This window comes from Budorcas taxicolor, chromosome 2 (assembly GCF_023091745.1).
Source record: "Budorcas taxicolor isolate Tak-1 chromosome 2, Takin1.1, whole genome shotgun sequence".
NCBI lineage: Eukaryota > Metazoa > Chordata > Mammalia > Artiodactyla > Bovidae > Budorcas > Budorcas taxicolor.
The window spans coordinates 83,414,616-83,558,794 of NC_068911.1; the positions used below are offsets into that span (position 1 = coordinate 83,414,616).

The 144,179-nt window shown below is 38.9% G+C and overlaps 2 protein-coding genes across 2 annotated transcripts; one reads left to right on the forward strand and one right to left on the reverse strand.

The window, feature by feature from the left end:
- Window positions 1–10,403: 10,403 nt before the first annotated feature.
- ERMN (ermin) lies at window positions 10,404–15,112 on the forward strand. The gene is made up of 3 exons (XM_052636212.1): window positions 10,404–10,641; window positions 11,284–11,376; window positions 14,595–15,112. The coding sequence occupies exons 1-3, from the start codon at window positions 10,404–10,406 to the stop codon at window positions 15,110–15,112; spliced, it is 849 nt and encodes a 282-aa protein (XP_052492172.1).
- A 10,674-nt stretch (window positions 15,113–25,786) lies between these two features.
- On the reverse strand, window positions 25,787–64,551 carry GALNT5 (polypeptide N-acetylgalactosaminyltransferase 5). The gene is made up of 10 exons (XM_052636183.1): window positions 63,104–64,551; window positions 49,129–49,295; window positions 47,340–47,459; window positions 39,802–39,937; window positions 39,123–39,242; window positions 36,477–36,594; window positions 35,149–35,472; window positions 30,372–30,452; window positions 28,275–28,436; window positions 25,787–25,927 (listed from the first exon to the last, which is right to left on the reverse strand). The coding sequence occupies exons 1-10, from the start codon at window positions 64,549–64,551 to the stop codon at window positions 25,787–25,789; spliced, it is 2,817 nt and encodes a 938-aa protein (XP_052492143.1).
- Between the last annotated feature and the right edge of the window lie 79,628 nt (window positions 64,552–144,179).

Genomic DNA, 144,179 nt, shown 5'->3' on the forward strand with positions numbered 1-144,179 from the left:
CTGGTACACATTAACGTGCTTTTTATTGTCACGTGACAAGGAATGTGTCATCAGTTCTATTAACATGAAGGAATAGGCTCAGGTATGTTAAGTGGCTTTTCCAAAGCTACAAGGTTAGCAGTCATAATAGTAGTACCATAACTAACAGTAAAATAACAAAATAAAAGAGTGAATATCTACTGTGCCACACTGTGCTAAACAGTTTCACTGAATTAACTCATTTAGTTTTTACAATTCTAGGATGAACATTTTATTAGAATCTATCTTCTACTGATGAAAGATTGGAATCTCTTCAAAAGGTAGGCATGTGCTAGTGTCTGGCTTTTGTTTGTTCTATAGTCCTTTTCATTGATTTTACCAATTTTTCTGCTCAAGGGTGGACCCCTGACCCAGACATGGCCCATTGGAGGATTCTATCCCCAAGTTACAACAATTGGCTCAGGAATTAACCTATATCCCAAAGTGACACAGTGAGGGCTATCCCAGGGACTTGAGCTGGAATTCTGGGAAAGAAGTGCGCCCTTGTTTTACATGAATATTTTTCTTGATAATGCAAGCTTAGGGTGGCCAGGGAAATATTTGTTATGAAAGCTCAATGTTCAGAAAACGAAGATCATGGCATCTGGGCCTATCACTTCATGGGAAATAGATGGGGAAACAGTGGAAACAGTATCAGACTTTATATTTTTGGACTCCAAAATCACTGCAGATGGTGATTGCAGCCATGAAATTGAAAGACACTTACTCCTTGGGAGGAAAGTTATGACCAACCTAGACAGCATATTAAAAAGCAGAGACATCACTTTGCCAACAAAGGTCCATCTAGTCAAGGCTATGGTTTTTCCAGTGGTCATGTATGGATGTGAGAATTGGACTGTGAAGAAAGCTGAGCGCTGAAGAGTCGATGCTTTTGAACTGTGTTGTTGGAGAAGACTCTTGAGAGTCCCTTGGACTGCAAGGAGATCCAACCAGTCCATTCTAAAGGAGATCAGTCCTGGGTGTTCATTGGAAGGAATGATGCTAAAGCTGAAACTCCAATACTTTGGCCACCTCATGGGAAGAGTTGACTCATTGGAAAAGACCCTGATTCTGGGAGGGACTGGGGACAGGAGGAGAAGGGGACGACAGAGGATGAGATGGCTGGATGGCATCACCGACCTGATGGACATGAGTGTGGGTAAACTCCGGGAGTTGGTGATGGACAGGGAGGCCTGGCATGCTGTGATTCATGGGGTCACAAAGAGTTGAACACGACTGAGAGACGGAACTGAGCTGAGGGAGTATTTACCTAAGGAATAAGAGGAAAGCAGAACAATAAAAAACATAGAGAATATTTCCGGAAGCTAGAATAATTCTTTCTGTGGAATTTGTCTTCAGTTGAATCTCTTTCACTTTCCGCCAGTGAAACATTATATGTCAAAGAAATGGACACAAAGAGTGAAAGGCAGATTATAGACCTTAAGATGTGGGATTGGATCACTAGGAGTGATGAGAAGCAATGAGAATTCTCTCAGTCCTGATTGGACAACTGACCATCATCACTTTAAATTGTTCCCCTCGAATCTTGATTCAGACCATTTCCTACTAAAGATTGAATTTTAAGAGACTTGATAGAAAAATAGCAGGATGCTGGGGGAGTTTGTAATTTTCTGCTAGTTCTTAGAAAACTGCTTAAAAAAAAACCCCAAAATCTGTACTGATGGACAGATGAGAGAGAAGAAAATACGAGAAGGTCATATTCTCTCTTATTATGAGAATATGAGAGGCCTTTTTCAGCCAGTATGAAGTAATCCAAGGTAATTGAGATTCAAAAATATATGCCCCATGAATAGTTGGAAAAGATGAATTTTCTGCTCAATCAATTTTTCATTTCAATCAATTAAAATAAAGGCAGAGAAAGAAGCAGCTCCATGTATTAGCTTCTTATTGTTGCTGTAACAAATTATCACAGATGTAATAGCTAAAAACAGTACAAATTTATTCTCTTTTGGTTCTGGATGTTGGAAGTCTAAATCAAGGGTTGTTTTCCTTGCAAGCCTTTGTATTCCATTTCCCTGCCCATTTCAGCCTTTAGAGACTATCCATGTTTCTTAGCTCATGATCCCTTCCTTTTATAACTCCAGCCTTTTGCTTTCCTGTCACCTTCTTATGTTTGTGTGCTAAGTCACTTCAGTTGTGTGTGACTCTTTGCAACCCTAGAGACTATAGCTCTCCAGGCTCCTCTGTCCATGGGATTCTCCAGGCCAGAATACTGGAGTGAGTTGCCAGGCCCTCCTCCAGGGGATCTTCCTGACCCAGGGATTGAACCCACATCTCTGATGTCACCTGCATTAGCAGGTGGGTTCTTTACCAACAGTGCCACCTGAGAAGCCCCTAAGCCTGTGTCATCTAACATTGCCTTCATTTTAGCAGACTCTTGTGATTATTACATTGGATTCAATCTGATAACCCAGGATAATCTCCTTATCTCAAGATCCTTAAGTTAATTACCTCTGCAAAGTCTGTAAGGTAACAATTCACAGAGTATGGGAATTAGGGCTTGGACACAAGTGAGGGGTGGTCATCATCCATCCTATTGCACTCAGCTGGAGATCTTATGGGACCTAGAAAAAAATTTCACCTAAACACCTCCTAATAGTCACCGTTTCCTTGGAACTGAGAGAGAAAAGTTACCTGTGACATTGTTTAAATCTTCAGACTGAAACAAGTATCACTACAAAGCCAATTCTGGACTTTCTAATGAAATGGTCTGCTCAGTTCACAAAGTTGAAGATTCTTTGAATTGAATTTCTGAAATCTGCAACCTGAACACGCGTGATTTGTACACCAGCTCAGGATTACAAAAGAGCAGAGCTAGGATTTCATGGCAGGTCATTTGATGCCCAGAGTCCATCCTCTTAATCACTGCAGGGGTCGCTGATGATAATGTTCATTGGCCCTTTATTTGAGTGCTATGCTGTGTATAGTTGTCACTCAGTCATGTCTGACTGTTTGTGACCCCATGGACTGTAACCCGCCAGGCTCCGCTGTCCATGGGGAGTCTCTAGGCCAGGATACTGGAGTTTGTTGCCATGCTGTCCTCCAGGGAATCTTCCTAACCCAGGGATCAAACCCAGGTCTCCCGGGTTGCAGGTGGATTCTTTACCATCTGAGCCACCAAGGAAGCCTCCTTATTTACAATTCTTGGTTGGTGCTCTCCCTCCTCACCCCCACCCTGCCTGCCTTCGTCACAGGGATTTACTTTGTGGCTTCTTTGTTCAGGGATACACTCTCCTCTAATCCTCACCAAATTCCTAGCCTGTTTCTTCTGGTACTTAAAAAAAAGTGATAAACAGTGACTCACTGGGAAGACCAGCCCCAGATTCTATGACTGCAAAGATATGTATCTTTCCTGGGATATAAAAAAGACTTTAATAGTTAACCATCCCCTTCCAACCTGACCCACCACCCAGACTGGAAAACATGCTCTTAGTCAGACACAGTCGAAATTTCATATTTTGTTACTTTAAATTCTTAAACCTCGAGTACCACCCATGACTTCTTGGCTGCCTGGAAGACACCATCCTTTACTATAAGACCTTCAGTTCAGTTCAGTTCAGTTGCTCAGTTGTGTCCGACTCTTTGCGACCCCATGAATCGTAGCACGCCAGGCCTCCCTGTCCATCACCAGCTCCCGGAGTTCACTCAGACTCATGTCCATCGAGTCAGTGATGCCATGCAGCCATCTCATCCTCTGTTGTCCCCTTCTCCTCCTGCCCCCAATCCCTCCCAGCATCAGAGTCTTTTCCAATGAGTCAACTCTTCACATGAGGTGGCCATAGTACTGGAATTTCAGCTTTAGCATCATTCCTTCCAAAAGAAATCCCAATTGCCCAAATAAACAGCTGATGCTTCACAGTAGCTGAACATGACATCTTCACATGAAGATGGCACAAGATGGTCACTTAACCTAATTTATGCTAGGTAGTAGTTGTTTTTTGAAGTGAGATATGTGATTACTGATTTATTTTATGATGTTATGATACTTTGTACTTTCGTAACAGTTCACATTAGTTGGGTTGTCCCTTCAATCTGGAATATTGATCCCTTAAGTGAACCAAATTAGGTTATCCTATCTCCTTAGCTGGACCTAATATAGCCTTAACATTAACCATTTGGCATTTGACAAGTGAAATGTGGGTATTTACATAAAGTAATTTTGATATGTTTTACATTCCCATGTGAAGATTCTTTCATTACCACATTTCATTGTATATTTCAGAATGGTTACATTTATATGACATCCTTTACTAAGAATAAGTAAAGAAAAAAATACTCCAGTAAATTCTTTTTTAAAAAGTCATGTTTACATATGTTTTCTGAGTCTCCTTTCTAAGGAAAAAAATACAGATGCAAAAGATAATTTGACCATATTTTTAAACTCAAAATAGGTGATTTTGCACTATGAAGTATACAGAATTGCTTTAGGCTTTGTTCTGACTAACATACTGGAAAAGTATCTTTTATACATCTTTTTGGAAAAACCATATAGACTTACTTTTGAAAAGCATTATAGAAAAAGCTGTACATGGGAAAATCTCACAAGTACTTGAAACAAAAATATATTTTTCTGATTCTTAGATCAACCGTGAAATTGGTATATTGATGTTAATTGAGGCTTGACATAATCACACTATATTCTGACTGAAGTGAATTTATTTTTCTTCACTAGTTTGTAGTTATAATCTGTTCAGCTGTGGCCTAGACCAAGCAGATTTTACTTATTACAATATATGCACAATCTAATAAAGCAATGTTGGATATACTAGGATTAAAGGGGAAAGAGAGGTAAGTCAGTTAAAATACTTGGAAATGATGCTAATAAAAACATTTGATTTTTCAAAAAAATAAAAAAGTCATGTTTCATGCAGTGAAGATTATGCAATAGTATTTGAATTGAGAATCCTTAATGCAAATTCTAACACACTTTAAAAATCATAGGTTGTTACAAACAATGGTGACAGCATGCATCTTGTATAAAATACTCTATATTTTATTTGGTAGTTAGATTTATCTTGGAGCTAAATGTTTCTTCTGTTGCCAACTTCTTGTAGGAAAACTTACACGTTACCAAACATTTTAGCTTCTGTTTTATAGAGGGGAACACACTGGTTAGCTGAGGCTGAAAGAACTCTAGATCATTTCTCTATATTTATAAATCTAAAATAATTCTAATGCCAGAAGAATTAAACACAAGGTTTAGAAAATACATAATCCTTGGCCCCTAAATTTTAATCCCCATAAAAACTAAGCTATAAGTTGCAAGTTGTTGCAAGATCATTGAAATCTAAGAGTAAGAGAGAGAGAGACCAAAATCTGCTGTGTTCCTGAACTGAAGTGCTTAGCAGTCTCGGAACTGACAGACGGAGACAAGACTTTATGGCTAATGTGAGCAATTCTTTATTTCTGTGTTTACTGCTGGGAATTCGGTTGAATTACTACTGCCCTTCAGGATCTCACAATCTAATATGAACCCACATACTCCTAGCGTTAGGTCTTAATCTCTGCATCCCCTCATCTGATTCCCCTAATATTTCCTTCTTGCCCTAGATCCTGGACTGTTCTAAATTAGTGAGGGTGGGCAAACCTGGTCCTGAAGCTCTGGACTCTGATTCTTGAATTAAGAGACTAGCTATGTCATACCCGGTGGGAGAAAATTCCCTGATCCTCCCAACCCTTCTTGAATTAAGAGACTAGCTGTGTCACACCTGGTGGGAGAAAATTCCCTGATCCTCCCAACCCTATCCTCAGCACCTGGGTGTCTGTCTCAGGAAGATGGTGATACTACTTCAGGTCATCTGTTGCCCTTTCCAGGCTAGAGCTGCTTCTGCAGCCTTGGCAGTTAATTCATCAGGTTGGTGGAGCCCAGTGGTGGAGCTCTTAGAGGCCCAAGGAAACATCAGCACCCAGACCAGAGATGGTTCTGAGCTTCATCTAAGTTCCAAACTCTCAACAGTAGGTTTACTTGAGCTGTGTGACCTTGAGCAAGTTTCTTAATCTCTCTGCACTGAATTTTTCTGTTCTACATAATGAGGCTAAAAATAGTACCTCCCTTACAGAGCTGTTTTGAAGATCAAATGTGTTACTATTTGTGAAGCAGTTGAACAGTGCCCGCCGTATAATAAATGCTATGTGAAAATTTGTAAATAAAAATATTAAAAACAAACAAATGAAGAGCATTAGAATATGCCATCCCAAAATACGTCTCTTTGACATAAGTATTATTTTGAGCTAATTATTTTTGAGAAGTAACAGACACTGGAGAAGCTCAAAAAATAGAATGCTATCTTTTGTAAGGGAAATTGACACTTATAAAGAAGATCTCCCTTTGTAGAGGTGTCTCTATACCAGGAAGAGAAGAATGACTCTAAATCACAACAGACTCTTTGTCAATGGAGAAGGCAGCCACTTCAATCTGCACAACAAGCCATACCCCTTTTTTACTGTGCCTTTCTTGGCCTCCCTGCTCCACCCCCAGCACACACCTTTCTCTCTTTCGACTTCCTCTGGAGATGGCAATTAAGGGAGTGATTTAGGTCATCTTAGGGACTTCCTTGGTCTCCCTGAGTCTCTCCCACATGTCTTCATGATCATCATTTACGTGTGCACAGTCGTGTCTGACTCTTGGTGACCCCATGGACTGTAGCCCACGAGGCTCCTCTGTCCATGGGATTCTCCAGGCAAGAATACTGGACTGGGTTGCCATTTCCTCTTCCAGGAGATCTTCCCGAACCAGGGATCAAACCCATGTCTCCTGTGTCTCTGCATTGGCAGGCAGATTCTTTTCCACTGAACCACCTGGGAAGCCCATATGAGGCATTATTGTTAAAAGGCTTCCCAGGTGGCACAGTGGTAAAGAATCCATCTGCCAACATAGGAGATGCAAGAAACACCAGGTCCATCCCTGGGTTGGGAAGATGCCCTGGACTAGGAAATGGTAATCCACTCCAGTATTCTTGCCTGGGAAATCCTATGGAGAGAGGAACCTGGTGAGCTACACACACAGCACATACATTGTTAAAGTAATTAAACAAGGTGGCCCTTGGACTAATGCGGGTCTAGTGTCTGGTGGCCTACATAAGCAAACCAAAGTAAAAGCGTGTAAATGCTTCAAGCCTACAAGATCAAAATGTTAAGGACAACCAGTCACAAATAGCCAAATAGGTGTGAAGCTATGAAAGTGTGAAGAGGTTAGTTGCTCAGTTGTGTCCAACTCTGCGACCCCATGAAATGTAGCCTGCCAGTCTTCTCTGTCCGTGGAATGCTATATGGCTCAGGAAACTCAAACAGGGGCTCTGTGTCAACCTAGAGGGGTGGGGTGGGGAGGGAGATGGGAGGGAGTTTCAAAAGGAAGGGGATATATGTATCAGTTCAGTTCAGTTCAGTCACGCAGTCGTGTCCAACTCTTTGCGACCCCATGAATTGCAGCACGCCAGGCCTCCCTGTCCATCACCAACTCCTGGAGTTCACTCAGACTCACGTCCATCAAGTCAGTGATGCCATCCAGCCATCTCATCCTCTGTCGTCCCCTTCTCCTGCCCTCAATCCCTCCCAGCATCTATGGCTGATTCATGTTGAGGTTTGACAGAAAACAGCAAAATTCTATAAAGCAATTATCCTTCAATAAAAAAAATAAACTAATTAAAAAAAATACTGGAGTGGGTATCCATTCTTTCTCCAAAGGATCTTCCCAAACCAGGGATTGAACCCAGGTCTCCTGCATTGCAGGCAGATAGTTTACTATCTGAGCCACCAATCAATAATTTCCTTACTTCCCTTCTGCCTTTTCTCTGTAAAAGTCTCCACATTTCCTGTCCTGTGGAGTGCTCCTAGCCACTTCCAGTTCAATGTTACTCAATTAGAATTGATTTTTGCTCAGAAAAACCTCTTAAAATTTTTAAAATGCCTCAATTTACTTTTTAACAAGATATTTAAACCTCTATTCCCTTTTCTTATGAATCTATCTTTTATTACTGATAGATTAATTTGATAGATTACTTGATCTCAGACAAGATTTCAGATGCAGGTAGAGGGAAATTTATTTTCCACCTGTACAGAAACAAATAATCAGTGTGTTAGACAGAAAGCAGCTGTAAATGACAAGGGAGATAATTCTAGAATCTCAGAGATGTCTGCCAAGTATATGGGAGAAAGGGATGAGACCAGAGTGCCTTGTACTTGTCATCCCTGATGTAAATGCTAATGGGCTTAGCCCTAGACACAGTTTTGAAGGTGATATATGCACAATTACCCTCTAACCTCTGTTCTTCTTCCCTTTAGAAAAGATCCAGAATGTATCCTCTAGGGAGTAACATTTATTCATTTCCTCAATGGTAGTTTTTTTCTTTATTGAGTACCCACTCATTTCAAGGAAGATGCTACATGTTGGGGACACATGTAAAGAAGTTAACCATGGTCCCTGTCCAGATAAAGCTCAGATTCTACTTGGTGAAAGAGACATTAAGCAGATAATTGTGCAATTACTTATTTAATCACAACTGTGAAGAGCATTCTGAAGGACAAGATAATGTGTAACAGGAGTCCCATTCTAATCCTGTGGGTCAGGAAAAGTGACTTTAAAGAAATAGTATTTCAACTGAGAGTTGAGCACTTAGAGCAGCCGGTTAGGCCAGAGGTTTTGCCTTGAGGAAGAGAAGGGCATTCCAAGCTGAGGGAGGAGCATGAACAAAGGCTCTGGAATTATTTTGCACTAGATGAAATTAAACAAAGAAGAATTAACATAAAAATGGTGCAAATGAACTTATTTATGAAACAGAAATAGAAATACAGATGTAGAAAACAAATTTATGGTTACCAGGAGGGAAAGCAGGAAGGGAAAAATTGGGAGATTGGGATTCACATATACACACTACCATATATAAAATAGGCAACCCAGTTGGCTCAGAAGGTAAAGAATCTGCCTTCAATGCCGGAGACCCAGGTTTGATCCCTGGGTTGGGAAGATCTCCTGGAGGAGGGCGTGGCAACCCACTCCAGTATTCTTGCCTGAAGAACTCCATGGACAGAGGAGACTGGCCCGTTATAGTCCCTGAGGTTGCAAAGAATTGGATATGACTGAGCAACTGGCTTTTCACATATAAAACAGATAACTAATAAAGAACTACTGTATAGCACTGGAAACTCTATTCAATACCCTGTAATGGCCTATATGGGGAAAGAATCTAAAAAAAGAGTGGATTTACTTATATTGATTCACTTTGATGTACAGCAGAAACTAGCACAACATTGTAAATCAACTACCCTCCAATAAAAATTAAAAAATAAAGCACCATGATGGAATTAAAACAATAATAAAAATAAGAAAACATGATTGTCTATAAGAAATCCACACACAAACTAAGAATTAATATCTTACTTTAAGAAGGAAGGAGTGGTAGGGGACACATGTTTTATATAATCACCTGTTTCCCCCAAGGGTAGGCAGTGTTGGTATCTTATCATTTTACAAGCATCATGCAACATCAGTAGGGGATATTGAAAGTAATTCTGATTGGGGAAAGGGAAAATTTCATGGAGGCAATTATTCTAGGGTTTTATAGGATGAATTGAGCTATTATTGAAGTGAATAAACTAAAATAAGAAGCTATAGACCAACTAAATTACTCTGAAATGTAAAATATTTGATATTAGCAAAATGGCAGAATTTGTGTTTGTTTTTTCTTAGGTCTATTTCTGTGGGTTCCTGAAAGCATACTGTGGAATCTGCTGCCAGAGTGATGTACAATAAAGTTGCCTTGTTTACATGTTTTTGATAAGCTGTTTTCATTCTTTAAAAAATAAGAAATGATGCCATTGTCCTTTATAAAATAGCTGAGGTTTTACTTGAGCAAAATCTGTTTGGAAATGTTAAGCTGGTTACACAGAACTAATATGCCTCAAGGTGGTCATTCTCTCTGGATTAAAGCTGTGGAACAATTGTGGCTCCTGTTACAAGGAAAATGACAAAGGACCATTATGAAAAGGGACAAAAATCTCTGTTCCCAGAGGGGGACTGACAAGCTGAAAGTCCCCCTCTACATGCCAACACAAAAGCCTGATTGCCTCGGATTGTTTGCTTATGTAAATCAAAAGACTGCCATTAATTCTGCAAGTGGAACTGCTGAGCAACAAACAAGGTGGTGATTGGCTGGACTCTTGCTCGTGGATTGGTGCAAATCTGACAAATTCTGTTACTTTTGTTCTACTCTCTATCTGGATATCTTTAGGAAAAGAAGCTTGTTATTATGCACTAAAGTAAATAATCTGTGTTCTTAGAGTAGGAGTTGGATTTGAAGGCAAGAGAACTTATCAAGGATCAAGGATCTTCCCCAAAGCTCTCTCTGACTGGGACTCAACTGTACATTATGACAGACGTACCAGTGACATTCAGTCAGGTGGAGTGTAACGGGGATACACCCCCTGAAAACGGTCAACAAAAGATTACTAAAATCACAGAAGAAGCCAGTGACGTGGATGGCACCCCACCATACTGCAGGGTAGAACCTAGACTTGATGTACCCACAGAAAGAAATCAGGAGAAAAGCGAAAAATTACAAGAGGACATACTGCTCAGCTCATCCATGGATGAGAAGATTCTAAAAGGTAAAGCATTTTCCTTCTCTCTAATTTGCTTTGATTTGATTTGTGAACTCACTCAGGAGTCTTTGGATAAACTGTTATGAAGGAGTAAATGGCACATCCTTCCACTCTTGTCCTTGCCCAAATGTGGCCCCTTATCCTGTTGGGGCTTCAGAGCATAAGGACTAAACCTCTGCCTTGGGTCAAATCCAAGCTCATTTATTTGAGAGTTCTGTCATCCTGGACAACTTTCCTGGCCTCCTGAAGCATTAGTTGTCTCATTAGAAGAAGGCAGATAATAGTACTGATAGTTGTAGAGTTATTGTGAAAATTATTGTTTGTTAAATGTTAACTTCTGTTATTTATCATTATATGGGCAGCTCCATTATTATTTGGTTAAAGGGAATTCGTAAATTCAATTTTTCTTTCTAAATCTATCTGAAAGTATCAGAATTCATGGTATTATACCTTATACAGACATTAAAGAAAAGATTATCATTATGTTTACAAGTAAAGAACTCAGTGAAGAAATGAGTTCGAAGAGTGAAATAGTTATTTTAGTGACCACAAAAAATAATCTACCTCATTAGGGTCTAAATTGGTAATTTCTTTATCTTAAACTACTTAAATGTTAACATATTTATCTTATGGGGTTTTTCCCTCCAGAAAAACCAGAAGAGAAGCTCTATGTTGTTCGTAAGGCTATCACAGATCTTTCTCTCCAAGAAACAAGTGTTGATGAAATGGCATTGAGAGAAGGTAAGAGGAACTTCCACCTTGTACACAGAAATTGTTTGACTGGATATGGAGGGCAGTTTTTGCATGGGATGTTGTATGAGTGTGGTATTAAAAAAGGAATCCACAAGTCATTTTGAAGTCATGCTGTTTTAGGCAGATACGGGAGTCTGGACTTATCTGTGGGTTCTACCTTAGAAAGCATTATAGACTCTTCAAGACTGAAACTGCATGGATCTGTATAATTGCATGGCACACTTTGACTTGATGATATGACATCTGCATCTTAATAAATTAGTCAACAGTATCAACCTTTTCTTTTGATTTAGTGTCTTCAAGTCTGTGTCAGGCACCTTGCAAATTGTAAATGTTTCAAAAATTGATTTATCCTAAAAGTTTACCATTGACATACAGTTTAAAATAATCTTATAAATTTATTTGATCTATAGGAAAATTCTAGGCCTCTGAGGTAAGTACAAAATGGTTACCTAATTCTTGTCAAAGAAATCTTCCCAGTGATGAAGTTAATTCTAATTGTGTCCTTTCAGAAAATGCCTGAGTAAAAAGAACATGGATTTTTAAATAATTATATTATTTTACAAATAAACTCAAGAGTCTAAGCGACACAAAGTGTTTCAGACTTCTAAGGAAACACTTACATTCAAATAATTTCCAAATAAAGTGCAAGATAAAAATCTATTAATTAATTATTCATATCATCTCTTGCAGGCATAAATATCTTATCTCAAAATTGAAACCAGCTTGGTAGACCTAAGTGACTTAGTTTATTTAGGACCTTAACAAGCAAAACATTGAAGAATTATTGATTGAAATATTAGAACACCATATAAAATAGTAGGTGCCATGGTTGTTGGCAGTTTCCTGAGTTTGTCCGCCTTGTCTGGACACCTCTCAGTCTGTCTGCTGACTGCATAGTCCCTCATGGAATCATGTCATAAGCCGCAGTCATTGTCATGTTCTTACATTACCACAGTTAATTTATTAAGACCTAAACCCTATGAAATGAACTAAATAATCTCTTGCCCTAACCCTTATGCTGCCAATGAGCAAGCAAACTCTCAAAGACAGAGATCTCAACTTTTATCTAGAGTCCCTTTCAAGTTTCTGACCAGAAGGTCAGCTGGAGACAATAGTTCTCTAAGATCTTTCATTTTCTTTAAATAAAGAATAAAAGCAGTCTTGATTTTTAAAAGTGGGTAGTCTCAGGGTGAATTTTTCCCTGCATGAATCCTTTTGTGTTTGGTGGAATATATGTTTCTGCTGTAGGGTTAGAAGGACACATTTTGGTATCTTTTATTTTCACAGTGGCAAACAGCTAAAAAGTCTCTGGAGCAAATACTCTTGGGTTGAAAAATAGGAAAATGTTAAAAACACTGAGAAAAATACTATACTTTAAAGACAGAAGTAATTTCATGCATGACAACTCTATGCCCGTGTCATGAATAAGAGACAAAAGATCAGTTTCTTTGGTTCTTGTGAAAAAAAGAAAACCAAACAAGATTATAGTAAACATTATAATGTGTATTTATAATGTAAAGAATACTGACTGGATGCCAGTGGCCTGATAGGAGCTGTGCACAAGTAATGAGGAGTGATGATCCATCTTTACTTCTATCTGTTTGTATAACTTTACAATTATAGTTGGGAAAATAAAATGAAAAGAGAATGAAAAATCTTCAATGGAAATGGACTTGTTAACATCTTTCAGTGAAAATAGGAAGCTGTGGAGGAGAAAGGCAAACAGAAACAGTGCCTCTTGTTTTACTTAAAGACTCTAGTATTCTTGTCTGGGCAATCCCATGGACAGAGGAGTCTGGCAGGCTACAGTCCATGGGGTTGTAAAGGAATCGGACATGACTTAGTAAATAAACAACAATGGTGTTGAAAGAGAATAGTAAACATAACCTTGAGTCAGGCACACTGCAGGCTGAAGCTTCTCACTGAAGTCCTTTAGGGGTGAAAGCTCTGAAAACAATCTCTACGCTCTCCTTATTAATTGGTTTTTGCATGCTCAATAAATGTTATGCTGATAGGATCTGTTTGAAAAGTGAAAATTGCAGTGAATTAAATGAGCCTTTTTAAAGTCACCACATAGTACCAAACCACTTGAGTCAATTAGTTGTCCGCTGAGGACGTGTCTAAAACAGTAGGCTAATCTAGCATTAGCTAGATATGACCTCAGTGTGATTTTTAAATCTTGACTCGCTAGCAGTCAGTGGCAGATCCTAGACTATACTGTGTGTCCTTTGGTGGACTTGGTGCCTTGATTAGCCCAGCACCTGTCTCTTGGCCATCTGTGGTTGCCTGCTCCTTCTCTACACCTTGCTATTTTAGGACAGCTCTGAGAAGCATGGTGGCAAATACTGAATTTGCTATTCTGAGTGAGAACAGTCATTGGCAGTCATTATTTCATTATTTTTACTGTTGGAAGGAAGTCTTTTTTCACTGTGAGATATTTTTCTAATTTTCTTTGAGGAATATCCATGTGTGTTTAGGAAACAGGTCCCTGTGTGTGTGTGTGTGTGTGTGTTTTAACATATTCATATACCCAGTTATGATAAGCTAGACAGGATTTTTAAAAGTGTCTCATGAAATACCAGTCTCACTAGATATAGTTGTTGTTCAGTCGCTAGTTGTTGTTCAGTTGCTAAGTTGTGTCTGACACACCAGGCTCCTCCATTAGCTCCCCGAGTTTGCTCGCATTCATGACCATTGAACCAATAATGCTGTCTAACCATCTCATCCTCTGCCAATCCATTCTCCTTTTGCCTTCAATCTTTCCCAGCACCAGGGTCTTTTCCAATGAGACAGCTCTTAGGATCAGGTAGCCAAAGGACTGGAGCTTCAGCTTTAGCAACAGTCCTTCCAAAGAATATCCAGGGTTGATTTCCTTTAGGACTGACTGGTTTGATTACCTTGCAACAGTCATCCATAACAAAAATTTCCATAGTAAAATGAGGTTGGGTTGCTGGATCCTAATATTCATTAGCATTTTAAAGGTTCAGATAAATTCTGAGGAAGCTTACTTGTGTTTAATGCAGTGTTTTCTGAGATAATTTGATGGGGTAGCCTGTTCCATTGTGTAAAACATATTAATAACCCACAGAACAATATGTCATAAAATATATGCTGGAAAATGGTTGTACAGAAATATAATCTGGAGAATATGTGGGTATTTTGAAATCTCTACACATATCAACTACCAATTGATTTTGCTACAGGGCATCAGTGGGAGAAGATTCCTTTGAGCAGCAGCAACCAAGAAATAAGCAGACAAAGGGAAAGTATTTCTGAACAACCTCTAGAGGAGAGAGAAGATGAGGAGCTGGAGAACACAGCTCTTCAGGCAACCGAAATTGAATGGTTAGGATTTCAGAAACCTAGCCAGGTTGATGCCTCACATTCTAAGCAGGATGAAGAGCAAGAGATTTGGGATGAAGAAATTAATAACGATGATGATGATGATTGCAAAGATGATGAAGATGAAGTTCGCGTGATAGAATTTAAGAAAAAAAATGAAGAGGATACTCAATTAAAAGAGGAGGGTGATGCAAGTGAGGACTCCCCACTGAGTAGCCCCAGTTCCCAACCTGTCACACCTGATGAGCAGCCGACCTTCGGGAAGAAGGGTGATTTCTCCAGAAATGCTTATTCAAGATACAATACAATATCCTATAGGAAAATCAGAAAGGGGAACACCAAGCAAAGAATCGATGAATTCGAGTCTATGATAAACTAACTGGAACTGAGACATTCTCATACCCACTAAAGCAAAAGCTAATTCGGTTTTCCTGATATATATCTTTGTTGCCTTATATGAGTTGTTGCCTTTAAAGAAGTGAAAGCTGAATCTCTGTTTCACTGTAGAGTAATGTGGAAATAACCCTAGTAAAAATTCAGTCTGGTAATCTCAAGTCAAAAAGCTTTAGGCTCGTTCTTGGACATTTGTTTTTTAAAACTTCACTAATATAGCCTTCTGTGCTAAGCACTAAACAGCAAGCACCACCAGGAAATCCAACATTTATAAAAGTTTGCCTTTAAAAGTAGCAATGCTGGGAAATGTAGTCATCAAATGAAAGAGTGCTATTTGAAATGAAATGTAGTTCTTTTTTGTGTCTTTCTTCCTGAACATTGAGGGGGATAGAAAGTCTGGTGTCAAATCTCTCTTTATTTAAGATGTGATTTTATAGACTCTGGCAATAAACTTTCCAGAATACTTTGCCTTTCTTATTACCTTCAGATTTTAAGTTGTTTCTTTTGGTATCTATGGAGTGAAATTCTGTTTAGGTCGCCTTCCTAGGTGTTACCATTCACTAAATTTTCTCACTAGAGGGGCTGAGCAATTGTCAGTCAGGAAAATTCTGTTTACTAAACGTTGGCTTTATGCTCTCAAGATGAATTAAACCCATTGTGAGATTGCTGGAAGGAGGGGTTGGAAGATTTGTGGGCAATTGACTAAAGAGTTATATCAGATAGTTTATTTCTGAAACTGAAAACAAAATCTTGTCTAGCACAGTTAAAGTCATTAAACATGAAAATGACAGCTTTAGCACAATTTTAAGAAAATACCCCTCTCTATTACTACACTTTCTCTTATTAACAGAATCTCAGAATAATTTTCTTTCCTTAGAAACCTGAGACAACTCTAGTCATAACTGTACTAGTTACTATGAAAATGGAAATAATTATCTTAGAATATTTTCAAAGTAGAGTGTGAGTGTGTATTTTTAGTGAGAAAGCTCTGATGGTTGGTGGGAATATATAATTTACTGGACCTCAGCCCAAATCAAGATGCTTAAAACTGTGCTTGTGAAGCTTCACTCAAACCAATGTGTCAAATAATGTATTGAATATTTATGAAAAGGGAGAATCTATATTTATATTTTTAGATCCATAATTTTTCATTTCATGCTTCTATATATATTAGCCTCAACTTTCTGTCACCACAGATAAAGACATTTTTTTGGCCCTGGGAATAAAAAGACAATTCCTTATTGTCTGAATGTAATACAGTCTCCCTTGTACTATTCAATCCTTTGTTTGCTTATTCTCACTTTGTGAAAAACCCTGGGTTAGTCCTTCTCAGATTATTGCTTATTTATGTGTAACAAATCCCACACATTCTAAAGGCACTTTCTTTAATTCTCTATTGTCATATAATATGTTTCCATAGTATCATACACTATTATTTAGTGTTTGTGAGACTCAATCTTGAATTTTTCTTTTTGTTTTTTCCAAGCAGATACTTGATAACCTGACCATATCAAAGTCTGTCATGCTTAGTCTATAGAATCTATACATTTTATTCTCAACAATGGAAGTGTTCAGAATAAAGTCAGGAAAATTAGGTCTTTATTGATAAATTTAAGTAGAAGATTGATGCACTAGGACAGTTACCTGTTTATTTAGTGCATTTAAATCTTTTTACCTGGACAACCTATTTTCTTTTTTGGATTACTGGTGGCCCCTATAATTTTCTACTTCGCTTCAAAGCACAGTATTGTATTATCCACCACAGGACAGGACCAGTTGTTAACCTACAATCAACAGAGCCTGCATTTTGAATTATTTCAGCAGAGGTGGCAACTTCCAGTGGAACTTGAGTGAGGTGTGTGGTCTGTGGTCATTCGATGTGGCCAATCAACTATCTCTGATTGGGCTCCAAAATATAGTAACCCTGGCCCTTTTAGCTTTGTGATATCTTATCAGATGATTAACCAGCTATGAAAGATTTCAACAAGACTATTGCAGGGTATGTTCAATGAGTAAATGCTTAATGCTCACGGAGGAGGCAACGTAGTTGCAGAGCATTAAACTATCATTTGGCATCAGTGCTCATTGCCCCGTGCTGCCATGTTGCTGTATACCCCAGAATTAAGGAACCAGAAGCACATAACAGTGATAGGTGGCTCTGTGATTCTTTCTAACTTAGGAAAGACAAAGGTCTGGTTCCAATTGTAGTGGGTGGGTCTTTGACATTTGAAAAGCATATAGGACACATTAAGAATACAAATTGGGAGCGACATGTGAAGGCTTACTGCCTTTGGGATCCAAGGTTCAGGGATGGAAGAAGGACTCTGGTAGCTGTTAGGAGGGAGAACTGATTTATTATGAAAATGCTGATATTCCTTGCCTGACTTTTTATCTTCCTTAGATGCTGGGTGAACAGGAAGTAATAACAGCTCTATTTCTCTGTCAATATAAAACTTACCCTTCATATAATGCTACCTTTAAAGACACAGCATGTACATCAGACTCTATCGATCTACCTATTAACAGTTTAAACAAAGAACTTCTGTGTTTGCTTGTTCTCAATAAAAGTTTGTATCCTTGTTTTTTTGGTGTCTAGATTTTACTTTCTCTAGTTGCCTTTTAAAATTTAGAAGGACCCTTGCACATCAGCAGCTATTAAGACCATCAATAAATGCTTTTTCAAAAATCAAGACAATACCTTATTTTAACTCATTTGCATTATTTATTTCAAAAAGGTCTTAAAATACTTGTATATGAAATTGCAAAAACAATTTCTGATGGGTAGATATGTAATGTTCATGAAACATTTCTATTATTTTTATAGGAATTGAACTATTGTTTTAGATGCATCTTAATTCCAACAACTTGAAACATATATACATATATCTTTGAAGTCTCTAAGGTAAAACATTGCTGTAAACTATGCTGACGTTTTTATAGTAATTGTTTTATGTATTTACATGGTGTAGTACTTTTGGAACATTTTCAAATGGAGAATGGGCATTTAAGTTTTTCAAAATGATAAGAAAACATTTAAAATAAGTAATAATAGAGAATTATAGAAAAAGAAGAAACACCAGCATATCATAAAGAAGAAATATGTCTGACCATATGAGAAAGGCACTAGTTCTTTTAAAGCCTAAACTTTCACTGCTCCATAAAATTAAGAGGGCTATAAAAAGTAATGTCAAAAGTATAGCAAACATTTGCTAATATTATAGAACATCAGACAGTAACATAATAAATATGAATACCAAAATGTGTGAAGAATACAAGGTAAGTAGAACATCCAATCAACATAAACACATGGGTAGTAATGAGCAGTGGAAATCACCCAAATATATGCAAAACTATAAAATCAAAGAGCTTTGTAATTAACTACCAGTTAGAAAGAATTTTGGATATGATTTTGAAAGGTAATTGAACTTTTACTTAGAAACTTAGGTAATCAATAACAAAATTCACTAATTTAACCTTTGCCTTCTCTTTTTCTATGCCCACCTCTTATAGCTAATATGCATAAAACTAGGAACATTCCATACAGTAGTCATGTACGGATGTGAGAGTTGGACTATAAAGAAAGCTGAGCACCGAAGAATTGATGCTTTTGAACTGTGGTGTTGGAGAAGACTCTTGAGAGTCCCTTGGACTTCAAGGAGATTCAACAAGTCCAACCTAAAGGAAATCAGTCCTGAGTATTCACTGGAAGGACTGATGCTGAAGCCGAAACTCCAATACTTTGGCCTCCTGATGTGCAGAACTGACTTGTAGGAAAAGACCCTGATGCTGGGAAATATTGAAAGCAGGAGGAGAAGGGGACGACAGAGGATGAGAAGGTTGAATGACATCACTGACTCAATGGACTTGAGTTTGAGCAAGCTCTGGGAGTTGGTGATGGGCAGAGAAGCTTGGCGTGCTGCAGTCCATGGGGTCGCAAAGAGTCGGACATGGTTGAGCCACTGAACTGAGCAACATTCAGGCAGTTGTTTGAAGCAGAATTAAGACATATGTATAAGCCTAAACTGAATAACAAGGATCCTGATAATTTAGTTTGTTTACTCCTCACATCTGGAAAATAATAGCCAGAGTAAAAGTCCACATGAGATTCCTTCGTACAGAAGGCCAGATGCAGACAAAGCTGTGTACTTAAAAGAGACTTAAAAATATCCCAAACATTTAAAAATGTTTCTTTATTTGTAGAAACTCTTGGTTTTACTTTCTGTCAATTCAAAGTATAAAATATAGAAGCATCAGTTCAGTTCAGTTCAGTCGCTCAGTCGTGTCCGACTCTTTGCGATGCCATGAATCATAACATGCCAGGCCTCCCTGTCCATCACCAACTCCTGGAGTTTACCAAACTCATGTCCATTGAGTTGCGATACCATCTAGCCATCTCATCCTCTGTTGTCTCCTTCTCCTCCTACCGCCAATCCCTCCCAGCATCAGAGCCTTTTCCAGTGAGTCAACTCTTCACTTGAGGTGGCCAAAGTATTGAAATTTCAGCTTCAGCATCAGTTCATCCAATGAACACCAAGGACTGATCTCCTTTAGGATGGACTGGTTGGATCTCCTTGCAGTCCAAGGGACTCTCAAGAGTCGTCTCCAACACCACAGTTCAAAAGCATCAATTCTTCAGTGCTCAGCTTTCTTCACAGTCCAACTCTCACATCCATACATGACCACTGGAAAAACCATAGCCTTGACTAGACAGACCTTTGTTGGCGAGGTAATGTCTCTGCTTTTCAATATGCTATCTAGGTCGGTCATAAATTTCCTTCCAAGGAGTGACTTTTAATTTCATGGCTGCAGTCATCATCTGCAGTGATTTTGGAGCCCCCCCCAAAAATAAAGTCTGACACTGTTTCCACTGTTTCCCCATCTATTTCCCATGAAGTGATGGGACCAGATGCCATGATCTTTGTTTTCTGAATGTTGAGCTTTAAGCCAACTTTTTCACTCTCCTCTTTCACTTTCATCAAGAGGCTTTTTAGTTCCTCTTCACTTTCTGCCATAAGGGTGGTGCCGTCTGCTTATCTGAGGTTATTGATATTTCTCCCAGCAATCTTTATTCCAGCTTGTGCTTCTTCCAGCCCAGCGTTTCTCATGATGTACTCTGCATATAAGTTATATAAGCAGGGTCACAATATACAGCCTTGATGTACTCCTTTTCCTATTTGAAACCAGTCTGTTGTTCCATGTCTAGTTCTCACTGTTTCTTACTGACCTGCATATAGGTTTCCCAAGAGGCAGGTCAGGTAGTCTGATATTCCCATCTCTTTCAGAATTTTCCAGTTTCGTTTGATCCTCCCAGTCAAAGGCTTTGGCATAGTCAATAAAGCAGAAATAGATGTTTTTCTGGAACTCTTTTGCTTTTTCCATGATCCAGCGGATGTTGGCAATTTGATCCCTGGTTCCTCTGCCTTTTCTAAAACCAGCTTGAACATCTGGAAGTTCACAGTTCATGTATTGTTGAAGTCTGGCTTGGAGAATTTTGGGCATTACTTTACTAGCGTGTGAGATGAGTGCAATTGTGCAGTAGTTTGAGCATTCTTTGACATTGCCTTTCTTTGGGACTGGAATGAACACTGACCTTTTCCAGTCTTGTGGCCACTGCTGATTTTTCCAAATTTGCTGGCATATTGAGTGCAGCACTTTCACACCATCATCTTTCAGGATCTGAAATAGCTCAACTGGAATTCCATCACCTCCACTAGCTTTGTTCGTAGTGATGCTTTCTAAGGCCCACTTGACTTCACATTCCAGGGTGTCTGGCTCTAGGTAAGTGATCACACCATCATGATTATCTGGGTTGTGAAGATCTTTTTTTGTACAGTTCTTCTGTGTATTCTTGCAGCCATTTATATATATATATATACATATATATATATATATATATGTTTTAGTTTCAATATCTACTATAAAGACTTTATACAGATATTTAGGACCAATATCCTTGACTGCGAAAAATCCATCCATCAATAACAAAATAGGAAAGCCTTGTTTTCAATGAAATTATTTGTTACTACTTATTCAATGGCAAACATTGTCATTAGAAACTCAGTATATTAGAAGTTGCTCTATTTGTTGGAAAATAAGAATTTTGTTTTTTGGAAAGCAAGACTCACATAAACTTTCAAAGAGACCCAAATCATAGTGATAGCTGCCAATTGACTCTTCAGGTTGAAAGCAGGGGCATTAAATCTACTTAGTGTAATGGTATTTTTTTCCCCTTTATTTTAGACACAAATACCAGAAACACTGAAATTCCATCCTTTCAACTTCACCAGGAGTTAGATATTTTTGATGTTGTTCCATTGTTAAGTCATGTTCGATTCTTTAAGACCCCATGGACTGCAGCATGTCAGGCTCCCCTGTCCTTCACTATCACTAGTTTACTCAGAGTCATGTCCATTGAGTTGATGATACTATCTAACTATCTCATCCTCTGTCATCCCCTTTTCCTTTTGCATTCAATCTTTCCTAGCTTCGGGGTCTTTTCCAATGAGTTGGCTCTTTGCATCAGGTGGCCAAAGGTTTGGAGATACTCTTTTACATGACTTGTTCAAGCAGTCTGTGGAATGACTATTTGTCCAAAATAAATATTTATGTATATAAGCTGTAGTTAGTGTCCTTTTCTCATGTCAAGGTATCTTGGCTTCTAGCAATTGTTGAATACACTCATGCAAAAGTTTCTGTAAAAGCACTTTGGTGACAATCTACGCAGTGAAGTGAAAGTTATAAGACTTGGTTTTTGTCTTAAATTTAAGGACTCTGATTTTCCACTTCCCACCTGCACTCAAATTAAGCAATCTGTCAGCTTTGATTAATGGTTAAGGGAACAAAGAGTTGGTAATATCATTCACAGAGAAGCAATCTCTCTATGTCCACTTCTCTCTCTCATACTTGTTCTAGGAAATGGAAAGGAATAAGTCTTGCATAAAGTCAGGAGATAAGACCACTGAGAAATGTGTGTATAACTATCCTTAAGCCTATACTTCAGTTGTTTAACAGTAAGGAGTGAAGCCTCTATTTCCTGTTGGTTCAACACCCAAAAAGATTTGACCAAAATGTCACATCAAATCACCAAAAATCACATCTCACCATCAAAAAGACTCTGTACCATAGGATTTTAACTGAGCCCACCTAGGTTGCCTGCCCTACTTATAAAAGAAGAAATAGAAAGAAAAAGAGAAGAAGAAGAAGAAAAAGAAGGAGAAGAGGTAGAGGAAGAAGAGAAAAAAGAATAAAAAAATCATAGAAGGATGGTTTTGTGAAAGAAGGTCACTTTTTTTTTTTTTTTTTGAGCCTGATAGAATGGAATCTGGATTTTAACTCTTTCTAGTGTGATGCCTTTAGACAATCCCTCGCAATCTCTCAATCCTCGTCTGCATAATAAGGAGAAGGAGACTCACCTTACTGAGTTGTGCAGACTGAGATGAGGCACAAATAATGCCTAGCACATAGTAGATACTCAAGGTAATTAGTCCCATCTCTTTTCTCTTTATTTCTTGTAATTTCCTTGTTTTTATTCAAGATCGTGGACTTTCTTTTGAGATGGAATTTGTTTTCTATGTTTGAATGTGGAAGATAAAGATATTAAAACAAAAACTGTACCATCTGGTGTACCTCAGCTCCCTTCTCTTGCATGGCAGCCTCTTGAAAATCATTCTAAGCCATCCATAAAATCAAGATTGACTGGGAAAATTGAATTCCTACACTATAACTGGTATATTTTCCCCTTTACAATCTTGAAGGTTATTATTCTAAAGGAACTATGCTTTATTATTCAAGAAAGTATTTCCAAATTAGTTGAAAGCTAATGATACTTTATGATCATGGTGCATGGTAGTTTTTGCCCTTGTGAATGACAGTTGATTGAATATCAACAAGCAGAACTGAGCAAAGTTGATGCTGGTGATAAAACACAGTTGTACCAACAACAGCTGTGTCATCCTTCAAGAGAGTAGCGGTTGAAAATGAGAAAAGAACTGTGCAAACTGGAAGGCTCAGAAGTACTCAAATGGTTTGGTAAATTAGGTTTTGAGCGAATAAGACCTGTAAAATATTGTCAACTATGCTTGTGTTCAAGGTAATAAGATGCATATATATTTTTCTAGGAAAAGGTAATAAATAGCTTAAGCTAATCCAGGGAAAACTCTATAAAGGCCCTAAGAACAGAACCCCTTATTGAAGATCTCAGGGCTGATAAAGACCCTAGTGTGTCTCATCCAAGGGTTTACCATTAGAAGTACCAGAATATCTAGAGGCATTTATACCTTTATTACAGTCTTCAGAAAACAAAAATTTAGAGCACATTGCTTAAAAGAATGTTGGTAGTAGTTTTCACAATTAGTCAATACTCTTTTAAGGGAGGTCCATATGATTTCTAACTGCTGATTATTGCCTTGCTTCTTAGAGTAAGTGGGAAAAACATGGTAAAAGCTGTTTTAAAAATTCTACCCAAGAACAAACATGTGATGTATGAAAATAGTTCTTTGCTATACTGACAATATGGATTCAAATACAGCTTCACATAATAAGTATGTAAAGGCAAAGCCAGGAGAAGAATACACCAAACAGGTCACAGAGGGTTCTTTTGAGCAAAAACATTTGAATTTCTTCAGCTGGTATATCCAAAGATAAACCTATCCAAAACATAACTCATCTTTTTCTGAATAGAGTTGACAATTTTGGTGGAAACTGTTTTTGAATAAAAAGAGATTCATTAGACTGGCAGAAAACCTTTCAACATTTTTTCACTCACACATAGAATTGCATAGGGCATCCAGCACACTGAGTTTGGTCAGCAACTCAATTAGTCCTTTGGCAACTAACTTATGTTTTATCCCCTACATGGTGCTCTTTTGAAAAGAATTATCTCATTTTCTAGTCATTTCCTCATCTCATCTGCAATATCAATTATTTACATAAAATATCTCAAATATGATACAAATGTTCAAAACTATTTCCCCTTCCAGTTCATAGTTATTGCTCTGCTTTTGTGTAATTAACTGGGAATTAAAATTAAAGTTTTAATAGGAAATCAGAACTAAGGACACCAAGTTTCACTGTCAACTCAATTGCACAGGTTTCTTTCTTTCTTTTTTTAAAAAATATTAACAAGCACGTAGCATGATTATTTTCCAGACACCCAACCTCAACCGGAAAATTTATGCTTTTTTTTTTTTTTTCTTTTTTAAGAGTGTCATGGAGCAATTTTGGTTAGGCTGGTGGCCTCATCTCTGGAGATCCTGATTCCAGATATTTAATTTAATCCAATCCTGATTCTAATTCTGATCCTGATTCTCTTACTAACTGGCCTGGGATTTTTAGATAGGTTATGTGTCTGCTGAACATCAAATTTCTACAAAATGAATGCAAAGGTTATCAGAATTTCTAAGCTATCTTTCAGTATGACCAAGTTTTGGCATACCTAAGATTAGGTACTCAATTTGGATCCGAGTAATATTGGGATTGTCTCCAAATGTATCCATGTAATCTTTAGGTCCACATCTAGGCATTTATTCTTTTCTCCCCCACAGAGATGCAAGATCCCTTTCCTTATTTGGGCTAAATCTAGGACATTTTTCTCTTAACTCTCTTCTTCACTGCGGTTATCATTCTCTTCCCCTTTCTTTATGTCTCCTTCACTTTATTTCTACCTTGAAAACTTGGAAAGCCTATTTTAGCATACTTCATCTGTGTGAATGCTACTGAATATAAAGTAGTATTTTCACATAAGAGAACTTTCATATTTTTAGTGCTCTATTTCTGCTTTATTCATTTTAACTCCTCTTATTTGGTTCTATATTAGAGTAGGTTCAATGATGAAATTTATTTTCAGTTACTACTGTGTGAAGTGATGCAGTCTGTATTTCTTTGCCTTTTTTTTTTTTCTTGTTTAATATCCACATACATCTAGAAGCTACTTGTATGGCTATTTTTTAAAGTGCAGTTTAAAAGCACATAATGAATGGAAACATCCATGTCTAGAATTGAATAAGCATTTGACTTCCTCACTTAGAAATTTTCCACTGACTCAGAGTAAGAAAAACATTATACAGTCATCTAGATCAAAACCCTGCCATCAAGGAGTATTATATTAATATTATTTCTAACATTAGGTAAACATGTGTGTGGTTGGGAGAGATTTCACCAAGGTGAAGGCTGTGTGTTTCTGAGGCCTTTTAGTCTAGGAACTCAAGTAATTTTCTCTCTTTCCTTCTACCTCTTTTATTTTTGATGAAAAACTGGCAACTAAAGGACCAGGTTCTTATTAATTATACCTACTTGTGGGTCAAAAGAGCTGGTTTTGATCAGCCATCATTGAATATCATTGTGCTTTTCCAAGTTCTTCTGTCTTCATTTCTAGTTACCTGTTAGATGGCATGGGATAACTAGCAGGCTTTGTTCCAGCAGAGAGTGGAAAGCAGGCAATTCAAAAGGCCACCTAGTGCTGAAGAAGGACTCCAATCCAATGTTGAATTGTCTCCCTGAGTTAAATTTTGGTATCTCAAATATTGTGATTAAAAAAAAATCTTTCATTTAAATGTTATGAATTTTGAAAATTTTAAACTAGCATGGAGAAATATGGTCACCAAGTTCACTGTCAAATTCACAGTGTCTAGTGGGTTTACTAGATAAAAATATCACTTCCTCTTCAGTCTTCATAATAGTTTTCAAATTTCCACTTTTGATTTGGCTTTGCTGGGTCACAAGGAGCAGCTTTCAGGGTCTTCTGAGTAAAACTTCCTTCCAAGCATAACAACTGATGATGGTTTCCGAAAACAATGTGATTCACCTGGAGAGAAAGGGGATCTGATAATGAGCCATAGGCTGAATTTAACAATTGTGATGTAAAGAAATTAAAACCAATTACCAATTTTTAAAAGAAGGTGATTTCATTTTTTATATTTTAGGAATTCCCCTGAAATAAATTAATAACATAGACAAGACTTTAGACAGTATTAAATTTGTCTTTATCTTAAACTAAATTCTCACACTCTCCAAGCTACAACTTTTAGTTCTTCATGAAGCAAAAGATGAATTTTCTGATGATATGGCTGATAACTGTATTATTAAAGGAAATAGCTCCAGATGGTGTTTACTGTATATGGTGACTGGCTCCCTCATGGATGGTAGTAAAGAAAAACAAAAACAAAAAACACCATCACAAAAAATGAGTTAATTTCTTAAGTTCATGCCTTAGAATGCAAATTTAGAATAAATTGTGTTAAAAATCATGTATTTTGTTTATGAGTTCCTTACCATGTTCTCTGATAGAATGCCCAGTGTCCAGAAAGTCCAGATATAACTAGAAGTCACAGGCATTTCAGAGGGTACTGTTATTGATTAATACTTATTAAACATCCTAGAAATTGTCAATAACCTGCTTACAACTTGCTCATGAGTTTACAATTTTTTCACCTATCAATCCTCTCAAATGTCCATAACTGTGACAAAGGTCATCTTAATCATTCTTGCCTGGAGAATTCTATAGATAGAGGAGCCTGGTAGACTACAGTCCATGGGGCTGCAAAGAGTTGAACACAGCTGAACCACTAACACACACACAGAGGTTTTGAAATGCTCTAAAATTTTATCAAATAGAGGTGACTTTATAATAACTTATTTTAAAGATACTCTTACAAAAACATTGTCACCTTTGGACTTCCCTGGTGGTCCAGTGGCTGAGAATCTGCCTGCCATTGCAAGAGACACAGGTTCGATCCATGATCTGGGAAGATGGCCATGGGGCAACTAGGCCCAGGTGCCACAACTGCTGAAGTCTTTATTCCCTAGAACCTGTGCTCCATGGCGAGAGAAGCCACCTCAATGAGAAGCCCATGCACAGCAACTAGAGTGATCCCTGCTTGCTGCAACTAGACAAAGCCCCTGTAGCAGAGAAGACCCAGCACAGCCAAAGAAAAAACCCAGAATATTGTCACCCTTTTAGAATTTTAGAAATATGATGTTTGAGTAACCTCAAGGATTTGTAAAAAAGATGACATTGAGAAGATCTGGATTAGCTATAATAATCCACTGGTGAGTTGTAAAGAGATCCCTCAAATATAATAGGGATGAGGTATGAAAAGGAAGATTGGAGAGTGTGATGCTTAGGTCCTAATTTTATCTTGAGCAGGGAAAAAAAATGTCATGAAGAGAGCAATCACTGGCTGTGACATCAGAAAGAATGGAGACACTCCAAGGAAAAAAGTGTGCATGCTTTGGGGTCATCCCTGAGCAAAATGATGGTCTCCAATCAAAATGATACTCACTACTCGTTCAGTGGGTTTGGTGGCTAACTGCTAGTGAGACAGAAAAAAATTTGAGAAGGCAGGCCTGAAATTATTCCTGCCATTCAAAGATCCTACAGAAAACTTATGACTTTGTATCTTACTGAAATATGATTGGGGAAAGCAGAGTACTTGGGCAGTGAATAGGATAGGGCATGGTTGTTCTGGTTAATATCTACAACCTGACCTCTGGAAAACCATCCCTTGATTTCTAGCATGGGGTTTTGTAAATACTCCTGTCAAGGTTGGTTTCAATCACCAATATGACATCACTGAGTGTGAAGTTGGCAAGAGCTGCACACGGTCAGTACCTGCAAGCTGGTTGGAACTGACTCCAGCACCCAGAGACTCCAGCACCCTTAGACTTTCCAGAGCCTAAGTCTTGAGGAACCAGAGGACATGAGAAAATCTCTCTACGGAAAGGAGGCAGGAACTGGAGACAGATTCATACTAAGCGCAGGGCTTGGGGAAACACACTGCTTCTTGCTTTCCCCATCTACTCTCCCTATAAACTTTTCTGGTGATCAATGAGAACCAGTTCTAAGCCATAAGCCTGACTTTTGGCGTTGCTAACTGACTTTCAGAAGCAAATGACTTTCAGAAACAAAGATGATAACAGAAATATAACCAACAGAACTGATTTGAAGTAAATTTTGTTAAAAGAATTAAAAAGGACTCAACAATTTATAAAAAAAAAAAATCTGTTTATCTCTGTGTAAGAACTTTACACTGCCTCTGTTGTCCCTTATACATTTAAAGCCTCTGACTGAGGAAGCTGACAAGGAGGGTTTATGTCACATTTAATGGAAAGTTGGATTTGTGGTAAGGAAGAGGTACAAATATTTTGCTTACCAGTTCTGGACGGACCACTGATGTTGATTTATGCAGCCATCTTAGCCCTTTGTTTCTGTTATCACAAAGGTGCAGCCTCAGGGCCCCGTTATCAGGCACAGGAGCTAAGCACCACGCTCTGTGTTTAATAAGCCTTAACCAGGTGTAATTAAATTGTTGAAGCTGTGGGGAAAATGTATAAGGAGAAGGTGACTTTCGGCAGCAAACTCTTTGCTAAACATTTTTATTAGTAATGCTTAAGAATATAGGCACTCTATTCAAATGTTCAAAATCCTGGTATTGCCACTTTCAATTCTGACAGTATGGCTCTATTATTTACCCTGTCTAACCTCATGCAAAGGGTTGACTCATTGGCAAAGGCTCTGATGCTGGGAGGGGTTGGGGGCAGAAGGAAAAGGGGACAACAGATGATGAGATGGCTGGATGGCATCACCGACTCGATGGATGTGAGTTTGAGTGAACTCTGGGAGTTGATGATGGACAGGGAGGCCTGGCGTGCTGCAATTCATGGGGTCGCAAAGAGTCGGACACGACTGAGCGACTGAACTGAACTGAACTGAATGGAACAGAATCTCATTTTTCTAATTTTTAAGTTGGATAGCAATAGTGTCTATCTCAAAAACATGGAGTAATGTCTGACAAGTGTTGAGCACACAGTAAGACATCAATAAGTGTTAGCTGCAATAATAAAACAAAATTTAGTACAATTAGTACATGTCTGTGAATGGGTGCCCTTTTAGGTGTTCTGAGTGCCAGGCTAACCTGGAACTCGAAGTATTGGAGCATTCAAACCACCACACAATTCAGGCCCCTAGCCACTGGGGCTAGAGGGAGAGCCAAGTCCCAGACCTAAATGATTTCAATGGGAATTACTATGCTTGTTTTTTTTAATACTAATTAGACATTTGCATTTTATTTAATAGTTTACTTTCATATAATTTGGGCTATTTATGGTTTTGTCTTATACTTTCTGACTTGATTTCCTCTTTGAATTCTTAATGCATGAAAATTATTTCTTTCAATTAATTTTTGACACTTTTCTCTTCCCTTCTGTCTCCTCTTTTCTAATTAAGAAAGAATTCCATTAACTTCAAGTTTACAATCCATGGCTGAATTATATCAACAGAGATGACAAAAATGTCTTTTTATTTTCCTAGCAGCAGCTTTGAATTAAGAGGTAAACATGGGTTGTATTTGAAAATAAAGTAATATCTCTAACACAAGGCAAAGCAAGCCTAGATTCCCATCATAAGATAATTTCTCTGGCAAAGAGTTATCTTCAGTTTTAGAGGGCTGAGTTCGACTCCTGAATCCATGTTCCTGTGAGAACAAGCTGATAACTGTCCGAACAGAATGAGAGTGGGTAGGAGCATATGTTGGAGAGGGAGGTGCCATCGCTCAGAGCTCTACAGAGTCAGGGCTCTATTTTCCCAGGCCCTACTCCCTCCCCTAAACACTGTGCTCAGATTTGTTGAAGTTTGGCTGTTTTCCACCATGGATCATGAACTGTGCTATTGGCATTACTTCGTTAGGAGTACCTGGGTAGGGGAGGGGGAAGGACGGGTGGAATCAGAGAATAAAACTGCTCCCTTAGATTAATTATTTAAGAATTTGTATGACTTTATTTTTATCATCTTGTCTTTATATGTGATGTGTTACTTTTCTCATTTTTGTTTTTATTACTATAGCAGTGAATATTTATAGAGCACCAAATGTTTGATATAGGCTTCCTGTGTAGTATCTAATTTCATCCTCACAACAGCTTTGGGGCCAGCACTATTATCATTGCCATTCACCTAAGGGTTAAGGAATTTGCAGTTAATGCATTTTTACAAATGGTGGAACCAGAACTGGGTCCATGGTGGGTTGACTAGATTATCCACCTTTATTCCCTTTGTCACTCTCTTTTACACGTAGAGGTGGACCCTAAATGTCACCAACCTTATGATGATACAAAAATGTGAAAATGAATTATTGTTTCCATAGGCAAAAAGAACATCTCAAGTGAGTGATGAAGGTGTCATACCTTCACCTATCAACCTCACTAGCACTATCAGCTATACCGACTATGAGAGAGAAAACCCCAGTTCAGTGTACCTTGCTGCTCCCATCACAGTCTTCCAGAATGGCTGTGGTGTTTCTGATGGAAATGCATTTACCCAAGGCCACATTAATAAGCTAGGAAGCAAAACATAAAATACGCATTAAGAACAAAATATTTTAAAGTAGAACAAGACATTCAGAAAACACAGAATATAAAACAATAATAAGGTTAAAGATAGTTAAGTTAATAGCTTAGCATTACTTAGTACTATACGATTTTATTGGTTGCTATCTCTAACAGGGACATAATGTAATCTTGCTGAAGTACAGCTTCAATCTGTCAATTTAGGCCTGTGATTCAGCCACAGAGCCAACACACAGAAGCTTTTAATTAACCCTTTCCTGGAATGCTGAACAGGAAAAGAGCAAAAGGTGGCATGAAAAGCAGTTATTTTCTTGTCTCAAGTTTGTCTGATGCATATATTAAAAGTCAGTGCACATACTTGCAATTTAATCAGAGTAGTGGTTATGGGCTCTGTTCCCTGGCTGACCCCTCCAAGCTATCTGACTGCTTAGGCAGTGAATCATAGATAAATTGAGTCTTTCAAAAACAGCAGATTCCAGCTGACTCCCGGTCAGAATCTTCCTAATGACTCAGGCAAGCTACAATTCATTACAGGGAAGTCACGAACGCTAGTATGGAGCCAAGCTTAAAGACACTTTCTGGCAGGCCCCCAGGTTTTTAATGGATTTGCAGGGTCCAACATGGAGGCAGCTGCCTGTAAGTCACCGTTTAACGCAGAGAAATGTTGATTCCCTTGCTCCCTCTGACATTCTGGGCAGGTCTAAAGAGAAGGTGGGTTAATAGTACAACACAATTTGAACTTTTCAGACTTCTGGAAGAGCTGTGTAGAGCTCAGTCTATACTCAGGGAATCACCCTGTGCTGGCAAATGGGGTGGTCTCTGTGGCTAGGGACACTATTTGTGTCCCCTCTTGTTCCAGGGTAACTAACCAAAAGCTCTAACTAGTGAGCACTGTAGGATGTAAGTTGGGGTGCTCACAGAGTTGTCAGATTTCATAACACAGAGCTCAGTGGGTTGGTTTGCACTTTTACATGCTTAATTTTTCCTACAAGAAAGTAGGGGGCATCTTTAGGGTCCAGAAAGTGAAGAACAAAACCTAAAAACAAGAGGTAAAATGGCAATTACAGGTAAACAGGGGACTGAGACTGAATATGAAAAAACCTGGAGTTGAGGTCTTCCACACATGATGGAAAGCTAAAACGTTAGGCCCTGGCTGCAATGGTGTACAGGGAGAAACAGTTTATTCATTAGCACTGGGAGACAAAGGGGAAGCTTCTTCCAAGGGAATCTGAAACCTTACATCAACCGTCATTCGAGTTTGAGATGCACACACCACTTGCATTGACTAGGAACCCTGACAGAACCTTCAAAGCACTGAAAAAAAAAAACAAACAAACATTAAAATCTACCAGTTTTGTTGTTTCTGGGGTGACCTGCATGCAAAACAATTCTAGAAGAATAGACTCTCCAACAGAAATCCTCAAAGGAAGCTCTATTCACAATTTAAAGTGCCAGATTTGGGAGGAGACAATTGGCTTCCCAGGTGGCACAGTGGTAAAGAATCAGCCTGCCAATGCAGGAGGTGCAAGAGATGCAAGTTCAATCCCTGGGCTGGGAAGATGCCCTGGAGAAGGAAATGGCAACCCACCCTAGTATGCTTGCCTGGAAAAGTCCAGGGACAGAGGAGCCTGGAGGGCTACAGTCCACGGGGTTGCAAAGGATCAGACATGAGTGAGTGACCGAGTGCATGCACACATGCACACACACACACACTCCATCGTTAGTGGGAGCAGCCAGAGCCCACAGGAGGAATCCACCACCAGGAACTTCAGGGAAGAGAGTTAACAGTCATGTGTGGAGGTAGAATAATCCTGGAGTTGAAAGAAAGGAAATGGTGTCCCAGTTGATCTTAACAGAAAACAAACAAACAAACAAAAACTCCTGTACCTGTAGATTATGCAGAAAATATCTTCAAGTGAGTTTGGAAAACTCTGGCTTCAGGACAGCTGACCAGGCTGCCCTACTCCAGAACCTCTCAGAACCTCCAGTATGAGTGCAGAGGGAATGTGATACAAGAGTTTGCCAAATACATGTGACCACAGAATCCTCTTTGACAGCATAACTTCGCCCAGAACAGGGTTTGGGAACCCCTGGTTAATTGATTGCTTTGTATTTATTTCTCACAATCCCTTCTTCCAAGCACTAAAAGGCACGAGAAGGAGAGAAACCTTTTCTATTCCTTGCCTCTCTCTCCCCCACTTCATTTGAAGATATGTTTCTCTTCCCTCTTTTTGGAAATTACTATATAGAAATGGTCCATGAAGTGCTAAGGAATTCATATTCTTTCGTTAGGAATAGTTTTGAAAACTGGGCTCTCACTTAAAAAAATACATCTGTTTTTATTGTAAGCCATATCAATCTTATTTTAAAATCAGGAAGTATGTATACATTTTACATTATCCATTTTGAATTATTTCATTTTCCAATTTAGGAGGTTGGAGTTCTCTGTGGTTTATCCCAGAATTTGTAAACACCAGACTAGAAGCTGTTTGCTGAGTTAAATCCAATATAAGTTCAAATTATTGCTAAGTTTCTTTTATTATTTTCAAATATTTTTGTTTCAGTGAGAAAAGAGTTATTCTTATTTTTAAAAAGTCAAACTTTCGGAGGTGTGTAGGTTAAAAGAAGGAAAGATACGGAGCAAGTAACAAAAAGTTGTGGATTTCAGTTTCTTGGAAATTTACAAGATTATCTATCCAAAACAATGATTTAGTTAACCTTCCTCTGACTTTCCTGGAGAAAGGTCCTTTTTTTAATGGTAATAATGCTCCCTACTCGTTGCTTCAGAGGGAACGAATGTCATCTTTATTAAAATTTGTCTAAGAAAGACAACAAATAAGGAGGAAAACAGAAAGAAAGAATTTATTAAAATCATTTCTGCATTTTGTTGTATTGTAGCTCAGGCATCAAAAGAAAGCGCTTTCATTAGAAGAGTTCTTCAAAATTCGAATGGAAACTATTAGACAAGCTAACCTTAAAGAGGAGGCAAAAGATAGTTTTTTAGTTCCCTCTGGTGGTTAAATTCCAGTAATGCTCTTACTGAGATTCTGTGTTTTTAGGACAGGAACAAATTACTATGATGAGAATTTCTTTTTCTTTTATCCTGCTTAAGAAATAGAGTTAAAAAATGTAAATTTATTTTACAGGCATATTACTTGAACAGTATATAAACTCAGGGTATTCTTCCTAAAGAATTATCTAAGATAAAATAATCAAGCTGAACCTCTGAAATAGCAGTTATTGCATTTTGACCTACAAAGATGAACAATTATGTTATATATAAACCGGTTACATATACTTATGTGTCAGTTGAATTTTATGAAAGCAGAACAAATTCTTAGACTGTTTTTCTCTCTTTTGCACTTCTTCAGAATCTCCCTTATGCCATTAAGGGAAATTGCCTAAATGTTCATCAGGAAATTTGGTAGGCAGATAAAGATTGATTTATACAATCCACTTGCTAGGGAGAACTGAAAAAAAAAAAAATGATGTAAAAAGAGCAGGCTTACTGAGGGCCAAGTCTGAACATTTTGCAAGAAGAAAAAGAAAACAGCACTGGGAATGTATATAAGTAAAAATTAAATGAGAAATAAAATAGTAAAAGAGATTTAAAATTTGCATGACCAGGGAAGACCTCTAGGTCAAGGCTTGACTAATCATCTCTAAACTTAGTGTATGGTAAAGATCCTCATCTCTTGCCATCCTCTTCAAATTAAATCTCAGGCTTAGAATGGGTTTGAAATGGCTTTTTTTAAAAGAGTTTTTCTCCTTCCTTAATTTTTTCTTAGCTTTGTACTCTATCAAACCTATCAAGTTTGAGTTCTTTCTATTTAGTATGTTATTTTGTGCCCTGGAATTTTCTCTGCTGTTGTCTGACAATTTCTGTTATTTTTAATCCCTCTTTGAAATCTATAAAACTCTAAATAAACCACGTCATCCCATTGCTTCACCCTACTCAGTAACTTCCGATTGCGTCCTGAAAAAAGAAAGAGACAGATAAAGATGAGAGAGAGAAAATCCTTACTCTGCCCACAAGGACCTGCGGGATCCAGCTCCTTCTCTCTCTTGACCTTCATCTGATGCCATTCCTCCTGCCTCCTCAAACCTTGATAACAACATCCACCTTCTTTCGAGTTCCTCAATGCCTCAAACTGTCACATGTCAGAGTTTTTGCATACGTGACATCCTTTGCCTGAGGCTCTCTTCTTTACAGCGTGGTGGACTCTTGGTCTTTCAGACCTGGCCTTCAATGTCTTCATAGATTTGACTACTCTTAAGAAAAATTCATCACTTGTGGCCAATTCCCTGATTAAAAGTTACTATATTTTTTATTTATACTTTACTTGCTTATTTCTTTATTATCTTTCTATCCTACCCAGCTTTAAGTTCCACAGAGAAGGGATCAATCTACTTTATTCACTACCCTATAGTCCAGTTCTTAAATAATGCCTGGTTTCTTGACCCTTGGTAGGTGTTTGCTGAATTAATCAATAAACATGCCTTCCTGGAAGCCTTCCTCAGGTTTACTTAATATGGGCAGTCAAAACAAACCACACCTTGTCTCCTCTGCAGTCACACTTGGTGCTTATTTATAAAGTAATAATTCATTCTTTCCCACACATTTTCAAAAATGTTTTTACCTTGTATTTTCACAAAGTCAGATTTGAAGTTGCTGCTTGAACTTACCACACCACTCGCCCTCACAATGGGAGCCTTCAAGTCTGGAAAAACATTCTCCAAGTACCACTTGAAGCTTTTGCATTTTAGCTTCTTTCGAAGTTCCCGCTGCTGGGTAAGGTTTCCGACGTCTAACCCTTGGTCTATGAGGTGATCCCCGTGGCCGTAGAAGAGCTCCTTGTACTCATCGAGCCAGACCTCAGCCACCCGCCCCAAGTTCCGCTCCACCGTCTTCATCCGGTCTTTGGGGAAGGAGTAGGGATTGTCGTTTCGGAATATGTGTCCCACTCGGGAACAGGGAATGATCTCAATTTCACCACCACACATCCACACCTGGAACAGTTTAAAAATATGTACCAGTTATCAAATGATTGTCCACAAATCATGGGCAATTAACAATAACGAAAAAGCCACCTGGTGACATTTTCCCCGTTGGAGCAATACTCTTCTAATATCCTTTTCAACAGAAAATTAAACTCAACAGGTATATTTAATTTTATTCTGTTGCTGTGAACCATTTTAGCATTATTAAGTTACATATTTTCTCTTTTCCTCTCCTGAATTGTAAATCATTCCCCCCACCCCGCTAAAGAAAATCCTCACAGAATCCCAGTGTATGAAATGTGTAACATAAGTCCCCCCTTTAGTAGAATCAAGGGAAAGAGTATATGTTTCAATTTTCTCAATATCCCCTTCTCACGTTTGGGAAGATCTATCTGACTTGTGGAATACAACTTGAAGACCATCCTTCCTGATCAAGGGTTCAAAGTCACACCCCTATTACTATATAAACCCAACTCCATAGGAAAGCAGGTAATGTGGGATACTCTCCACTATGGCTGCTGCCACTGGTTTCTCAGATATTAATCAATGGTTATATAAATACCCAGCATTATCTGAGCTTCCCTAAGTTGCTGTAGTATGGCCTTTGGGTGGCCTGCTCTAGCGGCTCTTTTTATTCTTCTGTCTTGTGCTCTCCAAGATGGCCTATTACTAAATAATATCATTACTTCTAATATTTTAGAAAAATATATGAGTTATTTGCATCAAATATTCATCCTACAGCCTTTACACGAAATGGCAGACAATTATTTCCCTCACATTCAGATGCAGAAACTGTGTTGTGAAATATGAGGGAATGGTAATAAATTTCATGAGGGTTATTGATTCTTCCAAATTCAATCTGGGATATGAAGACATTAATCCAGAGGCCCTAATATTTCTGTGAAGTTTCCTCCCAGAGGCAGTCACATATCTGATTGTATTAGTAAAATGAAACCATTTTAAAGCGCTAGACTCTTAATTGTAAAGATAATTTGAGAAACACTCAGCGATACCTTGAAAGAGAGCTCCATATTTTCTCCACCCCAAACATCGAGCCCAGGATCATATGTTCCAAGTTCAAAAAAGTAATTTTTATCAATAGAAAATAATCCACCTGCCATGACGGGACATCTACAAAAAGAAAAGTTGGCTTTTAAATCTTGCATGTCAGGGGACCTCAACTTTTAAGAGTGTTCCCTAACAAGAGGCATTTTATAACAGTTACCACATGCGGGGAGGTCTTGGATAAAGTCACAGAGAACACCTAAGTGACAAGTTCCCTGGTTCTTGTGGCAGAACTTGATTAAAGGCAACAAAGGCAGGGTCTGGAACTAGGATTCTTACTTGGCCTTGACACTTCAACACAAATTCTCCAGAGATGTTATTTTTAATAAGTTATTTAGTGCTATTTAGGAAAGATGAGTCAGGCACTGTTATAGATGTTATAGATATATTAATTCAGCCCTCACAAAAATCCTTTGAGTATGTACCCCTAAGAAACTACAGCCCCAAAAGGCAAGAAAATTTTCCAAGTTCACAGACCAACCCATCTGTGGATGTACACCTAGGGTTCAAATTTAGGGGGTCTGGCTTGACTCTAAGATCTCTTCTCCACTATACTGCCTCAACAATACAGAAACTTTACAACAGCTTGTTATGTGGCAAATACTTATATATATACTTTTTTTTCTTGGCTGGGCTGCAGAACTGTGGCTCTTAGTTCCCTGACCAGGGATGGAATCATGCTCTGGGAGCTCAGAGGCTTAACCACTGGACCATAAGGGAAGTTCTTAGCAAATTCTTTTTAAAACACTTTGTTATATAGTATTATCTGATTTAATTCTCAAAACAATCCAAGAGGTAGCTACTTCTGTTTAGTGTTAATATAAAAATGAAGAAACAGAGACAGAAAGAGGTTAAGTAACTTTTTAAAGCTCACACCACTAGTACATAGCAGAGATTTAAACCCAAGGAGTCTGACTCTAGAGTCTTCACTCCTGTTATTAATCATGGGGAAGAGAAACTACACTTGAGTCAGCAGTTAGAAAAGGCAGTAATCACGTCCCATGGTGGTTTCCATGGAGCCAGCTGAAAGAGGTTTGTATGGAATCTCTGCAGCAGTCTCAAAGGTAATATAAACCTCACCCCACACCTAGCTCTCTTCCCTCATGATTTATGTGTATTTTTTTTATCTGAATCTCAAATGCCCTTTCCAGACTATCCAGAACTCATTCTCTTTCTAACATTATGTTGAATAAATCTGAACTCCATCACTACACTGATTCTCAGAATTGGAGTCTAAAACAGACAAAGAGGTTCTTTAGGTGTAGGATCAGAGCAAGTATATTATATCCAGGCAGATTTGGATTTGAATCCCAATTTCTTCTTTTGCAAGGTGTATATCCCTTGGACTGCAGGGAGATCATACCAGTCAATCCTAAAGGAAATCAACCCTGCATATTCACTGGAAGGGCTGAGGCTGAAGCTGAAGCTCCAATACTTTGGCCACCTGATGTGAAGAGTCAACTTATTGGAAAAGGCCCCAGTTCTGGGAAAGATTGAAAGGAAAAAGGAGAAGAGGATGGCAGAGGATGACATGGTTGGATGGCATCACCAACTCAATGGACATGAGTTTGAGCAAACTCTGGGAGACAGTGATGAATAGGGAAGCCTGGTGTACTGCAGTCCATGGGGTTGCAAAGAGTTGGACATAACTTAGCGACTGAATAACAGCAACAAATATCCCCAGGAAAATTACTTAACTCTCTTAGGTCTCTATTTCCTTATCTCTATAATGGAAAAACCACAATCTTTCTCCTAGAGTTATAGAGAGGTTTCACAGTGCTTAATAATTGGTCGTACTTTTCCTTCACTTGTTAGGAGTATCAGTTGTGAAACATCACATTTGGAAGAATATAAGGCAGTGTTTGGAGGGGTGAGTTCAGAGAAAAGATGCTGCAATGTACAGGCTGGGCTCAAACTTTCTTTTGGGACTTTCTGGCTTAAGTCTGCTCAAGTTCTTTCTCCAATAAGGAAAGCTCCAGGGATCCTGCTGCTCTGCCTGCGGCTGGCAGAGTGCTTGTCCTACAGGTCTTGACTTCGGGGGAGGAGTTAGGAGGCCCCCACTTTAGCTTCCAGTCTAAAATCTGTTCTTTAATCAAGTTTCTCCGGCAATAATGCCCCAACTTTAATTCACATCTAGCTTCTGTGTCTGTTTCTCACTTTATTCACAGAATTTGGCACTCCTCCCAGGGAAAGTATAGGATTAAACTCAAAAAGAATTAGAATGATATTTTTGTTACTATTATTTATTCTTAATTTTCATTCATGTTTACTTCAGTGTTATATGTGTTTATACAGAATTTAAGCAGCACGTTTAAGTGGCTTATGTTTCTTAGTCTGCAAATCCCAGAGAACAGAAATAGTGAATTTCTCGGGTTGAGGGGTGAATAAGATATAATTACCCACTTAAAAGGTGAGTTTTGGCTGTGGGAAAGTAATTTCCAAGGAAAAATTTTTGCTTTTGGTCATCTGTTGGCTAAAACTGTAATTCTTGGTGTTCTATAAATGACAGCTAATACCTGTTTTGTGAAATTGCTTCCTATGCCTTTGTAAGAAGATACATGACTCCTTCCTAGTCTTAAGTTTCACACACTTACCTTATTATATCAGTTTCTTTAATTTTGTTTTTTGCAACAACGTCTGGAGGAATTGTTCTCCAACCAAAGTTCATTGGCCACACAAATATGCCTCTTTGAAAGTTGTCCACTGTCATGTAACTAGTCAAGGGAAACAAAAATGGTACCTGAGATCATTCATATAATCAACCTGACACCATGTGTTGTGCATGGGAATGAAACAAGCACTTATGAAGATGATTTTAGATCACCACAAAGCGTTTAATAACATTTCAATGAAAGATATGAATATAAATAGAAATAGTGCTGGATTGCTTGCTTTTAACATACTTTTCTTTTAATAATATTCTGGCCATTTTGAGGGAAAAAAACCCTATTTAAGAATATACCACAAAAAGAAGAACTAATCTTAAGAAAAATAAATATTTGGGTGTTGAGCTGAATAGAAAGAGGAAAGTCCTGGACACTGAGTATTAGTATTCATTGACGTTTAGGGTTTAGAATTTGTGATGATCAAATAAACAATTGGATAGATCTGCTTTGATCTCATGATATATATCAAGTATTTCAATTTATTTAAACAGATAAACCATGTACTACTTAGATCTGCAAAGTTGTACATTTTACGAGTATGACCACTACCTTCTGGTGCTGGTTAAAAAGTCACTTAGAAGTATCCCGCGGAATATGACAATATTACCTCATATCCTTATCATTGATGACTTCAATTACTGGACAGGCTACTTTTTTTCTGCTTAAGTAAACTCTTTCCAGGAGAGGTTCCAACCAGCCAATGTTACATTCCACGTGAGAATCTAAGAATGTCAACACATCACCTAGAGAGCCAAAAAAAAAAAAAAAAAAAACACCACACACACAATTTGAAAATGCAGTATACTTAGTGTGTGTATTTTGTGTTCACAGGTTCTGGAGATTGTTCCAGAAATGTGGTAGTAAGCATAGTAGTCTTTTCTTCTTACTGAGTTTTGTAGTTTTTTCTTCTGACTAATTTTTCTTTGTCTCTCTAATTTAATTCTATAGTGAAATTAAAAAAAAAAAGTTGGTTTCTAGTAGTCTTTTGGGGCAAATATCATTTATGGTTGAAAAAAAAATTGATAAGCCACTTAGAATGATGAGTCAAGGCTTTGAAGGGAATATTTAGTATTAAAGGTAGTTGCTTTTGTCTTTTCTAAGGGGGGTAAATCCCATTAACTCTTGGGGGTAGAGGACTGAAACTTTGTTTTGTGGAAGATGAGGAAGAATCTGAGATTCCAACTTTAGCCTTAGGAATGATGAAGAGGAAAAATCATTCCACATTATAACAGTGAAAAGAAATTAAAGTGGGGGAACTAGTAACACTAGGAGGTAGTTTTAAAAGTGTTACAGAGGGGGAACAAGGAATTGTTTAATGGGTATAGAGTTTAGTTTCACAAGGTAAGAGGAGTGCTGGAGATTGGTTGCTCAACAATGTGAAAGTACTTCACAGTGAACTGTACACTTGAAAAATGGCTCAGATAGTAAATTTTATATATGTATTTTACCATAATTTTAAAAAAAAGAGTTACAGGAGAAGAGAAAAGAAACTTGGAAGACAGGAATAATTATGAATTCTTTTTGTTTTATTAGTTGTGTGAAGTAACACTCTCTCTTTCCAATGAAAATTTTAGCAATGGTCTACATTGTTCTAAATGATTCTGTACAAGTGGATTGCATGTGTGTGTGTGTGTGTGTGTGAGAGGGATCTGGGTTCTGGCCAGAATCCTATGTGTAATCTCAGACCCAGTCGTGTATGCATGCATGCTAAATTGCTTCAGTTGTGTCCAACTCTGTGCAATCCTATGGACTGAAACCCACCAGGCTCCTCTGTCCATGGATTCTTCAGGCAAGAATACTGGAGTGGGTTGCTATGACCTTCTCCAGGGAATCTTCCTGATCCAGGGACCAAACTCACGTCTCTTATTGTCTCCTGCATTAGCCAGCAGGTTCTTTACCACTAGCGCCACCTGGGAAGCCGAGGCCCAAAGCTATTACAAAAGCTTTACCTGGCAGGCCTCTTGAGGGAAAGCTGCCATCTCCACACCAGACTCGGTTCACAGTTTGTGCCCTAGAGTCTCTGAAGGAAGATATAGTCAAGGACTCAGGTCCTCCAGTCCCCTAGCTGGACATGCATTTATAAAGAACTGCATTCCTGACCCAGGTTCACCCAGTTGGAGACTGTCTCATGCGAAGACTTCTTTCCCACCTTGTGGGTGATGGGTAGATCTTCAAGACATTTTTTTCTTACTACTAGCCCTTCCCCCTTTCTTTCATCCTGGGTCCTAGGCTCCAAAAGAGGAGGAACCTTATTTCAGGCTCTTTGGTCAGTAAGATGATCTACACATCTGCTCTGATCCACCAGCCGATTCTTCCATGGGAAAATACGGAACACTGAGGGAGTCAGTGCTGTCTTTTGTCTGGCTTCCTATCTATACTTCTTACTTCTGTGATTGCAGGAAGTGCTTGAAGACTTGACTGTTACTTTTATTTTGGTTTATTGTTTTAACTGACCACTCTAACTCTTAGCTACACCCCTCAGCATCTGAAAAACCTACAATAACATCACTGATTTTTGATTTGATGCTTACTCTGTGTCAGATACTGTTCTGAACATTCTGAATGATTGTCTTATTGTCCTATTTAAGGTTTATCCTTGTGACACACCTGAAGTATAGGTCTAAGTTTTATCCGCATTTAAGAGGAATGAAACACTTAGGCAACTTTGCCAAGTTTGCAAAACTACTGGCAGCCCGATACTAGAAAATATCTGCATACACCCTCTTGCCTCTCCCCTCCCACCCCCCACCCCCGCAAATGAGAAAGTGACAGAGATATGAGTATGGGAAAGCTTAAAAGCAGAAGACAGCAGCAGGCAAAGAAAAAGGTGCAAATAAATACCTGGATAATAGATTATTATCCACTGAAATCTCTAAACTACTTCTTAATGAATAGATCTTACTAATTACCTGATTAACAATGGAATTTTTGCATAAAGGTGAAGGGACTAACGTTAGCCAAAGTCTTGATGGGAAGTGGTCTTGAGATGTCTCTTTAAATAGGAACAGGCTGTGCTAGCCAGAAGCCCCCTCCCCACCTCATCCACTACCCTTGGAGGTGCAATTACATCTCCTGATCGTGCTGGGATTGAGGGGGGTTTCCTGTTTTCCAGGAGTTATGGATTGGTTGATAACGGAAGCTATTGTTTCCTAAGGGTGCCCTCTTGCATAGACCTCTCCCTATCCTGGGAAGGCTTTTAGGGTTCATCTAGGTGTACAGGGCATACAAGTATGTTTGCTAGGTCCTATTGGGCTTCCTTGGTGGCTCAGATGGGAAAGAATCTGCCTGCAATGCAGGAGACCTGGGTTTGATCCCTGGGTTGAGAAGATCCCCTGGAGGAGGGCATGGCAACCCACTCTAGTATTCTTACCTAGAGAATTCGCATATACAGAGAAGCCTGGCAGGGGCTACAGTCCATGGGGTCACAAAGAGTCAAACAAGATTGAGCAACTAAACACAAATGGTCTAGCTGTATAGAATGCATAAAAGACAATCTTCTTTGTCACCACTCCTACTCCTGGTCCATTCAGTCTGGGCGTTTAAAGAGTCTGGTTTCTACTAGATTGCCTTTCTTTATCTCCATGGCGGTTTACTGGGTCAAAGGGTCTGGATCTACTTCTTCAGTCCTCAGTGGCAGCAAGAGGGATCCTCAAACGTGCATTTATTTCCCCACTTGTGGGCATGGTGAAATAACATAGGATTGAATTTCCCCAGAACTGCCTTCATCGTAGCTCTGCTTTTCTTGGCCACATTGGATAAATTACTTAATCTCTTTGAGCTTTACCTTCTGGAGATATTTCTAAAGTATACTTAATACCTAGATTCCTGATAGATAGCTATTACGATGACAGGTTTTCAATGATTGTTCAGGCTAGAGCTCAAAATAACTAACTCCATATGGATAACTACCTGGAAGGTTGTTCTGAGAGTAGATTCCAGACATACTGGATTGTTTGCAGATGGGTTTGCTTGTAACTTACTTAGTTTTCAATTTTTTTGTGCCAACTCAGACATGCTTATTGTGACAAATAGCTTTGGCTCCTTGTTGAGCTTTGATCCCCCTTAGATTTAGCTGACCAGCTTAGGACACTGCTGTTAGCACCAGTTGGTGCTACTGTTGTGTCTAGAGTTCCTTGACGAATGTGGACCTGCTACCCACTTAAGTTTAAAGAATGATTTATCAGTGATGCTAAGGAAGCTACCTGTTTGACCTGCAGAAGAAACGAGCTGTAGAAATTTATAAAAGGACTGTTGCTTTACAGGGAATGTCAGCATTGGCCACAAGTTAGACGTCACTTGTTGTCCACATATTTAAAATTAGCCAACTGACTCTTTGGAATGCTCACAGCATTACAGCTATTTTGCTAACTGCCATGTTATATAGGAAATGAGAATCTGATCTCTACTGTGACCTTCCAGAATCAGAGCACTATTAAACCTGCCCACCTGCAGGCTGCTCTAGTCAGGGTTATAACTGGCTTGGTGTGTTCAACACTATCATGATATCTGGCTTGTTTTTTGTATCCAGATTACCTCTTTTCTTTTTACTTCTGTTGCCTTTATGTAAAAGACTTTCCTTTGAGACCCACTGACCAAGGCCTGTCTTTTAATTTTTGAAATCCAGCTTGACCTAATTCCTCATTCACAGTAAACAACTGATGACTGAACCAGAGAGAAAAATCTATCATGCCCTGGAGCCTGAATGTGGAGTGGACATTGCTTGAAGTTAGAGAGTTACAGATTTGTCCTTATTTCTTTGTGGAATACTCTAAAAGACTCTCAGAAAGCCTGATAGTACTCTGAGACCAAAATGGGGCCAACTTGACTTCTGATTCTGCATGTCCTTGACTGCTGCTACTGCTGCTGAGTTGCTTCAGTCATGTCTGATTCTGTGTGACCCTATAGACAGCAGCCCACCAGGCTCCCCTGTCCCTGGGATTCTCCAGGCAAGAACACTGGAGTGGGTTGCCATTTCCTTCTCCAACGCATGAAAGTAAAAAGTGAAAGTGAAGTTGGTCAGTCATGTCCGACTCTTTGCGACCCCATGGACTGCAGCCTACCAGGCTCCTCTGTCCATGGGAGTTTCCAGGCAAGAGTACTGGAGTGGGGTGCCATTGCCTCCTCCCATGTCCTTGACTAGCTGATCTCAACCTTGCTTGTGGTTCCCCTTCTTTTTTCCCTGAATCCTAAAGGATAAATCAGTAGCTCCAGGCCTATCAGATTCTGGATTCAGATTCTTATCTTTGATCTCTTTGGCTATGCATTCTAGAAAAGATTCTGCAGTGGCATCAATGCAGATCTCTGATTACAGAGACTCTTCAGACCCAGAGCCATCTGCTGCCTGTACTCTACCTGTGAGAGCTGGGGAGTGCTCCAGGGGAGTTTGGGAGGACTCACTAGGCTGGTCAGCCCTACTCAATGAGGGCCCTGAACAGTCCCTGAATTACAGCCTTGGCTAACATTGCACTAGAGATAAGGATAAAGACCATCTCCAAGAAAAAGAAATGCAAAAAGGCAAAATGGCTGTCTGAGGAGGCCTAACAAATAGCTGTGAAAAGAAGAGAAACAAAAAGCAAAGGAGAAAGGGAAAGATATAAGCATCTGAATGCAGAGTTCCAAGGAGTAGCCAGGAGAGATAAGAAAGCCTTCCTCATCGATCAATGCAAAGAAATAGAGGAAAACAATAGAATGGGAAAGGCTAGAGATCTCTTCAAGAAAATTAGAGATACCAAGGGAACATTCATGCAAAGATAGGCTCAATAAAGGACAGAAATGGTATGGACTAACAGAAGCAGAAGATATTAAGAAGAGGTGGCAAGAATACACAGAAGAACTATACAAAAAAGATCTTCAAGACCTAGATAACCACGATGGTGTGATCAATCACCTAGAGCCAGATATCCTGGAATGTGAAGTCAAGTGGGCCTTAGGAAGCATCACGACAAACAAAGCTAGTGGAGGCAATGAAATTCCAGTTGAGCTATTTCAGATCCTAAAAGATGATGCTGTGAAAGTGCTGCACTCAATATGCCAGCAAATTTGGAAAACCAAGCAGTGGCCACAGGACTGGAAATGGTCAGTTTTCATTTCAATCCCAAAGAAAGGCAATGCCAAAGAATGCTCAAACTACCGCACAATTGCACTCATCTCACATGCTAGTAAAGTAATGCTCAAAGTTCTCCAAGCCAGGCTTCAGCAATACATGAACCTTGAACTTCCAGATGTTCAAGCTGGTTTTAGAAAAGGCAGAGGAACCAGAGATCAAATTGCCAACATCAGCTGGATCATGGAAAAAGCAAAAGAGTTCCAGAAAAACATCTATTTCTGCTTTATTGACTATGCCAAAGCCTTTGACTGTGTGGATCACAATCAACTATGGAAACTTCTGAAAGAGATGGGAATACCAGACCACCTGACCTGCCTCTTGAGAAATGTGTATGCAGGTCAGGAAGCAACAGCTAGAACTGGACATGGAACAACAGACTGGTTCCAAATAGGAAAAGGAGTACGTTAAGGCTGTATATTGTCACTCTTTTTATTTAAATTATATGAAGAGTACATCATGAGAAATGCTGGGCTGGAAGAAGCACAAGCTGGAATCAAGATTGTTGGGAGAAATATCAATAACCTCAGGTATGCAGATGACACCACCCTTATGGCAGAAAGCAAAGAAGAACTAAAGGGCCTCTTGATGAAAGTGAAAGTGAAAGAGGAGAGTGAAAAAGTTGGCTTAAAGCTCAACATTCAGAAAACTAAGATCATGGCATCCGATCCCATCACTTCATGGCAAATAGATGGGGAAACAGTGGAAATAGTGGCTGACTTTATTTTTTGGGGCTCCAAAATGACTGCAGATGGTGATTGCAGCCATGAAATTAAAAGATGCTTACTGCTTGGAAGAAAAGTTATGACCAGCCTAGACAGCATATTAAAAAGCAGAGACGTGACTTTGTCAGCAAAGGTCTGTCTAGACAAAGCTATGGTTTTTCCAGTAGTCATGTATGGATGTGACAGTTGGACTGTGAAGAAAGCTGGGCACTGAAGAACTGATGCTTTTGAACTGTGGTGTTGGAGAAGACTCTTGAGAGTCCCCTGGACTTCAAGGAGATCCAACCAATCCATCCTAAAGGAGATCAGTCCTGGGTGCTCATTGGAAGGAGAGATGTTGAAGCTGAAACTCCAATACTTTGGCCACCTGATGCGAAGAGCTGACTCATTTGTAAAGGTCCTGATGCTAGGAAAGATTGAGGGCTGGAGAAGGGGATGACAGAGGATGAGATGGTTGGATGGCATCACCGACTCAATAGACATGAGTTTGAGGGAACTCCGGGAGTTGGTGATGGACAGGGAGGACTGGCGTGCTGTAGTTCATGGGGTTGCAAAGAGCTGGACACAACTGAGCAACTGAACTGAACTGAACTAAAGCTGGTGCAGGACCTTGAATTTCCTTAAACTCCCCACAGGGTTCAGGTGCACTTTAGGGCCACTCAATTTATCCTTAGATAAGTCTATTACTAACTCCATTCAAATAGATCTCTCTGCCTCTTGCCACACTCAGAAATCAGCCCTCCATTATTGCTGCTCTAGGTGTGGGTCATAGACACTGCCATCCATAGGGAGACAGGGACAGAAATTGAGAACACATGTTTTGAAACTTCACAGCAGTTTGCCCGAGTAATTGTTAATTTGTTGTCTACTTCATATATATGAGTGTTAAAATAGACACACACCCACATATATGTAATTATGTATATATCTAGATATATGTATATATAATTGTGTATATAGTTATATATTTTTCCCATTTCTTTTTTAGGTAATTCATTTTTATTATCATTCATAAAGGGGTCCACAACAATGTTAATTAGGAAAAAGAATGTCCTTCTGTGATAGTTTGGGAATATGCCCTCTACTGAATAGTGGCAAGTAATTAAAATGTACCTAGCTGGAGTTTTTCAGAGTTGTGACCCCTCAGTGTGTCATTAAAACAGTTTAGTGGGATACATATTGCAAAAAGTTAGAAACTGCTGGAATGAAATGATGGACAATAGGACATTGTACTGTTATTTCAAATTTGATATGTATTTGGAAAAGATTAAACTAAAATAAAGATGTAGCCTAAACAAAAAATTAGCAGCTTCTTACCTGTTGCCTTTTGTGCCCCTGCCAGCCTGGCTCTTATTAAGCCATGTCTCTCTTTGAGGCGAAGAATCCGAACTTTTGGAAACTGAGACATGTATTTATCCAAGTTATCTTTTAGGTAGTCTATATCAGGGAGAAATTAGACAAGGAAATACTTTAAAAATAAGATCTGGATAAGACCAGATCAAATACCCAAAACTATGATATTTACCATAGTCACTATATTTTATCCTTTGAGCCATGATGTCATTTTCTTAGATGGATTTTTGTCTGGGTTCAATACTCTAAGTTTCTGTTTTCCTAAAACTCAAATCCGCCTTTCAGTGTAGGTGAGTTACCAAGAGGAGGGCTTACTTTTTCTGAGCATTTGTCAGGACAGGTACAAATTTACCTTGAAATAAATGAAGCTCGGTTTCTGCACAAACTTTTCTCCTTGTAAAGGCCTCTTCTAAGACCTAGGAGAGACGCTATGCATGGTATGCAAATTGAAAAATTTGCAAAAGAAAGATATTGCAACTGCAATTGGCTAAGACGATTGTCACTTCCTACTATGACACCCTCTCCATCACACCTCTGCTCTCTTGCTCTTTGTGGGGGGTGTGGTATATTTATGTAGCTTACAGTTACTTCTATGTATGATTAAGCAATTGACATATCCCAGGTAAAAATGGCTTCTGTGAATACTTCTGCTGCTCGCTTTCCTACCAATTGTGTCATCTTTCTCATAAAGAGGACTTCACAGATCCTTCACCCACTCCAGTGTTCTTACCTGGAGAATCCCAGGGATGGGGGAGCCTTGTGGGCTGCTGTCTATGGGGTTGCACAGAGTCGTACATGACTGAAGTGACTTAGCAGAAAAGTAGCAGCAGCATAGATCCTTCAGGGCCACAAAATCTGAATAGGCCATTCCTAAAGGGACTGTTATCTGCTTCGTAACTAGATTTTATTTCTGTTGATGCTTTCAAGACTACTTCTCAATGTTTTCAACCAGTTTTCCTTACATATCTACCTGCTCCTGGAGCTCAGTGTGACCCTGGTAGGCACTCTAAGAGAGAGAAGTGAAAACTGGCTCGTGTCCTTGTTGTCATGACCAACACTAAAGTGTTCTATTAAGGTTGCTGTCTGTTTGCTACTCTTTAAGTTTTCTGAAGTGGGTTGCATTTGGGGATTTTTATACTGTGGTCTAGGACCTTTGGCAGTTATGGGACCACTTACATACCCAGTTTTTTACAGTCCAAAGAGAGAGATTCTTCACTGTAAGAAACAAAAAAGTAAAGACAGTGGTGAATTCTGCCTTTAAACTCTGTTGGAACCTCATTTTTCTGGTCCCATTGGCAACTTGTCTTCTCAACTCTTAGCTGAACATATAATAAAGCAGAAGCCGTAGGGCTTATATTTCATTGTCTTCTATAACTAACTCTGTTAATTGTGGCATCTTTGCTTGTTAGATTTCATTAAAAGGTTTTTATGCAATTGTAGAGAACATCTTCTGGTCTCCAGAACCTCAAAGTACCCATCTCCAAAGACCTGTAATTAGAAAATCACTCCTACACAGCAGAGAAGTCACAGCTGAAGGAGAGTCTGTGGTGACTAGCTGGACAAGGCCATGGATGGTTGAGCTGACTTTCTGTAATCCACAGATGTTTGGACTTAGGCCTCTAAGCCACAATATCAAACAATGATTGGGCATTTATAAAACATTCATTCCTTATCAAATTATCTTGTAATTTTTGTATCTGAACAGTTATTGCCTCACATCAAACTTTGATTTTCCAGGGGGTAGTTTTCTTACCTTTGGTGCTGAAGTCATCCACTAGTAGAATCTCCTTGATGAGGTGGGGAGGAGAGCGGTTGAGAACGCTATGCACAGACCTCAGGAGAGTGGACCACACCTCGTCCACAAAGCACATGATGACGCTGGTGGTTGGGAGGTTATTGTGAACAAGTTGCTCTGCACACCTGGGCCAGAACACAAGCAGAGCACAAAAAGTGTGCCAAGATCCACAAGGTACAAGAGGAAGAGACGGCAGAAGTGGAGCTCCTTCTCTCTCTCTCTCTCTGAGGACACAGAGAGAGGTGACTGTCTACAAGTTGAGGAAAGAGGGCTCACAGAAACCCAACCCGCTGGTGCCCTTCCAGGCTCTAGAACTATGAGAAAATAAATGTTTCTTGTTGTAAGTCCTCTAAGAAAAATCCACAAGGTGCAGTTGTGTGTAAATACACATATACTCAAGTTATCTGTCTATCTATCAGTCATCTATCTACCCACCTATCTATCCATCCATCCATCTACAATCTATCTATTTCTTTATGTTTATCTATCATCTATCTTGGAGAAGGGCATGGCAACCCACTCCAGTATTCTTGCCTGGAGAATTCCATGGACAGAGGAGCATGGCTGGCCACTGTCCATAGGGTTGCGAAAAGTCCGACGTGACTGAAGTGACTTAGCACGCACACACCATCTATCTATCAGTCCATCTATTATATGATGATTTTCTTGTGCACTTTTGTTGGAAAGAGTTACAAATAAAGAGCATAGGAAGGATTTTTGGTTTTGTTTAGTTGCGAAGTTATTTTTGTCTTTTTGGCAAACCCATGGACTGTAGCCTGCCAGACTCCTATGTCCATGGGATTTCTCAGGCAAGAATACTGAAGTGGATAGCCATTTCCTTCTCCAGGGATCTTCTCCACTGAGGGATCAAACCTGTTGCTTCAGGCATTGGCCCAATGACAGTTGTTGCTAAGAGGCCTAACCGTGCAAGGCATGAGAACTTCCTGTGAAGACATCACCCCGTCGTGGAAAGGACACCAGCATTATAGGTGGTTAAGACACTATTTTGAAGCTCACCAACAAAATTTTTCAAATCGTCATCTAGATTCTTTACTTAATCTTTGTGTGCCTCAGTTTCCTCATCTGGAAAATGAGGTAACATGTCTTATTGAAAAGAGATTTACAGCATAGTGAGAATGCACGTAAATAAAATATCTAGCCCAGTTTCTAGGCCCAGGAATTCACCAAATGGTAGCTACTGCTTTCCTAATTAAGTTATAGACCACAAGAGAACATTCCTATTCTCTTATTTAATGTTACTTAATTAACATTAATTCACTTAATGCTACAAAGCAGTTTATGATTGCCTTCTCAACTGGCCTTTTGCCAAGTGCCAAAGGAAATATTCTTTCCCACTGCATGTGAATGTATTTATGGATATATATGATATGTATGTCTTTAAGGGGTCCTTTCTGAGACTCTTTTTGCTCCAGGGTAGCCATAGTTGAAATAATTTTGCTGGCATGGAAATGAGAACATGACTATAGTGGGAGCTGGTATTCAGGTGGGTTGTAATTGGTCTTGGGTTTTCTCCATACCCTGAAGTGCATCAAGCCTCACTACTGGCAGTCTTCCATCTCCTGCCTGGGTAACTCTTCACATGATGGTACCCAGTGGACATTCATAAAGAGTATTTGCCATTTTTCTAACTCAGATACTCTCTGTAATGCAATAATTAAATTATGATGATCATAAATAAATATTATCAGCCTTCTGCACTATTTCATTTAAACCTCAAACCAACAGCATCTCTTCTTCCCTCTTTATAGAAGAACAATTGAAATCATGGGGAGACTATGCCATGATTATACTGCTAGTCAATGGTGGAGTTGGGACTCAAGCTCTCGTCCAGTTTGGCTCCAGTAATAGCTATTCAGGAAGTCATAAGTCCACAAGAATAAAAGCAGCTGGCAGTAGATGTGGCATTTTGTGGAAGCAGACATTTCTATGAGACAACATAATGGCACTGTGCTTAGTCCACAAATAAACAATAGATGAGTAAAAACCATAGAAAAACACATTTGCATGGCACTTTACAGTTGGTATATTTTGGGGGGCTCCAAAATTACTGCAGATGGTGATTGCAGCCATGAAATTAAAAGATGCTTACTCCTTGGAAGAAAAGTTATGACCAACCTAGATAGTATATTCAAAAGCAGAGACATTATTCAACCGACTAAGGTCCGTCTAGTCAAGGCTATGGTTTTTCCTGTGGTCACGTGTGGATGTGAGAGTTGGACTGTGAAGAAGGCAAAGCACCGAAGAATTGATGCTTTTGAACTGTGGTGTTGGAGAAGACTCTTGAGAGTCCCTTGGACTGCAAGGAGATCCAACCAGTCCATTCTGAAGGAGATCAGCCCTGGGATTTCTTTGGAAGGAATGATGCTAAAGCTGAAACTCCAGGACTTTGGCCACCTCATGCGAAGAGCTGACTCATTGGAAAAGACTGTGATGCTGGGAGGGATTGGGGGCAGGAGGAGAAGGGGACAACAGAGGATGAGATGGCTGGATGGCATCACGGACTCGATGGATGTGAGTCTGAGTGAACTCCGGGAGTTGGTGATGGACAGGGAGGCCTGGCGTGCTGCGATTCATGGGGTCGCAAAGAGTCGGACACAACTGAGCGACTGAACTGAACTGAACTTACAGCTGGTAAAATACTATTATGTACATAAATTCAATCTTTTTAACAACTACTTGAAATGCATACTATTATATTGTTCTTCAAATAGAGCAGACTGAAGCTTGAAAAGTTAAACGACCTACCCAGCACCATTCATTAGAAAGGCTGTGTACGGAAATGTGAACAGATGGTTTAATCCAGATCTAGGAATCATCAGAGAAGATGAGGTAGAAACAAAAGTGGTGGAAGATTTTGAAGGTACTAGTGTAGCATGGTTAAATAGTCCACCTTAGGCTCTAGGTTGGGTAAGAGAAAGTAAAGTGAAGACGAGTTGATTAGCCTGAATGAAAGAAGAGTATAGAAAACATCAATGACCTCCTGTGACTCCCTCATCTCTAATTTTATAGTGTAAATGAATGGGAAATACTCATTTCGCACCTAAATATTCTTTACAACATTTGTCCCTGAAAAAAATAAATCAGTTCTAAAAAGGAAGGGTCAGCTGCATAAATTCTGCTTGAGCTATGTGAATCAACAAGCCTTAGTTGAAGTCCCAAAGTTGTCTTATCATTAAAATGTGGTTGACTTCAGAAACATCTAATTACAAATGAAAATACATTGGGGAGAATTAAGCAAGTAGGCTAAAGTCGATGGATCTTTTCACAGTATAATTCAGTAGAGTTTTGGTCTCTTTTAGAAGAAAGTTCTAGGAGGTAATGTGAACCACTCTGAAATTAGAAGTTGACAGAACCCTCAGAAGTTTGAGAGGTTTGGGAAAGGCAGCACTCTTCATCAAATAATCTGTCCTTCCTCACCTCTCAACCTTAGGTGATGCTTTAATTTCCCCATCAGGACTGATCATGAAGAATTTCAATAGATGAATATGTAGATTTCTATCCCAGAAGATGGCCCCTCTGCCGGTTATGAACAAGAATATATTTTAGACGCATTTGGGGAATTACATTGAGGGTGATCCTGTGGAAGATTATGTTTACAGGTCATACGGTGCCTGGAAAAGAGGGTGACATTCAAGATGTGGAAGAGGGACACAGAAGGCAATGTGGGGGGGTGGGGGGAGGTTCAAATACAAAGCATTGTAGCGTGTCTTGGTTTAGGTGGCTGAGATGGTGGGCCACTCTACGTATAAAGCTACCTGGTTTTCTGCATTACTAAACAGGTTAAACATGTTTCTGGGTGTCTAGAAAACCCAACATGCTCATGTTGTTGAAAGGCACAATGTGTCAAACTAGAAAGTCTTTTGGTCTTATTAACTCACATCATTCTTACACACTGACTGTCATCGATTTTCCACAGGTGGTGAAACTATTTAAATATTATCCTACACTGACCCAACTGAAGCAAATTTCCTTTCCTCCAATTTGCCCGTTGGAAACCTTTCTGCTATATTGGAAGGAAGAGTTGCAGCTCAGGTAAAGTGTAAGTTAATACAAGATACTTCTGAGTTTAAAATCTTTTCTGAGGTTAAGAAATCATATTTGTTTCCTATATGCCCATGCATGGCACAAGTGAGGTGTTTAGAGTCTGCAGACCTTGTGCTAGACTTACAAATTGACCCAAAGATTGCTATCGTCAATTCAAGTACTCAGAACAAATGGAGACTAATGTGGGGACTCCACTGTCCTGCCCACTGTGGACACACTACTGTGGTGAGACAGACACACCCTGAACTTGAGAAGGATGACAAGGAACTCAGGATTTAGACCTTTCTGATCCTGACTGCATGACTATAGGCAAGTCAGAACTTTTCAGAACCTCAGTTTCCTCATTTTCAGGATGAAATTACAGTGTCTTCATCACAGCCTGTCTGTGAAAATTTGATGAGACAATGGAGATAAAAATACTTTATAAAAAGAAAGTACATGGTAAAAGAAATGGTAAAATACATGGTAAAAAAGAAAAAACAAAAACAGCAAGGTCATATGATTATCCACAAAACATGCACACATTTTGACTGGGTGCACTGCCCTTTTCCCAGGCAGTCCTTTAATCCAAATCCATCTAGGACTCGTCATTTACCAAGAGACTCAGAAAGTGATGTGTTTTGCCTTCTTGCCTTGTGTGTGCCGAAGGCTCAGCCACTAAACTGCTTTGAATGTATCCTATCGAATAAAGGTTTTAAATCAGATGATTGAGAGGATGATAATATTCCCTCATGTCTATGAATTTTTCATTTTTATTCCGAAACAGTCAAAACGGACTATGTGGGTCAAGCCTCAGTGTTCACAGGTTTGAACAGAAGGTTGAGGAGAATATTCTCTCAGCTTCTATTTGCAATTCAACTACTGCCTCAGTGTGAGCGTTCTGGGGCCTTCCCTCCCCAAACTCTGGTATCTTCGGGAGGATCAGAAAGAGAATAGAGCATCTATCTGAGGAGCTCTGTCCAGAATTATATTCTTTTCTGTAAGACCTTAGAATTATTCAGGCTTCTTCTATTCTTCTCACTGATAAGGAGGTATAGTTGTTCTATAAAACTTTTACTTTCAGGTTTTGTTCTTTCAAGGGGAGACTGTGCTGTGCTTAGTCACTTAGTTGTGTCCACCTCTTTGTGACCCCATGATCTGTAGCCCACCAGCCTCCTTTGTCTATGGGTTTCTCTAAGCAAGAATACTGGAATGGTTTACCATGCCCTCTTCCAGGGGATCATCACAACCCAGGGATAGAACCCAGGTCTCCCACACTGCAGGCAGTTTCTTTACCACCTGAGCCACCAGGGAAGCCCAGCCCTGACATTTAATCAGAATCGCCTGTGATTATTAAGTGAGAAGATTTTAGTCACACTCCAAAGGCTGAATCTGTAGTCCTGAGGCAACTGTCTACCTGTCAAAACTACTGGACTCAGGCTTAGAAATAGAAGTCACCAGCCACAGCATTCTCCACTTTGACAATAGTCTATTGAGCAGGCAGCTGTCAGAGCGGGGATGGACGGGAGGGGGGAGAGCAGGAGGTGGCATGACGTAACAGAAATAGTTCTAGGTTGAGGTTAGGGCACCTTGAAGGTAGTTCTGTCTCTCCTGGAGGGTCCTAGAACCTTGGGCAAGTCACTTCCCTCCCCAGCCTTCTCTGTGGTATAAGGGGTGGGATTAGAGATCTTTTGAAAGAAGTTTTATCTAATGTTAATATTCTGTGATGCTCTATGCAATTTTAGCCTCATTCACCCATTAGCGCTTCCCTTTGGGTCAGAAGACATCTGAGAAAAGGTAAATTAAATTGTTGTTTGGGGTTTTAAGTCTTTGGGTATTTTCCCATCGGTCCTTGAAGCACTTTAACAAGGTCCTACTTGATCTGGACTCATGGTTGTTTCTATGGTCTCATTTCCACCCTCTCTGCTCTCCCCAATCTCAGGTCTGATTTCCCACAGTTTCTCAATGGATCACTGTTTTTACCCCCTCCCCTTATGTCTTTAACTCCCTTCAGTTTGCAGCTCAAACACTTGTGCCCTCTCTCAGGCCAGGCTCAGCCTTTCCCATCCTTGCCCGAGTAGTTCACTCTACTTCCGAGGAACATTTTGTTCTATTTGCCTTGAAGGCAGGATCTATGCTCACATGTGAGATGGCAGAGTAGAAAGGAGCTCAGAGGTATTTGTTCATTGCTAAGCTGTGGTTGTTGGGCAGTTTTAAATAATCATCTTTGCTTAATGCTGAATAGAAGATGATTTCCTATAAATTTTCTCCCTGACAAGATAACTGATGTGCAAAACTAATTCTCCTCAAACACTTCTGACTCTATTCCCCACCCCCTCCCAAGTATAATGAAGACAGCTGTTTTAATTTCTAAAGTCATATGATTATAGGGAAACAAAGGAGAGAGGAGCTGTATCCAATGGAAAGAGTATTAGAATTAGACAGAAAACTTTCTTTTGAACTGCAAATCTGCTATTAGGTTGCTGAAACAGCAGGTCTATCATTTATTCTTTCAGAGTCTCACTTTTCTGACTTATAAATCACATACGAAAGTATGTCTTTCATAATGTGGTTGTGAGGACTGGTTAGAATAAACACACACATATAAAACACACAAATGCACACACACACACACATACACAATCACTACATGGAACATAAATAGGCACCATTTTGGTGAGGCTTAGCAAGGGAGAGATCCCTTATTGACAGAGACCTGGACAACCTCGGGAGAGGTGGAGATAGGACGGTTGCCATGAGGGCAGAGCAGGTGTCGATGTGAGAGCCAGCCTGGGGTATAGAATTACTGCTGAGAAGACTAAGGGTTGGATCCCAAGCTTGTCATACATGAGCTGTGAGTCCCTGGGCAAGTTACCCTTCTCTGTGCTTTGTTCGCTCATCTGTATCACTTTATCAATCTGGTATGGCTGTTTTAAGGATCAGATGAGATGATGTGCATGGAAGGTGAAAAGTCCCAGCTGCCCAGGTTATGACAAGCAGTGAGCAAACAGATGTGGAATAGAATGAACTGCCCCAACCACCTCACCTACCGCCATCTGAGACCTCAGCCTCCTCCCTAAGTCTCAGCTTTTCTTAAGGTGAAGCTGGGATGGTGACAGTACCTGTCTTGAGGAATGGGTTTAAGGAACAAATGAGAAGGCAAGTAATAAAGCCCTTTATGAATACTCTGCTTCTCTCTCTATAGCTCCTTCTCACACATATCCATACACTAATGTTTTAGAAGTGGGGCCAATTTAGAATGCATTTTAGTGTAGAATAATATATATTGTTGTTTTTTTTTTTTTTAACATAGAGAAGATTCTAAAATGCTCCCTTTCTTCTGAAAGCAAACAACCAAACTAGAGATTCTAAACATTGCTATTTTCCCCCAATTTTCTGAGCCTTGACCTGAAACTGTTCTCTTTTTAGGAAACTCTGCTCTGAATGGTTCACCCAGAACAGCCCAAAAGAAAACTATTTTATGGGACAAGAGCACTCACTGCAATATCACTGTAAGAATTCGATGAATTATTTTATGATGGTTAAACTGGGCCTTAGATGAGGTCTGTACAAAGAAGTGTGCTGCTAAGTCGCTTCAGTCGTGTCCGATTCTGTGCGAACCCATAGACGGCAGCCCACCAGGCTCCCCTGTCCCTGGGATTCTCCAGGCAAGAGTGCTGGAGGGGGTTGCCATTGCCTTCTCCAATGCATAAAAGTGAAAAAAGAAAGTGAAGTCACTCAGCCGTGTCCGACTCTTAGCAACCCCATGGACCACAGCCTACCAGGCTCCTCTGTCCATGGGATTTTCCAGGCAAGAGAACTGGAGTGGGGTGCCATTGCCTTCTCCGACAAAGAAGTGTACACAGGTTCAAATTTCTACATTTACTAATTCCTTCTCCCATAAATATTTCTAGGTCTTTGGCTGTATTTAGGAGACAAAGTCATTGAGTTGCTTTACTATTTCTCAGTTTTACACTAATTAGTCATTTTTCACCTGTTTTCTTCTCTTCAAGTCAGTAGCAGAAGTATGTTTTATACCTTCTGGTCATTTCTCTCCTTATCACCCCCCTAATTGTGAGGAGAGTGTGATAACTAAAAACATCAAAAACTCTATAGTCATCTTTTGGCCACATTTAAACTTTGTTTTGTTATGGTCTATCTTGCACCTTTTAAACAAACTCTGCTGTGTATTTCCAGCTTTCAGATACAGCTTTTTAGTGAAATGGCACACTGCCCTCTAACACACGCACACACACACAAATGTGCATGAACGTGTACACACACACACAATTCAAAAGCAACATGCAGCATTGCTTTGTGTACATTTATAGAAGAAAAAGCAGGAAACAACCTATTAAAATCCATCTTCTGAGATTTTCTTCTCCCCTGCCCTTGTTTGGTTTCTTAGGGAGATCTCATAGCTTTTCCAGTCAGTTTTACATAATGTTCTCCTATCACTGAAATCACAAAAGCTATCTCATTTCACCAACGGAAATTTTAATCCAATGTAAAATTAAGGATATTGAGCTTCATTTCGCTGTTAGGTTTCTTTTTCTTCCAGCCTGATACACACATTTAGAAGCCGGAAGTGTGCAAAGCTATGTGATCGGTCTACTGTCTCTCTTCAAGCTCCTCCTCTAGTAATTCATTAGTTGTGGGTTTTGACCTCACTAGGATTGGAAGAACAGGGGGGACAAAAATTAAGGATCTAGAAAGGTTTTTCTTTTCCCTCCGTATTAGACTGGTTTGTGGCAAATGCACAGTGCTATCTTTTGCTTTTCATATGTGCCAAAAGAAAACTCTCTTTAGCTGTGTAGGAAGGAATCAAATTATTGGTTGACAGTCCCAGCTCTGGGCTAAGAGAATAGTCCCATTTTAATTGCTTTATTGAGGGGCTTGCCAGAATACTGTAGGAAAAGCAAAGAATTAAATTAAACAATCGACTAACATCATGACATCGCAGCAGCGTAGAGGAGCATGCTATAATTCTTACTGTCCTCTAAAAAACTAAATGCTGGCAGCAAACGTGTCCTTGAGTCATTTTTCTCTAAATGCAGATTCAGGAAGTGCACTCTTAAAATAGGTTCCTTTTTGGAGTTTCATCTTCCCTCTAGCTGCAGGCCACAGGACAGACCTCTTTAAGGAGAATTGGCTCGCATTTCCAGTAGGCAGGACCCTGTCTTAGTAAATCTTGTGTGGGTGTATTGATTATTGCTGGCTAAACCAAGCTTCAATACGAGTAGGAACTGCAAGGATTATCTTTTTATAAAGAAAGGGTTAAATATGGAAATGTGAAATGACTGTCAAAAAAGTATTTTATTTGAAGCACATTTTATAGGCAAAAATTCTAGGCAAAAATGAAATTGCATTTTACTGAAACGGGCAGAAAACTTTCTTATGAATGAAGCAAGGAGATTTTCATCTATTGAAAATCAAAACATTAAAATGCAAGACAAACAACAACAGAAATATGAATTAGTAAATAAACATGACAATGAATAGATCATAGTGTTAGAAGAGGACATATTTACCTTAAACAAGACACTAACATATTCTATATATCCAAAATGAAAAATTAGGAAGTTACTATTAAGTCATTATTACTAATTTGTAAAATGACTTCTCACAAACCTAATTTGAATAGATATCTATCATTCATTTTTTTAGAAATAGCATCAATTTTCAAAATTCATTGAAGAGAAACTTGTCTTTAAAACCACATTGCATAAACTTGAATCTTTTGAGTGCCCAGCCCTGTGCTCAGTTCTGTTGTTGTTTAGGCACTAAGTTGTGTCTGACTATTTTGAGAACCCGTGGATGGAGCCCTCCAGGTTCCTTCTGTCCATGGGATTTCCCAGGCAAGAATGCTGGAGTGCATTGCCATTTCCTCCTCCAGGGGCTCTTCCCAGCTTAGGGGTCAGACCCCTATCTCCTGCACTGGCAGGTGGGTTCTTCACCACTGGTGCTCTGTGCTAAGGGGATACAAAATGAAGTAAGTGACAGAGTTTCTTCCTGAAGCTTTGCATTTCACTGACAAGGTGAAACAGATTCTCAAGGCTCTGGCTACTGAAGAGCACTTAGTAAGGAGTGTTTTAGTAACAACAAGAGAATTAAGGGTCACTGAAGCACAGAGCTGCTGCTGTTGCTGCTAAGTCGCTTCAGTTGTGTCCATCTGTGTGTGACCCCATAGACAGCAGCCCACCAGGCTCCCTCGTCCCTGAAGCACAGAGTTTACAGTCAAATCACGGTACAGGTGGAGATGAGATACAGTTAGATGTTAAGCAATGTCAGGATAAGATGTTCGGGGAGAAATGGTGAAGACTGCAAGGTGAGGACAGTAGGAAGCTGTGGAAGGGACCAGTTAAGAAAAACATCAGTGGGTAGTAATGACTTGATGTGTAGGAAAAGATCATGAGATTAAGTATCCTTATGCTGAAGGCCCACATTGGAGAGATTGGCACACACCATAAGTGATAGCCACAGGGCAAGGGGTAGAAATCTGGGTGGCACTAAAAAGGACAGTAAACTAATGCTGATGACAGAAAGGGGTTTGTGCTTTTGAAAAAGGCCATTACTGCGTCTCAACACCTTAGAATGGTTCTTTGGGACTCAGGAGAAAAGGAGGGAAGAGCAGGTTTTAAAAAGAGTCTGATTTTAGAACAAGAGCAGAAGTTGTCCTAGAAAGCCTGCTTCTCTCTTCTCTATGTTACTCTCATCCTAGCATATCAGTTAAATCATCATTCTTAAGAACTAGTAACTACTTATTATCCTTACCAGGGGGCAACTAAATCAAACATACTAGCAAACCTATGGTTCTTAATCCTTGTTTTGATTCAATGTATATTCAATAGCCAGTTATGATACAAATTTGGGGGAAATGAGAGAAGCAGTAAAGGAGATAGTCCCCAGATCTCTTAAACTTTAAAGGTTTCAGTGGATTGTTACTGCAACTAATTTTAAGCCCAGTTCTTCTGCATTCTTATATATTTCTTTCTTTTTCTTTCTTTTCTCTTCTCCCCCTCTTCTCTTTCACACACACATACATATATTCTTACTATATTCTATAGCAATTTCCCCCAAGCAGACTTTTAAAAATTATTATCTCAAAAAATCTTGTAAGTATGTACTTACAAGCATCTCATATACCTTTTGAGCAAAGCTGGAAAAAAAACAAAATCAAAATAAGAAAACTTTAAATCATGCCAACCAGAAGAATCAAATGTTTTTCGCTTATATTTTCTTCCAACCTTTATCCATTTGAATACATAATTTGCACATAGTTGTAGTCAGTGTTTGGATAAAAGAAAAGAAAAAGAATCTATTCTATTTCCTGAAAGAATGGCACAAAAGGGACTCTGTACATAGGATCCCTGTTGGTTAAACTGTCACCTCCATCCTGTTGGAAAAGTAGAGCATCAGATAGGCAGCTTGCTAGGGGCACCTATATTTAGCCAAGGTAGGTTGTGTGATAAGAGGGAGGGGCCCTGGCCACACGCTGTCTGACTCATGCTCTCAAGCACACGTGTCACTTTCTCCTACAGTTGGGACAGCCTCCTTCAGAAAAGAGAGCCTGCCTGTGACTTTCCTGGGCAGCAACCCTTAGCTTCCAGAGATCAAATTTTAGAAAATAACAAGCACTGGAAGCCATTGAGCCTCCAATAAATCACATGCACGATAACATCATTATTGCTTGCTTTGGCTCTCATATAATTGCCCTTTCTCCGGTTTGGAACTGAAGCCTGGACTTCTGTGCAGTGTCTGATTTTTTTCCCCAAGCTCCAGAGCAGTCTGCCAGACCACAGAAGGGATATTAAAATAAAGCTACTTTACTACTTCATTCCCTGGCATTTTGTATTGAAAGTTGCCATGGATAGTATATGGCCATATAGTATATGCTACATAGGGTATGTATAGTAATATGCCATTCATAGTGGCATATATAGTATATGCTGTATACTGGCATATGTGAATTTGCCATATGTAGTGAATATACGTAGTTATTTAGTGATATGTGTGTGTGTTCAGTTGCTCAGCTGTGTCCGACTCTTTGGGGCCCCATGGACTCTTCTGTCCATGTCCATGTCCACCAGGCTCTTCTGTCCATGAGATTTCCCAGGCAGGAATCCTGGAGTGGGTAGCCATTTCCTACTCCAGGGAACTTCCTGACCTAGGGATCAAACCTGCCTTTTCTGTCTCCTGCGTTGGCAGGCAGATTCTTTATCACTGTGCCACATGCAAAGCCCCAATATAGTGATATAGTATATCATAAATATATGTGATATATTTGACATGTGATATACAGGATTTCAGATCAGAGCTGGTCCAACATAATTTGGGGGATTTTTTGTAGTAGTAATTAGCAAAAGATGGGCAATCAGTAGCACAACATAATTTTGAGCATGTATTTTAATCATTTCTCTACAATTACTAGCTCTATGAACACAGACAATACAGCCTCAGTTGTATTGGGCCTCAGTTTCTTCATTTTTATTTTGGGATGTTAGGTATATTTGAGTTCTCCTCAAGGTTGTGAGTTTCACCAGGGAGAGGAACATGAATGGCAGAGTGCTTGTTCTAAACAGGTGATTAATGCATGGCCGATAGACATCTGTCAGTGATTTAAGAGCTGAAAATGATTAACATCACAACAACGAGGCCCTTCTTAGCAGTATGAATGCAGGCACATCTCTGTCTGCCTTCTTCCTTGTAACACTGATATCCAGATCACAAAGAAGAGTTGTTTACTTTTACAGAGGCCAAACAAGGGCATTATTTACATACTACATATTGTAAGTCTGAATCTTAACACTCCCTAATTTCAACTTCTTGGCAAACATTGTTTGGCTCAGGAATCGAATATCAAGGCATGTATGGAGCTGTATTAACAATTAATGGGAATTAAACATGTGGCTATAACATATGGCTCATACCTTCACTTATGAGTGAGCTGAAAAGAGCCAGGAACCAACTATGTTTTAATCAGATCAGGTTCTGTGATCTACCTTTTTGTTACAGGAATTTAATTCTTTAAAACCTGGTTCATGAAGACTCATTGGGCAGCAGTAGAGCTCGATTACTTTGGGAAAGCGACTTAGTCTCTGAGTATTCTCATTTGAACCCATAATATGTGCCACCTCCTTTGTAGGGCTCTTATGAAGTCCATGTGATTTGTATGCAGTTGCTTCATAAATAGCGAAACTCTAGAAATATAAAATATATTCTTGTGTGTCTTGCAGGTGTTTGCTACTTATTAGCTGATGGACTTTTTCCGACATTATTATTCCTGCATCACCGAGCTCCTGAGCTATCTACCATCCTCATCTCTAAAGGCTATTAAATTCTAGGGAGTAGAGTCACTTCTTTACTTGCTATTATGATAATCATTACTCACAATTAGGCAGAATTCTGCTGCTTAAAATATGATTCCAGAGAGGCCTAGAAGGCTCCTTTTCCACGCCCCTTTTCCAAATAGACTCCTGACAAACGTGCTAGTAATAAAAAGTTCCAAAATTGAGAATTCACTTCATTGTCACTGTTTTAATGAAATTACATTTTAAGCTCTACCATTCATACACACCTTATTAGGAATTGAGCTCCTCTCATCATTTTAGTAGGTTTTCAATACAGAAAAGGGAACAGAACCATGAGCTAACAGGGATGAGGGCCAAAGTCTCAGAGAAGTAAAGGAATAAAGAGAGTTCATTGGGTCTGCTGATGGCAGAACTTTTCTCTGGGAGGATGGGAGACTATCTGAACTCTGCCTAGTGATTACTATTTCTCTAACTCTCTAGGCAACCAAAAATCACACAGAGTTATCTAAAAATAAATCTTTTCTGTATAAGACCCAAAATACCTGGGGCTGAGGAAAGAGAAGAGAAATGGATCTTACCCAGCAGGTCTCGTGTCTTCAATGGCTCTGTCCACTGGGATCAAATCACTGAGGTAGACATTGAAGTTTCCTTCTTTCCATCTTCTTTCCACCTCCTTCTCTTTTCCGTGGGGAACAACGACTGGACGTCCAAACTGACCTGGAGCTTTGGGGTCCCTTGGAGAAAGCGTCACATCAATTCTTAACACACGGTGCATTCCGTCATCTTCAGGTGAAAGGGCTTTTGTCTGACTTTGGTTGAGTCGTGCAGGCCGGGTCTTGGCAGTTAAGTTGGTCCTTCCTAGCTCCTGTCCCCGAGTTAAGGCTTGACTGGTTTGAGATACTGCTGCTCTCTGTAGAGCAAGTGAAGAGAAAGATGCCTCATTGCTCTTCATGCCAATGTGTTTCTCTTGGCTTTTGCCCGATACTATAGTAGATGTAGTTGTGGTGTTGGAATTGGGGACGTCTTTGGTGTCTGTCTTTAGCTCCTCCTCCTTGGTTATAATTACAACATGGCTTTCGGACAAACTGAGTTTCTTCCCATCAGCCACCTTGCCTCCGTCATCCTTCAGCAAGCCTCCCCACTGTATCTTATTAATAGATGGCTTCTTTAAGCGATCTGCATTGGCAATGAACTTGGAAAAGGTAAGGTTCTTATTGGCTTTGTGTTTATTTGCATTCAGTTCTTTGCTCTGAGTCTCAGTTTTATTTAAGGCTATGGCTTCCCTGGGTCTTGGCACTGGTGGGCTGGCAGAGTAGGTCCTTTTATTTACCCCTGCCTGGTACTGCTGCTTTGATCTACTAAGACTGGTGGTCACATCCGGGTACCTCTCAGCTGCTTGCTTTGATGTGTCACTGTTGAGACCATGGCTCTTCGGGCCCTGCTTGTTCATACTGACAGGTCCTGTGTGCACAGATATTTTGGCCAGTGGAGTTCCCCTTGCTGCGATGAGTGGAGTTTTCTCAAGCCCCTGAGCTGTCGTTTGCTCTGGTGTCATGGGGTGAGAGGAAACTGCAGGTCGGATGTCTCGCCCCTCTGTCTCCCACTTGGTAAAAGTCACTGGGTGAGTCTGCCTATATGCAGGATGCCACAAAGGTGCAACCTTGCCTCTTCCCGGGGCGTTCTGTACTTTTCTTTCCTTCTGGGTTTGGTCCAAATCATCCTCGACCTTGAGCTTACTCTCCTCAGTCTTCCTAAAATTCTCTTTGCCCCACATGCCCTTCCCGTGTCCCTTTGGTGGGGGCTTCATCTCTGTCCTGCTGCTGTCAAGGCTCTTTACCTGGTCTGACTGAACTCTGAACCCTACCCGCTCCCTCCGAACAATGTCTTCCTTCAGGATCTGAGTGTTGATCTCGCTGAATGAGAGGCGGAGAGCTGCCATGTCAAAGAGCAGCCAGATGACAGAAGCTGCAAATATAAATGCCAGGACTCTCCCACTTCCTCGGAAAAACTTTCGGATCTTGTTCATGGTACAAAGGCTTCCCTTGCAGCCTGCCCTCCCTCTGAGCCTGCTTACCTTGAGTGGAGAGGGAGCTGAAGTAGTAGCAGTAGCAGTAGCTGCAGCAGCCAAGTTGCCAGAAAGCGCCCCCCTCCTGTGAACACAGCAGGAAGCAGCCGTCCAAGGGGAGAGCTCAGCTCCTACTGCTTGTCAGTCTCTGCCTGCGTGGCATTTCACAGCAGAGCATCCGTGCCTGCTCAGCTGGCCCCTGGAGAAGCCCTGCTCGATACTGCCCTTTGGTCACTCTGGGAGCAGTCGATTCCAGCCACCAGACAGTTCAACAGATCACTCATCTCATCTCCACGAGCACACGTCCACCTCCCTACAAGCCCCAGGAAAGGTGGGGGCCCGGATGGGGCTGCGGCTTCTCTCCTCCCAGTTCTTGGTCTGCACACTGTAACTCAACACCACTTCTCATAAGGAAAACATTTCAAGCCATTACCCAGAAAACTTCATTCAGCTCTCACCTTCCGTGTTATGTGAGAGTGTGTTTGTTTTCAGAGCAATTAAAGAAAGCTATCTAACTTGGAGGGCATGTGTTCCTGGTTTGTAACCCCACCTACCACAGTCCTGTTTATTAACCCTGTTGTACCCAGCTCTCCAAGCAATTTGCCCCAGCAGTTATTGGCCTCCATGTTTCAGCTTTGAGAGGTAACAGCTTAGAGAAGGATCCGGGCAATCCTCCTTACCAGAGAATGGTGTTTGATTACTCAGAATGCCTCTTTGGGGCCGGGTAATCAAAATGTTTCTTTGGAAGTCAGCTTTTTGTTTTAAGCAAATTCATCTATTTTATTGCTAGATTCAGTAGACATAAACTTAATTTGTCACATTGCTGTAAAATGTCTACACTCTTACTCAGTTTGGGTACTTATCTTGTCACAGGTGCAACAGTTTGCAGACTGAATCAGAAATTTGGGTCAGCCCCTTGAGTGGCGCTGGTGGACTGGTAGGTAGAATCCTGGTTCCCACAGCTTTGTAATGGAATCTCACTGAAGAAATCTTCCCAAATTCTGATCGATCGATGCGGGGAAGGAGTAAAGATGGCCACTGGTCTGCACCGTGTTCTCAGAAGCTTCCCGCATCTTTCTAATGTACAGCCAACATTGAGCAGCACTGTGCTGTGCTGCGCTTAGTCATGTCTGACTCTTTGTGACTCCATGGACTGTAGCCTGACAGGTTCCTCTGTTTATGGGGATTCTCCAGGCAAGAATACTGGAGTTGGTTGCCCTAGAATAAAATGCCTCACTGTAATTTTTTGGGTTTTTGAACACTGCCCACAACTTTTGTGAAATTTTTCCCAGACAGAGTAAAACCTAATAAAAACTATACATCCCCAGAACCATTCAATCAGAATCTGCCATTTTATAAGTTTAATTTATATGTTATATTAGAGTATAGGTGATTTATATTGGAGTATATGTGATTTACAATGCTGTGTTAGTTTCAGGGATGCAGCAAAGTGATTCAGTTCTACATATGCATATACCTGTTCTTTTTCAAGAGTCTGCATTTTAACCTCACCTGCAATAAACGCTGTCCCGAAAGTTTGAGAGACACTGCCCAGGAGCGCTGTTCTCCAAGTGCCTCTGGATGATCTACAGATGGTGATGCCACGTATTACTGCAGTCTTAGGAGCAGTATAGTGTCCCTGCTTTGAGATAAACTTAGGCTCCCATAGACTTGGGATTATAGGAAGGAAAGATTGTGAATTTTTTTATACTTACACATTGTCTTTCACAGACAAAATAAGGTTGTATTTTACCCCATGGGAAGGAACCAGATAAATGCAGGCACGGCAATGTGTTTCTTGAATCTCTGATTGTTCTTTTCACTCAGCGCCTACTGTCCAGTTTGGAATGCACCCATGGCAGCCGTTGGTGGCTTAGGCATTTCCTCCATGCATCCATGCCTCCATTTACCCATCCTTCCAACCTTTTGTTGAGTCTCTCCCATCACTCAGGCCCTGTTTTGAGTGTTGAAAGATATTGAGTAAGAAGGACCTAGTTCTTATCTTTGAGCTCTCACAGTCTAGTGGGGGACATAGATAGGTAATAAGTACCATAAAGCGCTGAGTAAATAGTATGAGAAAACTATATCCTGGATTCTTTGGGGATGATTTTTGGTGAAGTTATCCTTAGACTTGAAGGATAAACAAGAACATTATTATCTCTGTTCATGCTGTGTTCCAGAAAAAGAAATGCTAGCTGGATGGTGAAAAACAGATGAATTAGAAAAAAACATAGAAGTGAAGAGAGATTACTTATGGTCATAGTACTTATGGGAAGCATGCATTTCTAAGAACCAGCATGATTGGGCTTCCCTGGTGGTTAAGAATCTGCCTGTAATGCAGGAGACATGGGTTCAATCCCTAGGTAGGGAAGGTCCCCTGAAGAAGGGAATGGCAACCCACTCTAGTATTCCTGCCAGGATAGTCCCATGGACAGAGGAGCCTGGCGGGCTACAGTCCATGGGGTTGCAAAGAGTTGGACATGTCTTAGTGACTAAACAACAACAACAACATGATTGGAAAGTCAGGATTATGTGTATGTGTGTACCCCATATGCCCCAACTCTTTGCTAAGCTCTTTCTATTGAGTATTTTATTCAATCTTCACAACAATCCAATGGGAAAAATATGATTCTAGCCATCACTTTGTAGCAAAAAGAAAAACTTAGAGAGGTGAGAAAATGATGGCAGTAGTCGGATTTGGAATGAATATGTGATGCTACAGTCCATGTGCCTAAGTACTATACAGTACTGCTTCTCTAGCTGCACGGCCTGCAAGGTAGCTCATTTTATGTGTTTACTTAGCTATACAAAAGGAACTTATTTCTGTTTTGTAGATGAATGCAAAGACTAGAGAAAATGAAAGTTCTTGTCATTTGAATGTACTCTCTAAGTGATAGTCACTGCCATTAGTAATGTTGCTGATACTTTGTTGTGATAGGAATGTGGGGTGCATGTGGGAGAAAGCACACCCCTTCTCCACAAAACCTGAATAGAAGACTGATGACTAACATGGCTTCGGTGATAGGACAAGTACATCTGAGCATTTTATTTTTTTCTTGCTGTTCTTATTTTCCTTTTATTGTGGATTGAATCGATAAAAAATTGTTCACTAAGAACTCCCTACACAGTCAAAGCATGAGGCAGGTGATATTGTTTCTGCCCCCAATGACCTTAAAACTACCATGAATAGAACCTTTGCAACATAACACAACTATTTAGGATCCACCTTCCCAAATAAAGTAGGAAAATTTTTTTCAGTGTCATGGATAAGTGGCTTGCATTACATATTTTAAAACTATGAATACAGAATACTTTGAAAATACTTTCCAAGATTTAAGTCTTATCTAACCATATCCCCACCCCAAACGGCAGCTGGAATTGCTCAAACTCCTATATGAAAAGTCAACACTTGTTACATCCTTACTATGTCTGACAGGTTTAAAACACTGCTTGAAAAATATCCTATGTTTTCTGTATTCATTTGATCTAAGAACAATGATTTATTCCTCTTTCTCCAGTCTGTCCATATTAATTGAAACATAAATTACTTGCAATAGGAGAGAAAAATGTTAAGAAAATTAAAGGAAAATCTTGGCTTATCTACCCTAAGTAAAGCTACTTATTAACTGTGGCTTAGTCTTCCTCTTCCCCTGACATAGAATTCAGGATAAGACATGAAGAGTATATGAGAGGAAAGAAACATTGGGGAAATTCCTAGAAAAGAAGGAGTGGAATGATAGACCTGTCTCAAGTACTGATTTGACTATTAATACACATGACTACTGATATGCTACACTTGAAAGAGCTTCTCTAAAGGTTTCTTCCCAGTCTTTTCCACATCTTTCGTCCAGTGAGTCAGTGAGAATCTGTTAAGGATGACAGAAGTTGATGATAAGTCCCTCTATATTGGAGAAGGAAATGGCACCCCACTCCAGTGTTCTTGCCTGGAGAATCCCAGGGATGGGGGAGCCTGGTGGGCTGCCGTCTATGGGATCGCACAGAGTCGGACACGACTGAAGCGACTTAGCAGCAGCAGCAGCATAAACTCAATACTAAGTATCTTCAGAAACTTAGTAAAAAAATCTCTACTGGTGGTCCCCACCACCTATACATTTCTCCTCTTTTTCTTCCCCTTTTAGCTGGACTCCCATGATGTTCACAGCAATGACAAAGTAGGAATAGAAAAGAACAGAAAACAAATTAACAACTTTTACCTTTAGGAGTGCTCAAAATACACTTTATCCAACAGATGAACTTTCATATAAATAAAAGATTCTCTTTTTTTGCTTCAGTTCAATTCAGTTCAGTTCAGTCACTCAGTCGTGTCCGACTCTTTGTGACCCCATGAATCACAGCACGCCAGGCCTCCCTGTCCATCACCAACTCCTGGAGTTCACTCAGACTCGCATTCATCGAGTTAGTGATGCCATCCAGCCATCTCATCCTCTGTCATCCCCTTCTTCTCCTGCCCCCAATCCCTCCCAGCATCAGAGTCTTTTCTAATGAGTCAACTCTTCCCATAAGGTGGCCAAAGTACTGGAGTTTCAGCTTTAGCATCATTCCTTCCAAAGAAATCCCAGGGCTGATCTCCTTCAGAATGGACTGGTTGGATCTCCTTGCAGTCCAAGGGACTCTCAAGAGTCTTCTCTAACACCACAGTTCAAAAGCATCAATTCTTTAGTGCTCAGCCTTCTTCACAGTCCAACTCTCACATCCATACATGACCACTGGAAAAACCATAGCCTTGACTAGACAGACCTTAGTCGGCAAAGTAATGTCTCTGCTTTTGAATATGCTATCTAGGTTGGTCATAACTTTTCTTCCAAGGAGTAAGCGTCTTTTAATTTCATGGCTGCAATCACCATCTGCAGTGATTCTGGAGCCCCCCAAAATAAAGTCTGCCACTGTTTCCACTGTTTCTCCATCTATTTCCCATGGAGTGATGGGACCGGATGCCATGATCTTAGTTTTCTGAATGTTGAGCTTTAAGCCAACTTTTTCACTCTCCTCTTTGACTTTCATCAAGAGGTTTTTTTAGTTCCTCTTCACTTTCTGCCATAAGGCGGTGTCATGTGCATATCTGAGGTTATTGTTATTTCTCCCAGCAGTCTTGATTCCAGCTTGTGTTTCTTCCAGTCCAGCGTTTCTCATGATGTACTCTGCATAGAAGTTAAATAGGCAGGGTGACAATATACAGCCTTGACGTACTCCTTTTCCTATTTGGAACCAGTCTGTTCCATGTCCAGTTCTAACTGTTGCTTCCTGGCCTGCATACAGATTTCTTAAGAGGCTGGTTAGGTGGTCTGGTTTTCCCATCTCTAGTTGTATTAATTTCCATATTACCAGAAGAGCGCTAATTATATACGTGGGTTAGGTACTCGGTTGTCATCCCCAATGGTAGACTTACCTGGTCAAATTTCACAAGGATCTGCACATACTTAATTCAAGTGGGTATTATTTTAAAACCCTAGGGCTATGAAGTGGTCCTTGGGAGGCTTTTGAAGGGGGTTCCCTAATTCTCTAATTTTGAGTCCACCTATATAGTAAAAAATTAAAAATATATATTTTTGTTTCTTCTTCTGTAAGTGAGTATATCAGTAGAAGAATCTGTCCTTAAACTCTATCTGTTTGCTATAGGAATTATCATGTTGATAGCTATCATTTATTGAGACTTTACTGAGTGCCTGACACTGGGTTCTCCTAGGCCAAATCATAAGCTATTTAGCAGGACAGTTCTACATATAGTTAGAGTAGAATCTGTGTACCTTTCTTCTGCTTCCATGGTGAATATCTCTGAATCATTCTTACTGATAATCAGTAGGAGTTCAATAAACATTTTTCAAAATTTATGTTCTCAAATTTCCCCAATCAGAATGTGGAATATTAGAAGTTCTGGTTTCAGTTCCCTGGATTTGTATCTAAAGTAACTCTCTCAGAATATTTGTATGTTTTTTGACTATGTAAAGTATATTCCCAATAACGAATAGCTATTGACTTTTACAATATTTACTCAATTGCTTACCCTTAATTATAAAAGATATAAAAGGAAAGTATCTTTAAATGTGTATTCTTTACAGAATAATGAGAATCTACAGATGCATCACTGAATTTGAATTTAGATTTAAATTTAGAGATTCCAGTTAAAGACATGGGATGAAGAAATTATTCACTTGTGAAATTTGAATGGGAAACTTAATTAAATATTAAATATCATCTTGCTTTTGTATTTTATTTTATTTATTTTTATTTTTTTCCTTCAGAATTCTTTTTTCTTTTTTAGAAAAAAGAGAAATTGTATTCAAGAAAATAACATGGTCTTGTGAACAGTTGAAAGATAATACACTGTGCTTAGACCTCAGGTTTCATTAATATTTGAAGAGCGGAGTCTAGCCAACATTTGTGCTTCATAGGTCCTTCACCAACTTAAATTTTTTAATATTTTATTTTATGAAAAAAAGAAAGTTGAAAGCAATAATTTAAAAGCTGAAGTTTTATAAAATCCATGGGTAGCATAAATATAAAAATGATGATTTTATCATAATTTAACTGATTCTTCCAGTAAAGATGGATGACTGCAACTGGCAGCCACAGAAGCTTAGGATATATGTCCTCTTTTATAAGATTTGGAAGCTGGTTAACAAACAGCCTCATCGTCTAAAGCCCAGAGAATGAAGACTGCTGTGATCTTCCCCCCAACATATGTCCTTGAAAAATTTTCCCATGTTAGTGGTGGCAAATCATAATCCATTTAGCCCAAGTTCGAAGAAAGCAAGCCCTCTACTGTTGAAAGATAATACACTGTGCTTAGACATTTGAAGAGTGGAGTCTAGCCAACATTTGTGCTTCATACGTCCTTCACCAACTTAAATTTTTTAATATTTTATTTTGATTAAGAAAAATTTAATAAATTAAAAATAAGACATCTATTGAGTATCCACCTTGGATAAAGAACTGTACTAGTTATCAGAAGGGGGAAAATTGCCCTAAGAAACAGGTTGTGAATAAACCCAAGACTTTTAACTCAGATACTAAGTTAACAGAGCCATTGGTATTGGTTAACTATCAATTTGGAGGAGAAAGGAAAATAGCTCAGGATGACTCTGATAAAGGCTGTACTAATACAGACAGAAAAGGTATGGAGAACAATGATAGTTTGGAAAAAAAAGAAGCTCAGATAGTAACATGCTGGGATTGAAATACGTGTGGAATATGTAACCACGTATATAGTGAGCAAGTTTTTTTGAGTATCAACCATGCACTAGACTCTAGGAAAACTAAAAAGCTCACAGTTTAATGTAGTGATTTTCAATTTTTTTCACATCAAAAAATCTCATGGGCAGGGACACAGATTCTCATCTTCTACTCTCAACAATTTTGACTTTGGATATAGGGCACAGGAATCTAAATGCTTAACTAGAGTATCAAATGAGTTTGATATGAATGGATCAAAACCTATGCTTGGTTCAGTGGCAAAGGAAAATATTTATATTAAAATGGGAAAGGTGAAACAAGCCACCATTAATAATTTATCAGGGTGGTTGGGAAGGCTTCCTGGTGGTAATGATTGAGTGTGAATTCACCTTACAGATAGGAAAGGGGAAACTTAGGAAGAATATTCCAGCAGAGGAAAGAGCATCCTCAAAGCACTAAGGGAGAAAGACTTGAGAATGACATGGCCGAATAACTGTTTGAAATAACTGGATTCTCTAGTGGATTGCCAAGAAATGTGGCACAGATTGTTGGCTGCACTTGGGTTGCGATATGCTCTTAGGTCAAGTTGGGATTTAGAAATTTTTTCTTTCAGGGAATAGAAGCATTTGGAGCTTTTTTAAAGTTAGAGTGTGATACACTCATGTTTTTTAATAGAAAACTAGTGGCTATATGGAGAATTGGTAGTAGGTAAGCTGTGGGCTGGGAGACAGAACGCTCCCTATTCACTAGAATTCCCTAGAATGAATGCTCCCTATTCACTTTTGCTGCCCTTCTTGCCATCAGTCTAATCAGACATGGAATAAAATCTAAACTTTAATTGTAGGCGTTTAGACTGTTTAAAAGATATTTTTCTGGATATACAGGATCATTTCCTACTAAAAGGATGGGCTTTATTAAATACACAGACTCGTAGGATACAGATAAAGCACACTATAAATGCCTCTCCATGTGTGTGTAATCTGTCACTCAGTTGCTCAGTTGTGTGTCGTTCAGGTGTGTCCAATTCTTTGTGACCCCATGGACTGCAGCCCACTAGGCTACTCTGCCCATGGAATTTTCCAGGCAAGAATATTGGAGTGGGTTGCTATTTCCTACTGGATCTTCCTGATCCAGGGATCAAATCTGTGTCACCTGTGTCTCCTGCATTTACAGGTGGATTCTTTACCATTGAGCCAACTAAATGCCTCTACCCCATCTTTAAAAGCCTAGGGTATGTTTAACTTTTAAGAAACTGCCAAAGTATTTTTCAAAAAAGTTATATCAACAGAGTTTATATTTCTACCATTACTATATGAGAGTTTCAATTGCTCCAAATTCAACAACATTTGGCTTTTCAATGTTTGTCTTTCCTTTAGGCATGCAGTTGCATCAATTTGTGCTTTTTAATTTATGCTTTCCTAGCCATTAAACCGGAGAAGGCAGTGGCACCCCACTCCAGTACTCTTGCCTGGAGAATCCCATGGGCGGAGCAGCCTGGTAGGCTGCAGTCCATGGGATCTCTGGGAGTTGGACACGACTGAGCGACTTCACTTTCACTTTTCATTCTCACACAATGGAGAAGGAAATGGCAACCCACTCCAGTGTTCTTGCCTGGAGAATCCCAGGGACAGGGGAGCCTGGTGGGCTTCCGTCAATGGGGTTGCACAGAGTCAGACACGACTGAAGCGACTTAGCAGCAGCAGCAGCAGCAGCAGCTACTAAACAACAATAAAAATAACTAATGATATTGAGCAAATTTTCACGTGCTTGTTGGTCATCTGCATAAATTCTTTGATAAAGGACCTATTCATACCTTTTGCCCATTTTTAATGAATTAATTTTGCTATCTATTAGGGACACAAAGGCACTTTTAAGGATGATAGATTATTGTGATCCTGGTGAAAGTTTCCTGTGTAACACAACATCAAAATTTATCAAGTCATACACCTTAAAACATGCATTTCACTGTATGTCTGTTATACCTCTCTAAAGCATTAAGAAATGAAAAATAAAAATAATTCTTAACAAGAAGACAAGTTAAGCATTTTAGTTTCATAGCCCTTCAGATAGCACAAAAATGGGAGTAGCCATTAGTACAGCCTGAAGTTTTACAAGAAGTCAGGTCCTAGCTCTCTGTCCTAAGAAGGATCTGCAGTCCTGTCAGAGGGTCTCATCTGGACCATGCAGAATCTATGACTTGTACTGTGTTGCTTTGGACTATCTGGGAAAGCAGGCTCTTGTGTAATTGTGGTTACTTCTTAAGCATTAATGTATATTTTCTTGTTTAACGTCTGACCCCTCACTAGATTTTAGGTTCCATGAAAGCAAAGACTGAATTTCTTTTACTTACCACTCTATCTTTGGAGTCCAGTACTCAATCAATACTACTTTTCACAGCGTTCTGGGCACCAAGAATACGATAGTGACTAAACCAGGGGAGTTCCATCCTCTTGCAGTTCACACACAACAAAATAAACAGACAAAAATGTGTAATTTTAGGTACTCATGCATGCTAGAAAGAAAATTAAAGGAAAGAGGGAAAGAAAAGAGAATATAAGTCAGGGAAACCTCTTTTAAGAGGTAACATCTGAGCAGTAACCTGAATAAAGTAAGAGAGTGAGTGAGCCATGAGAAAATCTGGGGGAAGAGATTCCAGATGGTAAAAACAGAAAAATCAAGATCTGAAATTGGAAGCAAGCCTGGCATTTTGGGGACTGATAAGAATGGGAGGGTGGCTAGAGTAGCATGAGCGAGGGGTGTAGAAGGAGATGAAGAGGTCGGCAGGGTCCAGATTTCCTAGCCAATTTATCGTGTATACGACTCAACTGGTTGAAAGAGTGGACTGACATTTATAGCACTACCTATATTACCTCACGTAGTCTTTACTTAAAAGCAGCTTTATGATTTAGGTGCTGATATCTCCACTTTCTAGGTAAGAAAACTGAGACACAGTGAGATTAAGTAACCTGTCAAAGGCCACACAGCCAGCCAAGTAGTGGTGGGTTCAGGGTGTGGGCTCATGATGTCGTCTGGATCCTCGACGTCAGTGCTTCCCGATCTCTTTCTCATTATCAGAGCCCACTCCTTGGGAGAAAAATTAATTTAAAACTCTCCCCGAAGAGAGAGAATTTAAATACTAAGAAATACTACTTTGTATTTCTGACCCTAACCCTAAGCTTTGGAGGGCCAGAACCCATTGCAATATTGTAGAATGTTTTTGAGGCATCCCCCAAGAACTAATTTTTGGCCTCTTGAAGGTGATAACACCTCATTGAGAAAACTGCATATACTGCACTGTAATGTCTCTTCTAAACACATAATTTTTGTAACAAAATTTTTTATAAATAAGAGAATACTTATTAATAAATAAATAATCTCTTTTATAAATGCATTTATAGTATAATTTTTTAATAATTAGGGAAATAAAAGGGGTTTAATCACTGGCTTGATGAACTGTTTTTTATTTTCAGATGAGCTAGACTTGAATGTTTTTGAAGACCAAGGCATAAAGGTGGGAAGGTTGAAGACAAAGAGTAGGTAAAGCCTTGTCAGATTAAAGTGAGGTCCCAGAGGAGACAGGAAATAGGGTTAAGAACACAGGTGGATTATTTAATTCATTTTAGAAATGACTAGGGGCATGTTTCATTTTGAAATTGTACCTGTTCCAGGGCAGATAAAAATGAGAGGAGTTGAAGGAAATAAAGTTCAGGGAATTTGTACACGATGGGCTTCCAGTGATTTTACATAAGCATGAGCTAGACAGTGGAGTTGGGAGTTGGTAGGCAGGGGACAAGGCATTTGGTGAAAGCTGGAATCAGTTGTTACGAAGAGAGAGAAGTGCAGCTAACTCATCACAGGAGCAAAGACAGTCAGAGAGCTTTGAGCATCCCGCTGACTTTTAAAACCATACCTCTAATCCGGGGGAAAACACACTGAGTGACAACAGAACGGGGTGGGGTGTAGACAGTCCACAGTGCCCATGAACGGAGTGACAAAGGGCGATGGAGAAGCAGATACGGGATGACGGTTTCTACCCAGCTTGGTGGAGAGGAGGATGTCATGGGATGCTTCCTACAGGAAGTGGAAGGGTTGGCTCTTGAGGCATTAGTAGTTTCTACAGATACTAGGGTTTTGTTGGGTGTTTCTTTGTTTGCTTGGTGGAAGGAAATATTCTCTAATAACCACACGCATGCTAGGGACCTTCTCCTTCAAAAACCTGTCACTAATGATCTAAAAATTTTTCCCCTGTCTCTTTTGGCAGAAATTGGATTCAACTTCAGTTACTCTCTGATATCACCCACTCAAGTTTCAACGACTCATAGGCAAGGCTTGAGTTAAAGAGACAAAGACCCGGGTGAGTCTCTGTAGGGCTTGGCCAGAGCAAAACTGTCAGGTGAAGTGAAATGAGTGCTTGGCTCCCTCCCTCTGCCCTGAGCCCCGAGGAGCCCTCTGTGCTCAGCTGGGACCACCTTTGCCCGATTCCAGGTGCTGTACCAAAGATGCCCTCAGGGCATGTCCTGACTTGTCTTCTTCTTATTGCCTCAACCTGGAACCATTCTGTTCTCTCTGTAGCCTCTATTTTAACAAAGAGTAGAGAAGGAAGAGTGGAGAAGGAATAGAGATAGAAATCTTGTGGGAGGGGAAGAAGGCAGGTGCTATGGAGGGCACTTGAGGGCACTTTTTGTGTGCTGTGAAGAAGTAGGATGAAATGAAATCCTTGAAAAAGAGCTAGAGGCTGCCTCATATCTCTCCCCACCACCTCCAACTCAATTTCTGCCCCCAGGAGCAAGATCAAAATAACTTTCTGTGGGATGAAAGGATGACAATGACTTTGGATTCAATTACATTATCATAACCTGGAAACAACCCTTGCATTGGAGGTTTGCTGAAGTACTGAACTGTAAAACTCAAATTACAATACGAGAAATAAAAGCGATTTGAACTCGTGGCCCTTTGGACATTTTCCTCGATATCAAAGAAGGAGGATTTCATTTTTCTGCTTTCTGAAAATAGGATAGGAAATGGACAAGTGGTGAACTAACCAGAAATGATGGGAAGAAATATTTAACTGGAAATAAAACTAAGAGAGGAAAAGACAAGTGGGTTTAGATTAATGTCAGGCTTGCAGTTATCACAGGACCTGAATTTTGTTTACATGATCACATCTTCAGAGTTACTCAGCTCCTCTGATACAGAATTCGAAGTGTTTCCTTCCCCTTGGAAGCTGAAGATTAGCTAGCTACTCAAGGCTGGGCACGTAGAAGATAGGAACATGCAAGCATCTGCTCATGGTTGAACTAAGGAATGTAAATATAACCCTAAAGTCCCCACCTTATTTCCAGGGGGATGAAATAAGCCTGGAAATAGATGAACTCTCTCCATGAACTTGGACTGGATGGGAGCCATGCAAAGAAGAAATACTTGAGAGAAAAGGAGAGATAAGCAATGTGTATGTTTTACATGTGTGCACACATATGTGTCTATATATTTATGTGCAAACACACAAACTCCATGTGTGGTTTATGCTTGTGTGTACATATTCATATTTATGCACATATGTATGTACAGAGTTCACTGAGCACTCCCAAACAAATACACACCAGATGTGCTGATTCTGAGTGCTCCAAAAAAGATTATTATTGAGAAGGAAATGAAACAGGGTTTTTGAGGACACTGGTCATACTACCAGGTATACTGATTTTTGGAGGGCAGATTCTATGCTGTGCATATGTTTATTTTGGGTAAAAAGAGACACAGGGCAACATAATAACTGCTTCAAAATTTTGGAGAGATATCATGTGGAAGAAAGATTTAACTCATTCCATATGGTTCCAGAGGCTAGAAATGAGGCCGAGGCGTAGCAGATTTCTGTTCTAAATGAGAACGACTTTCTAACAATTAGTACTATACAAAAGAGACATGTATTCCTTCTAAAAGGAGATAATGATCTGCCTACTCTTGGAAATGACATGTGGCAGAGGCTGCGTGGCCATCTGTTACAGAAGTTGCAGGGGGCATTTTCCCATTTGGTGAGGGGTTTGCACGGTAGCTATTGCTGGGCCATCTCCATTCTGAAATTCAATGGTTCTAAAATATTCATACCTTTATGGGTATGAACAAACACCTTTTAAGGGGAGTTGAGTCTGATAATAGTTTTGGTTTTCTGACTGCTTTTATTTTATTCAGTGACTTATGAGCAGTGAATTCCTATCTCAATAGGTACTAGACATACAATTTCTTCTGTCTTGTATTTGATTTCTGTTTTCACCTACTTCTTTTTTTTGCTTTTAGGTTTTTTGTTTTCTGTTCTCTTTTCCTTATCTTTCCTTCATCCTACCTGTACCCTCTAGATATTAGAGATGGAAGGAAGGCGGTGTTCATTGAGACAATAACATGAGGAAGAAAGTGTTTAACTTGGTTAACATTTTTTTTTCCCCTGAAGGGAAGATCCTAGCTGTGTATCAGTATGTGAATATGTGTGTGTATACTGGAGTGTGTGTGTGTGTGTGTGTGTGTGTGTGTGTGTGCGCGCGTGCACGCGTGCGTGCATGTAGACCCTCAGTGAGCTGTCACATTGCCTGGAGAATAAGGCTTATTGTATTTTTAACCTAGAGGAGTCCTCTTCCAAGTGGATGCCTGTAAGAGCTGGGGATTGGGAACCACTTTTAATTGTCGCATTGACTGGGGACTGTTACTGGCATTGAATGGGAGAAGGGAAGGAAAGCTGAGTGTCCTGCACTGTATGGAACACTCTCATCCAATCCAGAATTATGCCATCCCAAATATACCTACCCAACTGAGGTAGATGAGGTGGAGATTTTGGAGACAGACAATCTGGGTTTGAATTCTGGTTCTACCCTCTTTAGCTCTGTGATCTGGGACAGGCATTTTAACCTTTCTGGATTTTTGTCTTCTCACCTGTATTATGAAGGGTAATAAGAGCACCTCCTCACAGTGCTGTTGTGAAGATTAAATGAATTAACATTTCAAGTGCTTAGAGGTACATAGGCAATAAAACACATTCAACAAGTGTCAGCTATGATTTTGATTTTTCTGAAATGGCTGAATGGCTATTTGGATTCATCTTATAGGTTGAATGTGTGAGAATTTCCATATACTTTAACTAGCTCTTAACTAGAACATAATGAACCAATACTTACAAAATTGTGACCTATAGACCCTTTGAAGTTGTGAGGCTGCTCTGGTATCACCATGGATATATTTGCAGTGAGCACTGACATGACAACACCAGTTTGCCTTTCTTTCTCCTCTTCATACGTATGTAAATACATACCCAACCATTTCCCTAATACAGGATTGTAATTAACAAAACAAAAAAAATTCATTTAAAGTCATAGGAATTTTGTTCCTATGCATTTGCTCAATAAATGGATACAAAAATGTATTTACAATATATGAGAGGACTATGAAATTTTGAAAAAAATTTTCTTCAGTTTCTCATGCTTGGAAATGTTGTGATTCATACAACAGAGCATTATTAGTCCTGCACTGATAAAGATTATTTTATCTTTTTAAGACTGACTCAGAAGGTGTTTCAAGATTTTACTAATCCCAAGGTTATAATCATGGATTTTCATGATAATTTTGTTAAAAGTCAATTTAAGAAGGCACACTTGATTAAGCAGAATCTATTAAAACATTATAGTGCCAAAAAATTGCTTAAAAAAAATCCCAGACACTAATTTGATTACTTTTCATTTTTAATCTGTATTATGAAGACAGTCAATCAAATTCTTCATAACAGTGTGTACTTTGGGATGATAAACAACATTTTCAATTGATTGTCTCCTATTTGTTTACAATGATTTTGTCCCATCTCTTTTCCACTTTGACTCTTTGAAAGGAAATACAAGTACATATGATAATATGTGGAATGAACCCTATTATTCCCTCATGATATGACTACTGTATTTTTCTATGAATATATGCTGAGAAGTGTTCAACTTTTTCTTGCCTTTCATGTATGCATTTGTGATCAACCTTTGGCTCGTGAAACTTGCATGTTCTAGGTGACACAAATTCCATGGAGAGGATGGAGATATCTTCAGTTCAGTTCAGTTCAGTTGCTCAGTCGTGTCCAACTCTTTGTTACCCCATGGATTGTAGCACGCCAGGCCTCCCTGTCCATCACCTACTCCCGGAGTTTACTCAAAGTCATGTCCATTGACTCGGTGATGCCATCCAACCATCTCATCCTCTTTTGTTCCCTTCTCCTCCTGCCTTAAATCTTTTCCACCATCAGGGTCTTTTCAAATGAGTCAGTTCTTCACATCAGGTGGCCAAAGTACTGGAGTTTCAGCTTTAGCATCAGTCCTTCCAATGAATATTCAGGACTGATTTCCTTTAGGATGGACTGGTTAGATCTCCTTGCAGTCCAAAGGATGCTCAAGAGCCTTCTCCAACACCACAGTTCAAAAGCATCATTTCTTGGGCACTCAGCTTTCTTTATAGTCCACCTCCCACATCCATACATGACTACTGGAAAAACCATAGCTTTGACTAGATGGACCTTTGTTGGCAAAGTAATGTCTCTGCTTTTTAATAGGCTGTCTAGGTTAGTCATGATTTTTCTCCTAAGGAGCAGCAAGTGTCTTTTAATTTCATGGCTGCAGTCACCATCTGCAGTGATTTTGGAGCCCCAAAAACATAGTCTGTCACTGTTTCCACTATTTCCCCATCTATTTGCCATGAGGTGATGGGCCCAGATGCCATGATCTTAGTTTTCTGAAGGTTGAGCTGTAAGCCAACTTTTTCACTCTCCTCTTTCACTTTCATCAAGAGGAGATCTTACAATTTATTAAGAGTACACCATGTACCACGCTGATACAAGATCTTGATACTGGGGGAAGCTGTGCATGTGTGGGGCAGCGAATATGTGGGAACTCGCTGTACTTCCTCTTATTTGTTTTGTCGAAATAAAATTTCCTTAAAAAGCAAAGTCTATTAAGTGCTGCTGCATGTGTTTGTGTGTTAGTTGCTCAGTCATGTCTGACTCCTTGCATCGCCATGGACTGTAGCCAGCCAGCCTCCTCTCTCCATGGAATTCTCCCAGCAAGAATACTGGAGTGGGTAGCCATTCCCTTCTCCAGGGGATCTTCCAGACCCAGGTATCGAATCTAGGACCCTACATTGCAGGCAGATTCTTTACCATATGAGCCACCAGCGGAGAACATTAAGTGCTTACAAAATATTTTTGGGATTAAGATTGGGTTCTAAAGGAGATCAGTCTTGGTGTTCATTGGAAGGACTGACATTGAAGCTGAAACTCCAATACTTTGGGCACCTGATGTGAAGAGCTGACTCATTGGAAAAGACCCTGATGCTGGGAAAGATTGAGGGCAGGAGGAGAAGGGGATGACAGAGGACGAGATGGTTGGATGGCATCACCAACACAATGGACATGGGTTTGGGTGGACTCCAGGAGTAGGTGATGGACAGGGAGGCCTGAGGTGCTGCAGTTCACGGGGTCACAAAGAGTCGGAAACGACTGAGCAACTGAACTGAATTGAACATGAATTCAGGGTCCATAAAATCATAATTTTAAATCATTTCTTTTCTCTCATGTATATCTCAACCCCCAGCTCCAATGGGGTGGTAATACTTACTAGAATTTGATTTTATGGGGAATTTCATTCACTAAATTGTATCTTTCCGCCTCTGAGGGAGCCCAGCCTGGAAAGAAAAGCTAACAAGGAGTCGTCTTCATGGTTGTATGACTGGGATGCTCGGTACTGCTGAGTACCTTTGCTTTCAAAGGTCCTTTAATGTTAAAACTGAACATAGGCTACATGGGAGGAATGGCATATAATGGCTGACCCTGGTGACATTTTGTGTACAAGGCCTTTGGCCTCTCCTTAAATCATTCAGCCCTATGAGGTCACTGATTTAGTTACATCAAGGAATTTCTTTACTCAAATTTAATGCTTCTCACGCTTCACTTTCAGAGCTTGCTACAGATTTTTGTGCTTTACTTAAAAGAATTACAAGAGCCACAGCTGCACTGGAGAATCAGCAGCCCCTATTGCAGTCTTCTTATGTTCTAACATATCTACAGCAGCAGCTGTAGTTACTAAACTCTTGACTTTGTCACCATTCACTCTTTCTCCTGCCAGATGGAGCATTTACTGTCTCAACCATGATTCCATGTATCCTCACCAGGCAAAGTCCTTAGGGGAAATAAACTGCATGATTATGGAGTCACCAGTAATTTGTTCTTTGAGAATGGTGCCCTTGGAGCTGTGTAATACTGCAACTTTGCACTGTATGTAAGTACAATATTTATCCACTTTTGGCTTGACTATTACTCCATCTTCCTTAACCTGTGCTTTTCAGTATCTCCTTATACACCTTGTTCAGCTCAAAGTTCTCTCTGACAAACCACAATAATCTTCTCCATATTAATGAGAATAAAATGAGATCTTCTTGTTCTTGACCTAAGGCCCGTCTCAACACTGGCTTGTAGGAGGTTGAGTTAGGTGGGTGGAGAGTGCTGTGACTATTTCTTCTTTGATGATTTTGTTCTGGTTATATGCTTCCACTCTGTGGCAAAAGTAAATTTTACATTTTGAATAGAAGTTACCTGTGTTACTTTTAAAGTCTTTTGAAGACCCTCTTTGCAGTCAGGCAAGTTGTACACAGACATTTGTAGTTTATTAACGTAACCACCAAAGACCACAAGACTATCAAACAGAGAAACTTGATCTCTCTTTCCTTGTTCTCTTTAGGTTCCCTAAAATATTGGGATACCATTTTGATTTCCTCTCAATCATTAGCTGGAGAAACTCCCTAGTCACAGAGAATGATTTGTCTTATTCTGCTATTGTTAACACTTTGAAGCACCTCTCAATGCAAATCAAAGACTCCCTACTTATGAGTTTGAAAATATAGCCCTTCATGCTATTTTAAGTTTGGAGTGGTATGGACTTAACTAATCAGTTAATCTACATAACAGTGACTATTTTCTCAAGGAAGGACATGCTGTTCAAAAAGACAGGAACACGTGTGTATTTATTCAGAAATTCAGTCTACAGTGCTTGCTATGTGAATGTTTAGCCATGTTAACAGAAATAATTTTCAGGGTTCAGGCCGAAAACTGAACATTTAAAAGTATAGAGTGTTGTCTTCGGGACTCCTTGTAAGAAAATATGAATGACCAGCTATCTAACCGAGCTTTGCCAAACAAACTTCATTAAAAAAATTACCTTCCTTCCCTTTTTTCAAAATGATAATTTTTTAATTAAAAAAGTGACATATTAACTAACTTATTGAAAGTTTAATGTAGAGATCTGTTTATAACTGGAAGAAATAGGTATTTTTTTCTTTTCTCTTCTTTTTTAAAAAGAGTTTCTCATTTCATTTTCACATAGAATTATCTCCTTTATTTTCATTCCAATCCCAATGAAGGGCAATGCCAAAGAATGTTCAAACTACTGTACAATTCCACTCATTTCACATGCTAGCAAGGTTATACTCAAAATCCTTCAAGCTAAGCTTTGGTAGTAAATGAACTGAGACCTTCCAGATGTTCAATCTGGGTTTTGAAGAGGCAGAGGAACCAGAGATCAAATTGTCAACATTGGATTTCCAGAAAAACACCTACTTCTGCTCCATTGACTACTCTAAAGCCTTTGTGTGGATCACAATAAACTGTGGAAAATTCTTAACGAGATGGGAGTAGCAGACCATCTTACGTGTCTCCTGAGAAACCTGTATATGAGTCAAGAAGCAACAGTTAGAACCAGACATGAAAGAAAATACTGCTTCTAAATTGGAAAAGGTCCCCGGTGGCTCAAATGTAAAGAATCCTCCGGCAAGGCAGGAGCCACAGGCATGTGGGTTCGATCTCTGGGTCAGGGAGATCCCCTGGAGGAAAGCATGGCAACCCGTTCCAGTATTCTTGCCTGGAGAATTCCATGGACAGAGGAGCCTGGCGGGCTATAGTCCCTAGGGTCGCACAGAGTCATACACGACTGAAATGACTTAGCATGCACACAAGCACATATATACAATATCCAAAGCTATATATTGCCACTCTGGTTATTAACTTCTATGAAGTGTACGTTATTCGAAATGCCAGGATGGATGAATTACAAGCTGGACTCTAGATCGCAGGGAAAAACATCAACAGTTTCAGATATGTAGATGATACTACTCTAATGACAGAGAGTGAAGAGGAACCAAAGAGCCTCTTGATGAGGGTGAAAGAAGAGAGTGAAAAAGCTGGCTTAAAACTCAACATTCAAAAAACTAAGATCATAGCATCTGGTCCCATCACTTTAAGATGGCAAATAGAAGGGGAAAAAGTGGAAGCAGTGACAGTTTTATTTTCTTGAGTGCCATCCTTGTGGATGGTGATTGTGGCCATGAAATTAAAAGATGCTTTCTCCTTGGAACAAACTTAGAAACAGTGTTAGAAAGCAGAGACATCACTTTGCCAACCAAGGTCCATAAAGTCAAAGCTATAGTTTTTTCAGTAGTCATGTACGAATGTGAAACTTCGACCATAAAGACAGATGAGCACTGAATAATTGATGCTTTTGAATTGTGGTGCTGGAGAAGACTCTTGAGAGTCCTGTGGACATGAAGGAGACCAAACCAGTCAATCCTAAAGGAAATCAACCCTGAATGTTCATTTGAAGGGCTGATGCTGAAGCAGAAGCTCTAATACTTTGGCTACCTGATGTTAAGAGCTGACTCACTGGAAAAGATCCTGATGCTGGGAAAGATTGAGGCAAGAGGAGAAGAGCATGACAGAGGATGAGATGGTAGGATAGCATCACTTCCTCAATGGACACGAATTTGAGCAAATTCCTGGTGATAGTGGAGGACAGAGGAGCCTGGAATGCCACAGTCCCATAGGACTGCAAAGAGTCAGACATGACTTAACAACTGAACAACAGCAGCAGCTACTTTACTTACTGTCAGGATATTCCAGATGTACTGCACACAGTTTAAAGCCTATAGTGCAGGTGTATTGCATTACTCAAGAAGAAAAGAATTTCATAGCAGGAGAACATTTTATGATCCTCAAGTATCTGGAGAAATGTCCTTCCTTTTTCCTCTTTTTGCATTTATTCATCCACAGTATCCATCTTCATGGTATGGTGCTAAATGCTTGCAATATCAAAATGGAATAAGTTTTTGTCCCAACTATCTGGAAGTTCTCTGAAAGAGGGGTGGTTTCCATTATTCTATCTTCCAGGATGCTTATGTGTTCTTCTGAATCACCTATTAATAATTTGCTGTAGATTCCCTCTAGTGTATTTTTCATTTGAGTTATTGTATTCTTCAGTTCTGATTCATTCTTTTTTATATTTTCTTTATTTATTTTTTAATTTAAATTTATTTATTTTAATTGGAGGCTAATTACTTTACAATATGGTATTGGTTTTGCCATACATCAACATGAATCCTCCACAGGTATACACGTGTTCCCCATCCTGTACCCCCTCCCACCTCCCTCCTCATACCATCCCTCTGGGTCATCCCAGTGCACCAGCCCCAAGCATCTTGTATCCTGCATTGAACCTAGACTGGCGATTCATTTCTTATATGATATTATACATGTTTCAATGCCATTCTCCCAAATCATCCCACCTTCTCCCACTCCCACAGAGTCCAAAAGACTGTTCTATACATCTGTGTCTCTTTTACTGTCTCGCATGTGAGGTTATTGTTACCATCTTTCTAAATTTCATATTTATGCATTAGTATACTGTATTGGTGTTTTTCTTTCTGGCTTACTTCACTCTGTATAATCGGCTCCAGTTTCATCCAGCTCATTAGAACTGATTCAAATGTATTCTTTTTAATAGCTGAGTAACTCTACTGAAGTTCTTATTGTATTTCTCTGTTCTTCTTCCAAGTTTGGAGAGCATTCTTGTGATTATTGCTCTAAATTCTTTTTTAGGTAAATGACTTCTCATTAGAGTTTTCCTCTGGAGTTATATTTTGTTCTTTCATTTGGAATCCACTCCTTTGTCTTCTCATTTTGTTTGACTTTCTGTTAATTTCTGTGAATTAGAACAGTTATCTTTGTGCGTCTTAGGAGCATGGCCTTGTGTAGACCGCACTCTCTGCAGACTGCTTATGCTTGGTAGATTTGATAGTAGAGCTAAAATTGCCATGGGCACAGACCAAGGCTTTTCTTGGAGTGTCCCAGGGCCCAGGGACAACTGTGATTTTTTGAGTGTGTGTTTAGGGGTGCAGTCTTGCTGGGAGAGTGGAAGCTGTAGTTGGGTAAAGGCTAGAGTCATGCCGGGGAAGTCTTGGCAGGTCAGCTAGAATATCAGGTGCTTTTTCAATCTGCTACATAGAGGTTTGATTCCCCCAACTTGCTAGAGCAATTTATGACACTCATCAGGCTGCAACTAATTATTCAGTACAATTTAAGAGGTATTCTTGCGGGTGTGTGTGTGTTATTCGCTTAGTTGTTTCTAACTCTTTGTGAACCCTTAGACTGTAGCCCGCCAGGCTCGTCTGTCCATGGGATTCTCCAGGCAAGAATACTGGACTGGATTGCCATTTCCTTCTCCGAGGGATCTTCCTGACCCAGGGATTGAAGCCTGGTCTTCTGCATTGCAAATCTGGAAAATAGCTTGTTTCAACAGCAACACTTGGGCTTCCCTGGTGGATTGACAGTCAAGAATCTGCCTGCAGTGCAGGAAACCTGAGTGCATGGGGTTACAGAGTCAGACAGGATTGAACAGCTAACACACACACATACACCAACTCTGTAATGGGTTTACCAATGACCCAGGTTGATTTTTGATTGACTCACTGATTAGTAATGGTCTTGGCCCAAGTCAGTATGACCAGTATGAGGACAATATGGCCCCACAATTGGCTTTTCTGGAAGCCAGCAGACACGAGGCTACTGCAGGCCAAGCCCTACATGGGAGGACCTAGTGTTGCTTACTGTGACAGGGCACCAGCTATTCCTCATTGCTACAGTCTCCTTTTCCATAAATCCTCCAGGCAACCAACCAGTTGACTGTCTCCATACTGCTATAAAGTCTGCAGGCCCCTTCACCAATAATAAGGCAGATACCACTCTCAGCTTGGTGACTGATGGAAATTTTGAACAATGATTTCACAAATCTCTGCTGTCTTCACCTCTCTTTTTCAGGGATTGAAAATGGGTCTGGCCAATAGCAGACGCTGAGTTGGCTTTTAGATGATCCCGCCCTCTGTAATGGCTGATCATTGTGGCTGCCTGTATACTGTGAGCAAGTCAACACAGGGGAAGTCAGGTAAGGGCCGTTGATCCAGGGTCAGTGAGCTTTGTTTCGTTTTTAATTGGAAGATAATTCCTTTACAATACTGCGTTGGTTTCTGCCATACAATGTGAATCTGCCATAAATATGCATATATCACCCTCTCTTTCCCCTGTGTGTCCACCAGTCTGTTCTTCATCTGTGTCCCCAATCTTACCCTGCAAATATATTCAATGGTGCCATTTTTTGAGATTCCATATATGTGTGTTAATACATGATATTTGTTTTTATCTTTCTGAGAGTCAATGATTTTTTGCATGAGTCTTTTAAGAGCAGAGTCTTGGCTACCTACAAACATCTGCCTCTCTGGGTGGTAAGTTTTGCTGATTCTCAAAGCCAGTTATTGTGGCTCATCTTCCTGGTGCCAAACCCCAGCCCTGGGAAGTGCTTAGTATGGGGCTTGAATCACTTGCTCCTTAAGGGAGTACTGGGAGTTTGTGATATCCCTTTTGCTTGTGAGTCCTCTGTGGGGGATGTGAATACTGACTAGGTTGCATCTCTGCCCCTCCTCCTCATCTCAATGTGTTTTTTCCTTAATATTCTTGATTGTGGAAGGGCTGTTCTGCTGGTCTTCATGTTGCCCTCAGAGAATTGTCCTGAGTGTAGTGGTAGTTTTGCCCTGTCTGTGGGAGATAGTTAGTTCAAGATCTTTTCATTCTTCACCCCATGCCTCCACAAGAGACACATTATTTTAGACTGCAAATCAAGTCTCAAATATTTTAAATGAATGAAAACAGAGTATCTTATCAGACTACAATGCAGTGGAGCTAGAAACTAGTCAGCATGATCACCATAAGATTTTTATGTATTAGGAATTAAAGGAGCATACTTCCAAGTAACCAATGAGTCAAAGGAAAAATTAAACTAAAAACTGGAAAATGTATAAATAAATGATTGCGAAAACACTACACATCCAAACTTGTGATATATATATATGTATGAAAAGTGAGAGAACGTGTTAGTCATTCAGTCGTGTCTGACTTTGTGACCCCATGGACTGTAACCCTCCAGACTCCTCTGTCCATGGGATTTACCAGACAAGAATACTAGAAGGGGTAGCCGTTCCCTTCTCTAGGGTATCTTCCCCACCCAGGGATTGAACCCAGATCGCCTGCATTACAGGCAGATTTTTTACCATCTGAGCCACCAAGGAAGCTGATATATATTTGTATGTTTATATGTTAAAAAAGAATGACTGAACATCAAAAAAGCAAGCATCGGTTTCAACAACTTAAAGCAAGTTAAATCCACTGAAAGTAAATAATAAAGCATAAAATAATATAATAAAAATCAGTCATAATATAGGGATAAACAAAGCCAAAATTTGTTTTTTTGCAAAGACTAAGATAAACATTTGGTAAGGATGACGAAAAAAAAGTTAAAAGGTACAGATAATCAATATAAAAATGGAAGAAATTACATTATAGATCTTTCAGCAATTAAAAATATTAAAAGAGGATATTATGAACTACATAGTAATAAATTTAAATATGGTTAAGATCCCCCAAATATAAAACTGACCAAAACTAACACAAAAAGAACAATAATTTGACTATTAAAACCACTGAATCCTGAATTTAAAAGATAAATAAACTTAAAGCAACAGAAAAAATTCCAATTCTGCCACAAAAATATTCCCAAGCCACTTGTCATCTTTGATGAATTTTATCAGTTTAAAAGAACTGCATCAATTTAGATCAATGCTGCCAGAGAATAAAGAAGGAACATTCATCAACTTGTTTTATGTGGCAAATATAACCTTGACACTAAAACCTCAGGAGGGCATTATACGAAAGAAAATGTACAGACCAATCTTCCTCATGAAAATAGATATAAAAACCCCAAACAAAGTATCAGAAGTCCCAATATAGTAATATCCAAAAAGGATACATCATGATTAAACTGGGTTTATTCAAGGAATGCAAAATTGGTTTTCCATTAAAAAAAAATCAGTGCATTTACAAATTAACAAAGAATAATCATGTGGCTATCTCAATAGATGGAGAAAAAGCTTATGATAGAATAAATTTCTTATTCATGATCAAAAGTCTTAGCAAACTGTGACTAGAAAGGGATCGACTCTCCATTTGATAAAGAATATCTAGAAAACATATCCAGAAATATCATCCTGAACCAGGAATGCTGAAAGATTTGCTTTCGATTTAAGGAATTGAAAGATCTAACTGAATATTCACTGTTTTTCAACATTTTCTTGCAGGGCTCTGCCAGTGTGGTGAGTCAAGAAAATGGAGCTATGAGAATTCAGAAGAAAGAAATAGAATGGTCATTGTATTTATATCAGATGATAGGATTGCTTACATAAAAAATTATGTAGCATCTATAACTAAATCATTAGAATTTCTAAGTCAATTTAGCAACATTGCTGTGTAAGAGGTCAATAGAAAAAATATTGATTGCTTTCAGATATACTACACTAGATAGACTTTATCCAATATATACACTTTAAAAGCTAAAATAAACTTCAAAAATAAGCGATTGCTAACTCACCTAGCCAAACACAAAATTTTAGACAGACTCAGAAGTGGAATTAGGTTCATTTATATTGAAATATAGTTGATTTACATTGTGTTAGTTTCAGGTGTACAGCAAAGTAATTCAGTTATATACATACATGTGTGTATATATCTTTTTTAGATTGTTTTCCATTATAGGTTATATAAGAGAAGTGAGCAGGACAGGGCTTGGGGATAAGCAAATTCTCAGTAGGTTGGAGGATAAGAGGAATTAGTTTTAATCCAATTGAGTCTGTGGGAGGATTTTATCACAAATGTCTTTAAAATTCTCTGATATTTGGTTCTTATAGTCTTTTTTTGCAGCATAATTCTACAGGTATATTTATTTGAAAATAACTTAATCTAAAAGAAGGTATTTGCAGAATGAACCATTTTTTTTTTTTTTTAAGTTGAGCACATCAATATCTGTGTAACTTCTTCCAAGATAGTAATGATCAGCATACTCTCATGCTGGAGAAGGCATCTTCAGTAGCTAAATGGGATTTGGTTATGCTGCATTTCCTCCCTGCTTTCTTCCCAAGTGTCAGTATCTCCTCATGAGCAGCCTGTCTCTTTCCAAGCCCTCCCTGCGGTGAACCCAAATGTTGTTTATCAGATGGGTGTAATTCAACCCACTAAAATACGTCTTTGCCAATGGGATTCATGCTATGAACTCCAGCCCCCTCTCCTAGTGACATACACATGTTGTTCTTGGTCTGCGTCATGAAGATATGTAGGCAGATGTAGGTGGTACCTAACAGATGCAAACTTTTTATTTTTTTCAGTTTTTTTCTTTGTCATTTGGACATGATGGTAGAAAAACAGTCATTCCTTAGTTACAAAGGATTCAGAGAGAGAATTCACTTATTCCCAACCCTGTCTTTCCCGGTGTGTCCTGCCTGGTCTCAGGAGAGGAAAGATACCACTACTAACTGCTAAGTCGCTTCAGTCGTGTCCGACTCTGTGTGACCCCATAGATGGCAGCCCACCAGGCTCCCCCCGCCCCGTCCCTGGGATTCTCCAAGCAAGAACACTGGAGTGGGCTGCTCTTTCCTTCTCCAAAGCATGAAAGTGAAAAGTGAAAGTGAAGTCGCTCAGTCGTGTCCGACTCTTGGCGACCCCATGGACTGCAGCCTTCCAGCCTCCTCTGTCCATTGGACTTTTCAGGCAAGAGTACTGGAGTGGGGTGCCATTGCCGTCTCCAAAAGATACCACAGGAGCCTTAAATTCTGAAGCTCAAGTTAGTCTACACATGCCTTGATATGTTTCTACAGCTGGGCCACACTTACCTACCATGCATATACTAAAAATAGCAAAAAGGGCAGACCTTTTAAAATCTTGACCTATTAACATAGCACTTTCTTCCTCTCTTGTGTGTGTTGTGTGCCCAGTTGCTTCAGGTATGTCTGACTCTTTCTTACTCCATGGACTGCAGCCTGCCAGCTCCTCTGTCCGTGGGATTCTTCAGGCAAGAATACTGGAGTAGGTTTCCATTTTCTCCTCCAAGGGATTTTCCCAACACAGGGACTGAACCTGCGTTTCTTTACTGCTGAGTCACTGGGGAAGCCTGATTTCCCTCTTATATTAATTTAAAATGCGTTTGGCATTATTTACCTCTAAAACTGAAATATTTTGAAACTGACTTCTAGGACTCAGACATAAGGATATCTTAATTACCTAGCAATCCTCTATGTATTTAATACACTTATGAAAAATATAAGAGAATGAGAACGATTATAAAAGGTTTCTTTAAAAAAAAAACCAAAAACCTCTACCAGGAAGAAGAGCAAAATACTCCCCACATTTGGTGTTTGGAAAGCCGCTGAGTTGAGTTAAACCTTGAGATAAACAAAATAAAAAACTCCAAGTTATTCCCTCTTAATTTTTCCAAATTGTTAAACCTAAAATGAATTTCAAATTTAGAGATTTTTTTCTTGTTGGATATTCCAGGTATTGTTTTCAAAAGGTCATTTCTAGTAGTTTGAATAAACTTAAAAGACTTTAAAAACAATAGGATGTGACTTGGCATATCAAAACAAAATCATTTTAGAAATCAAAATTGTGACATTTGAGGAGGATCTAAAATTGGCAGAATTGTGTCTAGAAAAGAAGCAATAGGTTTTTAAAGTATAGAAGGTATGTGGTTCACAATGAAAGTTTTCACCTCATGATCAAATCACTTATTTAAATCCAAAATCTTCCCCCTCTCCTAAACAATACACATTTTCATCTCTTCCTGTTTTTAGATTTGGAACTGAATAATACTTTAGCTTCAGAAGTATTGCCTTTAATTTTTGTTTGAAAGTGTCAGATTTGGACTGTCATTTCGTTCATTCATTAGATTCACTGTAGTCAACCAGAGGGGCTATTTTTGGAAAGGAGGGTAAAAATCACATTTAGTATTGTGATTGACCCTGGCATAAATCCCAGGGTTTTCCCTGCCTGTGAGTGGACGAATGATCATAGCTACATGGGCTGGGTCCTTGCCTTTTAGTTGTGCTAATTATGACCAACCTAGATGGCATATTCAAAAGCAGAGACATTACTTTTCCGACTAAGGTCCGTCTAGTCAAGGCTATGGTTTTTCCTGTGGTCATGTATGGATGTGAGAGTTGGACTGTGAAGAAGGCTGAGCGCCGAAGAATTGATACTTTTGAACTGTGGTGCTGGAGAAGACTCTTGAAGAGTCCCTTGGACTGCAAGGAGATCCAACCAGTCCATTCTGAAGGAGATCAGCCCTGGGATTTCTTTGGAGGGAATGATGCTAAAGCTGAAACTCCAGTACTTTGGCCACCTCACTCGAAGAGCTGACTCATTGGAAAAGACCCTGATGTTGGGAGGGATTGGGGGCAGGAGCAGAAGGGGACGACAGAGGATGAGATGGCTGGATGGCGTCACTGACTCGATGGACGTGAGTCTGAGTGAACTCCGGGAGCTGGTGATGGACAGGGAGGCCTGGCGTGCTGCAATTCATGGGGTCGCAAAGAGTCGGACACAACTGAGCGACAGAACTGAATCTACCACTTTGGGAGTATTGTCATACTATTTTTTAGAAGTCCTCCTCAACATCTGTTTACAAAAGTCCAAGTTATTACTTGAAATATCCCTCAGTTCAGTTCAGTTCAGTCGCGTCCGACTCTTTGCGACCCCATGAATCACAACATAACAGGCCTCCCTGTCCATCACAAACTCCCAGAGTTTACTCAAATTCATGTCCATCGAGTCAGTGATGCCATGCAGCCATCTCATCCTCTGTTGTCCCCTTCTCCTCCTGCCCCCAATCGCTCCCAGCATCAGGGTCTTTTCCAATGAGTCAACTCTTCCCATGAGGTGGCCAAAGTACTGGAGTTTCAGCTTTAGCATAATTCTTTCCAATGAACACCCAGGACTGATCTCCTTTAGAATGAACTGGTTGGACCTCCTTGCAGTCCAAGGGACTCTCAAGAGTCTTCTCCAACACCACAGTGCAAAAGCATCAATTCTTTGGTGCTCAGCTTTCTTCACAGTCCAACTCTCACATCCATATATGACCACTGGAAAAACCATAGCCTTGACTAGATGGACCTTTGTTGGCAAAGTAATATCTCTGCTTTGCAACATGCTATCTAGGTTGGTTATAACTTTCCTTCCAAGGAGTAAGCATCTTTTAATTTCATGGCTGCAATCACCATCTGCAGTGATTTTGGAGCCCCGCAAAATAAAGTCTGACATTGTTTCCACTGTTTCCCCATCTATTTCCCATGAAATGATAGGACCAGATGCCATGATCTTAGTTTTCTGAATGTTGAGCTTTAAGCCAAATTTTTCACTCTCCTCTTTCATTTTCATCAACAGGCTTTTTAGTTCCTCTTCACTTTCTGCCATAAGGCTGAAATATCCCTACTTAATGTTAAATCAGCATCTTATTTCATTAAGTTAACAACCACTTCAGGGTTTTGTTCTCATAATTCTGTCTTTCACTACATAGCCTTTAGAGCCACATCAGGTGTAGAATATTGATAGTACAGGATGTGGTAGAATGCTCTAATGTGATTTTTGGTGCTATTTTAAGCACAGATCTGTTTGTGCAGTATAGTCCATCATAGATTTTTTTCAGAACATACTTTAGAATTGGTCACAATCCATCATCTAAAATTCATACTAATATTTGGAATTTTAAAACTCCTTTGGCAAATGGTCACTAGCCTCTTGTCCAAAACACATGAGGATTTTGCCAGGAGATTAGGTTCATAGTATAACAAAATCCTTGTTTGTCCAGAACCTGCTCCCATTCCCTCACATAGCAGTGAGTTCTGTGTGACATCCTACCTGACTCTGGCGGAACACCCCACTCTATTGGATATCCTTAATCCAGAAGGCAGCCATCTTGGACAAGATCCCAATGACTTGCCTTGAGTCAAGCTACTTTAAGTGGGTGACCATCCAGCCTAAGGAAGCTTATGTTTTTTTAAGCTCATCATCTGCTTAAAAGACTGGTTTATCTCGCAGATGAATTGTCTCCTCTGACAATCCCTCCAGGCCCTTTGCCTTCAACATTTTCTAAGCAGGCAGCAGATGTCAATCTCTTCATTCAACTGTGTTGCTGGTCTCCATGGGCACTTTACAAACTCTCCAATCACTTCATTATCTCATTTACTTCTGGTTCTGCAAGATTTCCTTAGCTTAGCAAATATTTCGCTAGGAAGTTAAATGCATGTTTGAATTGTAGGCACTCCAAACTTTCTTCACTTGTAATTGGGAAGCAATTTCTTTCTCTTCTTTACAGGTTGGGAAAGGAAATGAATGACACAACACTATTTGATGAACCATTTCAACTCCCCTTTCTAGTTTATTTCCTTTTTTTTTTTTTTCCAGTTTATTTTCTACTCAATAGAGGTAGAAGTGGATCATTGTAACTGATAGAATCATTAGATTGTTTCTGCCATCTTTTAGTTAGGTCTAACACAGAGTGTGTAGTATATTTTTCAGAAGATAGATGTACTTCTTGCCTACCATTTTCATTATTAGAGCTTCAACAGAATTTCTAAGACAATAGGAAAAATCCCCTCGAAATCCTTACAGAATAGTCAACAAGTTATTAAAAATTGTGGCTGGCAATTTTCATATTTTTGAAAAGAGTTAAATATTCTTGTTCAATTATTACTATCTTTCACATGCTTCTGATTAAGTTTGTGCATACTTAATCCTATGAAGTTGTTAAATGCATATGATGAAGAAAAAAGTCATGAAATAATTTTCCCATTCTCCTATTCTATGTGTCTTTCACTTTGTTGGTAGATAGAAAGTAACTTGCTTCCTATTGTACAAAATATCATCTGGAGTTTAACTTGCTCTAATTAACAATGACTTTGAAATTGGAAGTCTAAATACTCTCTATAAAAAAGTGTAGAGGATGAATGGTCTGAGCTCATGTGACTGGATATCTATTTGCTGCTTCTTTCTCCCTCCCTCCCTTTCCCCCGCACCCTTTCTTCCTCCTTCCCTCTCCCTTCCTTCCTTCCTTCCTTTCCTGGAGCTATTATAGTAAGAGATTTCTACCAGAGGTAATTCATAGTCAAAAGCCAGAAGGACATCCAAGTCAGGTTCACTGAAAAAACCTGAAGCTCAGACACCAGAAGAAGAAATAAAGTTAAGGGTCACAGATTCAGAAGACTGGGGTTCAGTAAATTTGAAATGAAGAACTATGTTAGGAATAAGTAAGAGAAAGCTCATGAAGAAAGCTATAAACTTTGGTGCATATTTAAGATTTGCTTTAAGGTTTTATGCATATATTTGAGTTGGCCTGATTTAAATAACCAGAGCTAGTCATGAAGAAAATAGGTATATTTTTCTTATTTAAGTGACATTTTTCAGTGGAAACCCAAGACGCCTATGAGAATGAAACTTGAAGGTTCCCTGAATTTCTCTAAAGCTATTAGGCTATGTATTAAACTCTTGGCAAGTTCTTATGTCTTGTTTATGGTAACAGAAGACAATCTAATTTAAACATATCATGCTCTCTGGGAAAACAACAATAACATATACAATATGGCGAACCTCAATGGCTCCAAAAGGCAGATTTTAGCCCATGATTTGAAATCAAATTGTGAACCAGGGAGTAAGTGAAACAGTCCTCTAAATGATAAATGACAGTCCAGAGTTTACTCCAGAGGAGAGGTTGGCACACTTTCAAAACCTTACCCAGACAATCATATAGAGAGTGAGGGAGCAGATGAAAAGTGGTAACATATTGACAATCATGAGAAATAATAGCAGGTTTCAAAGGAAGGACACAAGACTCGTCATGCAAAAGCACAGTGACTAGGGATCATTTATGCAGCTCTACCTGCCTTCCTAGGGTATTATTTCACTATACCCAATTCAGTAACTAATAATCAAAATGATAACCCTGAAATTGTCATTACAGAAGGTTAAATGCTGTTCTTAAAAAGATAGTTTTCAAAAACGTCATTGTTATAAGTTTGCTTCACTTATGTGGTTAAAAAAAAAGGCTAAATAGTTGCTTTTCCTGACATTGCTAGACATATTAGATTTTGCTCATTATAGAAAATGATTGGCATATTATTAATGAACAAAGCCATTAATTTGGAACTCCTCTGTCTCACCCTCACAATGAAATATGGCTGCCCAGTGGCTGTGTTCAGAGTGGTGGTCAAGGGCAGGGATGGTCTCAGTGCTTCAGAGCCTTCAGAGCCTGCAGAGTTAGATCCCTGATCTAGGAAACTTTTAGGACCAGATTTCCCATTGCCAGCCAATGAGCTACACTTGTCCAGTTTTGTGGTGTGTCTCCATCTTTATCCATGGCATAGGTTATGGAGGTCAAGATTAAGAGATTATTTTAGGAAAGGGGAATGGAGCCAGAATGAGATTACCAGAGTCTCTGTCTAGAAGACTAGCTGTTTTGGGGGCCCTCCGCTGTGGCTGCTGGTGCTGCTTATATCCTGCTTCTCACCATGTGCTAAGTGTTCAGTCCCTTCAGTCATGTCTGACTCTTTGTGACCCTATGGACTGTAGCCTGCCAGGCTCCTCTGTCCATGGGATTCTCCAGGCAAGAACACCAGAGTAGGTTGCCAAGCCCTCCTCCAGGGGGTTGTCCCCACCCAGCGATTGAACCTGTGTCTCAGGTCTCCTGCTTTGTCAGGAAGGTTCTTTACCAGTAGGGACAGGAAGCTACATTCTTAGGACTCTGAATAGCTAGGGGAGTAGACACCAACATTTTAATCTTCTTTTGACTTTGGCTTCAGTTTAAATTGGTTTACAGATTAAATTTGGTGCTTAAATATTGCAGCTATGTTTTACCACATTTTTAAAATTATAACTATTTCAGGTTCTGCCAAATTGTTTATTTTTTCTTTATTGTGGTCTTAATGAATTAGTTCTTTGTCTTCTGATATGTATCTTCTATGGTAAAATTGATAACAAATTAACTTGAACCACTCCTTAGGCTTCTTGGAAAAGAAAGGAAAAAGGTAAGAAAATTATAAAATAAAAAAGAAAGGGGTAGAATATTTCAGACAATGGAAAAATTGTGATTGTAAACAGTGTTAGAAAATGACAAGTGAAACTTCGAAGCTCTCATATGTGCTTAATAAACATCAAAATGCACTCAAGTTGTACCCATTAAAACACCAATTTCCCTGGGCCATAACAGTCAGTCATGCCTTATCTATGGTGACAATGCTTTAAACTGGGCACACTTGTTTTCTCACTCATTCATCATTGACTTGGTCCTTAGTGAAATATAGATTTATTGGGTTTTATGACTTTGGGTGTGATATTTACATACTATGTAATCATGACACAATTTTTTTCTTCTTTCCTCCCTCCCTTCCTTTCCTTTTTTCTTTTGATGTAAGGAAGAGAAGTTTTCTTTTTCATGGCCCATGCACAACTTCTTTTTTCATTGGGGCATAGTATAACATTTTAGTTCTGTCACTGAGTTACTGAGAAACTGTAGAATTATGATTAGTGTGCTCTCAAAATTGTGGATACTAGATTTAAGAGTGAATGTTGCTTAGGATGAAATACAAAATATAAAGTGGCTTTAATCTTTTTAAGTGGTGAAACTGATATAAACATAACTGATGAAACAATTTGTTGATGAGCAATTTCAGTGAACCCTAGATTGGGGTGGAATTATTCTCCCTACTATTCCCACACCAGGGCTTCCCAGGTGGTTCAGGTGGTAAAGAAATCTGCCTGCAAGGCAGGAGACCCAGGTTTGATCCCTGGGTTGGGAAGATCCCCTGGAGAAGTGAATGGTTATCCACTCCAGTATTCTTGTTTGGAGAATTCCATGAACAGAAGAGCTGGTGGGCTATTGTCCATGGAGTCACAAAGATTCAGACACAACTGAGAGATTAACAGTTTTATTCTCGCACTATTTGAAGAAAACAGTGTTTCTCAGTTCTATTGCCTCTGTTTCAGGGAATTTTCAACCTGATTGTTTTAATTAAGCCATGGAGTACCCATTGTAAAATGAAAGCTACCTCCATCATAAAAAGGGGCATATTTAAAGAAGGCCAGACTATGTTATCAATTTGAGTTTAATCTTTCTAATATGGCTCCCAATTCCTTCCAAGGATGTAGTTCTTATGTTTTGAATTATTTTTATTTTTATTCTCTTAGTTATTTAAATTATGTCTATATACCAATGGTAAAATGGCGTTAGTTTAAATTTGAATTGCTAAATTATACAAAAACATGTAAAACACAGGAGAACAAGACTGCTTATTATCATACTATATTACTTCAATCCCCATTCTAAATGCAACTGTATCAATATACTGCATTCTTGCTCATCTCTACGAATTATAATATCAAGCAAAACCTGAGAAGTAAGTTTTTCATAAGAAGTATGTATAGGTGTTCCCAATAGTTTGGTATTAAATTTTTTAGGCAGGGAAGGACAAATATAATTTGCAAATTGATTGAGGAACAGGGAATGATTGATGGATAATTAATGATCTGGATACAGATTAATACTAGTAATGTTTCTAGGCAAGTTGCTGTGAATTTAATTATTATACTTTGAGTTTTATGATGTTGATCAAAATTCTTTAAACTTCAACCTCCTCATGGGTTAAAGGAGATAAAAACACATGTTTATGGAACTAAGCTAGTGATACCCTGAATGGAGGATTTTCTCATTTGCTTGGCCTCACCAACGCTGAGTTTCTGAACTTGAACCAAACTGGTGCCTTTTTCTCTCCTTTAGAATGAGTTGCTGTAATCTCCTTTTTAAACAGATTTTTGTAAGTTTGCTTAATCAGTCCTTCAGTTGTGTCCAGTCTTCATGTACCTGAGTCATAGGATGAACACTGCATAGTGGAAGATGGGAATAATTCTATGAATGTATCCATTTTATGATTCATTGAGACCCCAAATTGCATTTTCAAGTCATTTGGAAACCTGTTATATATTTTCATTGTTATATTATGATCTCAGATATATTTTCTTATTCATATCATTCCCTGTAAATTGATAAAGTCATTTTAAAAATTCCTAACTTAGGTCTATGTTATCCAGACAACTTGGAAGAGGAATGTGTAGGATCATCTATACATATCTATACACATCTATCAACAAAGTTTGCAAAGATGCAAATCTTTGTGAAGATGTTTTGGATATTTCACAATATCCAGTTTTATTCCCCTCTATAACAATATTTTGATTGTGGATATGGAAATAGAAGGTGGTGGTCATCAGAGAGAAGGGGGTAGCTTTCAGTATGGGTGAGGGCATGCATATACACAACCCAGGAGGTTAGGGTGCAACCTACTGCAGTTGGATCTGCATAGAATTTATAGCTGGCCCTTCATATTGGTGGTTCCTCCATACTCATTGTAGAGTCAACAAACAATGGATTGTGTAGTATTGTAGTATCAACTATTGAAAAAAATCCTGGTGTGAGTGGACCCAAGTAGTTCAAACTCCTGTTGTTCAAGGATCAACAGTATAGGCATGTGTATTTGGGCAAGAGTAGTGGCTAAAATCAGAGGGAGACAATATTGATGAGGTGAACTTTTAGCACTGACCATGTATTTCATGCAAGCATATTAAAGAGCTGTTAATATATTTATTTGTTTAAATTGCCATGAAAATAAAGCCCAATACTTAGTAAAGTCTAATGATATTTTATATTTTTCATTTGTATGAATGTTACTGAATGTATCAAGCTATTGTAGGAAGCTAAAGTAGTTCAATAGGACTTATGTTTCAAGGTCTTTAGAAGTTAATCTCATTTAAAAATATTAAAATCATGATGTAAGTGTATGTGCATAGACCATTCTCTGAATACAGCATAGAAACTGGATAGTGGCATAGCTTGCCTCTTAATGCATTCCACAATAATTGAAAGGAAATCTTATGAAAAAGCTCAGTGAATTAAAATCAAGCCTCAGAATTTGCACAGAGGTTGTGTTGCATTAATATGTGTCTTATATAAACAGTTAGCATGTAAAAAGGGGTGGTAAATATGACCATGAGTTAAAAATTATGGGTTATGTATAAAATGTGTGTTAATTAAATGATTAATTGAGAAGTATGAATTAAGAAGAAAACTAGTTGCTGTTGTACAACATTTGATTATCAGAGTCATTTTTCTACAATTGTTAAATTTACCTCATAATGCAACCCTTTGGTAAATTGTTGCAACATCATATCATACATGTAGCTTATTAACAATTTCATTAATTGCTAATAGAGGAAAGAAGTTATGAAAGCTAGTACACATAGGAACAAATGTTGAAGCAGATGGTTGAAATTAGTGAAACATGATCAGTTGCTAAACTAGTTTACTTAATTAGCTTTCTGCATCAGAATAGTTGAAATAAATTTATCATATTGTCTTCAGGAAACTGAGATTCAGGGGACAGTTGTCATATATCATATTTCAACAATAATAAGATAAACAGCAAAGAACTGTTGGCACTGACCCTTGGCCCTTAGTTTGTTTTGTACTGAGTGGGCTGAACTGTTAGAGTGAGTGAAAATTTTCTATTAAGGATTCCAACTGCACTGACATCTTTCCATGGCCTGTAAGAGGGAAAATGGGGAGAAAAGCAAGTTGAAATTGGCTGCTGCCTACAAAATTTCCTTGACGCTATTACTTTTTAGGGAACATTTCTGGGATAATTTTCAGAGGAACTAAAACAATTTTCAAATAACAATTTCATAAAACAGTTAATTGCTTTTTTTTTCACTGAGCTCTTAATAATATATTTATTGTGAGAAATGGATCTATTTTCTGTGACCTGGGTTCTTAGAGTAAGGAATATTATTATTATATTATTTTCACTGAACTATTAATATTGGTATTATTTGTTGTTATACCACCCATCATTCTCAGGTACTATGTTAGTGATTGATACATTGAGTAGAGACATTATATCATTACATTATCATTTAGCTTTCCAGTTGTAAAAAACAAAACTTGACAGGTGTTCAGTGAACATGTCTTGATTCAGAAGCTTTTTACTCTGAATGTTAGGAGTGTGCAGGAATACTGCTGCTATTTTTGAATATAGATTGCTCCTACTCTAACTACAAAAGCATGGGATAATTTACAAAGTCATAACTTGTTTGTACTTATCAGAGACTTGAGACAACTAGTGTTACTGAATTTCCAAAGATGACAAGCCCCTCCAAGGAGATATTTTTGTTTAGTCACTAAGTTGTGTCCAACTTTTTTGTGACTCCATGGCCTATAGCCCGCCAGGCTTCTCCGTCCATGGGATTTTCCAGGCAAGAATACTGGAGTGGGTTGCCATTTCCTCCTCCAGTGGATCTTCCCGACCCAGAGATCGAACCTGTGTCTCCAGCTTGGTAGGCAGATTTTTTACCGCTGAGCCTCCTGGAAAGCCCCCAAGGAGATAAGGGCCACACAAAATTTGCCTTTGATAGAATACAGTAAAAAAGAGGAGTCAGCCATAAAATCAGATAAGAAGAAAACCAATGTGTGTAAATTAATTTTTGTGTCAACTTGACTGGGCCATAGGATGCCCAAATATTTGATTAAACATTGTTTGTTATTATTAGATTTTATTAACATGGTTATTGGATGTGTCTGTGAGGATGTTTCTGAATGAGATTAATATTTGAATTGGTAAACTGAGTAAAGTAGGTCACCTTTCCTGATGTGGGTGGGCCTCTTCCAATCCAGGAAGACCTGCATAGAATAACAGGCTGAGTAAAAATGTATTCTTTCTCTTCGCCTGACTTGGAGCTCAGATATTGGTCTTCTCCAGCCTTCAGATTTGGATTGGAACTTGCATCATTTCTTGCTTCTCAGGTCTTCAAACCCAAGCTAGAAGTATACCATCAGCTCCTTTGGGTCTGGACTTTTCAGCTTCTAATTATAGAAACCAATTCCTTATGATAAAATTCTTTACACACACACACACACACACATGCACACATGCGTGCACATACATACACATCTTGTTTGGTCTGTTTCTCTGGAGACCCATGACTGATACAAACTAAAAATTTAGCAAACTCTTAAAGGTCAAATTTGAGTGAGCATAACAATTTAGATTCCTTGAAAACGCCACACAAAATAGAACCTGCCAGTGTTCACCAATGCTTGTCCAGGAGCCCCACCTGTGTGCTCATGAATAGGATTGGAGGCAAGCAAGGAAACCTGAGGGGAACTCTTTAGTGGTACAGGCATGTGGATGGTGACTGCCTGCTATCGAGGGAAAGGTGCAATGTCTGGTGCTTTTCTGAATCTTTTTCTTACATGAACGAAAGCTGTCTGCCACTGGGGAGGGGCAGGTAACTCTCTAGAGGCCCTGATTGATACCAAGCAAAGTTTGGTTGCCACTGGGGTAGGAGTTGAAGGAAAAAGTTGTCTGCCACTAGTGAATGGAAAAACTTGATTGAGGCCAAGATCTTGCACTGATAATAAGCAGAGTTCTGTTATAGGATAGGGCCATGCAACTCAACTTTGCATAAGATATTTCAATGATATAAGGTATATCAGGGCTGCCATGGGGAGAGGAGAAAAAATCCTGAAAAGGTTAAACAAGAGACTGAAAATTCCCAGGCACTCACATAAACCTTGCACTTAATAACAAACTAAAGCAGATGGTCTGTCTCTGGGGAGGGAGAAAATTCTGGGGAGAGATTCCATTGTGATGGGCATGCAACCTCTGTTGAAAGGTGGGAATGGAAAGGAAATATTGATAAGCACCCTTCAGCAGATAGTTCTCACGCTAAGCACAAGGTAGAAGCAGTATACCACCAGGGGAATTTGAAATCTATGGTAAACTAAGGGTAATTCGGGGCTTCCCTGGTGGCATCAGTGGTAAAGAACTCACCTGCCAATGCAGCAGACCAAAGAGACCTGGATTCAGTCCCTGAGTCGGGAAGATCCCCTGGAGGAGGAAATGGCACCCCACTCCAGTATTCTTGCCTGGAAAACCCCAAGGACAGAGGAGCCTGGTGGGCTACAGTCCATGGGGTCGCAAAGAGTCAGTCACAACTGAAGCGACTTAGCACAAAGGTGGTTAGAGCAACAACAAAAACCGAGTTCCACTGTTGTATAGATTGACTCATCCTGCACACTCATGGACTGGCAGAAAAAGAAATGTGTCCATTTGCTGTTTTAAATCTACCTCACTATTTATCAATCTATTTTTCTTTTTAAAATAACAGCTTTATTGAAATATAATTCACATATCCTAAAATTTCCCCATTTTAAAGTGTTCAATTCAATGATTTCCCTGCCTGGGATTGTAACACATTGCTTTTTCAGTCATACATATACACATATCTATTCTTTTTCAAATTATTTTCCCATTTAGGTTGTTACATAATACTAAGCAGTTATCTCACTATTTTTCTTTTATATACAATGCCTGCATTTGATTAAATATTATAAAATAAGTAAAAAAGTGGCAGCAACAACAACAATAATCCATTAGTAAGAGACAAACAATCAACAGAATCAACTCAGGATGTGACCCTGATTATGGAACATTAGATAAAGTACTTTGAAATAACTATGTTAAATATGTTAAAGAGTGTAGTGGAAAAGAGAAACACATGCATGAACAGATGGGAAATTTCAGCAGGCATATGGAGATAAAAAAAGAATCCAATAAGAATGCTGGAAATGAAAAACATGCTAACAGAGAAGAAAATTTCAATTGATGGGCTTATCAGCAGTCTGGATATAACAGTGGGAAGAATTGGTTAACTTAAAAATAGATCAATAGAAAGCATTCAAACTGAAACAAAAGAGAAAAAGAAGAAACATATAACCTAAAGGTCCTATATTTATTAAAGATATTACATTTGTAGTATTTGTAGTTAGAAATCTTTCAACAAAGAAAGTTCCAATCCTACTATCTTCACTGGTAAATTCTATTGAATGTTTAAGAAAGAAATGATGTACATTACCAACTTTTTACAAATTCTGCCCAGAAAAACAAGAGAGGACAGACTTCTAAACTCATCAAGTCAGTATTACTCTGATACTTGGTAGAAAAACTAGACAAAGACATTACAAGATAAGAAATGAGAAACCAGTGTTTCTCATAGGTAAAGACATAAAAACGATTAACAAAAAAATTAACAAATTAAATCTTTCAATACAGAAAAATAATAGTACATAATTACCAACCTGGATTTATCCCAGGAATGCAAGGTTGGTTGATTATTTAAGTAGCAGTTACTATAATTTTCTATGTTAAAAGACTAAATAAGGAAATGGTCATAACATTTTATTAATGATATGGAAAAGCATGTAAAAATCAACATATAAGAATCAACTACATTTCCATATATAGAAACAAACTGGAAATTGAAGTTAAAAATGCCATTTATAATAGCATACAATTCCACCAAATACTTAGTAAAAAATTTTTTTTAATGTATGTATAAACATATATATGCAAGACTGTTATACTGGAAACAATGAAATATTATTGACAGAAAACATAGAAGGCAAATAACGGGGAGCAATAATGTTTTTATGGATCAGAAGACTCAATAATGATAAAATGTTAATTTTCATCAAAATTCCAATGGGTTTTTTTTTAGTAGAAACTGTGAAATCCAAGGGACCTATATTACCCCAAATAATTTAAAATATTCAGAAATGGAGGGGACTCACACTACCTGATTTCAAAACTTTTTTATAAAGTCATCTTAAATAAAATAGTACCGATTTAAGGATAGATACATTGAACAATGGAACAGAATAAGTCTAGAAACAGACCTACACATATACAGTCAAATAATTTTTGATAAAGGTGCCAAGGTAATTTAATGGAGAATGAATAGTATTTTTTTTCATTATTTTTTATTGAACAGATGAGATTGAAAAATTTGGATCTAGATGCAAAATAGTGAAATTCATAACCCATATCAGACTCAAAATGGACTATAGACTTAAATGTAAGAGCTAAAATTAAAATAATTTCCATAATAACACATAGGGGAAAATCTTTCTACTACATCTTTGGAAGAGATTTCTCAGAAGGACACACATATACACATAAAAATGTGAATTATGAAATTGATAATACTGGCTATATGACTTTGAAAAAATTCTTGCTGAATATGGCATTCATTTTTCTTACCTATAAACAGAGATAATAATTCCACATTCATTTTGTGGTGAAGATTAAATATTTAAAGCATACAGTATGTGTGCAAATTATGGCATCTTTGTAATTATTACTTTTATTAACAGTTATATTAACAGTGACATCTAATATAAGATGATTCTCTTCAAGGATTTTCTCACTTGTAAAGCCTTATCTTTTTAACAGGGAATATTTACAAATATCTAAGCTCTCCCCACAAAGATCAAAAAGAAATATTATCTTAGAACTTAGTGTTAAACTTGTTATTCCTTTTTAACTATAGTCATTTGTGGGGGAATGCCACTGGAAAATGATTCAAAGGAAATTTTACTTATTTTCATGTTTTTTCTTCCCTCTCCCAGATTTTCTCAAATCTGTCAAATGGATGGATTTATATTGCTTTGATGCCTTGTAATTGATCAATAAAGACTGATTTTTATTGAGTGGATACTAAGTTTCACAAGCAGAGTTATGGGAATACCAATTTAAATGTGTGTTTTTCCTCACTAAAAGTCCTTCTCTTGCTATGAGAAAGTCTTGATCAACAGTGTATAGGTTTATCTTTGACATGGACATTAAAATGTATAACCATATAGCATGGTATTAAATATTGACTTTTAGAGAAGAAATATTTTAGTTTTTTGTCATGTGACCCATCTTAAACCAATGGTTAACTCTTTGCTAGCTCAGTGACTCATTCTTCTCAATCTTTCTTTTTTTCAGTGATTAAAGAACCTAATGGACTAACAGCATTTTTATTTTGGCTTCTTGTTGATTATGACTCTAACAAGTGAACAGAAGGGCTTATTTGTTAGAAATTCTGGTGAACAGCTTGCTGTAGGTTTAATCAAAACAAGTTTTAATTCAGACTAAGCTTGTCATTCTTGGTACACGAGATGGCAATAGATAAAGGTCTTCATGGAGTCTTGAGGCTAGGCTAGACTGAAAAAAGGGGGTATTTACTTCTAAGGCTCCTATAAAGTCCTTGTTTGAAGACTGCGTGTTTGTTGATTTTTTATGGAAAACTGATTAATTTTTGTGATCTTCAAACTATCCACTGAAAATATGTCAAAATATAGCATGAAAACTTTATGATTTGCTATTTAAACTGATGATTTGAAAGAGTTTATAATCTTATTTTTAAAGACTATGTTCAATGTGTGGAGAGAGAATATGTTTGAACATACTTACTCTGCATCCCTAGGTGGGGAAGATCTCTCAGAGGAGGAAATAACAACCCACTCAATTACTCTTGCCTGGAAAATCCCATAGACAGAGGAACCTGGTGGGCTGCAGTTCATGGGGCCACGAAGAATTAGATACAGCTTACGAACAGAGCATGCGTGTACTCCACATAGTCAGTATCACTACCACCATCCTTCTTTTCCTTTCAGTCGCTCAGCCCTGTCCGCCTCTTTGCGACCCCATGAATCGCAGCACGCCAGGCCTCCCTGTCCATCACCATCTCCCGGAGTCCACTCAGACTCACATCCATCGAGTCAGTGATGCCATCCAGCCATCTCATCCTCTGTCGTCCCCTTCTCCTCCTGCCCCCAATCCCTCCCAGCATCACAGTCTTTTCCAATGAGTCAGCTCTTCGCATGAGGTGGCCAAAGTCCTGGAGTTTCAGCTTGAGCATCATTCCTTCCAAAGAAATCCCAGGGCTGATCTCCTTCAGAATGGACTGGTTGGATCTCCTTGCAGTCCAAGGGACTCTCAAGAGTCTTCTCCAACACCACAGTTCAAAAGCATCAATTCTTCGGTGCTGTTTTCTTCACAGTCCAACTCTCACATCCATACATGACCACAGGAAAAACCATAGCCTTGACTAGACAGACCTTAGTCTGCAAAGTAATATCTCTGCTTTTGAATAAGCTATCTAGGTTGATCATAACTTTTCTTCCAAGGAGTAAGCGTCTTTTAATTTCATGGCTGTAATCACCATCTGCAGTGATTTTGGAGCCCCCCAAAATAAAGTCTGCCACTGTTTCCACTGTTTCCCCATCTATTTCCCATGAAGCTGCTAATAGCAGAGCAATAGTGAAACTAAATATGAGTATAAAGTTTCAAAATAATTAAATACCTGGCCTTTTATTACTTGTCTTTCCATACAATTGAAAACTAGGGTAAGTTTCAGAGAAAAACCACAAAGACAGTTCTGGTTGAAAAAAGCCTGTCATACTTTAAGCAGGAAAAGTTTAAAGTATGAGGGCAAATTTTCTAGAAAAAGGTCAAGATGATTTTATCTTTTACATTTTGAAGGTCACTATTACTCTACAGCCGGGAGTGATTTAGGCTCTCCTCCCCTCACCTAAGGACATTTGACAATGTCAGGAGGACGTTTTTTGGTTGTCACAAATGTGTAGGGAGGTTTGCTACTGGCATCTAGTGGGTAGAGAAAAGGGATGAAAGTGAAAGTGTTAGTCACTCAGTTGTTTCCAACTCTTTGGAACCCCATGGACTATAGCCCACCAGGCTCTTCTGTCCATGGAATTCTCAGGCAGGAGTATTGGAGTGGGCCTCCAGGGGATCTTCCTGACCCAGGAATTGAACCCAGGTCTCCTGCACTGCAGACAGATTCTTTACCATCTGAAGTTGTTGAATAAACTTCCTACAGTGCACTAAGGGCTTCACAGGTGGCACTAGCTGTAAAGAACCTGCGTGCCAGTGCAGGAGACAGGAGGGACATGGGTTAGATCCCTGGGTGGGGAAGATCCTCTGGAGGAGGGCATGGCAATCCACTCCAGTATTCTTGCCTGGAGAACCCCATGGACAGTGGAACCTGGCGGGCTAAGGTCCATAGCGCCCCAAAGAGTCAGACATGACTGAAGTGAATTTTGCACACGTGCACAAAGTACTAGTGAAGTCCTCTCCCCAGGCAAAGACCTATCGAGCTCATAGTACTCATTATGTCAAGGCTGAAAACCCTTTATGAGTGATCTCTGATAATTTTCCTGTCTTTAAAACACAAGTATGGTCTAGGTCTATTTAATAATAAGAATAGAATATTCCCAACCAATTAAGAACTATCTAACTTGACAAGGGTTATCAAAAATGTTATTTAGACATCCTGACTTTCTGTAAACATTAGACAGATGCTTTTCTATTTAGGTTGTTCCAAAAGTTGTCTTTCAAGAGGCAGGGAAAATAAAGTAGATTGTCTTATGACTTTTTATTTCATAAGTGGAAATCTTTTTTGATAATCCTTTTATTTTTTGGTCAAGCACCAACATTTCAGATACATTATGTCTACTCGTCATGAGGCTTAGGTATTATCATGCCTATTTACATATGGGGAAGGTAAAGTGAAGATAGGTTAAGGTGGACTTCCCTGCTGGCTCAGACGGTAAAGCGTCTGCCCACAATGCGGGAGACCTGGGTTCAGTCCCTGGGTCGGGAAGATCTCCTGGAGAAGGTAATGGGAACCCACTCCAGTATTCTTGCCTGGAAAATCCCATGGACGGAGGAGCCTGGTAGGCTACAGTCCATGGGATCGCAAAGAGTCGGACACGACTGAGCAACCTCACTTCACTTCACAGTCTCAAGGTTGCCTGACCAGGTGGTATCACTAAGCATCTTTAATACAGGTGTTCTGACTCCTGATGTGTTCTATCCACTGCATACTTCTATTAACTGCTTTGTATGGTCAGATAGCATCACCAACTCAATGGGCATGAATTTGAGCAAACTTCAGGAGGTGATGGAGGACGGAGGAGCCCGGTGTGCTGCAGTCCATGGGGTCACAAAGAATCAGACACAACTTAGCAGCTGAACAGCAACAAATATACATAGTCCTTCTAAAGATATAAGAATGAAAAATAAGTATGACTTTGAAAAAGTTTTATGGGCCTGTTTGCAAATAAAGACATGGACTATATACATTATATATTATTTCTCCTATCATTCAAGTTATTTCATTTACGTATTTAAAAATCTATGAACCTTTGGAAAATGCAAGAGAATATCTCATTATTCTGATAAGTAACAGGCAATAGCTTGTTTATCTTGACTTTTTGTATGAATTGTATCTCAGGGTAACTGAATAGTTGATAAAGGGAGGTTTTTTTTCTGTATATGTGTCTTAAAAAAAAATAAAAACATTATTTTTAGAGCAGTTTTAGACTCACAACAAAATTGAGCAGGAAGTACAGCATTCCCATTACGTTCCACCCTGTCTCTCCCTCCCAAACGTCTCCCACTATCAGCATCCTGGACCACAGGGTACATTTACTTCAATTGATGAACCTACATTGACACATCATCACCCAAAGTTCACAGTTTACATTTGAGTTCACTCTTGGTATGGTACTGTCTATGAGTTTTGACAAATGTGTAATGACATATAACCAGCATTGTAGTATTGTACAGAATAATTTTCATTGCCCTAAAAAATCCTCTATTCTTTGCCCATTTATCCATGTTTCTCCTTTAGCCCCTGGCAATCACTGATCTTTTACTGTCACCATAGTTTTGCATTTTCCAAAATGTCACATAGTTAGAATCATACAGTATGGTCTTTTCAGATTGGCTTTTTTCAGTTAGTAATATGCATTTAAATTTCCTCCATGTCTCTTCATTGCTTAAGAGTTTATTTCCTTATAGTGCTTAATAATATTCCATTGTTTATTAAATGTACCATAGTTTATTTATCTACCCAAAGACATCTTAGCTGCTTCAAGTTTGGCAGTTATGAATAAAACTGCTATAAAAACTGGTGTGCAGGTTTTTGTGTGTGCACAAGTTTTTGACTACTTTGGGTAGATGTGAAGAAGTAAGATTGATGGATCATTTGGTAAGAGTATGTTTAGTTTTCTAAGAAAACCATCAAACCATCTTCAAAGTGGCTGTATCATTTTATATTCCCTACAGCAAGAAGTGAGAGTTCCTGTTGCTCCATATCCTTTTTGCATTTTGGCCATTCTAACAGTGTGTTATGGTGTCTCACTGTCATTTTAATTTGCATTTCCCTAATATGTGGTGTTAAACATATTTCCATATACTTACTTGACATCTCAGGTTGAGGTATCTGTTCAAGTTTCTTGTCCGTTTTTATTTGAGTTGTTCATTCTCTTATTATTGAGTTTTAAGAGTTCTTTGTATAACCGTCCTTCATCAGATATGTGTTTTATAAGTATTTTCTTCTGGTCTGTAGTTTGTTTCCTCATTCTCTTGATGTTGCTTTTTTTTTTTATGGAAGAGAATTGTTTCTCTAAAATAATTTGCTCTAGTGTCTTATATTTTTAAGGCAAGATATAGTAAAATTATGAAATACTTGATCTTTATGAAAATCTCTTAAGCCAGAAAAGTCTAAAAGCAGGTTAGCAGATTAAACAAAACATGTGAGCAGAATCCTTCCTTAAAGCAAAACATTTCAAATTCTGTCTTCTGGTTCAGCTTGAAAGAGCTTGGAAGTCACCACTCCATCCTATAACAAAATCAAAATATCATCATTTTGCTTTCCTTAATAAAACAATGTATTTGGAGAATGATTATTGAAGTTTGTTAAAATAGGGGAAAGCTTATGCTGATGGGAATTTTTAGGTGGATGAACCAAGCTGACACCCTTATCAATCTTAACAGCCAAAACACTCAAAACACTGTGTGTAGCAGGAGGTAAGGTACACACGTCATCACCTGTGAGGCAGTCTTGCCAAACATTGAACATTATTCTTATCAAGCCTCAAGATCTTACTACCAACTCATATAAGAGGAGACGGAGAAACTTGCTAGTTGACACCACGGGGATACCATTAGCAAAAGCCAGAGTATGAAAAATACTAGTAACAAAAACTCTGCTTTTTCAGTAAGTACATTGGGGGAAAAGACCATAAAGAAAAGCTAGAGGGGGGAAATACATAGATTCAAAATGACTTAACAGCTATTGCAGTCTGTGGTCCTTGACTGAATTTCAATTTGAAAAAATAAACTATAAACAAATTATGAGACAATAGGGGAAATTTACATATTAACTGGATATTTGACAACGTTGAGAACTTTTTCGTGATAATCACATTGTGATTAGAAATTGTGTTTTTTAGAAACACATGCTGAAGTATTTACGAAGAAAGTGAAATTATGCGTGGGATTTGCTTATGATACTCCAGAAGGGTAGGAGAGAAGAATAGTATGTATATCAGGTTCATTTAATCTGAAATCTTTTTTCTATTGGGACAAACCTAGGTTTACAAGCTTATCTCTTGAGATCAAGTGTAGCTAATCATTAAGCTGAAGCTAAAATTAATTACTGATTCCCATTCTATTAATTTGAAAGACAGATGGAATGTTTCACCTATTTCTTTATAAACACAATGACTTTGATTTGTTTAACAAAACAAAAATTAAGAAAAATAAAACAACTTCTAGTGAAATAATAAAATCTTAATCAATTGGCTTATGAATTAATGAATTTTATTTAAGTTGAATAAGATATAAAGTATAAAAGACCTAAAATTTTATTTCCTCTTATTTGTTTCTTCCAAGGGAAACAAAATTTCTACCAACTTATGTATTTTAGCAATGTAACACTATTTCAGTGTTGGCCTTTTTTCTATTTGGACCCTTTATTATGGTTCCAGGGGTAGCAGAACCATCTCCCCTCACTGTGGCCTTTCATAGGTGATGGAAATTTTCTATATGTTTAACTTCATAGACATTCATTTTCTTTACTCCAGTTACTTCACAACTTGATTTTCCTGAGTAGTTTCTTCAGAGTGACTAGCTAATATGACAGTATAGTTTCTGTGGAGATGTTAATGGGTAGTAACAACTTGGATTGCATGTCTTGTCTTTTTGAAATATCTGAAAGAGTAATATGGGAATTTAGGCAGCCATTGTAGACCAGTGATGACTAGGGCTGTTTTAAACAGTGGCTGGGAAAACTCTTAGTGTTCCTCAGATAATATCACATACAGCCTAATCTTCTAATATTTAGGGTCATTTTTCATGTCAATGCTTAGCCATTATTATTTTTAATCTTAAGGGTAAAACATAATCAAATTACAGTTCAAATAATTCATGTGGTTATATTGCTGTGCAATTATTTAGTTCCTTTTCTTATTCATCAAAAATTGATGAGGATAACTTTGGGTTAGTTTCCTTCAGAGTAGCTGCCAAACTATTAATTATTAGTTTTCAAATTCAAATTTACCACATCTTTACCAAGGTAACTTTCCTTAGTGAGATAAAAGTGCAGACAAAATTTTACACTTACCATTACATTCAGAAAGTTTCTATTTTCCATTTCATATAAGTGAGAAAGGAAGAAACAAAGTTATATAAGCAAAGTTTAAATGCTCCTTTATTGAAAAATTTACTAGATTTAAAATTTACATGGACTTTAGAAACATTTAAACTCTCAATAGAGAAATAATTGAATTTTCTTTTATATCAATTTCTTAAAAAAATCATCTTTCTTACGATCTTATGTAATTCTCTTGCCGCTGGTGTGAATTTTGTAATGATAAGATCTATTTTTTATAAGTGACTTCTGTCCTAGATTCCTTAACCTTCTTGATCTTTAAGAAAAGCAGTTAATACATAACTCAAAAAAAGAAATCTAGAAATAAAATGCTTCCCAAAAGAAAACAGTACTCTGTATTAGACCTAATGCTGCTGCTGCTGCTGCTAAGTCGCTTCAGTCGTGTCCAACTCTGTGCGACCCCATAGAGGGCAGCCCACCAGGCTCCTCCGTCCCTGATTCTCTAGGCAAGAACACTGGAGTGGGTTGCCATGTCTTTCTCCAATGCATGAAAGTGAAGAGTGAAAGTGAAGTCGCTCAGTCGTGTCCAACTCCCAGCGATCCCATGGACTGCAGCCCACCAGGCTCCTCCACGCATGGGATTTTCCAGGCAAGAGTACTGGAGTGGGTCGCCATTGCCTTCTCTGGACCTAATGGTAACTTTAAGTTAATTTCTAAAGATTATCTTGAAATTTGACAACAGGTAGCTTTAAATTAATTTATAGTTGAATTTTAATTGTCAAATAAAATTTTGAGAGTTTACTGACACTAAAAATAGATCAGATTTTTATGGGAGATTTTAGAAGAAAAAGGACACAAAATTCAAATTACAGGAATAAAATTTCACACATAAAAATGTTGGAAAAATATTTTAAAGAAATATATAAGTAAGAGCTGCCTAATGTTATACAGGTGGACCATGTAGGTAGATAGTACAGAGACTGGGCAAAAGTAACAACTGGAATTGAAGAGTTTTTAATCATGATCTGTGTTTTATATTCTTTAAGACATAGGATAGATCACACTTGGATTACCTAGTTTTCTCATCTATAAAATGTGAATAGTTAGAAGTATGCTAGAATCTACTCTCATTGGCTTGCAAGAGCCGATTGCTAAATTTTCAGGAATTTGGAAATCTGATTATTAAACATTGTCATTATTAAAAATTAAATTATATAAACTTTCAATTAAATAAATTATGTTAAACTCAAAGGTAATGTATACTAAAAATTCATGACCTCCTAATTATTTCGTAGTACTTAGTATTACATGTTTTTGAAGTTAATTATGTCAATGATATTCATAGGGTGAAAATAACATACAATAGTATATACTGTACACAAATTGCTGACCATATAAATTAGGGATTATCCTTTGGTTGATTTCTATATTCAAGGAAATGATGATGAATATTATATTAAAGGATTAAATATAGAAGTGTCATGTTTTTAATTGTCACATTGTCAATAGCGCAAAAACTAAGGACATAGTCTTCTAGTATTTGAAAAACTATTCAATTCAGCAAAATAGTCACTCAATCATTGATGAATGAATGAAGTCCAACACATGTCTTCTTTTTTTTTTCACTATTATCTCATTTAATAACCTAAATAGAATTATCAATTTACATTTAGGCACTACAATTGTTTCTAACATGCAACCATAGGTTGGCTACAGATAAAGAGGTGGACAAAAATCAACAAAAGTATTCTATGAGAATCAGTTGGCTATATGGGATTTGCAATAAAGATTATTGTATATTTTATCATTATTTAAAAGTGATAAACTAAAACATATAGCATAATATCTTCTATATAGGTAGTAGTTGTTGATGTTACTTTTAAGCATGTCTATCAACAGATGATGAGATGGCTGGATGGCATCACTGACTCGATGGACGTGAGTTTGAGTGAACTCCGGGAGTTGGTGACAGACAGGGAGGCCTGCTGCTGCTGCTGCTGCTAAGTCGCTTCAGTCGTGTCCGACTCTGTGCGACCCCATGGACTGCAGCCTACGAGGCTCCTCCGTCCATGGGATTTTCCAGGCAAAAGTACTGGAGTGGGGTGCCATAAGGCCTGGTGTGCTGCAGAGTCGGATGTGACTGAGCGACTGAAATGAACTGAACTGAACTGAACTGATGTAACAAAGGAGTAATTGACAAAAGGAGTTCAACTTATCTGGAAAAACTTTTAAAGTAGGTGTGCTTTTTTGGTAGATATTGAAAGTGGCATTATGAATTGTGATACTCTAAGACATAACCAAAATGAAGAGAATTAACTGATGTTTAATTTTGTCCTTCTTTGCTCAATATTTATCTTGCCTGTTATTTTTAGCTTTTTCTCACTAGAATTACAGGGAGTTTTTCAGACTTGGACTTCAGGTTCTTATCTACTAAATCAGAATTTCCAAAAATTGGAAAAACATCCCTGATGATTTTGGTGCAGCCAGCCCAGCCATAGCTGAGGAACGGGGTCTGGGAACTAGATAAATGAGGAGGGGGGTCCTGACGTCCTGATTCAAATTCTGCTCCTGCTTTTCCCTGGCACTATGAAGTTGGGCAGTTTACTCCATCTCTGTGTACTTTGGTTATCCCAGTTCTAAAGGGAGAGCAGTGGTAAAATAGTAATGAAGTTGCAATGTATAAGAAGACATGATATTCAGTATTGCTAAAAGGCAAAAATATCCTCTGGTTTTGTACCTCATATTATGTCAAATTCTGTCAGAATATCTATTGCCATTTCAATCTTTCTTATCTCATTACTTTTCTTCTCCCTATGAAAGAAATTTACCATATACAAATACTAACATTAAAAAAAATTATTTGTAATAATTCTGGGAGAGCAATTTCTACTTCCTGCTGCACAAACAACTGACTATACTTCTAAGTTAAAACTATATTAAAAGTTTCATTAATAAAACACAAAGATTAAATTTTCTTTTTCTTAAAGCTAAATTATATTTCTGTTTCAATTTGACTAAGGAATTTCAATCTCATATGGTTATCACATACTGGGATTTGTTATCTTGAATCATATCCATATACAAATGTATTAAAGATACATTCGTGTCTAAATTGTATTAAGTCAGTTAGCCATCTGTTTTAGAAAAAAGTTACCAAGCGCTTAAAATTAAACTTGACAAATATTTCATAAAAAGTATGTGTGAAAAAAAATGTGATTCATTGGCTTGTGTTGAAGTACTTTTCCTTTTTAGCCACAAGATGGTGCTTTTGTATTCTGTAAATCCATTGAGAATGCAGAAATAACTTTAAAATTGTTGACAAAAGACTTTAATTTTATAAGAATCATTAAAGTTCAAAGCACTTGTTATCATTTCCAAAGCACACTCCTTCCTATACCCTTGGGTAAGAAATATTAATATGAGGGTGAAAATGAAAAGCATTTTTTTTTAATCCACAGGGACAATCCATTTAATCTGTTTTTAAGAAGGGTTTGTAACTCAGTGTTTGTTACTTCTGTTCACAACGGAGGAGAGTCCCTTCCCGTACCCAACATCTGTATATTATATAATCCCTAACATATCATAGACCTATTTATTAAGATGCTGAAACAGGAGTTTGTGAAATGCTAGTTTTATTAAGCGGTTCTCTTAATGTGTTTGGGTTCAAAAGCAAGAAGGTAAAAAGAAACCTCTAAATATAAACTTGCTGTGTTTTATATTCAAGATGTCTTACTTTTTCTTTTGGCATGGATGCCATTGTTCCATTCTTCATTGGCTTTTTTTATTCTAAAAGGATTTCTTGGCTTGTACCAAATTGAGTTTATTCCTTCCCCATGACAGTCATGTCCATCTTAAGATTTGGAAGTTGAAGAGCCTGTAAATATCCTTCATTCAGTCTCTTAGCTGTAAAAAAAGCATTCTTTGTATACTGTCTCTTGATTTTCCAACTGTTGTTCTGTTAACAAAAACCTTTCTGCAAAGACTTTTTTGCCTTCTTGTGAAATGCTTTGCTCACTTTTTTCATTTTAATCTGCTAGCCTTCTTTTAGATTTCCTGCTTTAAGAGATTTTCATAAAGATCAAGTATTTCATAGTTTTACTATATCTTGCCATTTAAAATATAAGCCATTGGAGCAAATTATTTTGGAGCAAAGAATCATCATCTACCAGTCTGGCAGGGTTTTGGGGGATACTGCAACACAATGTTTTTCATGAAACGTTCAGGAAAGAAGTTACCATTATAAAAACAATCCAGAGTTTTATCCAGAAATATAGTTGCAACTTAACTTCAAATTTCAACCTCAAAACATTTAAAATGTTCTGGTTCCACCTGACTACCTTTTTACCTGATTCCAGTGGCAGAACAGAAAAATGAATGCCAAATCTGTGAAGCATAGTCCTTTTTTTTTTTTCATCAAGAATTATTTTTTGTTTTTAAACAAAATTTCACTAAATTGATAACCTCTGGCTTACCTCAGTTTCTTTCAAGGCTTTGTGTGTGAGTGGGGCTTGGATTGAAGCAGAGGGCCGGCAAATGGGAATGTGGGGTTACCTAACGTACATGGAGGCAGCAGGGAGACCCCTGCATAAAGGACTCACCTTTGCAAGTGGCTCCCTGTCTTAAGCAGCTACTTAAAGTCTCCCAGAGTCTCCAGAACAATTTTGTTTGACCTTTTGTTAAAGACCACCTCTACTGAGCAACTGATTTACCTGTTCCCCAGGGTGGAGGGTTGAGACAGGTTTTTCTGTTGCTATATATTAAGATTGTACTGAAGCATGTGGGTCCTGTGTAGGAGTAAAAAGTCCTTAGTCATCTAAAAGTGGAGAAGACACAGTTTCAACTCCCGACTCAGGGATTACTTTCGTCTGATGACTGGGTGACTATCACCATCTTGAGTACATTATTTCCTGAATTCTTTACTCCTACGAGAGAATTGAACAATCAGCACACTCCTGTCAGTGAAAAAGGGATGTTTTGTAGGGAAGTTAGTCAAGGAAACTTGACTCGTTATCTGCCTCCATCTCAAGTCAGTAATATCTGCAGTGCGTGAAATACTCAGGTTAACACATCAATGACAGGGACCTTCCACGCCTAGCTGCTTGAGGGAACAAAAGGATTCTTCGGCACACATTGCTGAGGCAAAAATAACTCTGATGGTTTTCCTCTTTCCAGTCGTCCACACTCACTGTCCTGTCAAAATTCAGAAAGGAAGATCTACTTGCTGTCAGATTTCCACAGATGCAACACTGCAGTCTTCTCAAGTGCATGTGAGCGCAAGAGAGTGCCCCTGAGTACAGGACCACCTACAGTTCATCTGCTACAGTTCTCAATTCCATGACGCTCTGGTGCAACTCTGAGCTATGAGAGCGCCTGAACTTATTGTGTTTTTAATGTTTTTCTCTCAAATCAAAGTCTGTCCTAACTATACTTGGCTTTTACCTTTCTCCCTTAAGTTACCTCAAGTAGCTCAGTTCCTGGTTTGCAAGACTTACGGATGCCTACTATCAGGGAAGGTGTTGAACTGCATTTCTTATTCTAATTTAAAGCCTGGAAGAAGAAATAAGTCCAGAGTCGGACATGACTGAAGCGACTTAGCAGCAGCAGCAGCAGCAGCAGCAGAAGCAGTCCTTCCCACAGACTCCACCTTAGGTAGATTAACCAGTTATCAGTCATCTAGTTCTCAAGCATTCAGTTCAGTTCAGTTCAGTTCAGTTCAGCTGCTCAGTCGTGTCCGACTCCTTGTGACACCATGGACTGCAGCTTGCCAGGCCTCCCTGTCCATCACCAACTCCAGGAGTTTACTTAAACTCATGTCCATTGAGTCGGTGATGCCATCCAACCATATTATCCTCTGTTGTCCCCTTCTCCTCCTGCCTTCAATCTTTCCCAGCATCAGGCTCTTTTCCAATGCATCAGCTCTACGCATCAGGTGGCCAAAGTATTGGAGTTTTAGCTTCAACATCAGTCCTTCCAATGAACATTCAGGACTGATTTCCTTTAGGATGGACTGGTTGGATCTCCTTACAGTCCAGGGGACTCTCAAGAGTCTTCTCCAATACCACAGTTCAAAAGTATCAATTCTTTGGTGCTCAGCTTTCTTTATAGTCCAACTCTCACATCCATACAAGACTACTGGAAAAACCATAGCCTTGACTAGACAGACCTTTGTTGGCAAAGCAATGTCTGCTTTTTAATATGCTGTCTCAAGCATTATCACTTGACAAAGCATTGTCACTTGACCAATGCCTAGTCCTTAGGTGTTCACAAGCAACATCTATGAAATCTCTTCCAGAGTCAGTGCTGGGGAGAGATGATAAGGAACAGTCCTTGCATTTGAAATTGCAGACAGGATTAAAATCATACTGAAAAGGGGGGTCAGTATGTTGAATCAATCCAACACTTGGGCACATAAGTGTGGTACCAGGATTAAGGTCAAAGAAAAGAAAAAGCTACCCCAAGAATCTGGGATAAGATGAAGAAGTCGGGATGACTGGGGTTGCCTACAGGCAGGAGTTCATTTCAGTTCAGTTGCTCAGTCATGTCTGACTCTTAGCAACCCCATAGATGGCAGCACAACAGACTTCCCTGTCCATCACTAACTCCCAGACCTTACTCAAACTCATGTCCATTGAGTCAGTGATGCCATCTAACCATCTCATCCTCTGTTGTTCCCTTTTCCTTCCACCTTCAATGTTTCCCAGCATCATCGTCTGTTCCAATGAGTCAGTTCTTTTCATCAGGTGGCCAAAGTATTGGAGTTTCAGCTTCAGCATCAGTCCTTCCAGTGAATATTCGGGACTGATTTCCTTTAGGATGGACTTGTTGGATCTCCTTGCAGTCCAAGGGACTCTCAAGAGTCTTCTCCACAGTTCAAAAGCATCAATTCTTGGGCGCTCAGCTTTATAGTCCAACTCTCACATCCATACATGACTACTGGAAAAACCATAGCTTTGACTAGATGGACTTTTGTTGGCAAAGTAATGTCTCTGCTTTTTAATATGCTGTCTAGGTTGCTCATAACTTTCCTTCCAAGGAGAAGCATCTTTTAATTTCATGGTTGCAATCACCATCTGCAGTGATTTTGGAGCCCCCAAAATAAAGTCTCTCACTTTTTCCATTATTTCCCCATCTATTTGCCATGAAGTGATGGGACCAGATGCCATGATCTTAGTTTTCTGAATGTTGAGCTTTAAGCCAACTTGTTCACTCTCCTCTTTCACCTTCATCAAGAGGCTCTTTAGTTCTTCTTCACTTTCTGCCATAAGGGTGTTGTCACCTGCATATCTGAGGTTATTGATATTTTTCCTGGCAATCTTGATTCTAGCTTGTGCTTCATCCAGACAGCATTTTGCATGATGTACTCTGCATCAAAGTTAAATAAGCAGGGTGACAATATACAGCCTTTAAGTACATCTTTCCCTATTTGGAACCAGTCTGTTGTTCCATGTCCAGTTCTAACTGTTGCTTCTTGACCTGCATACAGATTTCTCAGGAGGCAGGTCAGGTGGTCTGGTATTCCCATCTCTTTCAGATTTTCCATAGTTTGTTGTGATCCACACAGTCAAAGGCTTTGGTGTAGTCAATAAGCAGAGTAGTTGTTTTTCTGGAACCTTCTTTCTTTTCTGATGATCCTGCGGATATTGGCAATTTGATTTTTGGTTCCTCTGCCTTTCCTAAATCCAGCTTGAACATCTGAAAGTTCACAGTTCACATACTGTTGAAGCCTGGCTTGGAGAATTTTGAGCATTACTTTACTAGCGTGTGAGATGAGTGCCATTGTGAGGTAGTGTTAGCATTCTTTGACCTTGCCTTTCATTGGGATTGGAATGAAAACTAATCATTTCCAGTCCTGTGGCCACTGCTGAGTTTTCCAAATTTGCTGGCATATTGAGTGCAACACTTTCACAGAATCATATTTTAGGATTTGAAATAGTTCAACTGGAATTCCATCACCTCCACTAGCTTTGTTCGTAGTGATGCTTCCACATTTTAGGATGTCTGGCTCTAGGTGAATGATCACACCATTATGGTTATCTGGGTCATGACGATCCTTTTTGTATAGTTCTTCTGCTGGTGGCTCAGAGGTTAAAGCGTCTGCCTCCAATGCGGGAGACCTGGGTTCGATCCCTGGGTCGGGAAGATCCCCTGGAGAAGGAAATGGCAATCCACTCCAGTATTCTTGCCTGGAGAATCCCATGGACGGAGGAGCTTGGTAGGTGCTAGTCCACAGGGTCGCAAAGAGTCGGACACAACTGAGCGACTTCACCTTCACCTTCACCTTCTGTGTATTCTTGCCAAATCTTCTTTATGTCATTTGCTTCTGTTAGGTTCATACCATTTCTGTCCTTTATTGTGTCCATCTTTGCATGAAATGTTCCCTTGATATCTCTAATTTTCTTGAAGAGATCTCTAGTCTTTCCCATTCTACAGTTTTCCTCTATTTCTTTTCATTGATCACTGAGGAAGGCTTTCTTATTTCTCCTTGCTATTCTATGGAACTCTGTATTCAAAATGGGCATGTCTTTCCTTTTCTCCTTTGCCTTTAGCTTTCTTTTTTCAGCGATTTTTAAGGCCTCATCAGACAACCATTTTGACTTTTGGCTTTTGTTTCTCTTGGCAATGGTCTTGACTCCTGCCTCCTGTACAAGATCATGAACCTCTGTCCATAGTTCTTCAGGCACTCTGCTTATGAGATAGAATCCCCTGAATCTATTTGTCACTTTCACTGTATAATCTTAAGGGATTTAATTTAGATCATACCTGAATGGTCTAGTAGTTTTCCCTGCTTTCTTCAATTTAAGTCTGAATTTGGTAGTAAGGAGTTCATAATCTGAGACACAGTCAGCTCCCGGTCTTGTTTTTGCTGACTGTATAGAGCTTCTCCATCTTGGCTGCAAAGAATATAATCAATCTGATTTCAGTGTTGACCATCTTGTGATGTCCATGTGTAGAGTCTTCTCTTGTGTTGTTGGAAGAGGGTGTTTGCTATGACCAGTGCGTTCTCTTGGCAAAACTCTATTAGTCTTTGCCCTGCTTCATTCCATACTCCAAGGCCAAATTTGCCTGTTAATCCAGGTGTTTCTTGACTTCCTACCTTTGTATTCCAGTCCCCTATAATGAAAAGGACATCTTTTTTTGGGTGTTAGTTCTAGAATGTCTTGTAGGTCTTCATAGAACCATTCAATTTCAGCTTCTTCAGCATTACTGGTCGGGCATAGACTGGGATTACTGTGATATTGAATGGTTTGCCTTGGAAACGAACAGAGATCATTTTGTCCTTTTTGAGATTGCATCCAAGTACTGCATTTTGGACTCTTTTGTTGACTATGATGGCTACTCCATTTCTTCTAAGGGATTCTTGCCCATAGTAGTAGCTATAATGGTCATCTGAGTTAAATTCATCCATTCCAGTCCATTTTAGTTTGCTGATTCCTAAAATGTTGATGATCACTCTTGCCATCTCCTATTTGATCATTTCCAATTTACCTGGATTCATGGACCTGACATTCCAGGTTTCTATGCAATATTGCTCTTTACAGCATCAGACTATACTTCCATCACCAGTCACATCTCCACCTGGGTGTTGTTTTTGCTTTGGCTCCATCTCTTCATTCTTTCTGGAGTTATTTCTCCTCTGATCTCCAGTAACATAATAGCCACTTACCAACCTGGGGAGTTCATCTTTCAGTGGCCTGTCTTTTTGCCCTATCATACTGTTTATGGGGTTCTCAAGGCAAAATACTGAAGTGGTTTGCCATTCCCTTCTCTAGCAGACCACATGTTGTCAGAACTCTCCACCATGATCTGCTCATCTTGGGTGGCCCTACACGGCATGGTTCATAGTTTCATTGAGTTAGACAAGACTATGGTCCATGCAATCAGTTTGATTAGTTTTCTGTGACAGGCAGGAGAACATGACATTAATGGTTCACCACCCACTGGGGCATAGTTCAAGTCCTATGTAAAACTGTAGTCACTGGTAGCTTTTACATAATGAATTGAAACCAGTGACATCAATTCAAATAGCATTTTCTTCTAAAATCTAATGAAGTTTGTTAGAGGATAATTACTGACCAATCTGATAAGGCCAGGAGGCCCGCTAATTCATTCTTCAACGGGATGCCTGCCATACTTGTTGTTCCTTGCATGCTGAGGGTTGTGTGTTACTGGGATTGGCACACTGCCTGCCATAATGATTATACACATTGAATGCTCAGTGCCAAGTGCTGTTTAATGCAGTTTCCCTGAGGTCATGGAGTGAGGGCTTCCACTGTGCCATGTATTTACAATTTTTAGGAAAAGAATAGGTGGAAATGTGGTTTCACATTAAGCAATTTAAAAATTTTCTAGCCCAGTGAGTACTGGAAAGTAATTAGGACTAGGTACAAATGAATGCACATCTGTAATTTAGCGTTGAAATGAAGTGAAAGTTGCTCAGTCATGTCCAACTCTTTGCCACCCCATGGACTATACAGTCCATGGAATTCTCCAGGCCAGAATACTGGAGCGAGTAGCCATTTCCTTCTCCATCAGATCTTCCTGTCCCAGGAATCAAACTGGGGTCTCCTGCATTGCAGGTGGATTTTTTACCAGCTGAGCTATCAGGGAAGCTTAAGTGGGCATTAAATGCATTGACTAGGCTGAGAATTTGGTAAGACATTAACATTTTATCAGTGAATATAATCACAGGAATTGAGATATTATCTGTGATTCTAGGCAAGGACACAGGGATAAAGCAAAGAAGAAGCCTTCACCTTGTGCTTCACCTTACTAATAATGAAAATAAATGAGAAATCAAGTTAACAAATTTTAAACAAGTCTTTCTTAAAAGATGGGGCTGGAAATGATATGAATCAGATTTCCCTATTAGCACAGGACTAATTAAAATCTGTTTAATTGATAAAGATTGTTGATTGGTTATGTTTTCATGTAATCTCTGCTATAAAACTCAGTCCTGGATGTGTATTCTTATATTTCATTTCCTATACACTGCTTTTTCAAAATTTCTAACTTAAATTATTTTATATTAAGTTTCACAGGGGGGATGCAAGTTATGAGCAATATTTCACGTAGGACAGACACCCAGTTAAGTTGACCTTGTCATTAAGAGAATCATGTGCTTCACTGCTGAATTTAAAGCTTTGATAATCATTTTAATGGTGCTTCAAAATGACCAGAAATCTCTAGCAATAGGGATTACAAATTCTCACATTTCCCCAGGCAAATAATGCACAAGACAGGCCACCTACGTGTTCCAAAAGGCTTTTTCCCTTCTTTATAAGATAGGTATTTATGGCAGACAAGCTACCTCTAGGCTTTATCGATGATGATGATAAACTGAGATGGAATGACAGCTGAAGGAGAGAAGAAAAACACGAAGGCAAGCAGGAAACGTCTCCTGGGGTGTCACCGTGCATCAGAGAGCACCGTAGAGCATCTGAAGGAGCACGGGGGTGGGGAGACAAGGAGCAGTGTGCAGACTGACTCACCAACAACCACTCAGATTTTTAAAAATTCCATTAAGTTGAAGACAGCTAAAGAACTCTTAATTTCCATGTCTGATATCTTCTAAAAATTGAGCCACATTTATGTTTCAGATTGTTCTTGGGACTGATTATGCTTGTCCCCTTTTGGAATGCCGTTGTTTTGGAACATTAGTGCAATAACAGGAACATGGGTCAGGGAGTACCAGGATTCAAGCAGTGCCTGTCTGCCATGGAACGCCAGGTCCTTTGTAGATGCTGTCTTTCTCTGCTATGTTCTATTACAGTCTTGGGTGACTCTGAAAGTACTTAGCTGTTAGATTGATTCTCAGATGTGTACACAAGATGGTTTACCTTCTGCAACTAAAATTTGTTGAACCTAACCACCTAGTCCTCTGAGACAGAACCTAGAATTTTCATTCTATTTCAACTCAAGAATGACTGTAGTTTCATCAGCATAATTTTTTGTTTGTATTTTAGTCATTCCTCTGATTTATTTTCTGAGATGGGAACAAGGTGCAGTGGCTTTCAAGTCTCCATTGTCAAGGTCAGTGTGTGGCAAGTCCTGTCCTGGAGATTTCACTAATGTGCCAGTCCGTTTTTTGTTTTTTGTTTTTAATATATTGCCTTCTCATTCTAGAACGAGAGGCACTGTGTTGAATTTCATGTGTAGTCTCTTCATGCTTGCTTCCCAGTCCCAATTTCAATCCATTTTACCTTGCTCACTGGAAACTTGTGGCTCTTAATCATAGACTTCCCAGAGATGCAGGCCAACAAGGCACTGGGAGATGTGTACACATCTCTGCTGTTCAGACACGTTCTCAACCAGACACGTTCAAGTGTTCCATGCTCTTTTCAAAGAAACATCTTTCCCCCATATGCTTCCCCCACATAATCCTCTGTGTTAACCACCCTGCAATATGCTTTGTTAAAATTCCACTTCACAGGTGTCAACAGTGATGGCAACAACCGTTATCCTCACTCACTGTGCTTCTCCACATTTAGATTTTTTTATATATATTTAGATTTTTGCTTGTGTTTTGAAAAGAAATCTTAGGCATCACATTACAGCACCAGTGGTCTCCAAACTGATTTCAATCATTTACTCCATCAGTAATAAATTCATGCTATTTAACATGCATTTACACACTATGCATATTTATATATTTCATAGATAATTTATATGTGTATAGAACTATACCATAAATTTGATATTATCTTTAAAATATAGAGTATGTTATATTAATAACACACCTGAAAATTCATTGAAATGACTGTTGCTGAAGCTGAAGCGCCAATATTTTGGCCACCTGATTCGAAGAGCTGACTCAGAGGGAAAGACCCTGATGTGGGGATAAATTGAAGGCAAAAGGAGAAGAGGGGTGGCAGAAGTTGAGATGGTTAGATAGCACCACCGACTTTGAATTTGAATTTGAATTTGAGAAACTCCTGGAGACAGTAGAGGACAGAGGAGCCTGCCGTGCTACAGTTCATGGGGTTACAAAGAGTCGGGCACAACTTAGTCACTGAAGCACAAAAACAACAGCAATAATGTAGTAATGGTAACATTAGCACAGTATATTAAAACCTAGTACTAATACTAATTAGTGTCTAGTACAGTATAAAATGTTGCAATTCACCTTATATTCTATTATGTACACAAAATATAGGAAACAAAGAGCATGATAAGAAAGAAAAAGTAAGTATAGATACAAGGCTGATTTTCCTTCCAAACCTAACAGACTGTATTGAACAACACCCTGGGATTCGTCCATCACCTTTGTTGAATATTGCAGATAACATTAATGAGATTGTTACTAAAACAAAATATAATTTTAAATTATTTTATATCTGTCTATAGACTTCCCTGGTGGCTCAAAAAGTAAAGCATCTGCCTACAACAATGCGGAAGACCTGGATTCAATCCCTGGGTTGGGAAGATCTCCTGGAGAAGGAAATGGCAGCCCACTCTAGAAGTCTTGCCTGGAAAATCCCATGGACAGAGGAGCCTGGTAGGCTACAGTCCATGTGGTCTCAAAGAGTCAGATACAACTGAGTGACTTCACTTTTATAGGACATATATTGTGTGAGTTGCTGATTTATTCTTTGACTTCACTTAGCAGTCCTTAAGACAATATTGAAAATAATTTGTATCTCCTGATGGGGTATACACTTGTCAGGCAGTTAATAGAATATCTTGAGTAGTAACAGAAAACCAGCTTGAGATTAAAATTTTGCTCTGAATAGACTTGAGCAAATAATTTACAAGAGGTTATAGGGAGAAAATGGAGCTCAAAGGACTAAGACATCTTCCTGAGAGTTAGTGAAGTGAGCCTAAGACAAAAGTAGAAAAAGAAAATGTGAGCAGGTTCCAAAGCTCCCATATTCTGAAACAACTGCTTTGGAGCTTTTAATATTTATAATTGCCACAACTGGAGGATACACTTACATCTTGTGTATGTATTCAGGAGTTCTAAAAATAATATAATATGCTATGATCAGTGAAAGCCATTAGTTGTAGCTTCCATGTAAATTACATATGTCCAAAATTCTTCTCCTTTAGATAACTTTTCACAAAGAACTATACTGTCAAGAATGTACACATTGCTATATTTAAAACAGATTAGCAACAAGGACCTACTGTATAGCACAGAGAACTCTGCTTCATATTCTGTAATAGCCAAGATGGGAAAAGACTTTGAGAAAGAATAGATACATACGTATGTGCAACTAAATCACTTTTCTCTACACCTGAAACTAACAGAACATTGTTAATCAACTATACTCCAATATAAAGTTAAAAAGAGATATTAGATTAGTCGAGAATGACTGAACTCCTAGTGTGGGAAAAATATTGTATAATTTACTAACAAATACTTATATACAAATCAAATAATATGTTGTATAATCATATATTGTATAAGTTGATCATAAACCAATAAATAATTCCTCAAAAAAAAGAATGGGACTGTATCTTTGTTTCTCTAATTGGCATTTTTAGATATTTTAATGAGACAGATCACTGACTAAAACGTAAACTAGTATTGAATAATGATTTCTCTTTTTGAAAATTGAAGTGTAGTTTCTGTACAATATTGTATAAGTTACAGGTGTATAATACTGTGATGAACAATTCTTAAGGGTTGTACCCTACTGTTCATTCTCAGTCGCTAAGTTGTGTCTGACTCTGTGACCCCACAGACTGTAACCCACCAGGCTCCTCTGTCCATGGGACTTTTCCAGCAAGAATCTGGAGTGGGTTGCCGTTTTCTCCTCCAAGGGGTCTTCCTGATCAGTGATTAAACCTTCATCTCCTGCATCTCTTACATTGCTAGGCAGATTTGTTACTACTGAGCCACCTGGGAAGCCCATTTATAGTTATCATAAAATATTGTCTATATTCTCCATGTTGTACACAATCTCTTTTGTAACATCGCCTATAACTTGGGCACATACACATTGCCTTCCACCCCCAAATATCATTTCATAGGTCTGTTATTTTTGACATGTGGAAAAGTTTTTTTTTATTCTTAATATTAAAAAATACATGATTGATACTCGAGAATTTTATGAAAACTATAGGCTCTCTCTCTTGGAAAATACAACTATTTACCAAATAATACTAAGTTAAGATCTTCCTTCTAATATGATTATAGTATAAAAACTTCTTTTACACCCCTTCATAGGAAAATTACTATTATTATTTTTGGCTACATCACATCTTAATTGAAAAAGGTGGGATCTAGTTTTCTGACCAGGGATCAAACCTGGGCCTGCTGCACTGGGAGCATAGAGTCAGTCCCAGGGAAATTATTCTTTTTTTTTTTTTAATTTTAATTTTAATTTTTTAATTAATTAATTTATTTTTTTAAATTTTAAAATGTTTAATTCTTACATGCGTTCCCAAACATGAACCCCCCTCCCACCTCCCTCCCCATAACATCTCTCTGGGTCATCCCCATGCACCAGCCCCAAGCATGCTGTATCCTGCATCAGACAGGGAAATTATTCTTAATAAACTTATATATAAAGTTAAGCTTATTTTTTCAAGTTATTTTTTCTGTAACTTGAAAGTATAGATGTGTGTCTGAGATAGCTTAAAAGAACAGAATTAAGAAAACAGTAACACTAAGCAAGATGTGTGGCAATTTTCTCCTATTATGATTGACTGTTTCAATCTTTGTGGGTGGCTGAGTCAGTGACAATGGCAAGAGAATTCTGTAAACCATAGGGTGGATTTCAGAATTTGATGTTTGGAACCTTGGTTGCAAGTCTTATGCATTTCTGAAGATCTGTTGAGAACATTTGCCATAGTAGTAAAGATATAGGTGGGCCACAAGATTTGAGGGGATTGAGGTCAGAAATGGAAAAGTGGAAGGGAAGTCCTGTACATATCTGGAACTAGGAAAAGCTCATGACCTGGAAAGGGTCCTATGGGCCAAACCATGCTGAAGACTGGTTCAGAGGTAGATCTGTCTGAGAAGAAAACTAGGACTTCCCTATTTAGTCTGATTGAGGTTAAGGGAATTCTCCCCACTATGAATAAATGTATCAGCCATGAGAGAGATTGTTGCATTTACCCAGGCAACACAAAATTTAGATTTGACTGAACAGGTAAATAGAAAATGCTTAGGAATTGTGTTACCTGAAATGTGATCACATAATTTCTTGAGACTTTATTAGAAATTATGCCAATATTTTTCTTGTTTGAGTCTCTTTTAGATCAAATTATTGTATACGGTGACTCAGTGATAAAAAATCTGCCTGCAGTGCAGGAGCTGCGGGAGCTGAGGGTTCAATTGCTGGGTTGGGAGGATCCCCTGGAGAAGGGAAATGGCAAGCCACGCCAGTATTCTTGCCTGGGAAATCCCATGGAGAGAGGAGCCTGGTGGGCAAAAGTCCATCGGGTTGCGGAGTCGGACAATTGACTGAAACGACTGAGCACATATCCTAGGAACAATTTACAGACATTAAGTGCTTATAAAGTTTCCTGCCCCAGGGCCTTTGCATATGTGCTTTCCTCTACGCTTTGTTTTTCTCTAATATTCTTATGACCCCAACCCTCATCTCCTTGAGTTTTTACCTAAATGACATACTCTCTGTGAGTCACTTCTAATCATCGTATTTAAATTACAACCTTTCTCTAAATTCCTTATCGCATTGTTTGTTTTGTTTTTCTCACTATTTATTGTAATGCAATATCAACATTTTCCTATTTTTCATATATATTTTCTGTCTTCTTCTAATATAATAGAATCTCTAGGGTGGAAGAGTGTGTGCTTCTTGTTCACTGCTGTCTTTAGTATCTGCAGTGGCACACAGAGGAGGCACCTGATAAATATTTACTGAATGAATAAATGACTAATGGAAAAATAGGTAATTTCCTTTGTTCATCTAATGATATTTAGGCAATATTTTCTATGTGCAAGTCATCATAATGGTCATGATAGTGAAAAATGACATGAATTCTGCTCTAAAGGAGTTTGCAGTATATTCAAGAAGACAGGTCCATCAATAAATATAACATAAGTATATAAATATAGCATATAAGTAAAAACAGCATAATGATATGTGTGCATGCTCAGTTGCATCTGACTTTTTGTGATTCCATGGACTGTAGCCCACCAGGCTCCTCTGTCCATAGGATTTTCCAGGCAAGAATACTGGAGTGGGCTGCCATTTCCTCCTCCAGGAGGTCTTCCTGACCCAGGGATCACATCTATTGTGTCTCCTGCGTTGGCAGGCAGATACTTTATCACAGCACAACCTGGGAAGCCCTAACATGCTATTGACATAAATGAAATGACATAAAATACTGAAAGACTGCAGAATACAGAGCTGTTAACTCTTCTGAGGGTAGACAGAAGTTACTGAGGGGTTGGCTTTTGAGCTGCATTCTTAGGATGTGTAGAAATTTACTAGGGGGAAAATGCCTGCAAAAGGAGAACAAGTTTCATTCAGTTGCAGGGATATGTGGTTATAGTCAAAGAGGCTGCTCTTGGGGCAGTATTTTCAGGCATGTGAATGCCAATGGAAAGAGAGAATGACCATCAGCTTTTTGGCATTGAGTACCTCCAAAGATTACCCTTGACTGGCAGGATGGATGCCTCAGTACAATATTTCTATCTGTGTGGCCTTCTTTGCATCTTAGCCAGTATTATGCTTTTGCTCAAAAAGAGCCACCTCATTCTCTGATTGTTTTATGCCAAGTTGGTGTGTTGCCTGTGATTGTTTCCCAGCATCCCACAGCTTGAAGTTTGCTTCAGTGTATCCTTATGGTGTTTCTTATGCCTGCCCTGCTTGCAGGCTACATATGTTGTACCATTTTACACTTGGAGACCTTCCAAAGTGTTTGAGAGAGAATGAGACCAAAGTAGTTGCCTTTAACCAGAAACGGGTAGACAGGCAAAGAATCCTGGATTCCCAGAATCAGTTGAAACAGACTTGAGAAGTCAACTAGTCAATTTTCTGGACTCTTGGCAGGATTGCAGAAAAGCCAGTCCAGGAATACCACTAACATTTACTCACACATGACTGAGTCAACTTTTAGATTGATTCTAAGCAACAATTGGCTATTAAAAGTTGAACATTGAATGTGCAATCTTAACTGCTTAGAATAATGCAATTTTTCATTTTTGGTGATGTATTTATTCATGCAAATGACAGGCACTATAATATTAAAAGATGAAATAAGTTTAATAATGGTCTTCCATTTCCTGGCATAAGTTACTGAACTCTTAAGAAATTAAAGCAACTTTTCAGCTTCTGTAAAACATAATGTTTGGGAGGAATTCATCTTTGAGAGATCTTTTATTGTTATGGAATTCTTTTATCTTCACATAGGTACTGACCTTTCACAGTGATGCAAATGGTACTGGTTAGAAGGCAACCGTTTGTAAGGTAATCACATCCAACTCTGTAATCGGACCTTACACTGTCTGCAATCTTAAGAGTCACTCACAAGGAGTAGAATATAGTAGGGCAAAAGAAAAAAAAGAATTATTGGAGACTGATCAAAATGGGGGTCACTTAAGAGATTTGGTAGGTGTTATAACATACCATCAAGATACAAGCCATGAGTCATCTCCTCAAAGAGTGGTTGTACTAACTGGGGAGATTGCACATATACACCTAAAACAGTATGTGGTATGTGATGAATATTCTGAGCAAGCCTTGTGATGACATTGTGGCTAAGCATTCTGAGTAAGTGGTCCATTGGCCAGTAACCAAGATGGTTAGTGGTTGGAGAAATTGCTGTGGGCTGAAGGGACAGGGGAGGTACTCAGAGTGGAAGTGAACCTAAATGGGTTTGAAAGGTAGGCTTTGCATGGATAGAGAGAAATAGCAAAGACATCTTGGATTAAGGAACAAAACAAGTCACATGAGTAAATGTGTAAAATGGTCAAGAATAAAGCATATATAGCCAATTGGAAAATTCACTATGGAGGGTTTGATAGAGGCCAGGGTATATTTGAAGTCCTGTGAATGCCAAGGTACCAATCTGGATTTTATTTTGCAGGGTATGCAGAGCCATAGGAGACCCTGATTGGAGAAGCAAGATGAAAACAGTACTTTAAAGAAAGGAAACATTTGCCTTAGACCTTAAAATATTAACAAGGCACAAAACTAAAGAATGGTCAGAGATGTATGTTAGTATCACCAATACAGTTAGAGCAGTGATTAAGAATGGTAGTTCCAGAGTAATACTAACTGAATTTGAAATCTGCCATCACCACTTATTAGCTGTAACCTTGGATAAATCAGTTAACTTCTTACTGCTGTCTTTTCCTCATCTATAAATTATGAATATTGACAGGGATTACTTCATAACTTTGTAGATGAGCTGATATACAGATTTCTAGAACAGTGCACAGTAAGACTTTAATGAATGTTGGCTATTTTGATTATTAGAGAACAGTGCCAAACAGCTTCCATGTAGGGAATACTGATCAGATTTCTATACATCTCTAAAATGGAAAAAATGACTCCTACCTTGCAGAGATGTGGACATGGTCAGATGAAATCATTCCTGTAAGGGTGCCTGACGTTAGAGTAGTTATTAAAGATTATTAATTGGCTAATCCATGGCCACCAATTCCAGGCTACAGTTTAAATCGGGTATCTTTAAGTCCAGATGGACTTGTTTGGTAAAAGTTCCTGTGGTCTCTGCCTCAGAAGTCCGACTCAGATCAAATACCTTATTTGGGTTTCCTGTAGAATGACGAAGGCCCATGAAGGAAAAGCCTTTGTTTGGGGAAACTTGATACTTTTCTGTTATTGCCAAGACAAACTCATTTGGACAAATAAAAATTGATTTGGAAATTTTAAAACAAAAATTGCTAACCAAACAGGATGTAGTCTGGTTCAGGAGGAAATGATTCACTGGATTAACGTAGTTAGATAGGCTCTATTTGTGCAAGACTTAAACAATCGCCCAGTTCTTTCTTTAATACTTAGTGCTGCTGTTGCTGCCCAGCTCTGTTCTATTCTAGGTGGAATGAAAAGCAGGGGGGAGGAAAGCACACACATTTCCTCTGTGTGTGTGTGTGTGTATGTGTGCGTGTGTGTGTGTGTGTGTAAGCCTGCATGCATGCGCACACATCTACTTAGAGCCTTTGCTGGCTATCAAGTTTTCTTACAACTTTGTGCTTCCAAATGATTTTGAAATTTTAGCATGTTTTTGGCAGAGGAGAGATTCCTCACTTTGAATAAAAGGTAGTGAGATCAAAGGCAGTAAGCAGAAATTGTCTGAAAGAGGTTACTACTGTTCAAGGTCCCTCTCCTTTTCTCTTTACCGTGAAAGAGAGGTTAGAGAGTGGCATGTGGCTAGAGCAGTTGCAGCTACATGATGGAGGACGGGAGAGCTGTCACCTGCTTTGCTGCACAGGGTGCCCAGCTTAACCCATCTTTCTTTGGCAACTGTGCCCCAGTGAGAAAAGCTAGCAGTCCATATGTTGAGTAGGCACCATGCCATTTTGACAGGCGTGAGTGTCGGCAAGAAAGGGACCATGTATGAGCATCAAATGTGTTTGTTGTGGGAAGGATTCTAGGCCAGGAATATTAAAATAACTGTCTGTCCTTAGCTCTAGCACATATGGTTAAGGAGATATGCTATGATGACTCACATTAACGTTGGAAAAAATATATATAGAATACACAACCATGCTAAGTAAGTTTCTGCTGTTGATAAATTGAGCCTGGAATTTTCACAAAGGAAGGTTGTAGAGAGACATACATAGTGATAATAGACTCTTTTCTATGTACCAAATAGAACTGACTTACGACCAAATTCCCATACAATTGCAGTTCCACTGAACTGATGAACAGCCTGAAGGATCCTGTTAGATTTTCGCTGAGAGGTCCTCAGGTATTTTCTGACACTGTTTGAAAAGTAAATGGGATCGAATGGGTTCATTTAATATTTCAATTCCAAAGAAATTAAATTAATTTTAGCAATGTTAGTTTAGCTATTTTCCTGCTACAGGGACCATTTATTTTAAAATCATTAAAGGACTTTAAATGACATTGTCCTGACATTTGGTCTGATTAATTTAATGGAATTAGTATAAAGTCAATTTATTTCTCTTTAACTTTCTAAATGAATTTTGCATCTTTTTTTTTTTTGTAGAAAAAGGAATTATTGAACTACTTTATACTTACATCAATTGGATGTGCGTGTTTGTTAACTGCATAAATGTTTAGACATGGGACTGCTTCAGCTCATAATTGTCCCTTCAAAGATTCCACAAGGCTTGCTTCACTTCTTGGAAAGGCAGCATTGTATAGTGCAAAGGGTGTGGGATTTGTAATCCAAAGAGATATAGGTAAGATTTGGTAGTTCTCCACAAGGTGTTCAAGCTTACACCTATAGCCCACACACACATGCCTCCCTCCCAAACCACACACACTTAGTATTTGTCATTTTGAAGCCTGGGGAGACACATTCTGTGTGCTTCTAGTTCTAGTAATTTGGTGTCCTGGGGAAATGCTCTAGTAATGATCTAAGTATATATATATGAGGAGGTGGGGTGTCTCACTGAGAAATGTGTTACTTGCTCAGATTATGTTTCTCAAAGATGAGAAATATCTTTCAACATACCATGCAATATCTGATATTTTATATTTATTGTTTATTGCCTAGTTTCTCTGATTAAAATATAATCCATAAGGAAGGACTTTTAGTAATTATTTTATTAATTACATTTATCACTATATCCCAATAATTTACCTAGAACATACCTGGCACATACTGGTAATTCAGTAAATATTTTGTTGAATGAATGAATTAGTAAATAAGACTCTTCCATGGTGATGACTAGAACGGCAGACACCTGGGCTCCACTCGGATGCCTGGGCTCCATTCATTGTTAGTACCTAGGGCTGCAGCTGCCTTGATTTCCATCAGCTTCCTCCATTCATAAATAAAATATTATTTTTAATATGGCCAATTTAATCATTCTTATGTAAAGTGTGACTAGAAGTTTATTTAGGAAACTTTAATATCGATATTGCTCTGTAACATACACACTAAGTTAAAAAGAGTGTGCTTGCTTTGCAAACATAGCCTCGTGGCAAAGCTCCCAGCTTCCTCTTCCAACCAGATGGCCTCCCCTAAGCCCTACACTTCATAGAATCCTGGAGATAGAGCTGGCCCTACCCCAGAACCAAATCAGGAGAGCTGGAGTGGAATCAGGAATCAGCATTTTTCACAAGTTACCCAGGTGAGTCTTATGCAACCCTAAGGTCTGAGAACACTGAACCCTCGATTTCCTATTATTACATAGATTTTTTTTTTAATGCCTATTTTTATCCATGGCTCTTATAGCATTCACCAACTCTTCAGTGGTAGCTGCAAATCCAGTTTTATGGCTGTGTAAAGTTGGGTAAAGGCTAATTTCATTATCCTTAATGACTGAGTGACTAACGCTTTCACTTTCAATGTGAAATTTAGTGAATGAAGGAGCAATTACATCAGAAGCTTGGACTGGGCAATATATAAGGAACTGGGTGTTTCTTTGTGAATTTCCGTTCTCCACAAACTATGGAGCTATCCCTGGAAGACAAAAGGAAACAAAATTTAATCTTATGAAGCACCAGCCTTCCCCTTCTCTTGGACTATGTACGTAGTCTGAGTCTACAGGCAGATACAGTGTTCTAACACAAACCAGTAGAAGGTGCTTCCCTCTGGCAAACAAATTGTTAAAAAGGTGTCCCTCTGTAGGCATGTCAATTACCAAAAGGTATTTGTGTCTTAGTTTGAGTCAAAGTTAGCTAAGAGGGGCCTGGGCTAGGTTTCCTACTGCTATGGTGCTCTCTTGGCTAATGATGTCTTCTGTAGAGTGAAACAGTCCAACTATGCAAATGTATGGTAAGGAATTCCTGATAATTGGGGTCAAAAACAGGCCTTTGGTGATGATGCAGTGACAGAAAAGAGCAAGTGCTTAGGGAGATCACCAGTGATCTACTGGGTCCAGAGATGAACTCTTTTATCTTTGCTATACAGGAAGCATCGTGTGGTAACAAGAGATCTTTTATGAAAAGTTTGTGCTCCAAAATCACTGCAGATGGTGATTGCAGCCATGAAATTAAAAGACACTTACTCCTTGGAAGGAAAGTTATGACCAACCTAGATAGCATATTCAAAAGCAGAGACATTACTTTGCCAACAAAGGTCCGTCTAGTCAAAGCTATGGTTTTTCCAGTGGTCATGTATGGATGTGAGAGTTGGACTATAAAGAAAGCTGAGCACCGAAGAATTGATGCTTTTGAACTGTGGTGTTGGAGAAGACTCTTGAGAGTCCCTTGGACTCCAACCAGGAGATCCAACCAGTCCATCCTACAAGAGATCAGTTCCTCGTGTTCATTGGAAGAACTGATGTTGAAGCTGAAACTCCAATACTTTGGCCACCTGATGTGTGACTCATTTGAAAAGACCCTGATGCTGGGAAAGATTGAGGGCAGAAGGAGAAGGGGGCAACAGAGAACGAGATGTTTGGATGGTATCACTGACTCAATGGACATGAGTTTGGGTAGGACAGGGAGGTCTGGTGTACTGCAGTTCATGGGGTCACAAAGAGTCGGACACAACTGAGAGGCTGAACTGAACTGAGGAGAGGCCAAACTCTGAGTGGGAACAGAATGAATCCTTGGCTGCTGGGCAAAAGATTAGAGAAATACTTTTGAGCCAGTAGCCATTACAAAGCAGGAATTTATAGGTCTCTAACTCTGATACAAACTGGCTACGTGGTTTGAGACAACTCATGTCACCAATGTTCTAAAACTAACATCTACTAGTTCTAAAACTAGCATCTACTTCTTGTGAAATGATTTACACAGTGCTTCATAAGTTGAAAAGTGTCAATGTTAATGCTTATTTTTTGTCATGGGAAGGACTTTGACAAATTTTTAATGCTTTTTGAAAGTCTATATGTATATTATACATTTTGAAGAGACAAATATAAATCTTTAGGATCTGAATATTTGTGTGTCTTTTCGAAATGACTGCCTTCCTAGGTACTAATCTAAAAATACGTGTGTAGTGTTCTCATATTGTAGTAAATACAGTTAAATATAGAGGATATCACTAAAAGAAGGTTATCTGAATTCCTGTCAAGCTATCAGCAAAGATTATGGAAGTTAATAGGATTTTCCCCCTAATCAAGTGTAAGAATCTCAATGGGTCAAAAGGAGTTATGTTTAAAAAAGAGAAAGATTTCAACAATTTCTTGAATAGTGCATCTGACTGGATGGCATTATTTTTGATTCCCACACTTGGAGTTCACCAGTGTATGTTAGAATCGTGTGGTTTCGTTTGAAATGTCTTTATTAGGCTCCAGCCTCGGAGATTCTGAAGCAGTAGATCAAGGACGGGACTTTGGAATCTGCATTTTAATAAACACCTGATGTAGGTGGGCTGGTCTTCTCAGGTGACTCTAGTGGTGAAGAATCACCTGCCAATGCAGGAAATGCAGGAGACATGGGTTCACTTCCTGGATCAGGAAGATCCCCTGGCAACCCACTCCAGTATTCTTTCCTGGAGTGTTCCCAAAGACAGAGGAATCTGGCAGGCCACAGTCCATAGGGTCACAATTAGTTGGATATGACTGTAGCAACTTTAGCACAGGTGGACTGTAGATCACACTTTGGAAAACACTGGAAGAAGTGATTTGGAAAGTCAATCTGCACTTTAACTTCCTTCAGTCATTTGTTTATGTTGAAAGTGTTTTTCTGAATTTTTTTAGAAATGTGAGCAAAGCATTTCTTTTATGACTCACATAGTTATATACAAGAAAATCATCATGAAATCTGCTCTGGATTTCTTCTATGTTTTCAAAACAGAAAAAAGAAAGCTTTAATGCTTAAATAATACAATAATATCTCAGATGGTATAACTAATTATTTGAAAATAATGTGGTTATGCCAAGAACTATTTGAGCTTTTGAAAAATATATAATGTGGATATGTATTGTACTTACATGGAGACACTGATGAAGTTTAATCTGAAGAAGAAATAGTGATATAGCTTGGACACGTCTACTTAGATAATTTAAACTACTGCATTATAACCTGAGCTTCTATTAAAATCACCTAGAAATATTAATCAAATCCTTATATCTAAGTCCTGTCTCAGACCAACAAAAAATAAATTTCTGGGGATGGAAGGAAGGCATAGATATTCTTTAAAAGCTCCAGAGATAATTTTACTGTTCTACTAAAGCTGAGAACCATGGATTAAACTAAGACATAATTATTAATAAATTTCTGGTTTGATATCTCTTTATTTTGCGTGAGACTAAGAAAATTTTATTTCTAATTTGAATGGGAAAAAGAAAACATTAATTGCATTTGACATATATTTACAAATGTGATTTCTGACCTCATGGAACTTACTAATGAACAGAAATAAATATTTTTGCTTCAAAGGAAATTAGATACCAGCTACAATTGTGGGCACCTCAGTTTGAAAGGAGAGAAATATCCCAGCACTGGCTAAAGGTTGAAAGTTAGTAATATAACTTTGCAGAGGCTGTTTAAGTTCCTTTTAGATTCTGTGACTACATTTGACCATGAGAAAGATGGTTGTTACTGAACCATAGACACAGAATCTGAATTCTTCGGTTTTCCATATGGCAAAGTTAATATATTGAATCAAATATATAGAATTATTTAAAATATTCATTAATCATATAGTATGTGAAAGCTATGGTTTATCAGGTAGAATGATTTTCACTATAAGTAACAAAAACCTCTGATAATAATAGGCTTATATATTATCAGGGCTTGCCAGGTGGTGCTAGTGGTAAAGAACCTGCCTGCCAGTGCAGGAGACGTAGGAGAGGTGGGTTCAGTCCCTGGGTCGGAAGGTCCCCTGGAGGAGGGCATGGCAACCCACTCCACTCCAGTAATCTAGCCTGGAGAATCCTATGGGCAGAGAAGCCTGGCGGGCTATAGTCTATGGGGTCACAAAGAATCGGACACAACTGAAACAATTCAACACACATGCATTATCACACAAAATTTAACAGTGAACTCTAATGAATTAATAATTTCATGAGAAACTTCAGATCTTTCTGAACTTCTCTGCTATCTTAAGCACGAGCCTTCTTTTGAGTCTGGTTCTCTGTGTGGTGATAAGGGGAAGATGATTCCCTGTGTCAGTTAAGTCTATGGGTCTTGCTCCCAGCAAGCTGAGCCAGAGGCAACTCTCCACATCAAGCATGGAGTGCAAGTCTCTGCTTTTAGTCTGACTTGGCCCACTCAGGTCATGTGCCTGTGTCTAAATCAGGAGGAAACTCTAGAAGAAATCCATTTCTGGATTAACCAGGATCCCTTTCCGGAGCTGGGAAGGAACTCATCTTCCCTTTCATGATAGGAAGGAGTGGGAAGCTGAACAAAATCGAATTTCTGACAGAAAAAAAGAAGAAATGGAAGATGGCTGGATTTTGAATACCTGAAGTTTTTCAAAATGATATATGATGTAGACTTAAGTAAAAGAGACATTTTTTTCTGCCTTTAGTAAATATATAATGTATACTTTTTGCAGGCCCCTGTGCTTTTTCTAAATAAAACTAATTGTGCATAACTATTATCAAAGAATTCTATTAACTAATTACAACTTCCTCGTATATAAAGAATGATTCAATTTACATCAAGGCAAGAGATTTAGAGTCATATACATGCATACAAAGGAGAGATATTTATCTTACTTCCCCAGGTTATTATGCACAGTTCAGAGTAAATTTGGATTTTTCTCCCAAGTTTAAAAGAGAAACATTTACACTGAATTGCTTGGGGTGGTCTTTGTAGTCAGAAGGAGACTTATTTACTCTTTCTTGAAATGCCTTTCCAAATCCCAAGACCTTTATAGCTTGGAACAATTTCAAAGATTAATTTGAATATAGCATACTTTTAAATTTAGTGTAATGGGGAAGACTATGGATGCTGGAGGCAGGCATCTTTGTTTAAATTCTGCTCTGCCTCCAACTTTCACTTTATTATTTGTGGAATCTTGGGTATATTAATCGGGCTTCCCGGTGGCTCAGTGGATAAAGAATCCACCTGCCAATGCAAGAGACACAGATTTGATCTCTGGGTCAGGAAGAACTGCTGGAGGAGGGCTTGACAACCCACTCCAGTGTTCTTGCCTGGAGAATCCCATGGATCGAGGAGCCCAGCAGGCCTATAGTCTTTGGGTTCGCAAAGAGTAGGACGCAACTGAAGTGACTGAACTCAAACACAAAGAGTATGTTAATCAGTCAAACTGGGCCTGTTTCCTTATGTATAAAGTATAGTTAAAAATAGAATTTACTTTGTAGGATTGCTTTAATGATTAAAAGTATTAGAATTGTGCCTGTTATTTGGTAAGGACTCAGCAAATATTAACTAATATAATTAGTTTCCTAAATAACCTATATAGGTTTATTATCAAAATGATCATGAAAATTGTACTAATAAGAATGTGTGCATGCCTAGTTGTGTCTGACTCTTTGCCACCCTATGGACTGTAGCCCACCAGGCTTCTCTGTCTATGAGATTCTCCAGGCAAAAATACTGGACTGGGTTGCTATTTCCTTCTCTAGGGTGTCTTTCTGACCCAAGGATCGAACCTTTGTCTCCTGCATTGGCAGGTGGATTCTTTACCACTGAGTCACCCGAGAAGCCCACTAACAAGAATGTAGGTAGCATTTATTAAGTTCCTACTGTGTCTTAGAAACTCTATGACTATGAGGATTCATGTAAACAACGTATTCTCTTCTTACAACAATTACGTGAAGTAAATATTATTATCAGTTCAGTTCAGTTCAGTCGCTCATTCATGTCCGACTCTGTGACCCCATGAATCGCAGCAAGCCAGGCCTCCCTGTCCATCACCAGCTCCCGGAGTTCACTCAGACTCACATCCATCGAGTCAGTGATGCCATCCAGCCATCTCATCCTCTGTTGTCCCCTTCTCCTCCTGCCCCCAATCCCTCCCAGCATCAGAGTCTTTTCCAGTGAGTCAACTCTTCGCATGAGGTGGCCAAAGTACTGGAGTTTCAGCTTTAGCATCATTCCTTCCAAAGAAATCCCAGGGCTGATCTCCTTCAGAATGGACTGGTTGGATCTCCTTGCAGTCCAAGGGTCTCTCAAGAGTCTTCTCCAACACCACAGTTCAAAAGCATCCATTCTTCGGCACTCAGCCTTCTTCACAGTCCAACTCTCACATCCATACATGACCACAGGAAAAACCATAGCCTTGACTAGACAGACCTTAGTCGGCAAAGTAATGTCTCTGCTTTTGAATATGCTATCTAGGTTGGTCATAACTTTCCTTCCAAGGAGTAAATGTCTTTTAATTTCATGGCTGCAATCACCATCTGCAGTTATTTTGGAGCCCCCCAAAATAAAGTCTGCCACTGTTTCCTCTGTTTCCCCATCTATTTCCCATAAAGTGATGGGACCAGATGCCATGATCTTAGTTTTCTGAATGTTGACCTTTAAGCCAACTTTTTCACTCTCCTCTTTCACTTTCATCATTAGCACCATTTCGCACACTGAAGTTTAGAGAGTTTAGATCACATTCTCTTGTTGCCTCAGCCAGCAGATGGTGAAGCCAAGATATTAACTCATGGCCACCACAGGAGACCTGTACTCTCTCCTTATTCCACAAAGTAAATGTTTTCTTTTCTCACCATTTTATAGTCTTGCAACAGAGTTTTACTGACGATTTGAAGAATCTGGGCTCTGTTTAATTTTTTCTCCATAATGTTAAGGTTTTCCCCGGTGCTTGAATAGTCAAAAATCTACCTGCAATACAGGAGATGCGGGATTGATCCCTCGGTCTGGAAGATCCCGTGGAGAAGGAAATGGCAACCCATTCTAGTATTCTTGCCTGGAGAATCCCATGGACAGAGGAGTCTGGGAGACTACAGTCTGTGGGGTTGCAAAAGGGTTGGACACAACTTAGCGACTAAACAACAACGCAACATTTAAAACACCTTTAAATGAAATAACAGGAAGTAAGCTATAGGTCGAAGGCTGCTTGGCAGAACAGGTCAAATCTGCCCTACAGATGTGCATGTTTGGCTTATGCAGTCTTCACTGGACTTTGGCTTATACTGAAGTGGTTTGCTATTTCCTCCTCCAGGGGATTTCCCTGCCCCAGGGATTGAGCCTGGGTCTTCTGCATTGCGGACAGATTCTTCATCATTGAGCCACCAGGGAAGCCCACACAGTCTTCACATTTGCCTCAGTTAATAGCCAAAATTTAAACTTGAGAGATTTCAAGTGAGATAAAGATTACTCGCTTCTATTCAAGTTCTGGAAGTTCTGGGACCTCTAGTTCCATGTGTCCAGAGAAAAATCATTGACCTGCTGCTAAATAAGCAGCCTCCTTTACTGGGTATACACTCTAGTTGGATCATTCTTACTTGTCTACTCTTTTTAGTTATCAACTCTCCCTCAGTTCAGTTCAGTTCAGTCGCTTAGTTGTGTCCGACTCTTTGCGACCCCATGAATTGCAGCATGCCAGGCCTCCCTGTCCATCACCAACTCCTGGAGTTCACTCAGACTCACGTCCATCGAGTCAGTGATGCCATCCAGCCATCTCATCCTCTGTCGTCCCCTTCTCCTCCTGCCCCCAATCCCTCCCAGCATCAGAGTCTTTTCCAATGAGTCAGCTCTTTGCATGAGGTGGCCAAAGTACTGGAGTTTCAGCTTCAGCATCATTCCCTCCAAATAAATTCCTAGATGTGTTTTAATTTGTAATTTTGCTATACATGGTGAAAGTGATTTTTCAGTATGGTTTATTTTTCTTGGAGAAAAATAATTGAATTAATCTACCACTTACTTTTCCTAGCATTAACATAAATATATTGTGGTCAACAAAAGCCGACTGGCTCAGTTTGATATCAGAGCTGACGTCCTCATCAGAAATGTGAATCTCAGGGGAAAAAAGTCATGCCTTCTGCTTACCTAATACAGAAATTTCTGGTTCTGGATGGAACAAGGATCAACAACCAATTTTAGAAGCATGGACCTAAAACACATTTCCTTGACGTCAGATCAGGTTTTCAAGCTATTAGGTTCATGGTTCGGCTAGTATTTAAGATTTTAACACATGAATCATTCACAGAGTAAAGGAAAGAGCCTGCGGAATGTCTTCCTCTGGGGCAGGCAGATGGATGAGACGTGGGATTGGAAGGTGTCCAAGACTCAGATTTCCAGAGAGCTTGGCAAAAATAGGGAGAGAGGGATTAAGAAGTAGGAGGTTCTTTTAAAGCATCTGCGCCAGTGGGGCAAAAACATCATCACTTTCATATTTTCAGCCCCCAAACTAGGAAAGTTTTGTCGTTGTTTATTCTAGAAATATAGGTGTGCCTCTTTTCAGGAAAATCAAAATGCAAAAATCTACATTTACGGAGAGAGTTTGGAATATGTGTTACAAAATGCTGTCTTTTACTGAATGATTTTTTACGAACTTTTTCTTCCTTTCCTTCATTCTCTCTCTCTCCCTCTCTCCTTCCATCTCTCCCTCTCTTCTTTCCTGCCTTCTTTTTTTCAGTAAGTAAGCTTCCTTGAGACATTTATGTCTCAATTATGGTTATAAAAACTATAGGCAGATGAGAAAACTAGGACTTAGAGAAGCTGCTAAATTTCATAGCAATCTTGGTGACACCCAGGTTGAACTGGTCCTCATTTCCTGGGTTTAGCTGCTCTAACAGTACAAACTAAACACTGTAGGGATTAAATCCCCCTAAATGTCAATGCATCATATTTTCACAAAATAGGTTCACCAAAACTAAGGATTTGTAGTTAAGAGTCCTGGTCCACATGAAACTAAGTAATTTTCTATGTATTTGAAGACCTTTTATTAAAAGCAAAGAAAGAAGATTCTTGAGAATTACTAGTAGCAACATTTTGGCACCTTTATTCACTGAATTGTTGGGAAGTCACTCAAATGAACAGCAGATGTGGAGAGGAATAAACAATAAGGCTTCTGTAAATGGAAAAATCCACACTCTCTTTTAAACATTTTCCAGAAGACTGATCTTTGTACACACTTTGTTGTTTTAAAATGTGATCATTTGTTTGGATACTTGTTTATAATGAGACAAGTGATATTCATGCCAATGTATGAGTGTTCTTTTGAATGCAGGAAAATAAAGCAAAAGGGAAATTTCACATGAAATAGTCTTTTGGTTTCTATCTATTACTGTAAATCTTCTCTGAAGAACCACTTTGAAGGTGGAAAAAAAGACCTTTAGTAGTTTGTGCCTACTTTTTGTAATATAACCTGTTCAATTGCTTCAGAAGTTTGAGGAGGTATTGGTTTGTGTGAACCCTTAAAAATTATGGTTTAGTAGATAACAAAAGTTACTTGGATTGTTTATTCTTAAATTTTAAAAAAAGTATTTGGTAAAGGGGGAGGGGATCATGACTACTAATTCTTTCAGATATGGTCAGTTAATGTTGATCAGTCTTATTCCTGAGTTTGTTGTTCAGTAGCTTTGGTGTCTGTTCTTTGTGACTCCATAGACTGCAGCACACCAGGCTTCCCTGTCTTTCACTAGCTCCTGGAGTTTGTTCAAAATCAGGTCCATTGAATCTGTGATGCCATCCAATCACCTCATCCTCTGTTGCCCTCTTGTACTCCTGGCCTCAACCTTTCCTAACATTTGGGTCTTTTCCAGTGAGTCAACTCTTCACATTAGGTGGCCAAAGTATTGGAGCTTCAGCTTCAGCAGCCATCCTTCCAATATTCCTGAGGAGTAGGAGATAAAGAACAGAAAGCATGAGCTGATGATGAATAACTCTGTGTCATCAGCTGTAAC

Excerpts from the sequence above, each read along its gene's own strand:
- GALNT5 (XM_052636183.1), bottom strand. The coding sequence starts at position 64,551 with ATGAACAAGATCCGAAAGTTTTTCCGAGGAAGTGGGAGAGTCCTGGCA. Across the intron at positions 39,243-39,801 it reads ATCAATGATAAGGATATGAG|TTACATGACAGTGGACAACT; the intron begins GTAATATTGTCA and ends TCCCTTGACTAG. Across the intron at positions 30,453-35,148 it reads TTGTGAGGGCGAGTGGTGTG|CTTATTAATGTGGCCTTGGG; the intron begins GTAAGTTCAAGC and ends TTTGCTTCCTAG.
- ERMN (XM_052636212.1), top strand. The coding sequence starts at position 10,404 with ATGACAGACGTACCAGTGACATTCAGTCAGGTGGAGTGTAACGGGGAT. Across the intron at positions 10,642-11,283 it reads GGATGAGAAGATTCTAAAAG|AAAAACCAGAAGAGAAGCTC; the intron begins GTAAAGCATTTT and ends TTTTCCCTCCAG. Across the intron at positions 11,377-14,594 it reads TGAAATGGCATTGAGAGAAG|GGCATCAGTGGGAGAAGATT; the intron begins GTAAGAGGAACT and ends ATTTTGCTACAG.